General features: G+C 38.8%; 3 protein-coding genes across 3 annotated transcripts; all 3 read left to right on the top strand.

Moving 5' to 3' along the window:
- The first annotated feature begins 39,493 nt into the window (after positions 1-39,493).
- On the top strand, positions 39,494-40,831 carry LOC118833256 (L-threonine 3-dehydrogenase, mitochondrial-like). Its single transcript, XM_036740612.1, has one exon. The coding sequence runs from the start codon at positions 39,666-39,668 to the stop codon at positions 40,782-40,784; it is 1,119 nt and encodes a 372-aa protein (XP_036596507.1). The 5' UTR covers positions 39,494-39,665; the 3' UTR covers positions 40,785-40,831.
- A 4,314-nt stretch (positions 40,832-45,145) lies between these two features.
- Positions 45,146-122,242, top strand: LOC118833261 (condensin complex subunit 3-like). Its single transcript, XM_036740618.1, is given in 26 exon segments — positions 45,146-45,152; positions 46,118-46,310; positions 47,036-47,185; positions 49,471-49,604; positions 50,143-50,193; positions 50,196-50,251; positions 53,518-53,608; positions 53,983-54,152; positions 61,241-61,351; positions 61,976-62,099; positions 72,035-72,223; positions 72,226-72,269; positions 74,860-75,041; positions 77,594-77,621; positions 77,624-77,770; positions 89,844-90,005; positions 90,308-90,449; positions 91,602-91,637; positions 99,641-99,801; positions 104,125-104,246; positions 104,372-104,474; positions 105,170-105,354; positions 111,484-111,538; positions 111,754-111,831; positions 120,201-120,312; positions 121,699-122,242. Coding segments are annotated over 26 exon segments (2,988 nt in total). The 3' UTR covers positions 121,854-122,242.
- A 19,150-nt stretch (positions 122,243-141,392) lies between these two features.
- On the top strand, positions 141,393-142,688 carry LOC118833257 (eukaryotic translation initiation factor 5-like). The gene is given in 1 exon segment (XM_036740613.1): positions 141,393-142,688. A coding segment is annotated over 1 exon segment (1,296 nt).
- Positions 142,689-144,179: the final 1,491 nt, after the last annotated feature.

The raw sequence follows: 144,179 nt of genomic DNA, 5'->3' as shown, positions 1-144,179 counted from the left end.
AAAGCTAAAAAACGACAAACACTTAGCTAATCTGATTTTTAAAAGACAGTAGAATATCAAATCAATAAAATATCAGATGAACAAGGTAAAATCAAAGAAAAACTAGAAGAATAAAAAGATTGATCAGAATGTATTATGTACAATTATATGCTAGCAAAACTGAGAACACAAAATAAATAGAGGAATACTGTCAAAAAATAAAAAATAATACCCCAACTGTCAGAAGACGAGACAGATATCTTAACTAACTCGATCTCAGAAAAGGAAATAGGTCTCGTTATAAAGTATCTAACAAGGAAAATCTCTGTACTGGACAGATTCATGGGAGAATCCTATCAAACTTTTAAAGAACTCACACTTCACATATTATTCTTGAAAACTGAAAAAGAAAGAACTCTACTAGAATCTATTTTATGAGACAAATATGGTCCTAATACCTAAATCAGAGGAAGATAAAACTCAGAAAGAAAACTATAGGCCAATACCATTAATAAATACTGACTCAAATTTTTTAAATAAAATCCTATCAGAAGATTACAGCAATTTATGCAAGAAATCATTCACTATGATCAAGTGTGACTTATACAAGGGATACAAAGATGGTTCAACATTAGGAAAATAGTCAATATAATTAATGACATTAAAACTCAAAACATCCCAAACTACAGGGTCATCTTAAGAGAGGCAGAAATTACAGTTCACAAAATACAACACTCTTTTAATGCTAAAAATCCTACAAAGTGTGGTATAGAGAGACCTTTTTTAATATCATAAAAAGCATCTATCTTAAGACAAAAGCAACCATCATATGCAATGGGGATACATTAGAACCTTTTCGAATAAATACAGAGGTGAAGTAAGGATACCCATAACTATTTAATATAGTACTGGAAATGTTAGATATAGCAATAAAACAAGAGAAAGGAATGAAAGAATCAAAGAAAAGTAAAAAGGAAATAAAATTATTCCTGTTTGCTGATGGTGTGATGGTTTACTTGCAAAATCCACAGCAATCTTCAAAGATACTGAGACAATATCTTCAGCAAAGTTAGAGACTGCAAAATAAATCCTCAAGCATCAACAGAAGTTTATATATAATAACCAAACAAAAAAGCAATAACATAAAGGGAAACACCATTCCAAATAAGTACAGAATACACAAAATATATAGGGATCAGAGACACGAGTTGTAAAGATTTTCTCCCAATTTTCTGCTTGCCTCCTAATCTTTGTTGCATTGGCTTTTTTTGTACAAAAACAATTCAATTTAAAGTAATCAAAATTATCTATTTTGCATTTTGTAATGCTCTCTATCTCTTGTTGGGTCATGAATTCTTTTCCATAAATCTGATAGGTAAACTATTCCTTGCTCTCCCAATTTGCCTATAGTTTCAGCCTTTATTCCTAAATCATGAACCCATTTTGACTTTATTTTGGGATATGGTGTAAGATGTTGGTCTATGCCCAGTTTCTGCCCTACCATTTTCCAATTTTCCCAGCAGTTCTTGTGAAATAGTGAATTCTTAGCCCAGAAGCTGGCCTCTTTGGGTTTATCAAAGAGTAGATTGCTATAGTTGTTGACTTCTCCATCTTGTGTTCCTATCCTATTCCACTGATCCACAACCCTGTTTCTTAGCCAGTACCAGATAGTTTTGATGACTGCTGCTCTATAGTACAGTTTAATATCTGGTATGGCTAGGCCACCTTCTCTAGGATTTTTTTTTCATGAATACCCTAGATATTCTAGACCTCTTGTTCTTCCAGATGAATTTTGTTATTATTTTATCCTGCTCTGTAAAATAGTTTTTTGACAGTTCAATTGGTATGGCACTGAATAGATAGATTAATTTAGGTAGAATTGTCATTTTTATTATATTAGCTTGGCCTAACCATGAGCAACTGATATTTTTCCATTTATTTAGATCTGACTTTATTCACGTGAAAAGTGTTTCATAGTTATGTTCATATAGGCCCTGGGTTTGTCTTGGCAGATAGTGTCTGCAGTAACTTTGAATGGAATTTCTCTTTCTATCTCTTGCTGTTGGGCTTTGTTAGTAATGTATAGGAATTCTGGGGATTTATGTGGGTTTATTTTATATCCTGCAACTTTGCTAAAGTTGTTTATTATTTCAAGTAGTTTTTCACTTGATTCTATAGGATTCTCTAAGTAAATCATCATATCATCTGCAAAAAGTGATAATTTAGCTTCTTCTTTGACTATTCTAATTACTTTGATTTCTTTTTCTTCTCTTATTGGAACAGCTAATGTTTCTAGTACCAAATTGAATAGTAGGGGTGATAATGGACATCCTTGTTTCACCCTTGATCTCAATAAAGGCTTCATTTCTAAAATATACAGGGAACTGAACCAAATACATAGGAATACAAGTCATTCCTCAATCTAGAAATGGTCAAAGGATATGAACAGGCAGTTTTCAGAGGAAGAAATTAAAGCTATCTATAGGCATATGAAAAAATGCTCTAAATCACTACTGATTAGAGAAATGCAAATCAAAACAACTCTTAGATACCACATTTCTCCTGTAAGATTGGCTAAAATAACAAAACAGGAAAATGATAAATGCTGGAGAGGATATGGGAAAATTGGAGCATTGTTACATTGCTGGTGGAGTTGTGAACTGATCTAGCTATTTTGGAGAGCAATTTGGAACTATGTCCAAAGGGCTATAAAAATGTTCATACCCTTTGACCCAGCAATACCACTTCTAGGGTTGTATATCAAAGAGATCACACAAGTGGGAAAAGGACCCATATGAACAAAAATATTTATAGTGGCTCTTTTTGTGGTAGCTAAGAATTGGAAATCAAAGGGATGCCCATCAATTGGAGAGTGGTTGAACAAGCTGTGGTATATGAAGGTAATGGAATACTATTGTGCTATAAGAAATGGGGATGATACGGACTTCATGACAACCTGGAAAAACCTACACAACATAGTGCTTAGTGAGTGAAGCAGAGTCAGGAGAACATTACACACAACCACAGATATATGGATTCTGTGAGAACTAACCCTGACAGACTTTGCTCTTCTCAGCAACACAATGTGCAAAGACAACTCCAAAGGACTCACGACGGAGAATGCTATCTACATCCAGAGAAAGAACTATGAAGTATGAATGCAGATTGAGGCACAATTCATGCTTGCCTTTTCCCCCCTTTTTTTCCCTCTCTTTTGTTTTTGTTTTGGGGTTGGTTTTTTTTGGTTCTGTTTCTTCTTTCTCATTATTCATTCCATTGGTCATAATTCTTCTCCACAACTTAACTACTGTGTAAATTAATTCAATGCGAAGTTATATGTGGAAGTTATATGGGATTCCATGATGCCTTGGGGAGGGAGGGGGGGAGGGAGGGAAGAAAATCTGGAACTCAAAATTATGTAGAACCAAGTGTTGTAAACTAAAAATAAAAAAAAATTGGAAACATATCTAGGCATCAACCACCTAAAACACACAAAATATTTCTATAGATTCAAAATAATGATAGAAACACTAAATAGCTGGAGGAATATTAAGTGTTCATGAATTGGACCATGCCAATACCATAAAAATGACAACACTACTAAAATCAATTTCCAAGAGACCAATTTATAGAGCTTGATAAAATGATAAAATTTGGGGAAAAACACCTAGAATATCAAGGGAAATCATGAAATAAGAACAAAGAGGGAATAGCATTTCTAGACATTAAACCATGTAATAAAGCAGCCGTCATCAAAATCATCTGGTATTGGTTAAAAAATAGAAAGATAGATCAATAGAACAGACTAGAAAAGAGAAATTCAGAAACCATAAAAGTCAATAACCCAAAGTTTGATAAAGTGGAAAACATAAGTTACCTAAGGAAAATCTCCCCATTTGATAAAAACTGCCAGAGAAAAATGGAAAGCAGTCTAGGAGAAATTAGGCTTGGACCAACATGGACCAACATTGGACCACACTCCACAATCCATTCTAAAGGGATATGACCTTAAAGTAGGGAGACAGATTGCATTCTTCTCATAACTATAGTTAAGAGATGTATTCTTGACTAAATAACAGAAGTAATTATAAAAGATAATGTAGATAACATTTATTACTTGAAATTGAAAGGCTTCTGTACAGACAGCATTAATACATCTAGGATAAGAAAGGAAGTGTTCAAATGGGGGGAATCTTTGTATCTAATTTATCTGATAAGGGTTTGGTATTTAAGATATATGTGTGTGTATGTATTTATGTGTATGTATTTACACATATGCATATATGTGTATGTATGTGTGTTGTGTGTGTGTGACTAATAGCCATTGCCCAATAAATAAATGGTTAAAGGATATTAAAAAAACAGTTCCCAAAAGAACTTCAGAGTATTCACAGCCACGTGAAAAAGTGTTCCAAATTACTAATAATAATGAAATGCAAATTAAAACAACTCTGAGATTTTATCTCACACCCTTCAAATGAGCAAAAAAGACTCAAAAACGACAACAGTCAATGTTGGAGGGGTCGTCAGAAGATAGGCACACTAATGTACTGCGGCATATAAAAATGTTTGTTCAGTCATTTCAGACTCTTTTTGACACTATTTGGGGTTTTCCTGGCAAAGATACTGGAATGGTTTGCCATCTCCTCCTCCAGCTCATTTTACAGATGAAGAAATGGAGGCAAACAGAGTTTAAGTGTCTTGCACAGGTTCACACAATTAGTAAGTGTCTGAGGACAGATTCGAACTCAGGAAGATGAATCTTCCTGACTCCAGGTCCAGCATTCTGTCGACCTGAAAGTTTGGTTAAAGGAGGCAAACAAGCTAGGTGATATGCAACTTCATATTGTTTATTCCGTTAAAGCTAGCAAAGCTAGCTTACTTGTACATACAAGGAGCCAGAGCATAAGTTCTGACTGTCTGAAAAAAGGAATGAGAAAGTTAAAATACATTTTAGTCCCAACTCAGCATGTCTGTGTTACTCAATTTTATGATCTCCATATCATAAGAAAGGAAGCTTCTTAGTTGAACAAGACAGTTGACAAGGTAGTGTCATTTAGAGATTATGATCCCAAGATGCAAATGTCCCTAGAATATCCAGATAAGAGAAATGCCACTGTTCTGGTTGCAGACATCCTGTCACCAACAGGAAAGATACCCCTTGTCAATCTTATCTGGTCTTTGAAGTTGCTGGCACAGAAAGGGGCATTTTTAGGATAGAGCAAAGCAATGTGGATGATTAGTTCAGGATTTGGGTCTTATTGGGGTTAAAATAATCTGAAAGGATGGTTATTTCCTCCTCTTGGTCAAAAGTGAGCAAAAGCAACACCTGTAGACCAAGAAAGGTATGACACTTCTTCAGGGAATGGAAAAGGAAGTTCTAAAAAAAAATCTTCCTTTGCTGACCGGGGAGAAGAGGTACTCTCTGTGTCTGGAGGGGGCCCTGCAGATCGAGGGAAAACAACTATAGACAGCATTATTTTGTTTATAGAGGTGGTAGAACATTTGTGAGCCAAAGTCAGTCCTATCTGGATGCTTAGGAAGAGGATAGCAAGTGTAGTAAGCACCCCAGCAACAGAAAGTACAAAGAATCTGAGCAAGCTGCCCACCCCCAGGAAGAGGCTTCAGGTGGGGAGGGAGCTTTGTTTTGTGAAGCCCTGGTCCGGACTTTTGGGAAAGCTGTCTACATCTGATGTCATCTTTTTCAGGCCTCTTGGAAACTGGAGGGCAAGTTTTCCTATGGCCTCAGATGTCCACTCCAAAGCAAAGCAATCTTTAGATGTGACAGACAGATGGATCCAAGAGTCCATATCTACATGTTGGCAGCTATGGGGGTAGTCAGACCTGACAGGACTCCCAGTAAACATATGATTTGATAATTGAGAGGAACCTGCACAACATAGGTAACATAGCTAAGTTCAATTTCCCAGCCACACAGGGCTAGGTTCAAACACTACAATAAAGTTTTTCCCACAATTCACAAAATTATATAATTATTTTGTCAGATACAGATTAAACTACTTTTGAGAGGGGGAGATTTACATGTCACATGTTTACATTTACATGTTAGACAACCAAGAAAACTTAAATATGAAATGTACAAAGCAATGCAATCATTATTAACAATGTTAACTAACATTAAATTTCTTGTATCCCAGTTATTTATTCCCAGTATCCATTTAAGCAGCACCTTCTTTTTTTGAATCCCAAATGCCTGATGTAGTTCTCTGATACCTAGATGTCCTTTCTTTGACAAAAAGGCTTTTTACTTAGGAGAGTTCTAAAAGGGAGTTCTGCTCCTTCTGGTTCAGATCTAGAAGTTCCCAGATAATTCTTACTTAATATAACTCAGTTCAATCATTTAAATTTGATAATCCATTATTGAAACTTCAGAGAATTTTAGTATATATATATATATACATATATATTATTTGTTGTCCATATGTACCCTCTGTCTGTATGTCCCTCTCTGTCTGTCTTTGTGTCCCCTCTCAATCTCTGTCTGTATCTGTGTCCCCTCTCAGTCTCTGTCTGTGTATCCCCTCTATGTCTCTGTGTCTGACACCGTCTGTCTGTGTGTCCTTCTCTGTCGGTCTATTTGTCCTCTCAGTCTCTCTGTGTGTCCCTGCTATGTCTCTGTGTTCCTCTGTCTGTCTATGTGTTCTTCTTTATCCGTGGGTCCCTCTCTGTGGGTCGCTCTCTGTCTGTGTGTCCCCTCTCAGTCTCTTTCTGGCTGTGTGTGATGTCTCTGTTTGTCCCCTGTCTGTCTGTGGTTCCCCTCTCTGTCTGTCTGTGTGTCCCTCTCAATCCCCCTCTGTCTGTGTGTCCCTCTCTATATTTGTGTGTTTCCCTTTATGGTTGTGTGTTCCTCTGCCTGTGTGTCTTCGGTCTGTCTGTGTGTCCCTCTCTGTCTCTGTCTATCTGTGTGTCCCCTCTCTGTCTGTATGTCCCCTCTCCATCTGCCTGTGTGTCCTTCTCAGTCCCCATCTGTCAGTGTGTCCCTCCCTGTCTCTATCTGTCCTTACCTCTCTGTCTGTGTGTCAGCTCTCTGTGTGTTTGTGTGTCCCCTTTTTGTATGTCCCCTCTCTGTCTCTGTGTCCCTCTATGTCTGTCTGTGTGTCTGTCTCTGTCTGTGTTTCCATCTCTGTATCCCCTCTCTGTATGTCCCTCTCTGTGTCTGTATGTCTGTGTGTCCCTCTCTGTTTCTGTCTGTCTGCATGTCCCTCTCAGTCTCTGTCTGTCTGTGTGTCCCTCTTAGTCCCCGTCTTTCTATCCCCATCACTCCCCCTCTGTTTGTGCGTCCCTCTCAGTCCCCCTCTCTCTTGGTGTCCCTCTCAGGCCCCCTATGTCTGTGTGTTCCTCTCAGGCCCCCATGTCTGTGTATCCCTCTCTGTCTCAGTCTGTCTGTGTGTGCCCTCTCAGTCTCCATCTGTATCCCACTCTGGCTGTCTATGTGACCCTCACTGTCTTGATCTGTGTGTCCCTCCCTGTCTTTGTCTGTCTGTCCCCCTCTGTATATCTATGTGTCCCCTCTCTGTCTCTCTGTGTGTCCCCCTCAGTCTGTCTGTGTGTCCCTCTCTGTCTGTGTGTCCCCTCTCTTTATGTCCATTTCTGTCTCTTTATGTCTGTGCGTCCCTCTCACTCTCTGTCTCTATGTGTGTCCTCAGTCCCCATCTGTCTATATGTCCCTCTCAGTCTCCATCCATCTGTGTGTCCCTCTCAGTCCCCATCTCTCTGCATGTCCCTCTCAGTCCCCCTCAGGCTGTGTGTCCTTCTCAGTCCCCCTCTGGCTATCTGTGTATCCCTTTCTGTCTCTGTCTGTCTATGTGTCCCTCCCTGTCTTTGTCTGTCTATCCCTTTATATCTGTCTGTGTATCCTCTCTGCCTGTCTATGTATAAATTCCAGTTAGCCAAAAAATTCTCCCAGAATGCTTTTCTTAAATTTTTCTGAACTCTTTTATCAATAGCCAACCTATAGTTGAAATTCAAATGTGATTTTACAAATAAAGTTGCATCTCAATTGGCTGACTCTTTTTCCAATAAATGTAGCATCTGTATATCAGATATGTGATCTATTTTTAATCTCTTTCTCCCCAGTTCAAAAATTATCCATTAAATTGAAAACTCTTTCAGCTTGGGCTAAAGAATGCCATAGTGGTGACATTTTTTATCCTATTGTACAGTTGCAGTGAATGAATATTGTATAATTCTACATTATTATCTACAAAAATCTAGAAAATCACATTCATGGTTTACAGTTCATTTAAATCACTCCATTTTCCACCATCTACGCATAATGAACTAAGTTCTTCATCAGGCCAATTAGAGAATTCAAATAAATAAAAATAGCTCAAAATGATTTCATCATTCCTTCTAACTGAGAAAAGATATAAGTTCATCCATTGAATTATATTTTCTACCAACATATTCCTAGGAAGAGCATTAAAGGTATTGCTTTATCAAATGAAATATCTTTATATTTATCTGACTTTAATCTGCTTGAGATACATGCTTTCTAGTAACAATCCTTAAGTTTTCCAAAGTATGTATGATATACTGCTTAATTTTTGTTCTTTCTGAATGTTAGTTGATGGTGACTCCAGTGAAATTAGACTTAATGAAAGTTTTTGAAGAATATAAATCAATAAAGTAAAACTTTCCAAGAAATTAATGTTGATTAATCTCAGGTCTAGAATCAGGAAGACATAAGTTAAAATTTGGCCTCAGATATGTACAAGTTTGTGAACCTGGGTGAGTCACTTAACCTTGTTTGTCTCATTTTCCTAATCTGTAAAATGAGCCAGACAAGGTAATGGCAAACCACTTCAGCATCTTTGCCAAGAAAACCCCAAATGGGGTCATGAAGAACTGAAAATGACTGAAACAACTGAGCAGCAATAAGAACAAGAATCTCTTCATAAAACACAGTGAGAAAACAACTGAGCAGAAATTCATGTGTAATACTGGACAAGGAAAGCACATAGTAGTAGCAGGTCCTAAAGAATAAACCACTCATTTCTGTCCTTGTACTGGACCAGTTTCAATTATTTCAGTGCCAAGATTTTAGCCACAACTTTTAGTTTAGTTTAATTTTTTAAAAATTACATTAATGATAAAGAGAATGGGTTTTATTCAGAAAGATTTTAAAACTATTAATTTTTTTTAGTAAGGAAACTGCTAAACTAAAATTACAATCAATGATTTGAATAGTGCCAAATGAAGAATTTAGGACTATCTTCTAACAACTTCCTAGCTAGTCCAAACATTCTTCCCAGCATTGTAGACTGGCACGATAAGAACAAGATGCAACAAAGTTCATCTTCTAATAGTGTTTTTATTCAGTCATGTGTCCTGTCTGATTCTCCTTGACCCCATTTAGGTTCTCTTAGCAAAGACACTGGAATGGTTTGACATTAAGTTCTCCAGTTCATTTTACAGATGAGGAAACTGAGGTAAGAAACATTAAGTAACTTGACGAGGAAGGACAAACAACAATAACTTTGAAAAATTCCTGAAAATTTAACAGTTGGTTCTTGGAAGCCTTTAAAAAGCTGATTCCTACTGGTAGGATTGTCTCAATCACACTTTGATACTTATTTCATAAACTCGCTTCAACGTTCAGATCAACTACTTTCTTTTTTCCCCCAGTTTTATTCTTGTGAATGTGGAATTAATATTACTCAGGGCCAGGCACTGTAGAGTGAAGCCTGCTCCATTTTCACTCCACAGCTTTTATAAATTAACCTTTGTCATATCACTTCTGACAAAATTAAGAGAGTAAAGAGAAATTTCAGTGGTGACAATTTAGTCTGAATTTCTATTGTGACTGAAGGAATTCGTTACCTACATCATTTCATAAATCTAGGATTTCATTTGTCTCCATTCTAATTTACTAAACAGCAAGTGATTTTTCACAAGTACAAAAATACAGCAAAAAAAAAGTTTAAAATGGGAGAAAATGTAATACCAGGGTTTGGACATGCGATGGCCGACTAAAACTGTAATATCTGAACTGACCACAAGGCTGCAGGCGTGTAATGAAAAGATTTAATGAAATGGTTCTTTTTGGACACCAGATATCAATGAAAGACCATGTTATCTAACTCAAAGTCAATTAATTGCTCAAAAAACTTTTGTTAAGTACCTACTATATTTTAGGGGCTGCTCTGAGTGCTGAGGATACAAAGACAAACATGAGGCACTCCGTGGCAAGAAAAAAACATATACATGTATACATCTATGCATAACATCAACAAAAGGAAGGGCAATGGAGTGGGGATCTAATAATTAGAGGGGACCACATTTAGTCAGTCAACAAGTGTTTATTAAGTGCCTGCTATGTGCCAGACACTGTGCTCAGCGCTGGGGAAGGAAAAAGAGGGTAAAAAAAGAATTCCATGCCTCAACAGGCTCACAGTCTAATTGGAGATTCAAAAAACAAATTTAAAAACCTATATACAGGATAAATAGGAATTAATTTGGAGAGGGAGGGCACTAGAATTGAGAGAGGTAGGGGAAAGCTTCAAGTCAAAGATGAACTGTTGACTGCAACTTTAAAATCCATGGGAGCCAGGAGAGAGAAATAAGAAGAAAGGTGGCACAGTGAGTAGAGCACTGGCCCTGTAGTCAGGAGGACCTGAGTTCAAAAGTGGCCTCAGACACCTGACATACTTACTAGCTGTGTGACCTTGGGCAAGTCACTTAACTCCAATTTCCCTGCCTTCCCCCATCCAAAAAAAAGAGAAGGAGGAAAATCATGCCAGGTATGTTGGATAGACAGAGAAAATAAGATGGAGTATCTTGGTCATGGAACATCAAGGAGGCCCTTGTCACAGGTTCAAAGAATAAGTGGAAGGGAGTAAAGGGTAAGAAGATAGGAAAGATAGGAGGTGGCTAGGTTATAAAGGGCCTTGGAGAGGAGAGGAGAGGAAAGGGGAGGAGAGGCAGCTCAGATCACAGGTAGTGGTTTGTCCTTTGTTCTCAAAGAGGACAATGACATCAGGTGGATGATGTCATAACTTGCAGTAGAATTGGATTTAAGTGAGGAAGGGCTGTGCAAACTCACCAGCCTCACTTTCTCCTCCAGAGCCATCTAGGTCCAGTGGCCAGATATAGATCAGGATAACTAGAGATGGTCCAGGATGCAGTGGGAAACCTTGGTCTTTTTAAGCTAAGGTCTTTCCCAGGTCTCACTATGACAGAGGCAAGGCTCATTCAATGAATAAGGCTAGCTTGGTTGGTTGTCCTTTCTTGAAGAGAACACTTGGGGTTTACTGGCTAGATTTCTTATTCAAAGACCATGCCTTAAACCCAGTTCCCTCTGGATCTCATTGATTGGGCACTGAGAGGAGCTATCACCCGGAGAGGCTTCAGAAGTGGAGGGTACTTCTCAATGTGAATTCAAGATCCAGAGTCAAGCTTGAAAATGAAAAGCTGGAATAAAGAAGAGGAAATTCAGGGCAAGGAGAAATGAAAACAAGTGGGGAATGAGAGTTATGTTTTAGTAATGGCAAGACTTGGAAACTACTTGGATATAGGGACTGAGAGACAGTGAGGACCATGAAGTGAATTCACATCCACAAGCATTGGTTAAGTGCCAACTATATTCCAGCTAGTTTCCTAAGTGTTTAGAATAATAATACAAAAAAGAAAGAAAATTAATGATAACAGTTACTGCCCTCAATGAACTTTCAATTTAATCAGGGAAGAAAACACAGAAAAGGAAGTTGAAATGGGGGTCAGGTACATAATGCAGGGACGTGAAGAAAAAGTCTGAGAAGTCCCAAAGTAGAAGAACACATAGGTAAATGCTATGTCTCTCCTTAACCATCTCCTTAAATGGAAGTTTTCAAGTTCACGGTTCTGCTCACCAATCAAATGGAGGGAAAGTAGTGAAGAAGTATGAGTACATTTACTATCATTTTACAGACAGATAGATGGACTTGAACATTTATTAAGTGCCTTCTAAGGGCCAAGTACTTTGCTGATGGCTAAATCTAAAAAGAAGCAAGCAAGAAGGTCTCTGCCCACAATAAGCACACATTATAGTAGAGAAAAAGGTCACATGAAGAGGAGCTGGAAGTGGTGGAGTAGGGCATGATTTAAAGTCTGTAGTCCTTACCCCACTGAGAATAATGAAGAGGTGCATAAAATATTTAGGGATCAGTCTGGAAAAGCATACAGAATAACTGTATGCTTAATTACAAAGTTCCCCTGCCCCTAAATAAATAAAGAACAGCTTTATTAACCAGAAAGACGTTCAGTGCTCATGGATAGATCATGCCAATATAACAAAAATATCAGGGCTCTCCAGAATAATTTACCAGTTGAATGCTAGGGCAACAACACAATCAAACAGGTACTTTACACAACTAATTATATAACACCAAAATATTTTGGGGAAGAAGACCTAGAATATCAATGGAAATGACTCCCCAAACTTTAAGAATTAAATGTTCAGAATTCAAACTATACTCTAAATCAATAGTCATCAAAAAATGGAATGGTTTGAAAAACATAGAAGCAGGTCCATGGAACAAACTAAAAAGTGAGAACCAGCAGTAATGGAATGTCATATCCCATGTTTGCTAAACCTGAAAAGATGAATGACTCAGGAATGAAGTCCTTATTTGATAATAATTTCTGGAATAACTAGCAAACACTCAGGGAGAAGTAAGTTGGACCAACAGCATACACCATATGGGACACTAAATTTTAAATGGACTTATGCCATTGTTCATGATCATATCACAAAAAAATTAGAAAAAAATAGAACACTTACCTTAATCAGTTATAGGTAAGACACCTTCTTAAGGTATTCTGTTTATTTTAGGACCATATTTCTCCTGCCATACAATACATAGTTTAGCCAGAATCTCTTCAAGCATGGATTATCAGTTTCAGAGTTAAATTAAAAACTATTGGGCTAAGGGGACAGCCTTTCCTGATCCTAGTAGAAATGACAATGCTTGAATAACAGCCATCTCTGAGACAGATAGGGCACTGAGTATCCTATTAGAGTCACTGCATTACATTTATGGCCTCATCTTGCAAGCCAGTGCCAAGTAGACTTTATTCTGTGGCACTGCACTGAATGCGCGCATGGGATCCAACCAAGCTAGACCAAATATTCCTCCTTTTCTCTTTGGTGGCACTGACACTAAAATATAGAAAGAAAGCATGTTCATAGTAGCCATCAAGTGGCATGGAAGCCCTCTGGAACCTGTGGAAGGGTCCAGTCTTAGTACTCCAATCCCCTACTCTTTTGGGTAGAACTGTGGGATGGATTTTACCAAGGAGGTTACCTAAGGATATGGGTCTACATTTTTAGAACGGATTCTTATTACCTTTCCTCTAGATGTAAATGACACTAGAGACCTGCCACTCTTTTGGGAGATGATTATATTTATGTGAAGATTTTAAAAAGTTATTGTGAAAATGTCCCCTTGAATTATGTTTGCCCATATCCAGAACCAATGCCATCTGGTCCAAAACCTATATTATTGCAATGCTGCTATTTCAAAAGAAGGAAGGAAAAAAGAAAAAAAAGAAGGAAGGGAGAAAAAAAGGAAGGAAGAAAGCATTGGAGGAAGAAAGGAAGGAAGGAAGGAAGAAAAAGAAAGAAAGGAAGGAAGGAAGGAAAGGAGGAAGGATGGATGGATGTAAGGAAGTTAAAGAAAAGTTGATTCAATCTGCACTCTAAATCCATCAGTTCATTATTTTAAGCTGGATAGTATGCTACATCATGAATCTTCTGGAATTGTGGTTAGTTATTGTGTTGATGACAGGTTTGAAGTCTTCCAGATCTGATTATCTTTAAGATATTGTGGTTATTATTAAAAGCATTTTTTCTGGTTCTTCTCACTTCCTTTTTACATCATTTCATACAGTTCTTCCCATGGTATTTTTTAATTTCTAAAATTTAAAAAAAAATTTTCCTTTTCTGGAGGAGGGAAGGTAGGGCAATTGAGTTTGACTTGGCCAAGGTCACACAGCTAGTAAGTGTGTCAAGTGTCTGAGGCAGGATTTGAACTCAGGTCCTCCTGACTCCAGGGCAGCCACTTAGCTGCCCCAATGTTTTTTTTTCCTGAAACTATCCCCTTTGTAATGTCTTACTTCACAAGAGTAGTTCATCACATTCATATACCATAACTTTTTTAAACTCTTCCTCAGTTGATGAGCATCCTTTCATTTTCCAGTCCTTTGCCAGCACAAAATTAATGTCTATAAATATTTTTATGTATAAAAGTCATCTACTTCCTTCTTTGAACTATTTGGAGAATAAAACTAGTATCATTAGGTGTAAGACTATACTCTGTGGAATAATTCTTTTGGCATAGTTACAAATTGCTTTCCAGAATACTTGGACCAATGCACAGCTCTACCACTCTTTCTAGATTTTTTTTAAAACAGCAATGAGGAGGTTTTCTATCTTATGAAAAGCCTTTTCTGCGTTTATTGACAAAATGTGATGATTTTTGCCATTCTTTGTATTTATGTGGATAATTATTTTCATAGTTTTCCTAATAGTTAACCATTAATGACCGATGCTGGAGGGAATGTGGGAAAATTGAGACACTGATGCACTGTTGGTGGAGTTGTGAACTGATTCAAGCATTATGTAGAGCCACTTGGAACTGCCCAAAGGGCTACAAAATCATGCATACACTTTAACCCAGCAATATCACTACTAGGTCTGTATCCCAAAAGAGATAAAAAACAAAAAAGGAAAAGGGACTGCATGTATAAAAAAATACTTATAGCAGCTCTTTTCTGGTAGTAAAGAATTGGAGATTGAGGAGAAGCCTATCAAATGGGAAATGGTTGAACAAACTGTAGTATATGATTGTGATGGAATACTATTATGCTACAAGAAATGATGAGCAGAATGCTCTCAGAAAAACCTGGAAACACGTACATTCCTTGACATAAAGTGAAATGAGTAGAACTGGGAAAAGATTGTATACAGTAATAGCAATATTGTAAGATGAACAACTGTGAATGACTTACCTATTCTCAGCAATATAGTGATTCAAGACAAATCTGAAGGACTTATGAGCAGTGCTATCCATTCCCAGAGAAAGAATTGAAACTCTGAATGTGATCGAAGCCTACCTTTATAAACTTTATGTATTTGGTTATTTATAATTTTCTTGGTCGTTTCTTTTACAACATGACTAATATGGAAATATGTTTTGCATGACTACACAGATACAATCTATATCAAAATGCTTGCTTTCTAAATGGAGGGGACAGGAAGAGAGGGAGAGAATTTGGAACTCAAAATTTTTAAAACAAATATAAAAAAATTTTACATGTAATTGGAGAAAAGTAAAATACTAAATAAGTACATTTAAAAAAAAGATTCGAGAGTAGATCAAGTACAACCTATAGCTCAAAAAGATTGTTCTCAACAAGATACCTCACAAGATATCATTTACAACCTCTGCTTATATTTTTAAATGTGTACTTAAGCAATCAACTTGATAATAAAAATAAACTTATGCATGAGACCATAATAATAAATGATAAAAACCATAGTTTCATATGAAAAAGACCATTTAGCCATCTTCTAAATGGGATAGCCAAAGCATTTACAACTTTCTTAGCACCATATGAAAATTTTATAGAAATTAACTATGTATTAGTGCACAAAGGTACTGCATACAGGTGTAAATATGTACAAATACTTAATCCATCCTTTGTAAACCCATAATGTAAAAAAATAGTCATTAGTTCAGGGATTACAAACAAAAAAGACTAATAACCAAATGGAGACTTGATAATGAAACCCTAAAAAGGAATTTGTCAAGGAAAAATCATAGAAACAATTGGTGATTACGTAAAAGAAAATGATGATGGTGATGAAACAATATACCAGAACTTCTGGGATGTTGCTAAAGTAGTCCTGAGAGGGGGTTCATATCTCTACAAACAGCCATTAACAAAATAGAAATAGAGAAATGTAAAGAACAGAATATGCAAGTGAAAAATTTAAAAACCCAAGGAATAAACTTAAAAGAAGCACAAGAGAATATATTGAAAATTAGAGAAGAAATAGATAAATTGGGCAAAAGTATAAGCAACAAATAAAACATTGTCACGAGCTTCCGAAGCCTCCTGACTATGCTCGGGGTTCCCCCCAAGCCCCAGGCCTCTGCCTAAGCAAAGGGCCTGATCTCGCGGACAATGTACGGGGCGGGAGCCGAACAAGATGGTGAATGACTCCGTTTATTATTTCAGCAAGCAGCACATTTATACCTTTAGTGACGTAGGTACACTCTTTGGTTACGTGGGTGAAAGACAGGTAAAGCTAATACACCTGGGTCCTGGGACCGCCCTGACTCTGCCTACTCTCCTCCCACACTACCCAAAGCTCCCTGCGGGCAGGCAGTCCAGGCAAAGACCGGAAACTCCACGTGGTCAGGCAGCCGGAAGTTCCACATGCTCTGCCAGAGAGCCGGAAGTTCCACGTGGTCAGGCAGGTCCGACCTGGAATCGCTAGGGAGGCAACAAAGGCAAGACCCCTCCTCCTGGCTCCACCCACATCCCAAAGCCCTGAGTCTATCTCAGCAGGCCCCTGGGCCTGGAGGTCTGAGGAGAGCAGGGCTCAGCTCTAACTCAGCCCGTAACAAAACATGAAGTTGTTTCTTTGAAAAAAAACAAATAAAATTGATAAACCATTAACTAATCTGACTTTTAAAAAGAGGACAGAAATTTAAATCAATAAAATAACAAATGAGCAAGCTGAAATCCCAACAAGACTAGAAAAAAAGAACAATTATGGGGGGTGGGGGGTGGGCAGAGCCAAGATGGCAGCTGGAAAGCAGGGACTAGTGTGAGCTCCCTGCTGAGTCCCTCCAAAAACCTATAAAAATGGCTCTGAACCAATTCTAAAACTGCAGAACCCACAAAACAGCAGAGGGAAGCAGGGCTCCAGCCCAGGACAGCCTGTATGGTCTCTGGGGGAGGTCCACACCACATGGAGCTGGGAGCAGAGTGGAGCTGAGCGGAGCAGAGCCCAGCGTGAGCAGCGTGGACCAACCAGACCAGGAGCCAGGCAGAACAAGCCCTAGCGCCCTGAATCAGTGACCTGCAGCAGTTACCAGACTTCTCAACCCACAAACACCAAAGACAACAGAGAAGATTAGTGGGAAAAGCTGCGGGAGTGGAAGGAATTTGCGGTTTGGCTACCACGCCAGGGGCAGCAGAGGTGGAGCAGCTACAGAACTACAGCTGCAGTTGCTTTGAGCTCCAGGCCCACCTGGTGGGAGGAATTAAGTGGCAGATCAGAGCAGGAGTGAAGAGCCTGCTGAAGATCTAAGTCCAGTCCGGGTTGGGGGTTCTTGGGCAAGGAGGAGTGCTGGTGTGGCAGCGCATCCACCCAAGCTTGGAACATAGTTCTCTAAACTCTAAAAGCAGTCATACCCCACTGAAAAACTCAAGGGTCAAGTTAGTTGGCTGGGAATATGGCCAGGCAGCGAAAACGCACCCAGATTCAGTTGCAGACTTTGGATTCTTTGGTGACAAAGAAGACCAAAATATACAGACAGAAGAAGTTTACAAAGTCAAAAACCCTACAACAAAAGCCTCCAAGAAAAACATGAACTGGTCCCAGGCCATGGAAGAGCTCAAAAAGGATTTGGAAAAGCAAGTTAGAGAAGTAGAGGAAAAATTGGGAAGAGAAATGAGAAGGATGCGAGAAAACCATGAAAAACAAGTCAATGACTTGCTAAAGGAGACCCAAAAAATACTGAAAAATATACTGAAGAAAACAATAACTTAAAAAATAGACTAACTCAAATGGCAAAAGAGCTCCAAAAAGCCAATGAGGAGAAGAATGCCTTGAAGGCAGAATTAGCCAAATGGAAAAGCAGATCCAAAAGACCACTGAAGAAAATACTACCTTAAAAATTAGATTGGAGCAAGTGGAAGCTAGTGACTTGATGAGAAATCAAGATATTATAAAACAGAACCAAAGGAATGAAAACATGAAAGACAATGTGAAATATCTCCTTGGAAAAACCACTGACCTGGAAAATAGATCCAGGAGAGATAATTTAAAAATTATTGGACTACCTGAAAGCCATGATCAAAAACAGAGCCTAGATATCATCTTTCAAGAAATTATCAAGGAGAACTGCCCTGATATTCTAGAGCCACAGGACCAAATAGAAATTGAAAGAATCCATCGATTGCCTCCTCAAATAGATGGCAAAAAGAAATCTTCTAGGAATATTGTCGCCAAATTCCAGAGCTCCCAGATCAAGGAGAAAATATTGAAAGCAGTCAGAAAGAAACAATTTGAGCATTGTGGAAACACAATCAGAATAATCCAAGATCTGGCAGCTTCTACATTAAGAGATCGAAGGGCTTGGAATATGATATTCCGGAGGTCAATGGAGCTAGGATTAAAACCAAGAATCACCTACCCAGCAAAACTGAGTATCATGCTCCAAGGCAAAATATGGATTTTCAATAAAATAAAGGACTTTCAAGCTTTCTCAGTAAAAAGACCAGAGCTGAATAGAAAATTTGACTTTCAAACACCAGAATCAAGAGAAGCATGAAAAGGTAATCAAGAAAAAGAAATTGCAAGGGACTTACTAAAGTTGAACTGTTTTGTTTACATTCCTACATGGAAAGATGATGTCTATGATTCATGAGACCTCAGTATTAGGGTAGCTGAAGGGAATATGCATATATATATATATATATATATATATATATATATATATATATATATATGTGTGTGTGTGTGTGTGTGTGTGTGTGTGTGTGTTTATGTATATATGTATATATGTATGTATATATATATGAGAGAGAGAGAGAGAGAGAGAGAGAGAGAGAGAGAGAGAGAGAGAGAGAAAGAGGGCACAGGGTGAGTTGAAGATGAAGGGAAGATATCTAAAAGAAATAAAATAAAATTAAGGGATGAGAGAGGAATATATTGAGAGAGGGAGAAAAGGAGAGATAGAATGGGGTAAATTATCTCGCATAAAAGTGGCAAGAAAAAGCAGTTCTGTAGGAAGAGAAGAGAAGGCAGGTGAGGGGGGAATAAGTGAATCTTGCTCTCATCAGATTTGACCTGACGAGGGAATACCATACATACTCAATTGGGTATCTTACCCCACAGGAAAGAAGAAGGAAGAAGATAAAAAAGGGGGCATGATAGAAGGAAGGGCAGATGGGGGTGGAGGTAATAAAAAACAAACACTCTCGAAAGGGGACAGGTTCAAGGGAGAAAATTCAATAAAGGGGGATAGGTTAGGAAGGAGCAAAATATAGTTAGTCTTTCACAACATGAGTATTGTGGAAGGGTTATACACAATGATACACATGCAGCCTATGTTGAATTGCTTGACTTCTTAGGGAGGGTGGGTGGGAAGGGAAGAGGGGAGAGAATTTGGAACTCAAAGTTTTAAAAACAGATGTTCAAAAACAAAAAAAAAGTTTTTGCATGCAACTAGAAAATAAGATACACAGGCAATGGGGTGTAGAAATTTATCTTGCCCTACAAGAAAGGAAGGGAAAAGGAGATGAGAGGGGAGGGGGGTGACAGAAGGGAGGGCTGACTGGGGAACAGGGTAACCAGAATATACGCCATCTTGAAGTGGGGGGTAGGGTAGAAATAGAGAAAAAATTTGTAATTCAAACTCTTGTGAAAATCAATGCTGAAAACTAAATATATTAAATAAATAAATTAATTAATTAAAAAAAAGATGCCAAAAATAAAAAATAAAAAAATAAAAAAAGAACAATTACCACATATACACAGTTCTATGATATCACAATTGAGAACAAAAAAAGAAATAGAATAAATCAAAGTATATGAAATACTCAAGCTATCAGAAGGCCAGAATGAAACCTTCAATAACCGAATTTCAGAAAACAAAATAGATCTAGTCTATAAAGGAACTGTCAAAGAAAAAACTCCTGGTCCTGAAGAATTCACAGGAGAATTCTATCAAGCTTTTAAAGAACAATTAGTACCAAAGCTTCACAAACTACCAAGCTTTTAAATAACAATTAGTACCAAAGCTTTACAAACCATTCTCCAAAATCAAGAAAGAATGTCTTCTACGAGATAAATATATTACTAATACGGGAACTTTGAATGATAAAACACAGGGAAAAAAAGCTATAGGCCAACATCATTAATTAATATGGACTCAAAAAATTTAAACAATACTCTGTACACACACTACAGCAATTTAACCAATAAATTAATTGTTATAACTAAGAGGGATTTATACCAGGGATGCAAAGATAATCCAATATTAGGAAAATCATCAATGTAATTATCATATTAAAACCAAAACACCCCAAACCAAAGAATTATCTTAATAAACAAAGAAATTTTAGCATCATTTTCTGCTAAAAATTCTACAACATATAGGCACAGCAAGATGTTTTTAAACACCATAAAACATCTATTTAAAAACAAAAACAAGTGTCACATACTATTGTGTGGGATGGATTTTACGAATCCAAAAATTAACAACAGAGGCATCTCAAGGTGAAAGTAGAAAGGAAAATTTATTACGATCCTGCAGGAAAGGGCAACCCGGATATTGAAAGGACTGGGGGTCCTCTCAGTGTCAGAGCGCTCTGGACACAGAAAATTGGGGTGTTTATATAGGTCCCTAACCGCAATTCCCCCTCCCAACCTCCTTCCTCTCAGCTTGCAGACGTAAGCTTTGAGGGTACAATCTAGACGCGATAAATCTACCCAGGGACAATGGCAAGGAACCAACAGTATGGTTATTTTTTACAAGCAGGAGACAGTCATAAACTTCCCACCATCCTTGTTTCATTCTACTATCAATCTCAAGGTAGTAAATCTGTCTTAAATGACAATGACGATTAAACAAACAGTTCGGTTATCGGTGACAGGCAGGAATTAGTTGTTAGTTACCTAATCTTGCACATCTATATTGCACCTGGCTTTTCGGCTTTCCATCCATTCTTCCCCAAACGGAGGTTCTCTTATCTTGGGGTCAATGTACAGGGGGTGAGTATCCTGTGTCTTATCCTTATCCTCAGAGAATTTTATGGTTGCTGACTTATTCACCTCAACCCTTCTTTCTTTCAGGCCTCTCGCCATTAGGTAAATACACAGGACCTGTTCTTAACCTCGGGGGCCTACGGTCACTAGCTAAGCTTGTGGAGGGGAAAATATCTAAGTAGAGAAATGGGACTCACTATCCTACTTATTTCTATTTATTTAATTTGTTCCCTTTTGTGAGAGGTCTTCACTCGTCCCACACACTATGGGGATACACTAGAAACTTTTTCAAGAAATTCATTTTTAAAATAAGGATGCTCAGTCTTCCCTGTATCATTTGATAGAGTTCTAAAAATGCTAGAAATAGCAATAAGATGAGAGAAAGAAATCAAAAGCATAAAGAAAGGTGGAGAGAAGATAAAAATTTTCCTATGTGCTCATGATATGGTGAGGTACTTGAAAAATCTTAGGAATACAAAAAAAGATATTATTCAAGACAGAAAAGTTGAAGGGTATAAATTAACTCTCAAAAATGAATTGTACTTGTGCATAATAATAAACATATCCAAAAATTTGTAATAGAAAAGGAAATGCCATTGGAAATAACTTCAAAATGCATAAAATATTTAGAGATTCATCTATCAGAGCAAACAAATATTTGTATAGATTCAGTTACAAGGGGCTCCTTAAAGAAATAAAGAAAAACTAAAATAGCAAGATTAATACTCAGGGTTCATGGCTAGGCCATTCCAATAAAATAAAAGTGACAATATTACCAAATCCAAATTAAATATTTTATGCTTTAGCAATCAAGTCGCCAAGATAATACTTTATAAAACTTGATAAATAGTAACAAAAATCACTTAGAAAACCAAAAGACCTCAAATAACAAATGAAATGATGAAAAGAAATAGGGATGAAAGGGGAATAGCACTGTGTGATCCCCAACTTATTTTAAGATAGCAATAATCAATGTCTAAGATTCTTATTAATAATTGGTGAGCTCATAAGAAAGGTTGGGGTAAACCTGACTATGATATGAACTTAAAAAGTAAAACCATTTAGAAACAGCTAAAAAGAGTAACTATTTTATATAAAAGAGGTGCCAGAGGAAGAAAGGATGCAAAGGAACTAGAGGGGGGAGCAGGGCTGGTAGTTCAGGTAACCTACTTTCATTGGGAATGGGTTTAATATGGAACAATGTATATATATATATTTAAAAGAGTATAAAAGTCTTCTAAATTTAGAAGAAATGAAACGGTAGGGGTATAGAGAGGGGGGAGAAGACAAGGGAAGGATTTTTAGAGGGGAGAATGAGGGAATAGGTAAAAGGGGGTACAGAAAGGTGTTTAGATTTATGGGAATGGGAAGACAGGGGATGGATCCATGGAGGAGGGGTAGGCAAGTAATAGGAGGGCAAGGTAGTTGGTAGAAGTAAAGTAGAGGAGTCAGGAGGAATAGGAAACCAGAGATATGCACAAATATAAAAACAAAGACCAGGAATAGAGTATGTTTGGGAATGTGTGCATGTGTATGTATGTATGTATGTGTGTGTATATATGTATGTATATATATGTGTATAGCTATAGAGAAATGTATCCAAACTTTATTGTAGCCTTCAGGGGTGAGGTGGGGGGAGAGAAAATAAAAAGAACAAAGTATAAAAGTGCACAGCAGAGAATAAAAGAAAACTCACAAGAGAAGCAAAGAAAAGATGGACAATTCTCAGCAAAACATGTATTATTTATCATATAGGCTTTCTTGAAATGAAAATCTATTGTTATATATTTTCAATCCTCTCTTATGTTCTGCTATGCACATGACATGCTATTTTTCTTACTTTGTATTTAAGTCTCAATATTTAAGTTTATGATGTGTTTTGTTCCTTTAATCTCTATTTGTGTTCTGGCCCTCTAGTCTAAAATAAAATTTTTTAAAAAGATAGCAATAATAAAAACCATCTGGTGTTGATTTTTTTTAACTGAGAGATAGACCAATGAAACAGACTAGACAAGACAATGCAACTCCATGAACCAAGGTTTGATAATAAACTGCTGGGAAAACCAATACCTTCAAAAGGGAAATATGATCTTCATGTTAATGATCATATTATAAAATGATTAGAAGAGAAACAGATCATATACTTATCACAGCTATAGGTAAGGTATGATATCTTAATAAAACAAGAAATAAAACCATTTTTTTAAAAAAATGAAAATTTTCATTATATGAAACTGAAAAGTTTCTTCACAAATAAAATTAATGTACTTTGGATAAGAAGAAAAGGTATTGAATGGGGAATAATCTTTTTATCAAATTTCTCTAATAAGCATTTGGTATACAAGATATAGAAACAACATACATACATACATATACATAATATATATATATATATATACAATACACATGATAATAGCCTTCCACAATGAGTAAGTAGTCAAAAGATATGAGCAAACAGCTCTGAAGAGAAGAATTTCAGAATGTTCATAACCCCATGAAAGAATGCTCTAAATCAATAATAATAAGAGAAAGAAAGATCAAAGTAACCCTGATGATTTATCTCATACTCTGCAAATTAGCAAAGATGACAAAGAATGACAGCAGTCAATGTTGCAGGGGTTGTGGAATGATAAACACACCAATACCTTGTTCGTGAAAGAAAGGGATGGTATAAGCATTTTTAAAGTAATTTGGAATAATGCAGATTAAGTGTTTAAAATATCCATATCACTTGAACCAGAGACTCCATTACTGCATATATAGCCTCAAAAAGCCTTTGATCAGTAGAAATCCTAATATACACCAAAATACTATACTTTTTGTGATAGCAAAGAATTTGAAACAAAGTAGTTGCCCATTGATTTGGGAATGTTTAAACAAACCGTGGTATGTAAGTGTAATGGAATGTAACTGTGCTGGAAGAAATTATGTATATGATGACTAGAAAGAAGCATGGAAAGATCTATCTGAATTGATGCAGAGTGAAGTAAGCAGAGAAAAGAAAAAATAAGAACAATGACTACAACAATGTAAATGGAAAGAACAATTACACAAAAAATTGAAAGTGAATGTTATAGAAGTATAAATAGTAAGTATGATTCCAAACAAAACATGTAAGAGTATACCCGTAACACTCCAGTTTATGAAGGTATGAGACTTATAGCTGTTACACATTATACAAATATTTAGACTTTTCCAATGTATCAGTTAGTTGTGCTGGTCTTTTTTGTCTTAAAGAAATACTATTTGATATAGAAGATGGATATCTGGGTGAAAAAGGTGAAGATACTGGGAATAAGTATGATGATGTAAGAAACATGACATCAAAAAACACATTTTAGAATCTGTAAAAATCATTCTCAGACTCTGACTTATTAGATTCCCTCTATGACCTCTTAAGATGATAAGGTCAAAATGGAAACATGACCTAGATATAAAGAAAGATTTTACCAAAAAAATTAGAAGAATTCGAATAAAAAAGAGAGAGAGCAAAGTTAGGTATAAAATGGATAATCTCAATTACATTAAATTAAAAGGTTTTGTAAAATTAAACAAATGCAACCAAAATCAGAAGAAAAGCAGAATTTTGGCGGGGGCGGGATTTATACTTTATCAGATAAAGGTCTCAAGAACTTTGTCAAATCTATAAGAGGATGAGTCATTCCCTAACTGATAAATGGCCAAAGGATGTGAACACGTAGTTTTCTTATGAAGAAATCAAAACAGTTTGTAGTCATATAAAAATGCTATAAATAATTATTGATTAGAGAAATTAAAACTAAAACAACTTTGGAATATCACTTTACACCTACCAGATTGGCTAAAATGATAGAAGGGAAAAGTCACAAATGTTGTAGGGGATGTAGGAAAAATTGGGACACTAATTCATTGTTGGTAGAATTGTGAACTGATCAAACCATTTTGGAGAGCACTTTGGAATTATGCCCAAAGAGTTATTAAACTATCCATTCCCTTTGACCCAACAATAACACTATTTGGCTTATTTCCAAAGATAATTAGGGGAAAAGGAAAAGAACCTATTTGTTCTAAAATGTTTATAGAAGCTCTCTTTGTGGTAGCAAAGAACTGGAAATTTCAGGGATGCTCACTAATGGGGAATGGCTGAACAAGTTGTGGTATATGATTGCAATAGAATACTATTGTGCTATAAGAAATGGTGAGCTCAATGATTTTAGAAAAAAAAATCATGGGAGAATAGGTCAGAAAATTCGAAGCTCTCAAGATTTCCCCCTACAAAAGAGATGAAATAGCACATCAGGGAAAATATTGAGCAGGTAAAAATAAATAAGAGTAGGGGCAGAACAAGAGTCCTCCTGGGACAATATGAGAGGATCTGAAAAAAAGTCCCAGCACTAGGTTTGGTTCTTGTGAAGAGTAAATACCTCCAGGCTAGGTCCCCTTAAACAACAAGCAGCAAGCCCTCGGTATAGCTTGGTTAGGAGGCTGCCTTGTCCCAGACCAGGAACTTTTACCCGCAACAGTGAGGGCTGCTGGGCATCAGAGCCAGAAGATCGAGGGAACATCTGTTGACAAGGAACACCAGTCCTAGCTGTGCTTTGGATATGCTGCTGGGTGTGAGAAGGAACCAGTACACACATGATGAGTGCACAAGCAATGGGGTAGGGACATTGCTGACTATGAGCACTTACAGGAAGCTGGATGTCTTGGTTCCAGTTCCAAGCTAGAGGGGAGAACTGAAGGAGGATCTGAGTCCAGAGGCACCATGCCCCATAGTCCAGGATTAGAGGTGATTATAAAAATTGAGCAAATTAAAAAAAACAAATTAAAAAAATGCATAGGTAAAGGAGAAAAAATTCAACCATAAAAAGTTACTATGGGAATAGAGAAGACCAGGTTTTGTCTTCAGAGGAGGACATTGAAGCAAAGAAACACTCTTCTACCCCAAAGAGTAATGGTAAATGGTCACCTGCTCAAAAAGAATTCATAGAAGAACTTAAAAAAATTAAAAATCAAATGAGAGAAATTCAGGGAAAACTAAAAAAAATAATAAGGAGAAAAAGAACATTATGAAAAGAAAGTCAACCAATTAGAAAAGGAGATCCAGAATTTTAAGGAAGAAAATGACTTCTTGAAAATCAGAATTGGGCAAATAGAAGCCAGCCAAGTTGTAAGAGACTGAGAAATAATCAAACAAAATATAAAAAAACAATAGAAGAGAATGTGAAACATCTCATAAGAAAAACAAATGTGCACCAACATTGATGTGTCAGCTTAATATCAGTGTTGAAAAATTACTGGTTATAGTTGCAGTTCATAATCTATAATATGTAGATTTGAATTAAAATGGATGGATCTAATCCATTTATAAAGCTGTCTGAATTTTTCTAACACAGGAACAACCATTTGTAATTTGAGTTTTCATAATGATCAAAGCAGTATAGCTTCTCACTCACCATTGGGAGCACATGCTCATGCAGCCATGTTGAGAATACATTAATAATCATTTGGTAAAGTAAATTTATGTTATGCTTTTTGCCCTTAGTGAGAGTTTAGCATCACGATTTTGTGTTGTTCAATTAAGCTACAATTACGTCTATTATTTTGCATAACATTCATTGGTTAACAATAAAGAGATTAAAAGTTAAAAAAAAAAGAAAAACAAATGACCTGGAGAAGAGATTAAGAAGTGAAAACACAAGAATAATTGGAGTACCTGAAAGCTATGGTCAAAAAAAGAATCTTGATACAATAATACAAGAAATTATTAACTTGTCCTGAAGCATTAGAAGAGAGGAAACAATAAATACAAAAAAATCCACCCATCACAACCTGAAAGAGATCCTATGAGGAAAACCCATAGGAATATTGCAGTCAAATTCTGAAATGCCCAGCTCAAGGATAAAGTATCATGAGCAAGAAGGAAAAAAAAAAACAGTTTAAATATGGTCATGCCACAATCAGAATCACACAAGGCCTAGCAGTGGTGACACTAAAAGACCGCAAATCTTGGAACACTATATATAAGAGAGCAAAAGAACTGGGGTTTCTGCTGAAAATATCATACCCAGCAAAGTTAAGCATAATCCTAAATGAAAAAAAATGGACATTTAATGAACTGTCAGACTTTCAGGACTTTGTTTAAAAAAAAAAAAAAAAACCCTGAACTCTAGTGATGTTAATGAGATTAAAGATCTTCCCAGCCCATTAATCCCATTAACAGGTCTCAGGTGTAGCTAGTTAAGGGAAGTTTGATTAGGAGAGGCTTGTCTGTAGGAGGGCCCACATCCTTTTGCTAATTAGGTCATGAAGGTTGTGAAGCCCTGAAAAGGGTATACATATGTATATGTGTGTGTGTGTGTGTGTGTGTGTGTGTGTGTGTCTGTGTCTGTGTCTGCATCTCGGTGTATACTCTGAGGGTAGCAGTTAAGCTTCTCTTCCTCAGAACTTCAGGAGGAGAGGACCCAGCCAAATAGACAACTAGGATTTGTGACTGAGTGTTTACAGGAAGGCCCCAGCACAGGGGAAGGTTATGGGATTGCTTGGATCCCTGCTGTGAAACTGTATTTTAAATTCTTTGCTGTTATGATTAAGTGGACTTACTGGTTTGGGGATATAATTGCTGCTATGTTGAATTGGAGTTTAGCGATTTGATCCTCTGGTGTCTAAATAAATGTTTTACATCTTCTGCCTTCTATATGGAGAGTGTCTTATATTCTGCAATACAGAACTATACTGGCATATTCATAGTCACCATCGAAATTGTGGCACTTGCCTTACTGATACAAATCAATAGAAGATTTAACATATAAGAGCCAAGAGAAATATAAGGTACATACCAAAGACTAATTACAAGGAACTCAATAAAGATAGACTGTTTACCTTTTATGTATATAAAATGTAAAACATATGTCTAAGATTGTTATTAGTAATTGAGTAGTTCATAAGAAAGATTGGGGTAGACCTGAGTGTGATATGATTTTTAAAAGTAAAACTGTTCAGGAACAACTAAAAAGAGTAATTATTTTATAAAAATGAGGCATGAGAAGAACTGACACAGAGGAAATAGATGGGGGAGGAGGGCTGTTAGTTCTGGAAACCTACTTTCATCAGGAATGGGTTCAAGAGGGAATAATACATAAATAGAGAGAAGAGTATAAAAGTCTTCTAAATTCAGAAGAAATAAAAGGGTAAGGGTATGGAGAGGGGTAAAAGGACAAGGGAGGGATCTCTAGAGGGAAGGGTGAGGGAATAGGCTAAAGGCAGGGCATAGAAGGGTGTTTAGATTAATGGGAATGGGAGGATGAAGGAGGGATCCTTGGAGGGGGGCTAGGTTAAGTAATAGGAGGGCAAGGTGGAGGGTTGAAGTAAAGTAGAGGCGTTAGGTAGGATAGGAAATAAGAGAAATGCACAAACAAAGATCACAAGTAGAATTTGTTAGGGACAGTATACGTCTATATATGTATGTATCTATATGTGTGTGTATATATGTATGTATGTATGTATATATATATATATATATATATATATATATATATATCCATATATAAATACATCGGAAGTTAATTGTAGCCTTTGCAGGGGTGGGGGAGGAAGGGAGGGAAAAGAGCAAAGTAAAAAGTACACAGCAAAGAACAAAAGAAAATTAACAAGGAAGCAAAGAAAAGAAGAAAAATTTTCAACACAATGCATAGTATTTATTATATAGACTTTTTTGAAATGGAAATTTAATGCTATATATATTGAATGCTCTCTTATGCTCTGCACTGACACATTATTTTTCTTTTCTTATTATGTATTTAAATTTGTAATATTTTTTCTTTTCTTAGTGTGTATTTAAGTTTCAGTAATAAAAAAGGAAAAAAATGGAAAGACTTGTACAAAATAATGAAGAGTGAAATGAGTAGATCCAAGAGAACATTGTATACAGTAACAGCAATATTTCTTTAAGAACGACTTTGAACCAATAAATTATTTTGATTATTATAAATACCCAAATTAACTATAAAGAACATATGAAGAAAGTTGCTATCTATATCCAAAAAAAAGAACTGATAAATAGAAGTATGCTTAGAATAATTTTCCATTATATATATTTGTGTCTAATGGTAGCCATCTCTAGGGTGGAAGGCATAGGGAAGAAAAAAGAAATTTTCATGATAATTTTGTTGCATATTTGAATGGAATAGCAAGTTGTGCACAGTAGATTTGCAGTTTCATGTGCAATCATGGTTTTTTTTGTACTATATTACATAAATGCTCATTTTATTCCATAAATTTAAAAAAAATTAAGATAAAAAAATTAAGATGATAGGGTTTGGTGGAGGTGGGGAAGTGGTATGCATCATAAAATGTATTAGAATGGAAAGAGTTTATTCTTGTTTAGATCCCTATAATTTCTCATTCATATTTACCTTTACATTTTTCTCTCTGTTCTAGTCTTTGTATTTCAAAGTTTCTGCACAGTTCTGGCCTTCACATCAGGAGTTTTTGGAAGTTCTCTATTTCATTAATAACTCATTCCCCACCTCCCAAACCCAGACCCATTGTACATTTATACACAGTCTTGCTGGGCAAGTTTCTTGGTTGGAAGCCTATAGATATAGATATAAATATACGCACATATATATTAATACACACAAGGCATATATATATATACATATATATGTGTGTGTGTCTCTGTGTGTGTATGTATATATATATATATATATATATATATACATACATACACACACAGAGACACACATGTTTTTTTCTGCCTTCTCAGATATGATGCTCTACATTCTCTACTCTTTTTATAATAGTGGCTGTTAAATCTTGTGTAATGCTGATTGGCCCCTTGGCATTTTGACTCTTACTTTCTGCTAGATTGTGGTATTTTTTATTTGACTAGGAATCTCTGGATTTAGGTGAAAATGTTCCTGGATATTTTGATTTTGAGGTCAGAAGGTGATTGGTGGATTATTTTCATTTCCATTTTGCATCATGATTTTCAGGCATCTGATCAGATATAAAATTATTGGAAATGTGATATCTGACTCTGTAATTGGCCAGGATTTTTATATAGTGCATTTGTCCTTCTATTATCTCTCCTTGATCTGTTTTCTAGGTCGGGTCACTTGTTTTTCCTATGGGACACCTTATATTTTCATCTAATTTTTCAATATTTTGCTTTTGTTTTAATATTTTTTGGGTGTCATGGAGCCTTTATCTTCTTATTTAGACCATTCTAATTTTCAGGGAGAGCACCTAAGTGGCACAGTGTAAAGAGTGACAGACAGAGTTGAGAAGACCTGAATTCAAATCTGGTCTCAGATACTTACTAGTTGTGTGACCCTAGGGAAGTCACATAAGCCTGTTTGCCTCAGTTTCCTCATCTGTAAAATGAGCTGAAGAAGGAAATGTCAAACCACTCCAGTACCTTTGCCAAGACAACCCCATATGGGGTCATGAATAGTCGGACATGACTGAAACAACTGAACAACAACATTTTTGGGGATTCTGGGGCTTGGCTAATTATTTTGGATCTTTTTAACTTTTTAAACATTTTTTCTAATTACATGTTAAAATTTTTAACATTCATTTTAAAATTTTTGAATTCCAGGTTCTCTCCCTCCTTTTCCCCCAAATTGAGATGACAAGCAAATTGATATAGATTATATTTAAACAGTCACGCAAAACACATTTCCATATTAGTCATGTTATAAAATACAGACCAAAAAACCCAAGAAAAATAAAGAAAGTTTAAAAAAATGGATGCTTTGATCTGCATGCAGACTCCATCAGTTCTTTCTGTGGAGGCGAATAACATTTTTCACCATTAGTCCTCCAGAATTATCTTAGTTTATTGTGTTGGTGAGAATAGCTAAGTCATTCACAGCTGATCATACAATATTGTTGTTATTGTATACGATATTCTCCTGGTTGAAACTCTTTTACTAAGATGTTAATTCTCTTTCCTTTTCCATTTAGTTTTTAGCATTTTCATTTCATTTACAAAATCATTTTAATTAATTGTGAAAACTCTTTTTTCATCTCTTTTCGGAAGTTTACAGACAGCTAGGTGATACAGTAGACAGAGTACAGGACCTGGAATTAGGGAGACCTGAGTTGACATCTAATCTCAGACACTTACTAGTTGTGTGACCCTAGGCAAGTCACTTTACCCTATTTGCCTCAGTTTCCTCATATGTAAAATGAGCTGGGGAAATATGGCAAACTACTCCAGTGTCTTTGCCAAGAAAACCCCCAAAGGGGTCAAAAAGAGTCAGACACAACTGAATAATGACTAAACAACAAAAAGAATTCTAGTTGAACTTCTGCTTAAACTGTGTTTTTGTTGTTTTGGTTTTTTAAGGATTTGTTTATAGATGTTTTGAAGTCATTCACTCAGTCTGAGTTTGTTGCTTGAGCATCCCTGTCATTCAAATAGATCTTCATTTAAAATTCTTTTTTTGTTTGCTCATTCTTCAGGCCCCTCTCTTGGATTTTGAACTTTTGATTAGTGCTTGGCTCTCTGGATTTGTGGAGATAACGTCTGGGGCATGATTGTGTCCTCTTGGGTCTTCTTATTGCTTTCTTGGGGTGTTGAGTGGTGTGTTATTCCAGGATATCAGAGACAACACATGCAGACTTTCCTTTTTCTCAATGACTGTCTGATCTGGGTGATTCTGAGTCACGCACTGCTGGTCTGAGTTCTGAAATTTACTGATCTTGGGTTTCAGGTTTCAATCTAATTCAACTTGTACTGGACTCAACCCACTATCAGACACTTTCAAGAAGCTGGGAAGATCTACAGGTTCAAAGTGATAGAGCTTTAGGATTCCCTTTGGCCTGGCTTTCTTGCCTTAGTTACTCAATGGCAGCCTCTAGAAATAATTGGGCACTGGATCTCTGAACCTGATATGCTGGTGAGGACAGGCCATCTCTAAACCTGATCTGCTGCTTGCTTCTATACATGTTCCTCGATGAAGACAAAGTTTAGGGTCCATGGAGACTGCCACTCCCAAGCACAGGTCCCCGCCTGGCTCTGTGATATAGTCCTGAGTAGCCCTGAGTAGCAAGCAGCGCAGTCTCCAGTGAGACCATGATACTTCTACCTGAACAAGGGCAGGCCCTCTGTGGAGGCCTGAGAAATATCTCTTGTCACCCCGGTGCACAGCTATGCACAGGATCTTATTGAACTCCCATGATAGAAAGCTCATCATAGTTTAATAATGGCAAGAGCCTTTCTCCATTAGACCTATCAGTCTGACCTGAACTGGAAAATTACTGTGAATTTGTTCTTGTATTTCCCATTCATTACTCAGTCTGGAGAACGTTCTATGACTTTGTGGTGCAGTCATGGGGGTGAGCTTGCCTGTACTTTTCCTGCTGGTCTCTCCTGCTCATATTACTATAACTAACAGAAGGCTCCTTTCTACTCTAGCAATAGTAGAAGTGAGACAGCAATGCTGCAATAAATGTTAATTATCTGGAAAGAAATACATATCCTCATGGTTGGCTTTGAGACGTTCAGAGTCCAAGAGGCTTAAAGTGTTTTGTTCTTCAATTCTGTTGGCAACTGCAGGGGACTTTAAGGACTTTTTCCTCCAAGTAATTGTTTAGATCTTTCCAATAGAGTTACTCTCCCACTTGGCAGTAGATGAATATAGTATAGTATGGTATAGTATAGTAAGGTATATGTCTTTGATGGTCTCATGGCCCATGGCTTACACATAGTCTAGTCACTAGCAAGGAAAAGTTGCTGAAGCCCAATATCTGAAACTCCTTCCAGGAGCTAAGAGCAAAGGTTGGATTAAGGACAGCAGGGGCCGAAGAGTAGCAGGAGGGTGGCCTGAGGTTCATGTATGCTAACACTGAATTCTGTTTCTGTGCATCTATTTATACATGCATAAATGTATTTGAGATGTAAAAAATGATGGTAGTCTACATATTTCTACCTGTATAGTCTTCTCACTTCCCTAATTATGTGAAATAGTAAGTTCCTCCTTCTTCATCTCTTTCCTCCCTAGGCTATTTCTTTCCCTTTCCTTAATCTTTTATTTTTTAATATAGTCAAAATATAAGCACTCCACATTATCTGTTCCCTCTTGGACCTTTGAAGACAGAAGTCTTCTGAGGGGACATGTGTTTTTCTCCCTTATTAGAACATGAACACTTCATCAGGTTTCCATATGTTCAAAAGCATGTGTTTGTCCATGTTACTCTTGACTCCAATGTTTTAGATTCAAAGTTTCTACTCAAGAGTGGAATATTCTTCATGAATAACTGGAAGTCTTCTGTCCTCTTCTGTGTTAGCACCAGTTTCACAGGTTGGTTGGGAAGACTAAATGAGATAATATTTGAAATGTGGCAGCACAGTGCCTGCTGGGCCATTCTCCACTTGTCTTGATCTCTATCTGGTCACTGGACCCAGATGGCTTGGGAGGAGAAAGGGAGCTGGTGACTTTGCACAGCCCTCCCTCACTTAAAACTAATTCACTGGCAAGTCATGGCATCGTCTTCCTGATGTCATGCTCCTCTTCAAGAGTGAAGGACAAACCACAACCTGTAAGGAGTCGAAGCTGCCCCACTGAGGACTCAACAGGTCAGTTCCAGTTTGCCAGCTCCTCTCCCATTCCCTCCCCTCCCATCTTCTCCCTTCCCATCTCCTCCCCTCTCCTCTCATCTCCTCCCCTTACCTGAGGGTATTCTGCCCAAAGGAAGGTAAATTTTAAAGGCTGAAACCTACCTAGATGTCTTGAGATTTACTGGCTAGATTTCTTTCTTAAAGACAATGACTTAGTCCCAAATTCACTCTGGCTCTCACTGATTGGCCAACAACAGGTCCTTACTCAAGCACCACTTAATGGTTATGGGCTCCATGGATTTGAGTGAAAGTTTTGGCCAGATGTTTTGTTTCTCTTTTAGCCAGAAACCCAGAGGGTCTTCCCCTCCCAGTTTGTTTGTCTGTTTATTTTTTACGTTAAAGAGATACTTGGCTCCCTTCTTAAACAACACTAATCACTGAACTAGTGTTGCCTGAGTCAAAGTGAGAACTCACAAAGACCTTACCTTAAAAAGGCCAAGGTCTCCCACTGCATCCTGAGCCATCTCCAGTTAGCCTGATCTATATCTGGCCACTGGACCCAGATGGCTCTAGAAGAGAAAGTGAGGCTGGAGACTTTGCTCAGCCCTCCTCACTCATGGCACCATCTTCCTGATGTCATGGTCCTCTTCAAGAATGAAGGACAAACCACAACCACACAGCACAGTGCCTGGCACAGAGCAGGCACTTAATAAATCTTTGTTCCATTCCATTTATTAAGTTTACATTTGTCTGCCTTCCCTTCCCCCAATACTATACTCTGCTATACTAGTTAAGTTATAACAGTTGTTTTGCTTTAGCTTCTACCTTCTGGAATATTATCTTCTAATCCTTCTCATCCTTCACACTGGTAGCTACAAGATCTTGATTGATGTTGACCATGGCACATTGGTATATATACTCTTCCTTTCTTTTCTTTTGGTAGTTCTTTTTTGAATTGGAGGCTCTGAATTTTGGCTAAGAAATTTTTTTGGAGTTTATAATGCGAGGTTTCTGTGAGGAGCTGACAAGTGTGTTTTTTACATTTTAATTTCATATTTGGGTTCATACAGCTGTGGCCATTTTGTCTGTAATTTCTTGAGATATGGTATCCAGGATTTTGTATTTAAGGTTTTGTAATAGAACAGTGAGATTTAAATCACTTCTCCCTGCCATATCTGCCAGGTTGTTTGTTTGTGACAAGAGATAGCTAACATTTTAGGATCTATTTCTGTCTCTCGATTTTGTTCTGTGTCTTGGCTTTGTCTTGGAGATACCAGTTTCTGTCTGATCCTATCTACTTTAGAATTAGCTTGTTATGTGAGCAAGTTTTTGCACCTAAGCTATTTATTTTCTATCCAGTTCTTTCTTCTGCAGGAGTCAGTTTTTCCCATTTTGTCCTCTAGAAATGATCATGTATATGCTCACTTTTATAACTCTTGTTTCATAACCTCAAGGAATTAAAACAAAGTTTATGGAAAAGCTGTGGCTTTATTTGAGACCTCCTCTAGGGCTACTTAGCCTTCCTCCTTGAGAGAAAAACATTTTTGGTTGGGGACTGTGAGAGGGTTCACAGTCAGATCCTGAAGGTGAACAAAGAGTACCAGTAGCACCAGGTTCAGTATAGTGACTCTAGAAACTGGGGGAAGGTTCTCTTGTCCTCTGGACTTTGTGTACAGAAGAGAGCTTGGAGGTAGGTGGTTCTTCTTGGCATCCTGTCCCAACATACTGTTCCCAAGGATCCAAAGTCTTATCTGAATTCAAGGCCTCTAGAAATCAAAAATGCTAGAGTTGCAAGACACCTGAGGACATGGAATGTCAGAGTTCAAAGTGATGTAGAATAATCAATGTCAAATGATCCTTAGATCACAGAATGTCAGACTGGGAGGAACTGAAACCTCACGGAAGTAAGGGTAGAGCTCCATTGATTATCCTACCACTTAAATGAATTGCCATTTTGGGGAAAAACACTTCTTGATAGGATTAAAAAATAATAACCAATTGTGAACAAGGACATCTTTGCTTTTTGAAATTCAGTTTTGTTGTCAGAAGTATTTTCTACCTCTCCTGTGCCCTTCTTCAGACATACCACATACCTCTCCCCATTCAGAGAAATAAAAAAGCAAAACCTTTAGAAACATGTATAGCCAGCAAAACAAGTTCCTATATTAGCCATGTGTAAAATTTATGCCTCAATCTGTGTTCTGAATTTCTCACTGCTAGCTCTCCAGATGTGGATAGCATGATTCATCATGAGTCCTCCAGGTTGGTCATTTTCTTGAACATTTTTTTCTGTTTTCCAAAGCTGACCATTCTTATAACATTATTTTTCTATAAATTATTCTCCTGGTTTTGCTAATTTTACTCTCTCAAAATCATACATATTCTCAAGTTTTTATTAAACAATTTAGTTTATCAATTCTTAAAGAATAATAGTATTCTGATACATTTACATACCTTATTATTGTTCAGCCATTCCCCAATCAATGGATACTCCCTAAGATTCCAATTTATTGCCAACATAAAAAAGCTAGAATTATTTTTCAGCATGTTAGTCTTTACCCTCTTTCTTTGATATTTTGGGCAATAGACCAAGCTATTTTGCATTCATTCTCTTCCCTAGTATAGGATTTAGACAGGTGTGCACAAGGGAGCTTTGGTGGCTTCTGCTGAGTGAAGCCACCTTGTCTTTTTGTGGCTAGAAGGTTGCTCACCCATAGAATAAGTAGTGCCAAAAACCAGAAGAATGCATTCCTATCCAAGCTAAGTCTATGAGTCAATGAGGATTTATTAAGATCCTACCATGGCCCAGAAACTCTGGGGGTATAAATATAATGAAAGAAACAATCCTTAATCAAAAAATTCAATACATATTACTTAAGTGCCTTAGGGAGTTCATATGTCTGACTTCCATCTCTCAGAAGTCATGATAACAAGTATGCCATTGGTCTGGAGCAGAGGCTGCCATGGCAAGTAGAGAAGATTCAATGTAGCCCATCCCCACAAAGTTACACAAGGCAGAGTCCATGGACTCCTCCAGCAATGGAAAAATCCTATCTGTTCTCTGGCCTGGTGTGTTCATTCCTATAGCTTGTTTGGGAGAAGAGTCAATTGATGAACTAGTAAATTCTTGAGAAACTCAATACTTTGACGCTGGAGGGATGGTGTCATGGGAAACTGTGAATCTTGTCCATAAGGCTTATAGATGATATAGGGAGAAGAGGTAACTTCTTAGGAAGGGTGATTTGACTGACACCCAAAATGACCATTCCCCCATCTCCAAATCTCCCTATCACTGACCTGTAATCTCCACTCATTCACAGTGATGTAGCAGGGGGAAAGGCCTCTGGTTTGGGGTTTGGACAAGCAGGCATGGCTCCCTGTTCGATTCCTCCTTTGGTTCTCCTTTCCCTCTGTGTTTGGACTTAATCAGCAATTGTTATACTTTGCAGGGTTGGAAAGAATGTGGGAGGTAACCTGGGCAGAGTTTCTACAAATTTGGTGGTTACTAACCTAGGACTGAACCTAGGCAGAAGGCAGTATACTTTCAGTACCACTTTCCTCCTCCACCTTTCTTCTAAAATAACGACACAATCCATGTCTGCTGCTTATTGAAGGTGGGGAGGGGAGAAGGAATGCTGGCAAAGCCTCTGCAGCAGCAAAGAATTCCAATTTTGGCCTCAGGAAGGAATCAGAGGTCAATTTGCGCATCCTTCCTGGAAATGTGGAGGCACGTGGGGGAAGGGTGCTGAAGGAGTCTATTAAGGATTACTGTGCTCCTCCTGTGACAATTTATCTGGATTCTGCCATTTCTGGATTTCCTCTTTTAATTTAAAAGTAGGACAGTACTGGCAAAGTTTCTAGAGCAGGAAAAGTTTTCAATATGATCTCTAGACATATTGTGAGTCTCTGCTGAGGAAGTATTCAGTGTCTATGAAGGCAGCATCAGCTGATCCTAATCACCAGTTGCCGTGGTGACAGTTCTGTTTCCAAGGAAAACGCCAAATCCTGAGTTGCTGGCTCTCATGCTAGATAGATCTTTACCAGGCTCCTATTTTAACCCCTCAGCATACAGGAGAGGCGGGTGTCTACATTACAAAATTTGGGTGGAAGGTTTTTAAAATTTATGTATTTATTCACCTATCTATTCCAAGTATATCTCTATATTAAATACCATTTTCTCAAGGGTAGTTAAGTCAGGTGAACTAAGTGATACTGACTGATCATCATGGAGGAAACAAACACTGTTAAGGCTTCATGAGCTCTGATGCCCATGGGGTCCCTGTACCCTCCCCCCCAGGCCCACCTCTAAACCCTGAGGAGAGATTTAGCAGGTGCCCTCTGGGGGCTTGACCTGTGAGTATGAGTGGGTAAACTTTGGCCAGAAAAGGCCATCTATACCTGCCCATCCTGTGCAATTCTTGTCCCTCTTCTCACAAAAATTAAGTAAAGTGGTCCACCCAACGTTCTGGATGACTTTCTTGATTTCTTCTGTCATTGTGAGGGTACCAATAGAACACCCTGGCTATCTCCACTTGTTATCTCTCACCTTCAACACATGAAGAGCTCATCTTCTTTTACATTTCCTTGATGAAGCATAAGTCTTGTTCTTTCAAGTTCTCCTTTGATTAGATGTTGTAGCCTGCACAAATCCACCATGAGAGTCTCCATTGCCCTCTGTATGAGACTTATTTTTAGTTCTCTGGAGACAACTGTATGCTATATCTCCCTTCCATTTATCAATCTTTTTAGAATTTAAGAATTGAAAGTTTGAGCCTTTGTTTTCATGGGAGCTTGGAGTGAGTAGAAGAGCTTTGCAGTTTCCTGAAGGAAATCTAGCTTATCCTTCTTCTCCTGTTTGATCCTTTGCCCAACTCATCACTCTGTACTGTCTGTCTCAGATAAACATGTTCAGGGTTGAGGGAACTCAGGTCTGGGAACCCCAAGACTGGAGTTCCCAGATGAGGTCATTGAGTGGGAGTGCCCCTCAAAGACCCAAATACTGCAGAGGGTCGGGGCTATCTGGAATGATTTCACAACCTCAAACATTCTCCAAGTCAAGTTGGCTAAGATTTATTACACTTTAGAGCGGGCAAGAGTTCTTAGGGAACCTGCAACCTTACATGGCTACAGAGAACATTTAAGTACAAGATTTGGGGGTGAAATCTGTCAATTAGGTGTTTGGGGTGTGATTAGGGAGTGGTTAAGGGGTGGTCAGTTCTTAAAGGAACATGAACTTTTTATATCTACTGCGCAGGTATCTTACCTCTTGAATTTTAAAATGGATAAATTAAGAAGCTAAAAACACATTGTTGAGGGATGTATGAATCAGTATAACTGTTCTGGAAAGCAATTTGAAATTATGCAAATAAAAGTGGCTAAAATATCTACACCCTTTGACCAAAAGATTTCACTGCTAGTCATCTACCCCAAAGAGGTTATTGACAAAAAAAGCTCTACATACACCAGTATTATTATAGCCGCATTTTTTGGTAGCAAATATCTGGAAGCAAAGTAGATATCTTGATGAGGAAATGGCTAAACAAAATGTAGTGTGGGAATATTTTTGGGATATTACTGTGTTGTAAGAAATGACAATTATAATGAATGTAGAAAACAGAAAGACCTACATGAACTCTAGTGCCAAGTGAAGGAAGCAGAGCCAGGAAAACAATACAAATAGTGAGTAAAATAATGTAAATAGAACAGTAATGACAAAGCAGTAGAAAATGAATGTAAAATTAGAAAGAAAATCATGACTCCAAAGAACAATTTGCTAAAAAAAAAAAAGTTTCTTTTTTTCTTTTAAAATAAAAAAAAAATGTTAGAAGGGATGGCTCTTTGACAGGAGAAGGGGGGAGAATACAAGAGAAAATCTAGATGATGTAAAAACAAAATATCAATAAAGCTTTACTAAAAAAAAATAAATTTGGCTGTGCTGTCTTCTTTTGTGCAGTCGCGGAGCTAGCGGTCCTCACGTCCGAATCCTCTGGCTAGATCTCCTGGCTGGGGAGGAGGCGACGTAGAGAACTCGGAGGACCGAGCGAATCCGAATTCTAGAGCATCTGGCGGGGGAAGCGGCTGCGGCGTCGAAAGCGACTGACTTTGAGAAGGGATACTTCAAAGAAAAAAATGCCATTTCAGGTGCTGAATCGAGTTTTCAGCCAGGTACTACCAAGATCTGCTTGCAGGTGTCCGATTCCCATTGTTCCTGTTAAGTTTCTCAGTATTTCAGCTCGCCAAGTTCCATCTGATGCCAACTTTCATTCTGCATCAGTTTCTGACACTGAGCATCCACGAGTACTAATTACAGGGGGTCTTGGACAACTTGGAGTCGGACTTGCTAAACTTTTGAGGAAGCGGTTTGGAAAGGACAATGTGATCTTGTCTGACATTAGGAAACCTTCTGATCATGTTTTCTACAGTGGGCCATTTATTTATTCTGATATCTTGGATTATAAGAACCTTCGGGAAATAGTGGTAAACAATCGAATCACATGGCTCATTCACTATAGTGCCCTGCTAAGTGCCGTTGGAGAAGCGAATGTACCATTGGCAAGAAATGTGAATATTACTGGTTTGCATAACATTCTGGACATTGCAACAGAACACAGTCTGCGACTCTTTGTGCCTAGCACTATTGGTGCTTTTGGACCTTGTTCCCCTCAGAACCCAACCCCTGATCTCTGTGTTCAGAGACCTAGAACCATCTATGGAGTGTCCAAGGTTCATGCAGAGCTCATAGGAGAATATTATCATTATCGGTATGGCTTAGACTTCCGGTGCCTGAGGTATCCTGGAATCATTTCCGCTGACTCCCAGCCTGGCGGAGGAACAACTGATTATGCAGTTCAGATTTTCCATGATGCTATAAGAAGTTGCAGGTTTCAGTGTTACCTGAAACCAGACACTCAGCTTCCCATGATGTACATTGATGATTGCCTTAGAGCTACACTGGAAATCATGGAAGCTTCTGCAGATTCTCTCCCCAAGAGAACTTACAACATCAGTGCCATGAGTTTGACCCCTGAAGAACTGGCACGGGAAATTGTCAAGCATGTACCTGAGTTCGAGATCACATACGATATAGACACAGTTCGCCAGGACATAGCTGATAGTTGGCCAATGAATTTTGATGATAGCAATGCATGGAAGGATTGGGGATGGAAACACTACTACGATCTTCCTGAACTGGTGACAACTATGTTCAATTTCTACACCGCTGAGTCCAGAGCTGTTCATGCCAATTAACCAGAAGTAATGGTTACTGAGTCCCCAGGGAATATGAAAGAGAGATTCTGAAATTAGCTTACCATGTTATAAACCTTGTAGCTTGTGCATTATTTGGACTAAAGGATGGTAGTTGGCTCTTGGGTTTAACAATAGCTCACATACTTGGTAGGAGACTTCTCAAACCAACTGCACAGTACTTTTAAAACGTTCTTTTTTTTCTGATTTTATTCTTTATTAGTATTAGTAAAGTATTATTAGGACTTTGAAGGAATTTTTTTAGTCAGAAATATTTTTTAATGAAAGACTAAAGATTTCACGGTTAAATGTGAGTCTATCATTGGGAACTGAAGTGTATTTTTTTAATTAAGATTTTTTTATTTTTAATTTACAACACTCAGTTCCGCATGATTTTGAGTTCCAGATTTTCTTCCCCCTGTCCCTCCCCAAGTTGGCATGGAATCTGACATATCTTCTACACATAACTTCGCATTGAATTTATTTACACAAAAGTCAAGTTGAAAAGGAGAATTATGACTAATGGAATGAAACAAGAGAAAGAAGAAACAAAACCAAAAAAGAAAACAAAAACAAAAGAAAAAAAAGGAGACCAAACAGTTTGCCTCAATCTGCATTCCATCTCCATAGTTCTTTCTCTGGATGTAGATAGCTCTCTCCCTCATGAGTCCCTTGGGGTTGTCTTTGAACCTTGTATTGCTAAGAAGAGTGAGGTCTATCAAGGTTAATCATCACAGAATCGGTGTATCTGCGGTTGTGTATAGTGTTCTCCTGGTTCTGCTCCACTCACTCAGCAATAAAGTCCATGTCTTCCCCATTTCTTGTGGCACAGTGGTGTTCCATTACATTCATGTGCTGCAGCTTGTTCAGCCATTCCCAAATGGATGGGCATCCCCTTGATTTCCAATTCTTTGCTACTACAAAAAGAGCCGCTATACATATTTTTGTACATACGGGTCCTTTTCCTACTTGTGTGATCTCTTTGGGATGCAGCCCTAGAGGTGGTGTTGCTGGGTCAAAGGGTATGAATGTTTTTATAGCCTTTTGGGCATAGTTCCAAATTGCTCTGCGGAATGACTGGATCAGTTTACAACTCTACCAGCAATGTAGCAGTGTTCCAATTTTCCCACATCCTCTCCAGCATTTATCATTTTCCTGTTTTGTCATTTTGGCCAATCTGACAGGAGAGATGTGGTACCTGAGAGTTGTTTTGATTTGCATTTCTCTAATGAGTAGTGATTTAGAGAATTTTTTCATGTGCCTATAGATATCTTTAATTTCTTCCTCTGAAAACTGCCTGTTCATATTTCTCAATTGGGGAATGACTTGTGTTCCTGTAGATTTGGCTCAGTTCCCTGTGTATTTTGCAGATGAGGCCTTTATCGGAGACACTGGTTGTAAGGATTTTCTCCCAATTTTCTGCTTCCCTCCTGGTCTTTGTTGCATTGGCTTTTTTGTACAAAAACTTTTCAATTTGTAACATTAAACATTAACATTTGTATGTGTCATGGACCTCTATAGCAGTCAGTCTGGTGAATCTTATCATCCCCTTGTCAGAATCATGGTTTGAAATGCCTAAAATAAAATACATAGGAATTAAAAGAAAACTGAAAACCAATTATTTTGACATTCAGATGTATTTTTTCACATTCAAATAAATGGATTGAAATCCAAAAAAAATAAATAAATTTACATAATCTCCCTTTATGCTGGTTTCTCCCTCCCACCTATAAACACACTTAGGTCTATTCTTTCCTACCAAAAGCAGGATTAATCTATTATCTTTCCTCTTTTTCATGACCAAGATACTTGAAAGTGATTTATATCTATTATCTCTCTCTACATTTTAAACAATCTGTTTTCTAAACATTTTTTCTTTCTCAGCTATTAAAGATATCTAGGTGGCTTAGTGGATAGGGCACCAGGTCTGGAATCAGGAAGACCTGAATTCAAATGTGGTCTCACTTATTAGCTGGATGACCCTCAGAAAGTCATTTAGCCCTGTGGGCCTCAATTTCCTCATCAATAAAATGAGATGGAGAAGGAAATGGCAAACCACTCCAGTATCTTTGCAAGAAAACCCCAAATGGGGTCACAAAGAGTCAGACATGACTGAACAACAATAATCATTTTTTTCTTAGGGGTCCTATTACATCTATTATACTCTTCAATCATCTTTCCTGTTTAAGAATTAAATCCAAATAGCAATTACCCTGTTGCTACTTTTAGCTTTTGAGAGTTTTTCATCAATACAATTCAACAATTTATTCAGTGCCCTGCTTTTATCAGAATAAGACTTTGAGTAGGTATGTAATTACTTGGAAGGCCATCTTTTTATTTCCTGCTGGGTTTTCTCAGCAGTATATGGAAATGCTAATCAGGATTATTTTATATTCTGTCATTTCACTGAAGTTAGTTTAAATTGATGTTTTTTGTTGAATCACCAGAGTTCTCTAAGTCTAAATCATATCATATGCAGATAGTAATACTTTTGTTATCTCTTTGCCTATGCTTATTCCTCAACTTATTTTTTCTTATCACTTCTGTAGCTAGCATTTCTAGAACTACATATACTAATAGTTGTAACAAAGGTCATCTTGCATTACCCTTGAACTTACCTGAAGGGTCTCTAGTGTTTCTCCTTTACAAAAAAAATTCTAGTTGTTGGTTTTTGATAGCTACTCTTTTTTTTTCCTTTCTTTTTTTATTTTTTTATTTTTTTTTTTATTTTTAGTTTGCAACACATGGTTCTACATAATTTTGAGTTCCAGACTTTCTCCCCTCCCTCCCACCTCCCTCCCCAAGACAGCATGGAATCTCATATAACTACCACTTATAACTTCGCATTGAATTAATTTATACACTAGTCAAGTTGTGGAGAAGAATTATGACTGATGGAATGAATCATGAGAAAGAAGAAACAGAACAAAAAAAAAAAACCCGAAACAAAAGAGAAGAAAAAAAGGGGGAAAAAAAGGCGAGCATGAAGTGTGCCTCAATCTGCATTCAAACTTCACAGTTCTTTCTCTGGATGTAGATAGCATTCTCCATCGTGAGTCCTTTGGAGTTGTCTTTGTACCTTGTGTTGCTGAGAAGAGTGAAGTCTGTCAGGGTTGGTCCTCACGGAATCCATATATCTGTGGTTTTGTATAATGTTCTTCTGGCTCTGCTCCGCTCACTCAGCATTATGTCATGTAGGTTTTTCCAGGTTGTTATGAAGTCCATATCATCCCCATTTCTTATGGCACAATAGTATTCCATTACCTTCATATACCACAATTTGTTTAGCCATTCCGCAATCGATGGGCATCCCTTTGATTTCCAATTCTTGGCTACCACAAAAAGAGCCACTATAAATATTTTTGTACATATGGGTCCTTTTCCTGCTTGTGTAATTTCTTTGGGATACAACCCTAGAAGTGGTATTGCTGGGTCAAAGGGTATGAACATTTTTATGGCCCTTTGGGCGTAGTTCCAAATTACTCTCCAAAATGGCTGGATCATCTCACAACTCCACCAGCAATGTAACAATGTTCCAATTTTCCCACATCCTCTCCAGCATTTATCATTTTCCTGTTTTGTTATTTTAGCCAATCTGACAGTAGTGATGTGGTATCTAAGAGTTGTTTTGATTCGCATTTCTCTAATCAGTAGTGATTTAGAGCATTTTTTCATATGCCTATAGATAGCTTTAATTTCTTCCTCTGAAAACTGCCTGTTCATATCCTTAAGAAAAAGTTATTTTATAACTTGCTTTCTAGTGTTGGTTATTTTTTTAAAAGCATAAATAAGCATTATATTTTGTCAAAACCTTTTTCGGCTTCTATTGATAGAATTGCAAAAATTATGGTTTTATTTTTATAGCTTTCCTAATGTTTTTGATGACAAGATGACAGTAAAAAAGTTTAATTTTTAAAAGAGAGTAGTAGATTTAGTTAAAAGAGCTAGTTTGAGCTAGCTTATTTTTGTGTGTGACTTTAGTAAATCATGTACTCCTTGAGCCTCAATTTCTTCATCTGTTAAATGAACACACCATTTATTTCTGCCTGCCTCACAGGGTCATTGTTAGGATTCAGTTCAACAAACATTTATTAAACACCTACTGTGTGCCAGAGAGTGGGGATACAAAGACAAAAGTAAAATAATTTCTATCCTCAACAATCTTGTGTTTCACTTTGGGTTGGGGGTGATAACATATGGAGATGAGTAGATATAAAAGGAGAGAAAGAGCACTAGCCACCAAGGTTTAACATTTAACATGGCATTGAGGTATAAGTACTCAACAAACAACTGGAAATACAAGTCTAGAGTTTAAGAAAGAGATCAGGGCAATGAATACTGAATTAGGGGTCATTAATGTAGAAATGAAGAGTGAGCCCTTGGGAGTAAATAAAATTGCTAAGGATTAGAGTATATAAAAATGATTCAAAAATAAAATGCTGGGGAGTGCTGATTACGATATATCTCACCTTTTTAGATGGTTTTTTGGTTGTCTTTTTTGTTGATTTCTTTTCTTGATCTCTACTCACTTTTATTAGAAATATCAGGAGACTTAATTTTCAGGTCTAACATTTAATTCTGTGATCTTTGGCAAGTTACTTTATTTTTTGTTTGTTTCTTTTTTAAAAAAATATTTATTTCTAGTTTTCAACATTTATTTTCTTAAGATTTTGAGTTCCAAATTTTTCCCCTTCCCACTCCCTAAGAAAGCATGCAATCTGATATAACCTATACATGTACAATCATATTAAACATATTTTCACATTAGCCACGTTATGAAAGAAGAATCAGAATAAAACCAAGAGAAAGAAAAAAAAGAAAAAGAGTGCATTTAAATCTGCAGTCAAACTCCACAGTTCTTTCTCTGAGTGTGGATAGCATTTTCCATTATGGGTCTTTTGGAATTGTCTTAGATCATTGCCTTGCTTTCAAAGTTGGTCATTGCACAACGTTGCTGTTACTGTGTACCATATTCTCCTGGTTCTGCTCATTTCAGTCAGCATCAGCTCACGTAAATCTTTCCAGTTTTTTTTGAAATCTGCCTGTTCATCATTTCTTATGGAACAACAGTATTCCATTACATTCATATACCACAACTTGAGCGATTCCCTAATTGATGGGCATCCCGTCAATTTCCAATTCTTGGGCAAGGTGCTTTACTTCTGGACCCCATTTACCTCATTTGCAAAATTCTAGGTCATTCTAGGTACTCTTTGAGGTCTTGTCTATGATTTTGAGGATAATGAATTAACTAAACTAACCTTTATTGAAAATATAGGCAGTAAAAGCCAGATAGAGATTACTTCTGTGGTATTTTTAAATGTTTATATGAACAGAGGCTGTGAAAGAAATTACGCAGAAGAAACTTCTGCAGGCTTGGTTACATTTTAGTGAAGGAGATATCTTACAAGTTCTTCATGGACTGGATGTAGAAAACTGCCCTGAAGTGGCAGACTCATTCTTGAAGGCCTTGTTTGCCCCAATTCCTCTTAGTGAACTGATGGAAGTCTGCAAAAACAGTGATGGCAGGTAAATAGAGTATCATTCATTTTTATTCTCTCTCTTTCCTTCCTTCCCCCTCAGAGAAGGAGTTGTGAGCTTGTAGATAGGGAAAGATGCAATGAATTAGATACAGCTTTCCTTGATAGACACACATGGGGGGAGGGCTCAGTTTCTGACACGGCTAGATGTCCATGATTGGCAGATTACTACATTGAGTTTTATTTTCCATCCATTTTTGAGATGGTGTGACACTTCTGGGCTTGCTTTGTCTCTGTCTCTCTGTGGCTGTGTGGCTGCTCTTTTTATCTTCCTTGTTCTTTCCTACGTAAAACTTCTGTTAGATGTGTGTCAAAATCCGTTCACTTTCTTTATTGTTACATTGGTTTTATACTAGCCAACAGCTTGCTCCAGTACCATGTTGATCATTCTGCTTTTTTGGGAGTGGTGATGGGAGAGGATAAATAAAATGAACTTGTAGTTAAAAAATTATAGCAGCCTTAAAATTTTGTCACTTCCTGTTTAGAGAATGTACTTTGTTATTTTTTTTTTGCAGGGGGGAAGGCAGGGCAATTGGGGTTAAGTGACTTGCCCAAGGTCACACAGCTAGTAAACGTGTCAAGTGCCTGAGGCTGGATTTGAACTCAGGTACTCCTGACTCCAGGGCCGGTGCTCTACTCACTGTGCCACCTAGCTGCCCTACTTTGTTAGGTTTTTAATTTTCAATGATAAATTAATTGCCTTTTTTAATCAAGGAAATTGATCCCTGTGGAAACACTAACCCCAGAAATTGCTTTGTTTTGGAGAGTTCTTTGTGAATATCTGAAATCTAAAGGAGATGAAGGGGAAGCTTTCTTAGAGCAGATTTTGCCAGAAACTGCTATCTATGCAGAATATCTGCTGAGGTAACAAGTTCCTTTCTTTTTTCTTTTATCATCAAAATATTGATTCTAGGAATAAAATTAAAGCTCTTAGTCACTGATAGGAAGCTGAGGCTCAAGAAGGTGGCCTTGCCCATCCATTATCACACCAGTGGCGGTGCAGGAGACAGTTTTTAAACATGGGGCTTACTGGTTCCAGGTTCAGCACCCTCAGTTAGACTAGATGGCCTCTGTGGCTATGATTCTATGTCTGCTGCACCTCCAGCCTTGCCTTACTGCAATTGAGTCAAGTTACATCATAAGCATCAAGCACACTTGCAAATGTTGTAAATGGGTAATTATGATGATACAGTTGATTTAATGCTTTGTGGTTATATAGCACTTTAGCTTCATTTAGTATTCTCCACAACCTTGTGAGTTGGGCAAGATTGTTCTATTCATTTGACAGATATGTAAACTGAGATTCAGAGAGGCTAAATGAATTTGCTTAAGGTCATACAGCTAATAATAAATATGCACACTGGGCCCAAACCCAGGTTTTCTAACTCCTGAGTGTCTTGCTCCTTCCATTTATGCCATCCTGTGTCCCTTGTAGGAAATATTTATTTTTACTGGAATGACAGAATTATGAAAAGGAAAGTTTATTGAATTAGAGAATCCCTTTTTAGAGACATTCCAAGATGCTAGGGGTCTTAAAAGATGATTGAATTAATTGTCACTGAATTTTACCATGTCTATCAATCAATATGTTTATGTAATTTTGGGCCTTGATGACACATTCAACAAAACCATGTTGACTTTGTTCTTTTCTTTAATGGAAGTAGATGCACATTTTCTTAGTATGTCAAAAAACTGTAGCACCATCAGGCCACATTTATGAATCATCTATTTTCTTCTCTTGGTCTTGAACTGTAGAGGGGTCAGGTGGTGTGAAGTTGTAAGTGTCTCTCTAAGGGGAGGAATGACCTTTACCACTCCAAAGAAATATGTGTCACCTGAAAAAGCCTCCAGAAATAGGCAATGATTAGTAGTGTTGTAGCAATTTCTCATGTACATGTATATAGTAGATGGTATTTGAAGTAGGTTGTCTTAGGAAACCAGTAATTGGTTGGAAAGTCTGGCTCCCAACTAATTACTAATTGAAAGCTTGTAAATTTAAGTTTCTATTAACTTATTCAATAGTGCTTCCCAAGTTTCAAAAATTAATTTTAAAGCCACTGATTTCTTTCATCTCCAAAAATAAACAGTTGGGGTATCAGCAAGTCCTTAACTCTCACTAGTACTCCTTTAAGAAATTATATTCATGTGCCTTACATTTCCAAATTACATGTATGTTTTATCTCCCCAGCTGATGGTAAGTCTTGATTTTGGGGTTTTTTTAAAAAAAAAGCTTTAGTCCTTCCTGTAGTGCCACACGTGTAGCAGGGCCTTAATAAACATGTCCTGATTTGGCTTGAGTAAAGCTGGTGTTGCTTTACGAAAATAGATGTGTGCCTGGATGTGTACAGAATGGGCTGAAAAGGTTGGAAGCAGGGGGCCCAGGTAGGCGATAGCAAGAATTCAGCTGTGGAATAAGGGCTTGGATGACAGTGGTGGCAGAGGGAATGGAAAGAAGCAGCTGGAAGTAAGACATTTTATGAAGGAAGAATTGATGTGGCTTGACAAGTAGTGCAATGTAGGGAACAAAGGAGTGAATGAATTGAAGATAATTTAGTTATTTCAAATTGAATACCTGAGAAAATGAGACCACTGATGAAGTCATAGAGAGATTTTGTGATAACGATGATGATGATGATAATACATTTATACTGTGCTTTAAGGTTTTGCAAGCGCTTCTCAGTGTAATCTCATTTGATTTTCACAACAACCCTATGAAGTAGGTGCTGTTACCCTCATTTTTCAGATGAGAAACTGAGGCTGAGGGAGGTTAAGTGACTTGATCAAGGTCACACAACTGGTAAGTATCTGAAGTGAGATTTAAACTCAGGTTGTCCTGACTACAAGTCCAACATTCTATCCCTGACACCAGAATGTATTTTGTGCTGATATTTCCCCATTATAAAATTGAAAACTGAATCTCAAATTAATTTTATACATTCCTGAATCATTTATTATTTTGTAAAAGCTCATGATGATGATAGTCTTTCCAATAAATGGCTTCATTATAAACTTACCTGTGTAGGTTTTCTAAAACTAAATTTTAAAAGGAGGCTGGCCTTTTTCATGATCTGTTAGTGGTTTAAAAAAGTTACTGTCTCTTCATGTATTTTAAAACATATTCTGCTTTTATTCAATTCTTTTTGATTTAGTTATACTCAGAACATTCCAATTGTTACTGAAGAAAAAAGAGGAAATTTTGCCTTTATGGAAAATTCGATGACAAAAGAGTTTATAGGTCAACAGTTGATTCTAATTATCAAGTCCTTGGATACCAATGAATTAACTTTATTTTATTTAGTTTGCTTTGACACAGACTTTTCCAAGAAACAACCAGACTCTGTAAACACAATACATTTTCTGAAAATAGTTAAATGAAACCACCCAAGAGGGATAGTACATTCATTTCAAATTTAACTTCATATATGTAAAAATTATAATCTGTCTAGTTAAAACACTACTGTAAATAGTTGTTCTTATTAATGACATTCTTATTCAACAATAGTGTGGCTTTTTATTTAAAAATTTGCACCTTTTGAAAATTATTCCAGCAACTTCTAATGCTATTTTATAAACAATGATTTAACTATAGGATTTTGTTATATTGTCCTAATGACAATGTAAACAAGTAGAGCTCCTTTAAAAATTATTTTGCATAGGATAGAAGTTTGATTTTTTAACTCACTCTGTCTACATAGATTTTTGATTCTGTAGTAGTGTGTTCTGGCAGAGAATACAGATGAATGTAATTAAGAAAAGAGATGGCACTTTACAAATCAAGTCATATGTTGTCCTAATCAGATTAATGATGGGTTTTTTTCTTTAACGCAGAAAGCAATTATTGGCTGTCCTTCAGGAGATTCTCACCCTACCAACTCTCTTTTTGAGAGACTGCTTCATCTTTTTAATGATGATATTAAGAAGACACAGATTGTAAGCAATTTTCCTTTCTGTAAGAGTATTTATAAATATGAGAGGCAGGGTAATATAAAGGATAAAGTATTGTGCTCAGCGTGAGCAGGACCTGTCTTTGACACTAGCTCAGTGACCTTGGACAAGTCACAACCCTCTGTGTGTTGCTCGGGAAACTCCCTAGAACTTATCCACTAAATCATGGGGAGTTTGTCCATTGCCATTTGACTAAATCATAGATCCCTGTGAGTGGTCCCATGTTCCTTGGAGCTATGGATAGAGTTGTCTCTATCCCTATTTATTATATTTAAATTGGAACTTTATTATGATGTCTTGTGGTCTAATAGCTTGAAGTGAATCAGTTTTGTCTCTTCAGCCAGATTATAAGTATCTCCTTTTTTTTGGGAGGGGAGAAGGCAGGACAATTGGGGTTAAGTGACTTGCCCAAGGTCACATAGCTAATGAGTGTGTCAAGTGTCTGAGGCCGGATTTGAACTCAGGTCCTCCTGACTCCAGGGCCGGTACTCTATTCACTTCACCACCTAGCTGCCAGATTGTAAGTATCTTGATGACAGTGCCTATCTTAATTTCTTTTTTTTTTTGTATTGCTCCATAGTTCCTAGTGAAGCCCTAGCTCCATAATCACTTTTAGTCTATATCTGTCAAAACATTTTGAACTAGTGCTGTTTTGGTAGCAAGTGGCAAGTGGTCTCTCTAATCTATGGGCTCTTCTAGGTGAGGTTGCTCAGCTGTTTCTTTTTTAGCTCCTGGCAATTTCTCTGCCTATCTCCCATGCTCTCCCTTCTCTGCTCCAGCTACTGACCTCTCTGGCTTCATTTAAGTCCCGACTAAAATCCCACCTTCTACAGGAAGCCTTCCCCAACCCCTCTTAATTCCAATGCCTTACCTTTTTTATTATTTCCTATTTATCCTGTACATCCCTTGTTTTATATATATATATATATATATATATATATATATATATATATACATATATATATATATGTATATATATATACACACATATATATATACATATATATGTATGTATGTATATATATTTGAGACATTCTATTAGATTAACTTTTTTTCTATTTTTCTCCCCCTAGGCTAGTGATCTAAAAATATTTAGTATAGTTTTCAATAGCAATGGTTTTTCAGATGTTTCTATTATTTTTCTGTGGAGTCTGGATAGGACTTTTTTGTGCAGTAATTTTCTATTCTCGAATGAAACAAATGTTTTTTAAGCGACTAGTGTATACATTGTAATGTGATAGGCACTAGGACAACAAAAATAAATACAATCCAAAGTGAGAAGATGTCACAAGTGATACTTTGATAAAAATAAAAGTGAGGTTTAGGCAAAGCACCATAAGAAATGTGAGGACAGAGAGAATGCTTTCATCAGGTGGGGGACTTAAGCAAAAAGAAATTGCATGTATCAGTGTATCATAGACTTAGGTTACCTGGTCCTATCTCATTAGATAAACTGGTAATAAATGGTAGAACAGGGATCCAAACCTAGGATCTCTTGGGGGGAAAAATCATCCTGAAGGTGTTAGAAGTGCTATAACCAAGTAGATAAAATCTTGCTATCTCAGATGAAAGAAATCCAAATATACCAATAAGCCATCCATTTCAAAACAGGTATATGGTTGCTTCAATGATCTATTTTAAAAATAATTTTTAAAAAAAATTTTAGAGTGTCCCCAAAGAACTCTCAAATGACTTCATAGTATTGTTACTTGGGAAGCAAACATTTCTCTTCCTGCTTTTTCATACACTTTACACGAATTACAGAAAATTTTTATTTGAAAGATATATAATGTGTATTATCTCTAAAAAACCAACTACTGAGAATTAAATAAGCCTACTGAAATTGGAAATGAATTATATTACCGTGCATACCATTTACTACAGGACAATCTTCCTTGGCATCCTGAAGTCTTAGCAAGAGCCAGGATTGCATAGATTTTTACATTTTGAATTTTATCTTTTAGTTTAATAAGCATGGCCTCATTAATTTTTATTAAATAGATCTGGGCATTTTCAACCATTCTTTCCAAATGACCTTTCATAAGATGATAGCTCTAAATCTAACTACATTGTTTTTGCTTCATGAAAACATATTTAGAATTAATAATGAAGCATTATAGAGAATAACAGAAAATATTTTCACGTAGAAAATAATCTCTTTGATTTTTCTTCACAATATGAAAACAAATATGCTTTCTCAGTTCAAAAGACGTTTTTCTTACTTTCTAAAAAATGTTCAGACTATTTTGAAAAATATAATGGGGTAATACTGCTTTCACATCTTTTGACTTTTAACAAATACCTTCTCTTTTCCCTTGTATCTTTAAACTTCTTTCCATAGCCACTATAGGAATTAGAGAAAGCATGACAAAGGCCTGGAAGCAGGAGCAAGCAGGGTAAAAATGGGGCAGAGTGAGTAGTACGGTATAGCTGGAACATAGCCCAGGCAAAGCAAGTAGTCTGAGGTAAAGTGGTAAAGGGAAGTTGGATCGAGCTGGTGGAAAGTTCTGGACGCCAGGCAGGAGTTTGTATTTTATTTTTAGGCAAGGAGGATCTAGTGAATAGAAGGCCTAACAATGGCGAGCGTTTACTAAATAGTTATTATTTTTCTAATGTAGGGAAGTAATATGAACACAGTAATGTTTTAGGGAAACTACCCTAGCAACATGTAGGAAGTTTTAAAGGAGGAGTTAGATGAGAAACTGGAAGGCTAGTTTGAATATAATACAGCAATCTAGATGAAATAGAATATGGACTAAACTAGCCTGTTTGTGATAAAAGTGGAAAGGAAGGAACATATGGGAGATTCACTGCTACTGTACAGTCAGTAGAACTTGACTAGTAAGTGGATGTACAGAATGGGGAAGAATCAAACACGACTCTCGGCTTACTGGCCAAGGTGACTTGGAGAATGGTGGTACCATCGACAAAAATAAATCAAGGGGAGGGATAGGTTTTGAATATACAGTACTGACTTGTAGGCACTCATGATACCTCCAAGTGTGATACTCAGTAGGTAGTTCAAAGTTCAGGGCTAGAGCTCTGGAGAAAAGTTGGGAGTGGTATTATAAATTTTGAAGTAATTTGCATAGAGGTGATCATTGAAGCTATTGAGAGTCAGTGACAACATCAAGGGAGAGGGAGGAGGGAAGGGACTCAAGGAGAGAATATTGGGGAAAAAATAGAAAATTTGGAGAAAATAGGAGATACTTGGAAGAAAATAACCACCACGATTTCTTTGTTCTTATCAGGTTACAGAAATTATTTCAGAGATCCGGGAGCCCATAGTCACTGCTGATCCTACTGAAGATTCTGCTGAAGCAAGAAAAAAAGAACTCCAGAGTAAGTCCCTTCCTAACTGAATATCATGGTCAAGGCTAGTGTGTGCTTTAACTTTTGACTTTTGTTCTAACCATGATCAGAGAACTGTGCCTCAAGGGAAGATCGAGAAAATTATAGCATACTTTAAAAATTCACATTTATTGATTAAATAACTATACTCTAAGAACATCAAAACCTTGGGTCAAATTGTGTCTTTAAAAATGGATCCATACATTTTTTTTCCAAAAATTGATGTCTTTCTGCTTGATGTCATTGTTCTAGATTTTTGTCATTGAATTGTTTGATATGTTAAACCTACAAATGTCACTTTACTACAAGTTTTAATAACAAATTTAATAAAGATATTTTTCGAATCTTTATTTAGCTGGCTGGAGTAAAAGTAAAGCTTACTGAAGCCAAGGGAGCTCTGGAGGAATGCCTTACTCTCCAGGATTTTAACCATGCCTCCCTGTTAAAAGAGGAAATAAAAGAACTAGAAGATACCAAAATGGACCTAATAAAAGAAACAGAACAACTTGAGATGAAGGAGGTTCACATGGAAAAGGTACAGACTGGAAGTATTTCTCATATTAAACATCAGCTACTGTTAATCACCAGACTAAACCTTCATTTTACTTTATCAAAGCCAGAAACCTTGCAGATTGTGCTTTGGTTTTAGCAGCACTGTGGCTTGACCATAAGACCTGCCATTCTGGCTTGCTTCCCTGGTCCAGAGTTGGGAAGCCTTTATTCAGCTGCTCATCCTCATTAGCTAGTATGTTATGCATTTATGTAACCTGCTAATCATAATGACCTGAAGTCTTTCTACTTCCTTTGCCTTCTCATTAATCTCTTCTCTTTTTTCCATCATAGAATAGGGGCCGTGATTGGGGGGGTCACTCTAATTTCCTGCCCCCTCCTCCCTTTGCAAAAAAGATCTGGTCATTCTTTTTTCAGCTCAGGTGTAGGTTATCATGGCAGTGAAGCTTCTAATATCATTCCCTCTAGCTAATGAAGTCTTCACATCAGCTCGTCTTTAGTGCAAAAGTAATGTTGCATAAAATAGCTAGATTATCCTTTAACAATTTTAGTTGTCTGTTAATATTTTTTAAAACTATTTCTTAAAGGATCTGTCTTCTTGCCTTCTGAAAGTGTTAAGCATCTTTGAACAAAGGACTTTACAGAAGATTCTATACTGGTTTCTTCATGCCATTTAACACTAAAAACTAATTAATAAAATTTATTCTCTCTGATTCCAGAGGTGCCCAAGGATCTCTTAGTACCTTAGTACCATTGTTTTGAAAGTCTGTTATTGTACCAAACACTTGGAAATGCTTAAGAATATTTTTGTAAATTCTAGGCGAAGTTATTATCCTTGAATTGTTTAAATGATGTTTGTTTTAAAACTAAATTTTAAATGAATACTTCATCATTTAATGAATGGTCTGGAATTTGATTTTCACAGAATTTCATTGATCTTAATTTTCTTCAGATTCAAAAAGTCTCAAGATGTGTGTGTATGACACACTTAAAACATGATTTTCAGAGTTCTTGCTGACAAAGGTGTAATTTTAAAATGCCATCAACTGCCAGTTATAATTGAGAAAAGGCTGGCATCTGCCCTCTCACGAGCAGAATCTCTTTTTCTGTTTAACTGTAGTTTAGCTATGACAGTCATATTCATGACAGTTCATGTCCATTTTGCCAATTCAATACAAATGGTGTTCATAGGATAACACTGCTCTAAGTATCTTTTGGGGTTTTTTTGTTTGTTTATGAAGTGCTTTAACTAGCTATTCAGTGCATACTCCACTTATTTATCATATTGTTAAAAGAGGGGCAATTATTTTTTCTAATTTCAGCTTTGATTTTGGGGTTCAACTACTTTTTTTTTAATTTAATTTTTATTTAAGTGTTTCCCAATTACATTTAAAAATGTTAACAATCAATTAAAAAAAATTTGAGTTCCAAATTCTCTTCCTCTCTGCTATCCCTCCCCCTTCCTTAAGAAGGCAAGCAATTCAATATTGATTATACATGTGAAGTAACACAAAACATATGTCCACATTAGACATGTTGCAAAAAAGCACAAAATAAAGCAATAAAAATAAAGAAAGTTTAAAAAGTATGCTTCAATCTATAGTCAGAGTTCCTTTGATTCTCAATTTGGAGGTGGATAGCATTTTTCACCATGGATCCTTTGGAACATTGTCTTGATCATATTAGCTAAGTCTTTCACAATAGATCATCCTTAAAATATTGCTGTTACTGTGTACATTTCCTGGTTCTGTTCACTTCACTTTGTATCACTTCATATGTCTTCCCAGGTTTTTCTGAAACCATCCTGCTTGTCATTATAGCATAGTGGTATTCTATCTCAATCATATATCACAACTTGTCCAGCCATTTCCTAATTGATGGACAATCTCTTGATTTCCAATTCTTTGCCACCATAAAAAGAACTGCTATAAATATCTTTGTATAAATAGGTTCTTTTCCCTTTTCCATGATCTTTTTGGGATACAGACCTAGTAGTGGTATTGATAGGTGAAAGGGTATGCACAATTTTATAGCCATTTGGGTGTAGTTACACATTATTCTCCGGGATGGTTGGACTAATTCATAGATCTTACCAACAGTACTTTAGTGTCCTAATTTTTCTGCATCTCTTCTCGCATTTGTCATTTTCCTTTTCTGTCATGTTAGCCAATCTGATAGGTGTGAGATGGTATCTCAGGGTCATTTTAATTTGCATTTCCTAATTTGTAGTGATTTAGAACATTTTTTTCATGTGACTATTGATAGCTTTGATTTTTTCTGAAAACTTCATGTTCAGATCTTTTAACCATTTATCAGCTGGGGAATGACTCTATAAATTTGACTGAGCTCCTTAATATTTGAGAAATGAGGCCTTTGTCAGAGAAACTTACTGTAAACATTTTTCCAAGTTTCCTGTTTTCCTTCTAATTTTGTTGAATTAGTTTTGTTTGTGGAAACCCCTTTAATTTAATATAATCAAAATTAACTATTTTACTTTCCATAATCCTCTCTGTCTCTCGTTTGGTAGTAAGCGCTTCTTTTATCTATAAATCTGACTGGTATGTTTTTCCATGCTTTTCTAATTTACTTATATTATCTTTTATGTACAAATAATTTATTCATTTTGATGCTATCTTGGTTTACAGTATGAGATGTTGATCTGTGCCTAGTTTCTGCCTAACAGCTTTCTTGTTTTTCCTGGCAAGTTTTTGTCAGACATTGAGCTCTTACCCCATGTTTGGGTTTATCAAGTACTAAATTTCTATAGTCATTTACTACTATGTATTGTATACCTACTCTATTCCACTGATCCACAACTCTATTTCTTAGGCAGTACCAGATTGTTTTGATGATTACTGCTTTGTAATATAGTTTGAAATCTGGAACTGCTGGACTGTTTTCCTTCATGAGTTTTTTCATCGATTCTCTTGATATTCTTGATTTTTTTTTCTTCCAGATGAATTCTATTTTTTTCTAATTCTATAAAATGTTGCTTTGGTAGTTTGATATGGCACTGAATGAGTAAATTAACTTAGGTAGAATTGTCATTTTTATTATGTTGGCACTGCCTCCCCATGATCAATTAATATTTCTCCAATTGTTTGGATCTGTCTTTATTTGTGGAAAAGTGTTTTGTAATTGTGAAAATATAGTCTCTGGGTTTGTCTTGGAAGATAGACTCCCAAGTATTTTATATTTTCTGTTGTTATTTTAAATGGAATTTCTTTCTCTTTTCCTGCTGGATTTTCTTGGTAACATATGATTTATGTTGGTCTATTTTATATCCTGCAGCTTTGCTGAAGTTGCCAATTGTTTCAGCTGGGGTTTTTTGGTAGATTCTCTAAGATTCTCCAAGTACACCATCGTATCACCTGCAAAGAATGATAGTTTTGTTTCCCCATTGGCTATTTTTATTCCTTCAATTTCTTTTTCTTCTCTTATTGCTATAGCTAGCATTTCTAGTACAATATTGAATAATAGTGGTGATAATAGCCATCCTTGCTTCACCCCGGATCTTACTGGGACTGTTTCAAGCTTATCCCCATTACAGATAATGCTTGCTTTTTGTTTTAGATTGATATTATTTTTCATTGTAGGAAAGGCTCCACTGATTCTTATGCTTTCTAGTGTTTTCAATAGGATTGGAAGTTGTATTTTGTTAGAGGATTTTTATGGACCTATTGATATAAATGTGATTTTTGTTGTCATTAGTAGTCATTTATACTGATAGTTTTCCTAATATTGAAATAGCCCTGCATTCCTATTATAAGTCCCATCTATTCATAATGTATGATCTTTGTGATATATCGCTATAATATCCTTGCTAGTATTTTATTTAAATTTTTTGCATTGACATTCAGTGAAGAAATTGGTCTATAGTTTTCTTCCTCTGTTTTTGCTTTCCTTGGTTTAGGTATCATATTTGTGCCATAAAAGGAATTTGATAGGACTCCTTTACTTATTTCTTTTTCAAATAGTTTGTATAGTACTGGGATTAATCATTCCTTAAATGTTTGGTAAAATTCACTAGTAAATTCATTTGGTCCTAGGGATTTTTCCTCTTTCTAAGACAAGGCTATTTAAGTATCTGTTTTCTCCTCTGTTAATCTGGAATGTTTATAGTTTTGTAAATATTCACTCATTTCACATAGATTGTCATTTTTACTGGCATGTAATTGATCAAAATAACTCCTAATAATTGCTTTAATTTCATCTTCATTGTTGGGGCATTCACCGTTTTCATTTTTGATACTAGTAATTTGGTTTTCTTTTTTTTAATTAAATTAACCAACGGTTTATCTGTTTTATTGTTTTTTTCTGTAATATTAGCTCCTAGGTTTATTTATTAGTTCAGTGAGTTTTTTTCATTTTGAATTTTATTAATCGTTTGATTTTCAGGATTTCTATTTTGGTGTTTAATTGTGGGTTTTTAAATTTGTTCTTATTATAGTTTTTTTTAGTTGCATACCCAATTAATTTATTGATCTTCTCTTTCTCTCTTTTACTGATGTACACACTAAGAGACATACATTTTCCCCTAAGTACTGTTTTGGCTGTATCTCGTAAATTTTAGAATGTTGTCTCATTGTTGTCATTCTCAGTTAATTAAATTATTGATTGTTTGCTCTTTGACCCACTCATTCTTTAGGATTAGATTGTTAAGTTTCCAATTAACTTTTAATCTATGCTTCCATGGCCCTTTATTAAATGTAATTTTTATTGCATTTTGGTTTGAAAGGTATGCATTTAACATTTTTGTATGGTTGTAAGGCTTTTATGCCATACTACATGGTTAGTTTTTGTGAAGGGGACAGGTACAGCTGAGAAACTCCTCTGTATTCCCATTCAGCTTTCTGCAGAAGTCTATCATATCTAACTTTTCTAAGATTCTATTTGTCTCCTTGCCTTCTTTCTTATTTATTTTATCTAGGTCTGATAGAGAAGGTTGAGCTTCCCCACCAGTACAGTTTTATTCTCTATTTCTTCCTGTAATTCATTAAACTTTTGGGAATTTTAATGTTATACTATTTGGTGCATATATGTTTAGTATTGATATTATTTCATTTTTCTATGGTTCATTTTAGCAAGATGTAGTCTCCCTGCTTTATCCCTTTTCACTAGATCTATTTCTGCTTTTGTTTTGTCCAAGATCATGATTGCTACCCCTGCCTTTTTTATTGTTAGCTGAAGTGTAATAGATTCTGCTCTAGAATCTTATTTTATCTCTGCTTATGTCTCTCTATTTCAAGTGTGTTTCTTGTAGACAGCATATTGTTGGATTCTGGTTTCAAATCCATTCTACTATCCACTTCTATTTTATGGGTAAATTTAGCCTGTTCATATTCAGTTATGATTACTAACTGTGTATTTCCCTCCACTGTTTTCTTCTTTTTATTCTCTTTCTCTTTTTATCTTGTTCTCTTCTAAAGTCTCTTTTGCATTTGACCGCTGCCATTTATCTTTTAATATCCTAACTTTCTTTTGTCCCCTTCCCCTCCTAATTCCTTGAGTAAGATAGATTTCTATTACCAATTTAGTGTCTACATATATTTTTCCTCTTTGAATCAATTTGGATGTGAGTGAGGTTCAAGTGTTACATCCCCCGCTCCCACCCCCACCCAACCTCCACCACCTAGGGTACAGAGCCAAGATGGCAGAGAAAAGGCAGAGACTTGCTCGAGTTATCTCCCAAACTCCTCTAAAAATATTACAATAGTCACTCAAAATGAGTTTTGGAGCAGCAGAACCCACAAAAGGACAAAGTGAAACAATTTCTGGCTCAAGACAACTTAGAAGGTCTACGGGAAAGGTCTGGTGGACAGAGGAATGACTGGAGTCCAGGCACAGGTATATGGTTTGAGATACTGGTCTATACTTAGTTTTTGCTATACTCTTTTCTAATTTTCCCAGCAATTTTTTCAAATACCTTAAACCTTATCTCATCAGAATTAGCTCAAAAAGGGAGTAACATAAACACTCAGTTGGATATAGAAATCTCTCTTCCAATAGGGAAATAAGAAGTGTGTGGGATGGGGGTGGGGACTGATAGAAGAGAGTGCAAATTGGAGGAGGTGGTTGTTAGAAGAAAGAACACTTTTTTGAGGAGGGACAAGGTAAAAGGAGGGAAAGAGGGAGGAAAAACAGGGGAAAATAGGATAACAACTAGTTATTGTAACTATAAATGTGAGTGGGATGTGCTTACCCATAAAATGGAAGTGGATAGCAAAGTGGATCAAAAACTAGAATCCTACAATATGCTGTTTACAAGAAACACATTTGAAGCACAAAGATATGCACAGAGTAAAGGTAAGGGGCTGGAGGGGAATGTCTTATGCTTGTAGCAATCATGATCCAAGACATAGCAAAAGCAAAAATAGAGCTAATTAAAAGAGATAAGGAAGGAAACTATATATCTTTAAAAGATACCATAGACAATGAAGCAAGAACAATACTGAAAATATATGCACCCAAATAGTATAGCATCTAAATTTTTGAAGGAGAAGTTGATTGAGTTACAGAAGGAAATTGACAGTAAAACTATGCTAATGGGGGACCTCAGGTTTTTCCTCTTAGCACTAGGTAAATTTAACCAAAAAATAAACAGGAAAGAAGTTAAGGAGTTGAATAGAATTTTAGAAAAGTTAGATATGATAGACCTCTGGAGAAAATTGAATGGGAATAGAAAGAAATGAACTTTTTTACACTGGTATATGGCAGTTACACAAAAATTGACCATGTATTTGGGCATAAAAATCTCACAATCAAGCGCAGAAAAGCAGAAATATTAAATGGATACTTTTTATATCATAATACAATAAAAATTACATCCAATCAAGGGCTGTGGAAAGATAGATTAAAATTGTTTCAACTACTTTTAAAAATTTATTAGAAAATTGATTATTAGTAGGGCAAAAATAGATTTTGAAATCTAGAGTTTTTCAGTTTCTAAAGTGTAGTTGCCACTTTGAAAATGTCCATTGGAAATTCATTGATTATTAGCATAGACTTTAGTACTTCAGTTTGAGCTCTATGGCTAGAGCTTTGTAACCTTATATACATAATGAAACGTTCTCTCCCACTTATTCTGAATATTTTTATTTTCTTTGATTTCAGAATGATCCTGAAACATTACAGAAATGTCTAATTTTATTCTATGAACTTCTGAAACAGATCTCTATTTCCACAGGCATAAGTGCAACCTTGAATATTATTATTGACTCTTTGGTAAGTTAGCAGTGGCTCCTAAAGCTTTATTTTAGTGTTCTCCCTTCCTCTTCACCCCTTTTCAAGCAGTATATTATTTACTATTGAAAAGTATAGCAGTTGTCAATATTTTTATGTGTGTAAAATGTGCCCTTTGCAAAATGTTAGCTATGAAAACCAGTGATTTAGGGGAGGGGAGTGTCTTTTAAGTTAGAAATGAATGTAAAATGTATTTAGTCTTGCACAGTAAGAGCTGAAGATGTTAACACAGATCAGGGATGACAATGCAAAAGAATGTTATCACAGATTAGAGTATATTAATTGGTTTAATCTTAAGTTCCATTCAAAGGGGGTTTGTTACCTATTTATGAAATGATCACACCTATAAAACAGGGGTCTTAACCTTTCTTGTATCGTGGACCCTTTTGGCAATCTGGTGAAGCCTATAGACTGCTCAGTATCATAGTGCCTAAAGAAAAATATTATTTTATAAAGGAGCCAATTTAGGCCAGTTTGATTATTGTTTTAATGTGTTAATGAATTTATATTGAATTATAATCTTATACATGTTTTCAAGTGATTATTATATGCTGAAGATTCATCATATTCATCTCAGTTGTTTCAATTTCTAATGCTTTGTTTTAGATTCTTCCTGGAATAACAAGTATTTATCCTGAAGTGAGAAATATGGCTGTTTTATGCTTAGGTTTTTGTGGTCTGCAGAACCAAGATTTTGCCAGTGAACATTTTGCACTGTTATTGCAGGTAAAATTTAATTTTTGACAGGATTTCATTTCTGCTCTTTTGGGATGCAAATGTGTATCTATCATAATCATACTAAGTACATATTCTTTAGTTTGGTTTCTGTTCATGTGAAGCTCTTGCCTTCCCCGTGTGCCCCCCGCCCCCGATAGTTTCAGGGCTTTCAGTAGAATGAGGAAATCTGTGTTTCCTTTAGGTTTTATAACCAGACCCACTGTCTTTCTCAGATTGTGGTAACCAGAATTGATTTCACAAATCTATATCCACTTTTGTTAGATGATTATTGTTTCACTTTGATGCTATTTCCATTATCTAGAACAGTTGCTGGCCAAGTAGGAATGAGGGAAGTTAAAGAAGTCCAGTTATTGAAGTTGCACTGTTTTTGGAATTTAGAGCTAGATATATTATCACAATTGTATGCGCTAGGATATGGTTGATCTTTTACAATTCTTGCCTTCAGAAAGTTACACAGGATGTATGTTCTTAAAGATCTGCACAAATCAGATTCATGTAAAGTGAGCTGTGGTATCCTATTTTGTTTTTTGGTCATTTTATAAATGATATTTCTTAGTTTTTATTGTCAGTGGCTCTTAACAGGTAGCTTTAATTTTTCTGTTAATACTTCTCATGTTCCTGATAGATAGTCGTCTATAGTACTTCAATAATCCACTGGATCCGTGATGTCATTGATATGGGTATTCCTGACTTTTCTCATCTTGTGCATTTCAATGCACTTATGTCCTGCTTCTCTAAGTCTATTAATATTCTCTGGGTAGTAGTATGGTACTTGGCTGTTGTCCTCTGATCCTTTGCTTTCAGTACATGACAGACTTACCTCTTTTTTCTTCTCATGCTATTACAAAGAGCACCAGAAGAAATTTCAAATGTTTGTCCTGGAAGAGGAGACATAGGTGGACGTAGAACATTTGCTATCTTTAAATATTTGGAGGACTGTCATATAGAAGAAGGACTAGACTTTTTCTGCTTGACCTCAGAGGGCCAAGCCCTCAAGTAGTGAGTAGAAGATATAGAGACTGATTTAGATTTGTTGTAATAAAAATTTCCCAGTAATTAGAAATATGAAGAAGTTGAACGGATTGCCTTAAGAGACAGAAGGCTTCCTTCCCTTGCATTTTTCAAGCTGGGTAACCACTTGTTCAGGATGTGATAGAGAATATTATGGTGAGGTACTCATAGATAGTAGCTAAGAAGTCCTTTTCTTCTCTGATTCTGTCCTGATTATTGGATATCTCTGCCTCTGTGTCCTACTAACTCCTCAAACTCAGCATGTTCAAAAGGGAATTGGGCTTCTTTTCCCAAGTTTACCTCTCTTCTAGCTTCTTGAAATATATCAATCATATTGCTATCCTATCGATCATCTAATGCTCTGATTCTTGATATCATGATGTTTCATTCTTCTGAAGAGGTTTAAGCAAAATGATGATAGGTAAGGGAAACATAGGTTTCTAGGGGTGCTCGTGACCCCAAAATACCGACACGCTGGATCCTGCCGAAAGAATTCGACTCAAGCCTTCTCAGCCAAGGGAAAAGACAAAGTTTATTAGGGATTCACCATAATGGCTTGTCTTAAGAAATCCCACCCTTTGTGGCGCCTGTTTCCACAAGCAGGCCAGATTCAATCTACTGAGCCAGATTGAATCTGAGCGCCTTGATGGAGGTAAGATGGAGATTATATACACAAAGATTGTGGGAGGGATTGAGGGGTGACCTGGGGTAATTAGAGGAGGGGTTTAGGGAGGATCTTGAGGAGGAGTCTAAGGAGGAGCTTGATGGGACTGAGATGAGGTCAGACTCCAGGGTGGGAAATAGCTGAAGGCTACATGGAGATGACAGACAATAGAGGGCTAGGGTGACAGAGCTAGGGCATAGATATTTTGATCAGGATTAAGTATGGGGAAACAGCTGGACAATAGAGGGCTAGGCTAGGCAGAGACTTGGGCCCAATGATAATGCAAGGCCCATGGCCTTAGGGGAAGGCCAGATCTAGTTGGAAGACTCAAGGAGAGTTCAATCTCCCAGAGACTGTACTCCAGGTTCAAGGGGGTTCCCGGAGATTGTGCCCTCATCACTTCCTCATCCCTCAGTACCCTACCCAGTCATTTGCCAAGTACTGTTGATTCTACCTCCAAAATAACTTTTGCCTCTTATTTCTCTGCTCCAGCTGCTTGCACCCTGGATCATATAATCATCACTTTTTAACTGTTATACTTTCCCGACTACTATCTCTCTCCTCTTCAATCCATCCTTTACACAACTGCCACAGTTCTTTCATGATTATCTTTAATGCTCAGGGCTGACCATATTGATTCCCTACTTAGAAACTTTCAGTACATATTATTTAATGCAAACTCCTTAGCTTGGCATATTCAAGACTTTCTGTAATTTGGTTCCATCTTACACTTTTCAGCTTGATTTCATATTCATTGTCTTCAGGTACTCTATAGTCTAGCCAAACTGAAGTTGTAGCTATTCCCTGATGATGTTCTCCTATGTTAAACCTGAAAGTTTGGTTGAAGGAAACAACAGAGCTAGGTGATAGAAAAATCCATGTTGTTTATTATTTTCCATTAAAGCATAGCTAAGCTAGCTTACTTGTATGCACAAGGAGTCAGAGCATAAGCTCTGGCTGTCTGAACAAAGAAATGAGAAAACTTCTATACGTTATTTTAGCAGACCGAGCAAGCCTGTGTTACCTCATTTTTTATGACCCCCACATATGTTTAACCATGATACAAGGAGAGGATTTTCCTTAATGGAATAGGGTTGTAAAGAATGTTGACAAAGGTCAGTCTGATCTGGCCTTGTTGACAGAGGTAGGTGTATTTCCTGAGCAAAGTTTAGAGAACAAAGAAGCCCAGGTCCTGGATCTTCTTCCAGTTACTCATTAATTCAGGCTCTGGGTCTGGTCGAAATTAAAAATGATATAAAATAGTATAATATTTTCCACATTTCCTTCTTTTGGTCAAAGGCAAACTGGAAGTTTCACCTGAAGACCAATTAAGGTATGGAAAAACCTCTATCTTCCTCAGGGGTGAAGTTCTAAAAATCCTTATCTAGATAGATTCAGGTTTTTTTTTTCTTTCTGTGGTTGGACATCCCCAGAGATGGGCAGTAACTGTAAACTAATTGTAAACAAGCAGAGGGAGTAAGTTGCAAGGTGCATCAGGGTAGGGAGCATAATGGGAAAAACAGAGCAACTAAGTAAAATAAGCCAAAGACACCAAAAGTACAGGTAAACAGTCTTGGGAATGCAAGGAATTCAGAAAGGGAGCTGTCCTTCGTACAGGTTCTGGTCCAGAGCCTCGGGAGGGGCTGCCTGCGTCTGATGCTGTCTCCTTCAGGTTCTTTGAAACTGGAGGGCAAAGTCTCCTATGGCCTCAGAAGTCCACTCGGGAGTAGGGGCAGTCCTCAGATGTGACAGAAGGATCAAGGAAGGAGTCCATATCCACAAGTTGGCAGCTGTAGAAGTAGTCAGATCTGACAGGAGCTCCCAGAACACATATGATTTGATAATTGAGAGAAAAACAGCACAACGTAGGTCCCAGCCATGCAGGGTTAAGTTCAAACAAATACAATCCCAGCCACACAGGGCTGAGTTTAAATAATTAAAATAAAATTCTTCTCATAATTCACAAAACTGCACAATTACATTTAGTCAGGTACAGACCAAACCACTTAGATGATTCACAATAGACTGGTATTGAAAGGGGGAAATTTACGTGTCACATGTTTTACATTTACATATTAGATAACCAAGAAAACTAAAACATGAACCATACAAAGTAATGCAATCATTATTAACAATGTTGACTAACATTAAATTCCTTGTATCCCAGTAACACAGTACATATAACATCATAAACTTTTAGTCATGCCATGTCTCTTTGATAACCCACAAGCCATTCTTAACAAAGCTTAAAATGTTTCTGATTTAATTCCAGCAATTAATTGCACAATTTGTATGCAAAGTAACTTTAAATTCCAGTTACATATTTCCAATGTGCCTCTAAAGCAGCCTTTTTTTTTCAGATGCCTGATTGTAGTTATCTGGTCCCAAGACAGTAAAAGAGAGTTCTGCTTCTCTAGTTCAGATCTAGAAATTCTCAGACAATTCTTACTTAATATAACTTAGTACAATCACTTAAATTTGGCTCTCCTTTTTTAAACTTCAGAGTATTTCAGTTCGTACATCATCTACTGTTTCTAACCTTACCTAAATTTTGTACCTGGTATAAGAATCCTTTAAAATATGAAGGTCCAACCATAAATTGAACTCATCTTCCTTTAAAATTATCAGACAGATACTTTATAAAGGAGATATAATTTCACTTGTACTACTATCTTATACAATTTTTTTTTGCTAACATCCAAATTTAAGATGTTATTACTAAAACACACTTATTAGCTTGAACTTCCAGGACTGATAAATTTTGGAGCCAATCATACATATCTGTATGTAATTCTTAGGGGAATCGATCTGATCCTATGGCTTTTTCTCAAAATTTGCTATCCCCCTTTCTTTTTTATTAGACATTTATCACATTACATCTTTGTCTTATTACTTTGTCTAATCATTTCATCTTTGCCTTATTACTTTGTGTAATCATTTCCTCCTTTTGGAGGATGTTATCTCTATATTATTTCAATGTTTTATTTGGCCATGAACATAGGTTAAAATTGTAAGATATTCATTCCTGCATCCTATTATAATAACTCAGAGATATTTCAATATTCATCTATTACCTAACAGATTTAGCATAGTGCTTACAAAACTTCTTGATAATGTAAATTTGCTATGAAAGAAAAGAGGGACAATGTCATATATCTTAACTGAAGGAAAGAACTTCCTTAGCTCTATTTGATTCCAGGCATGAGTCATATCTGTTAGCCAATCATATAGCCATTAGATGCTGAAAGCAGGGATTAGGAGTAATCAGGTGGGGATTTTTCCTTTTAAGAAAGGAAATAGCAGAATTGGGAAATAGAGTCAGGAAGATCCTACCTAGACTGTGTCCAAGGTTGTCTTCAAAACTTTTTCCCAGGCACAGACATCCACCTTTAAAGTTCTCAGGCTGTAATGCCTGCCATTCTACTACTGGCTTCATGTGACCTATTCCTGTAATCAGAGCTTAAAACAATATTAAATTGTAGTCCCATATAATCTTAAATAGCAAATAAATATCCTTCAGATAGGACTGTCCCAAATTTCATTGAGCTAATAATTATCAAATCAAGGTATATAACTTTTCTGTCCTTTAAAGTATTTTCTCACACTCTTTCTCAACTTACTTAAACCATCTGAAACTAGTATTCTCTTGGGACGGGAGAGGCTTAGCTAACTCCCATTTGTCCCCAAACTTTCTTATCTGCCTTTCCTATTTCCAATCAAACCTTTATTTACCTTTCCAAATCTTTCAAACCCATTATTCAGTCTTCCTTTACGTTTCAACCATAAGACAAAATAGCTCATAAGTTAATACTTTTTACTGACACAACTGTCTGTACTGGAATCCATTCCAGCTTAAACAAAGAAAAGAGGGTAATGACCATCCTCACAGGTTGATGTCCCTGTTTACTCATTATAGAGGAAAGGGACACTTTAGGAATTAAGTCTCATACACATTGATAAGCTCTAACTTTTGCTTAAAATCACAAAACCATTTTTCAAAACATTTCTAGAATTATTTCCCTTTTTAAAAACAGTTTAAAATTTATCCTGTTGTTAAAAGGAATACTCACTAAACTTTTCTGAAGACAATTATTTGGAAGGTTTTAAAATGATAGACATCTCCTTTTTCCTTAAAGCAAATTAACCCTTAAACACTGGAATTCATTAACTAAGTTGGTACCAAATGTTCTCATTCTCAAATATTGCACAGAATTCCTAGATATTACAAAGTTCCTTAGTCAAAAAGGTGTTGTAATGTGGAGGACACTTAGTTTCTATAAATTACATACCCAATTAAATTAACCTTATCACAATAATAAAGTTTACCAGGACTTTAAAAACTTTCTCCATAAGAATTCCTCTACACAGAAACTTTATACAATATGGATAAGAATTCATAGCTAGATGGTTTCAAAAGTCCTTGATTCAATTAATAACCTCAATTTCTTAATTAGGCACAGTTCTTAATCTAAGAACATCTGGATTATAAGAGGAATTATTTTTCTCTATCAATATAGGTAATGCAATGTTAACCAAGTTGCATAATATAACAAATTTAGAAATATAAGTACACCACAAGCAGTTATCATGTATTTAAAACTTGAAACAGAATCTAATTAATTACCAATCAAGTGATCATAACTGAGTTGGATAAGCAAATCAAATATGGATTCATAACCACTAGTGGTAACATTTTAATTTCTAAGGCCCAATACTTAGAAAAGATTATTGCCTATAAAACCACATTTTTTCAATATTGCTGATACATCTGTTTGTCAAATTACACAATTTAGAAATGTAACAATGCCCTAAACATAATTATGCTTTTTAAAACTTGAAACAGCCCATTTATCAATTTAGGTAAACGCATTTCTGAATCTCCATGCACAGAGAATCTTTCATATCATTATTTGAAACTATAACTTTAAATCACCAGATATATTCTCATAATAGAAAACTTTTTCACATAGAAAGTCTGTTCTCATGGTTAAATATCAGTATTATTAATTATTTCTTGTTATAACCACATATAATAGTTCCAAATTTTATCACATCCCTTTAAAAACCCAATTCACATATATCAAAATCAGATTAAAATTACTATAATATCATTTCTTACCACACAATGGTCTTCTCAAATTTCACAATCTAAGAGAATTTTAGAAATACAAAGCAATTTTAGAAATACAGAAACAATAATTTTCAGATGACATCAATTGTAATTCCAGATTACCACATATAGAAATTATTCAACTTATTACTTTTGGTATTTAAATACCACTTCAAATTAACAATTACATTAATTTAAAGAGAGATAATAATAATATTGTATCTAACATATACCAGACTTTACGTTAAGCATTTTACAATCATTACGTTTTGATCCCATAACAACCATCATTATTATTTTTCCTTTACAAATCAGGAAACAGGTCAAACAGAGATTAAAATACAGTTTTGCAATTGGAACAAAGAAGTGTGAAGTTACCTAGAGCAGAAGCTAGTATCCCAGTGGTGACAATTCTGGGAGTCAGAAAGTCCAAATCCATCTATCTCGCCCTTACCTCACAACTGCAGAAGTTACTGAGCCTAGGGCAGTTTGCAGCTGCTGGGGACAGAGTGGGCAGAATGCATAGGACCTCGGTGACATTTCCAAGCTTTGCCAAAAGGATGGGCTACAAAGGTACCCAGGGGGCACAGGACTGTCAGGATACTGTCAGTCTGTGAATGTCTGTCCTTCTCCTCCTTTTGCCAGGTGGGGAAGGGTGATTTAAGTTTTCCCTACAGTTCTCCTGCATTCTCTTCTCCTAATCTGATCTGGGAAGAGAGGAGTTTGTTTTAGCTGCTCTAACGTTTACTGCCACCTTGGCTCAGTCAGAGACAAGACAACAATGGTGAAAGATCTCAATGATTGTAACTCAAGTAAACTTCACCTTTTGCTCACTCCTTAAAAACTTTTTGCACTTAAATCTAAGGGAAAAGATTCCCCCTTAACTTTGGGGAGGGAGTGGGGAATGATAAGTGATCAGCATTGGGAGGAGGTGTTTCAGCAAGAGTGTGCTCCTGGAGTGACTTTACAATCTCAGGAGTTCTCTCCCAAAATCCAACTAACCAGTTTCCAAACTTTTAATGAATAATCAATCCCATAATATGCTAAAATGTTTTAGCCCTATTTCCGTTGTAATTCCAAGCTTCCCAGACAAGGAACCACAGAGAAAAGAGTCTTTGTTTCCCTAACTGCAGCCTTAGAATTCTCTGGCTACCTGTGTTTCAGATTTTACCGAAGTCTAGACATTTCACAGCACACACTCTCACACAGACACTTAACAGACAATTAACAAAACAAATACAGAACAAATACAGACTGAGCTCAGAGTTTAAACAACAGAGAATCAGAAGCTTTCGTGAGTTGGCTACTAGCACCCCTATGATCTTTGGGGAAGCCTTGGTGTTCCTGATTTTTCTGACTCTCCATATCCTATCCCCTAGGAAGGCGGAAAGGGGAGATGGAGGAGGACTAGGGCAGGTAAGGGAAGGCTAGGAGTAAGGATAAAACGCATTTATCCTCCCCATAGTAGAGCCTTTAAGGGAAGGAAGCAGGAATAGGGCAGAAGGCAAAAACAGAGCCCGTAAGGGAAAGGGAGAAAGGGGGAGGGAAGGAAGAGAGAAGGCAACGGTAGCAGAACAGAGTTACCTCCCTCTGGATCACAGCCTTTACTGGGAGGCAGAGGGGGAGGGGGTAACAGCAAAGTGTAGTTTTTCTCCCCTGGATCCGGGCCTCCAAGGAAAGGAAGGGAGGGAGGGGGTGAGGAATAGGGTGGAGGGAGTGGAGGAATGGTTGTACTTCTAATTCTAGTTTTTGATTGATCCACAGCTAATATTCTGGATCAATCAGTGTTTCCAGAGGATCCATGTGTGTTTGACTGCAAATCTGTGTTTTACCACAGATTTGATCCCTGCCCCCAGAGCTAGCTTAAAGGGAATTTTCAGACTTCAACCAGTTTTGTAGTAGTCCTTTTTGGAAGCTGGGAAGAGAGACAACTTACACCCACCTTGTCAAGGCCAAAATTCCAGGAAAAATTAATCCTATGGCACCCAAAGCATTGGCAAGGTTGGGCTGCATTGTCCCGTTTCCATCATTTCCATCTGAAGTTCATGGCACCATAACTGTTAAACCTGAAAGTTTGGTTGAAGGAAACAGCAGAGCTAGGTGATAGAAAAATCCAGGTTGTTTATTATTTTCCCTTAAAGCATAGCTAAGCTAGCTTACTTGTATATGCAAGGAGTCAGAGCATAAGCTCTGGCTGTCTGAACAAAGCAATTAGAAAACTTATATATGTTATTTTAGCAGACCCAGCAAGCCTATGTTACCTCATTTTTATGACCCCCATGTATGTTTAACCATGATACAAGAAGAGGATTTTCCTTAAATAGGGTTGTAAAGAATGTTGACAAAGGTCAGTTAAGATTCTCTCTTGGGGTTAGGGTCTCATCCTTCAATGGCTAACCGGGGAAAGTATGTCCTTAGGTCAGTCTGATAAGGCCTTGTTGACAGAGGTAAGGGTATTTCCTGAGCAAACTTTTAGAGAACAAAGAAGCCCAGGTCCTGGATCTTCTTCCAGTTACTCATTAATTCAGGCTCTGGGTCTGGTTGAAATTAAAAATGATATAAAATAGTATAATATTTTCCACACTATTTATTAATTCCATTCTTTAGTACAGTCCTTTTCCTTTTCCTGGAATGTCTGCTTATCTCTACTTGTCAAAGCCTTCTGTTTCTTCAAAGCCTCTTAAATGCCACCTGCTCTGTGAAGACTTCCCTAATTCTCCTCCTTTCTCTGTGCCTCCCTTCCCTCCGGTTATCTCTCTCTCCTCAAGTTTTCATAGAGCGCATTATTTTCTTCTTGTCTTTGCCCCAATTGCACCCTCTGTTGTATCATAATTACTTGTATGTTTGTGTGCTCCATTACTACTAGCCCTATCCTGGCTGACCCTCCTGCCAAGTTTCTCCTCACCTTGAGTTCTCTATATGGATGAAACTGCAGATGTGGTTTAAAAAAAAAACCTCATCACCTGGTATATTGTATGCACACAATTGCTTAGTCAGAATTTGTTCGAATTGAATTTTCAGGATGCATCCATTCTCTATTTTGAGATACCCCAATAAACTTCTTCTGTTGAAGTGCAAATTAAAACATCATCAGAGTTATTTGACAGAAGTACATTCCTCTTCCTTTGCTTTGACTTAGGTTTTGCAATGGATGATGTCACGATAAAAATAAGTGCTCTCAAGGCAGTTTTTGACCACCTATTGTTGTTTGGGACTGAGCCATTTAAATCCAAAAAAGTCAAGGACCTTGAGAGTAGAGAAGCCGAGATAACTAAAGGCTGTGATCCTGACCACGGGATAAAAATAAAAGCTGTGGGAGAAGAGACTGCCTCCCTAAGAACATCCTGAAGCTTCTGGCTGTTTTTTTAGACAGTGAGGTACGGAACAATTGTCAGCCTGTTATGAAACATCCTTAGAAAGTATTGTTATTTTTTTTACATTTATATGTGGACTCTGAGTATCACGTATATTTCCTGCATTGTAGGGTATCTTTTAAACCAAATATTGATATTTCCCCCTAATATTTTTGTGCTCTTATTTTCAGAGGAATGAAGGCTACTTAGGGATTTCTTTATTTCTCTTTCTCTTGCTTTCCATTAATGTAACTTGACAATTTGGGGACACTCCCAGTGTTTCTTCCATATTCTTAGGTATTTAAGTTGCTTTGGAAACATTTCTGATCACCTCATTGTTCATAAATTGTTTAGGGCATGTGTGCATTGGTGTCATCTCCCCCAGAAGAATTAAAAGCTTTTGAAGGACAGCAATTATGTTAGATGGTCTTAGATCTCCCTCAAACCTAGTAAAGAGATTGCACAGCTTATTCACATTAATGACTTCATACTAGTAAATACAGAAGGTGAAACATTTTGTTCTTCTTTTCTTCCAAGAGGAATTTCAACAAAATTCAGATTGATTTGGTAATATCTCTTCCAAAGGATTATATTGTACGGTCATTTATTAATTTAGCAAGCATTTATTTAAAACCTCCTACATGCAAGATACTATGTTAGGTACTGGGAAATGAAAAAAATAAAAATGAAACCATTCCTAAACTCAAGGTGCTTATTGATTGGGCAAAAATAGTATATAGAGAATAAATATGTACAGAATAAACACAAAATAATTTCCATAGCTAATATAACAGTGAACACTACAGACTGAAAAAATTAAATTTTTTTGAACTAAGGGGGGAAATGGGTTTGAATACTTTCCACTGTAAGCTCTTCCTGAGTACTCGGCATAGCCCTGGTGAAGTCCAGGCAGGCCAGAGCCTCAGTTAACTTTAGCTACATTTTCCAACCCTCTTTTCAGGGAAGCAATAAAGGCTGTAGAACTGATTAGTGGAGACTGTTTGATCTTGCCCAAAGGATATTATAAGAAAACAACATGGTGTAGTAGAAAGGCCTGGATTTAAATGTCACCTCTGACACTGTGACCAGCCGAGACTCAGGACATGTCATTGACCCCATTCTGCACAATGCAGTGACTGAACTTGACCATCTTTCATTTCCTCTAGCTCTTTACTTCAACTCCTCTTTAAAGACTTATACCTTTGGCAGCTAAGTGGCGCAGTGAGTAGAGCACCGGCCCTGGAGTCAGGAGGACCTGAGTTGAAATCCGTCAGACACTTGACACATGTACTAGCTGTGTGACCTTGGGCAAGTCACTTACCCCAATTTCCCTGCCTTCCCCCCTCAAAAAAAGACTTATACCTCAAGCCCCACCCTCTACATGAAGCCTTTCTTAATCCCCTGTACTTCTAACCTTTTCCCTAAACTAACTTGCATTTATCTCGTATATGTTCTCATATTCTTCTGCAAGTCCGTGTCTCCCTCAAGAATGTTAGATTTTTGAGATACAGACTGTTTGACTTTTTTTCTTTGAATCCTCTCTCATGTAGCACAGTGCCTGGCATGTGGTGAACACTTAATAAATGTTTTTTGATTTGGTTGATTGACAAGGAGGATTATTAAGACAAGCTGAAGACTCACTCATAGAATCACAGATTTAGAGGTTGAAGGTAACACAAGTCACCTAGTCCAACCCCTTCATTTTATAGATGAGGAAAGGAAGGCCCAAAGAAGTTGCCCAAAGTCAAAGAGTAGGTACCATAATCAATAACCACCGTCTCTTTATCCAAATCCAGCACTCTTTGCCCTATAACCACATGCTGCCTAAACCCCTTGTCTGTCAAACCTTGCTAGAAGGCCTGCTAGTTTAGTGGTTTTATCTCTTCTGTGCTAAGACTAAAAAAACCCCCAGCTTCTCCAGTGAAAAAGCAGCTTCATGACACTGAAAAGAAAAACTCATTAGTGCACAAGTTAGATTGCAGAGATTTACAAAATCTAAAGACTAAAGCACCAAAGACTTCCTATACTAAAAATGGTTTGAGCTATACTAGGTGGTTTCTGACATCAGTTTCAACTCAAAAGAATCTAGGATCTAGAATTCAGTTGTATTCTAAAGTAGGAAACTGAAAATTCTTAGGAGACATATAGTCATTCCACAATTTTTCATAATTTATACACCTATAAGTATTGTCTTTGTCAGTATAGCTTGGATAGATATTCATGTATGAATTCATTTTCCAAATGACTTTGACCTATTTGAGCTGCCAAAACGCTATTGCAAAGTTTGGAAACAATTTCTTCATTTTAAAAATAGGAATACTGATGTTCTTCATAGTAGTGGTATGAAGAAAACACTTTGTAAACTCTGACTCTGGAAATCCCAGTTTATGCACAGCTGATCCAAGGTTAAATTATGAAATGAGCAAAATTTATCTTTGTGCCCTTTTTTACACTTCATTTCCCATAGCACGTTCTTTTAAAGAACTGTGTAGGTAGGTGGATATTGAGAATTATCTTTAGACAGTAACAGTGTCAGAGATGACTCCTTGTCTATTTTAGAAGTAAGAAATAATTTCAAAAATATCATTTCTGTTATTATCCAAATTTGTTTCAGATTTCTGAGCTCCACACAGCTGCTGCAGAAGGACTTGCCAAACTGATGTTCTCTGGATGATTAGGTAGTAGCAGGCTTCTTTCTCCTCTTGTCTTGTTGTGGTACAATCCTGTGACTGAAGAGGATGTTCCACTGCGACATTGTCTAGAGGTGTTCTTCCCTATATTTGCTTATGCAAACAGGTATTTAAATCAAATTAATATATTAAAATGTAATTGAAAAAGTGATTTAATTCATCATTTGAATTGTGAGCAAGATGAGGGAAAAGAAAGAGGATACTACAAGCACTTAATTATTACTAACTTTATAGCATAAGTACATTTCAGCAGAGGCTCCTTTAGTCAATTTCTGTGAAATAAGTCTTCATTTCCCTTATAAAATTAAATATATGCTCCCAATAAAAATTATCACTAAATGAAATAAGTTAGGAATTTTAAGTCTGAAGTCTTAAAATAGCTCAGTAAGAATTTGAATTTTTCCTAGATATTAATTTTTCCTGTTTAACATTTTGCTAAAACCCATTTAAGGAAAGCTTGGTGAGAATAGTCAAACAAAGTTATCCCAAGGCATTTAAGGACAAAAAAAGATGGAAGGTAGAAAACATACTAAAAAAAGAAAAATATTTATAAAAAGTATTATATCAAATCATATTCTCCATCATGGAACCAGCACACTTGAACCCCAACATCATGGTCAAAGATGTTTTTATAAGGGAGGTAGATATGGCATTAAAGAGAACAAAGATGGGAAAAGTAGCTAGATTAGACCAAGGAGAAGAGATCTTTGTTGGAGCAACAATTTTGAGGGCGTCAAAGGATCAGTGTGAAAAGTACCTGAAAGAGGGGATGGTAGCAAAGATATGGGGGAAAAATTCAGGGAGAACATCAATCAAAATGTTTGAATCATCTGTACATGAATTAAGGGTATTCTCGACGAGAGATAGCAGGGACCAAGGAGGCTTTCCCAAGCTATTTACAGAACTAGAGGACATCTTTGCCATCTCAGTCTCCTGAAGGAAGTAGAAAATATTTTGCTTATTATTTTGGGGGGGGGGGTAAGGCAGGGCAATTGGGGTTAAGTGACTTGCTCAACGTGACACAGCTAGCAAGTGCGTCAAGCATCTTAGGCCAGATTTGAACTTAGGTCCTCCTGATTCCAGGGCCGGTGCTCTACTCACTGTACCACCTAGCTGCCCCATTTTGCTTATTTGTTTGTTGATTATTAATAAGCACTTATTTTGGCAGAGCAGAAAGGTGACTTATAGGCTCTTTTAAAAACAAAACACCTCCTCTTTATATACCAAAATCATTAGATTCATTATTTAAATAATAATAGCTAATATATATTTACAATTTACACATATGACCATGTTTTACTCTGACAACCACTTAGGAGTTAAGTGCTATTATTCCTAAAGAGGGGCAAATTGGCCTAGTTTGGAAATGGATTAGGTCAGAACCTCCTAGGGTAATAGCAGTGGATCCATTAGCACCTTCTGCAGTTCCTGCTTGTCTAGGAGAGGGAGACCTGATCAAAAAAACACACCAGAAAAACCATGTTTATGAGAGAAGGAATTCAAAAAATATTTCAGTGACTATTATTTTGTATAAGTAGTTGCCATCTACATTAATGACAAACATGATCATAATTGTTTTTTTCCTTTTTTAATTCTTTCTACTAGTTTGTTAGAAAAATATTTTTGTAACTTTTGGGAGCAATTTCTCATTTAGTTTTTCTGCCTTCATTGAAGATAGTTAAATTCAAAACATATTTATGTAAGATTTATGAGCAATAAGATTTGGATTTGAAAAATGACATTGTAATTAATAAAAAGGAAAAAAAGGAATTACTTTCAGATTCTGCTGTACTACAGGATGCTCTCAGAGAAACCTGGAAAGACTTATATGAGCTGATGCAAAGTGAAATGGATTGTGTATAAAGTAACAGCAATATTGTAGGGTAATCAGCTGTGAATGACTTAGCTATTCTCAGCAATACAATGATCCAAGACAACTCTGAAGGGCTTATGATGAAAAATGCTATCTACCCCAAAAGAAAGAACAGATGGTGTCTGAATGCAGATTGAAGCATACTTTTTTTTTTACTTTATTTTTCTTGAGTTTTTTTATGTTTCTTTCACAACATGACTATTATGGAACTGTTTGGCATAACTATGCATGTATAACTATATTGAATTGTTTGCCTTCTCAATGAGGGGGGTGGAGAGGGAGGAAGGGAGAAAATTTGGAATTCAAAGTTTTAAAAATGAACGTTAAAAAGTGTTTTTATATGTAACTGGGGAAAAATAAAATACTAAATAAATTTCTAAAAAGGAAAAAAAAATGACATTGGAGATTAATCCAAAATGTTCACTTTACAGATGAGAAAATAGTCTCAGAGAGGTTAAGAGCTTACCTGAAGTTACTCAGGCAGTAAATTATAGAGCTGAGATCCAACTAAAGGTTCCAAACTTTGTACTACTCATTGTACTGCACCGTTCCATTTTGTGTAGTCCATAACACCCTACCAATTTCAACTAAGCTGTTCATTTTTATTGAGGGGTGGTGGGCTCAGATAAAATGACCCTACCCAAGATGTTTAGATAATGTCAGACTAATCTATACATTACTTGAGTGAACTTTATAGGTAATATTTGTTCATTTCATTTGGTTTTCTATTATTAAAAACTCGAATTTCATAATATTTAGTAATGTCTCATAACTTTTTATAACAGGACTAATCAGGAGTGCTTTGAAGACACTTTTTTTTCCCAACTCTGAAAACACTGCTTAATGTGCCTGCATCTCCTCCTTTAGCTGAAATAGATATTGCTAATGTAGCTGAACTACTTGTAGACTTGACAAGACCAAGTGGATTGAACCCTCAAGCCAGAAATTCCCAGGACTACCAGGTAAATATATTAACACAGAAGGAGAAAGTTGGTAACTGATACACTAATCAAGGTATACCTCTTCCGGTTATGATGCACTTTAGAGGCTTGGCCCTTATGGTCAAGACACAGAATTGAAAAAGGTCTGCAGGAATCGAGTCTGCCTCTGGCTCCATGTGAACTCCCTGAAGAAATTACATTCAGATGTTTGCTAGCAGTCACTTTGGTTTGTTACTTTGAGTCCTTTGAGGGGATAAGTAAAGAAGGTCATAGATCTTTCCCTTCAGGAACATAGAACTAGTATGACAAAATATAGGCCCTTTGAAGACTCTTGCTGGTGGCTGTTCTGTTTGAGGATTACAGGTGACATTACTGAGCACCTGCACAGCAACCCTATGAGCAAGATAATTTTTTAGCCATTTTACAGATGAGAAAACTGAGGCATCTAGTGATAAAATGACTTTTCCCCAAGGAGCCAAGAATTAAATCTAGTGCTTCTGACTTTAAGTCCAATGATCTTTTCACTCTGCCACACTGATTTGTAAATTCAGCTTGAGGGTTCCAAAGTTGGACAAAATCAGTTAGATCCTTTTATACTTACCATGAAACATAGAAATTCAGATGTGAAATGTCAAGTGGTTAAGGTGAAATAAAGAATTCACACAGCTCAGTTAAGTAATCAAATATTTATTGAGTGCCTGCTGTGTGTAAGGTATTGTGCCAGTTGTCACTGGGTACTAAATTTATGAGAAGATAATAATGATAGATGCTCAGAATTGAAAAGACCTGAAAGGTCACTCTACAAAACCTTTACCTTGTCCCTTTACAAGTGGAAGACCTACTTCCTAAAGGAGTCAGTTCAGTCTTAGATAGCTGTAGTTGTTAGGAATTTTTCATTAAATTGAACTGAAATCTGCCCCCCTTCAACTTCCACTTATTGCTCCTAGTTCAGTCCCAAGACCAAGAAAAACAAGTATCTCTCCCTCTTCCATAGAACAGCTTTTCAGATAACTGAAAGCAGCAGTCGAGTCCTCCCTACATTTTCTCTTTTGCTACCTAAACATCCCTAGTTCTAAAACTCAGGATGCTTTCTGATTCCTTCCTCATCCTAGTTGCCATCCTCTGGGCCCACCTTCACTGCTCTTCCTAGAATGGTATATCAGTAAGGCCATATTCATGACTTCAAAGATAACCATGAATATGCCTGAATGGTCCAGAATCGCAGGATATAAGGAATTCTTTAAGTAGAAGGGAGAGGAGTTAAAGCATTTGTTGAAACTCAAAAGTAGCAGACCCACGGACTAGTGTCCCCAATTCGACATCCTGGCAAGAATCTTGCAAAACCAGTATGCCCATTTCACAATAATGACGAGGAGGCCACAGAAAAACATTATGGCAGCCAGCCAAGCCATGCTGGTGCTTCACCGCCCCCTCCCACCCCCCCACCCCAATGCCAGGGCCATCCAGCAAGAAGACAACCTGCTGGCCTCAAGCGCCTGCTCAGCACTCTCCAGTCTCCACAAGGGTCAGTCCTGCCTTTTTGTAGCACCTGCCGAAGTTGCTACTGCAATCTCCAAGCTGTGTTCCAGCTAGCTGACTGCTTCCTCTCTCCTTCAGCTCTAAACTGTTCTCACCAACTGCCTCCCCAACTGCCTCTTAGCTCTGCTCCAACCCTTCAGCAAGCCCATCCCACCACAGGCTTCCAAAGGCTGCAGTCCTAGCCCCTCCACCCAGGACCCTGAGAGCCCCGCCCCTGAAGCTCACTCAAATGGGTGGGGAAGATCTTCCCACTCACTGATTGCCTTTACAAATGGAATGGCCAAAACAGAGTACATTCTTCCAGGTGTGACTAGTGCAGAGTAGTAGCTTGTCACTTCTCTTGTTTTGGATATTGTGCCTATATTAATGTAGCTTATGATATCTATACCTGAAACTGCTATAAAAGGTGTGGTATAGGATTTGTGAGACACAAGTGATGCTGTTAAGTCCTGTAGGAATTCAGGCAGTGAGAGAGAGATCATTGCAGCTGAGATGGGTAATGCAAATTTTTGGGAGGAAGGCATAGGACTCAGTCTGATATTTGAAGGATGGTTATTCCTCAGATAAATGGACAGAAAAAGAATGATGTTCTAAAAGGAAATATGCAAAGGAATAGAGGCAAGAATGTGCAAGTTTTTTTGAAACCCTGGCTGGGATTAATTGGGGGAATAATGTGAGATATTCGAAAATGAAGTGAGATAGATTGTAGAGGGTATTGAAATGCCTACTCAAGGAATTTAGACTTGATCTTGTGTGCAGGAAAAAAGTTGATGAGGAGAGTGCGATGGTAAAAAAACATATTTTAGGGAAATTAATCTTCCTACACAGTGTAAAATAAATTGGAATTAGGAAGGCATTAGAAGAATCCAGAAGAGATATGAGAATCTGAACTAGATAATATGAACAGGAATAACCAGTGAAGGAATGGATAAAGGTATCATAAAGAAAGACTTGGTTACTAAACTGTATACAAGGGGTCAGGGAAGCAAAAAAGTGTGGAAAATGACTCAAAAGTTTCCAGTTTGTGGTTGGTAGAACAAGATGGCTGTTGACATGGTAAATCAGGATATGTTGACTTTAGAGCAGCCTGCCTGTGGGTTTTAATTTTCACGAGTGAAAAAATAAAATAATAACTTGCGTTGAATGCGTATTAGACTTTTTAATTCCATCACTAATAAATAATCTCATTTGGTATTTTTCAGCAGTATTATGGACAGAACATATCGCACAGAATTTTCAATCCCTCTGTGGGATGCGTTCCATCTGTATGATGCAGACTAGTCAGTATGCACCTACCTTTATGCTGTCGTGTTGTCGCTTTGTTGTTTTGTGTTTGCTTTCGCGCTTCCTGCCTCTGCCTGTTGCATTGATGATGTGCGTTCTCCCACTTTCTATTAGTGTACTCTATTTTTTATTCTGGGTGTGTCCCTCGAATAATTATTTTATTTCAATGCAGCCCGAAGATGACCTAAGGTTGGACAGCCCTGGTTTAGAGTGATAGTGTTATACCGTGAGCGAGTGAGACACTCCACAGAGTATAAGTTTTAAATTGAAAATTTATTAGCCGGCGGTCATTCCGGTTCAACCCAAATCAAAATGACCAAGAGTTTGGGTTGGAGAAGTCAAATTTATACACTAGATCAAGGAGCAGTGGTTAATTATCTCTTGAACCTTGCATATGTTATTTTAGCAGGCTTGGCAATGTGGTACTTGAGTAGCCAGCTATTGCTAGAAAAACCCTGCCCCCAGCCCCTAACTGCAAACCCCAGTTTGTGTAAGAAAATCAGACTTAGTTCCTGCTGTTTGGCGAGTGTCCTGGGCCCCTAAGACATTTCCAAGGAATGTAAGCTAATTACCAGGATGGAAGCCTTGGCCCTAGACATTATCTTGAATTATATGACTTTTGCCTTATCTTGAGCCTTCCTAGCTTCAAGAGTTATGGCAAAAGTTGGAGACAGAGATCCTGGGTTGTAATTCCAATAGACACTTTGTCAACTATCTGATATGTTGTATTTACAATCTATTCAGGAGGTTCCTCTAACGTATCATGGTCATAAAAAGTGAAATAACACAGGCTTGCTGAGTCTGCAAAGTAACATATGTAAACTTTAAGAGATAATTAAGCACTGAATCCTGTATTGTCTATATAAACTACCCTCTCGGTTTAAACGTGGTCATTTGCTATGGGAATTTTCCCTGAATGACCGCTGGCTAATAAACTTCTCCATTCAAAACTTATACTCTGTGGCGTGTCTCACTCGCTTCTGGTATAACATTTTGGAGGCCCCAGCGAGATCAGGCGGTATTTCGTGTTACCACCCTGGAGACACACATAGAATTCCGGACCTCAACAGGGAGTCTCTGCCCCCGATCCACCTTCTCTCACTTCAGAGGGCCGGCTCCTGGGGATTTCTTTTCCTAGGACTCTGATGTGGGGAGATGGTCTCGGAGAATGGGCTCTTTGCTGACCTGTCCCTTTTCGGCCTACGGAGAATTCTGATTTTCAGGCCTCTAGAGGTAAGATTTTCTGTTTCTGGGCTAGCCACTCTGGTCTCTGTTACCACGACACCCCTGACGAGGGGAAGGTGGGCAGAGTGGAAGAGCTGAGACGTCAGCCTCTTCCTGCTGGGGTGTGGGGAGATTGGGGGTCCTATCCCTAAGGAGGAAATCTGGTTCACTTTTCTTTCCTCTGAGGGGACCTGTTTAGCCTTCAATTCGATCCACACTGTGTTTTTTTGTTATGTTTTGAGTTCGTCTCTGTTCGTGTGTCTATGTCAAATTGTGAAATGTCTATGTTTTGTTTTTTAAAAAAGAAAGAAAAAAACTTGTAACACAGGCAGCCAGAGATTCCAGGCTGCAACTAGGGAAACAAAGACTTTTTTCCCTTGTGGTTCTATTTGTGGCCAAATTAGAGCTACAACGGAAAGAAAAAGGGTTAAAATTTTGGCAAATTCTGGGTTTTAATTATTAAAAAGTTTGGAAATTGGTTAGTTGAATTCCGGGAGAGGGAACTCCTGAAATTGTAAATTCATTCCAGGAGCTCCTCTTGCTGAAAGACCTCCTCCCAATGAATGCCTTCTGGCTAAAACCTCTGTTAAAGTTTTCTATGGGACTCTCACATTTGTCTTTGTCCCTGATCACAGTTAGGAGGGAATCTTCTCCCTTAGATTCTAGTGCAAAAGATTTTTTAGGAGTAAGCAAGGAGTGAAGTTTACTTGAATTACAATCATTGAGATCTTTCACCATTGTTATCCTGTCTCAGGGCTGCAGTAAAAGTTAGAGCAGATAAAACAAACTCCTCTCCTCTCAGATCAGATTAGAAGAACGCAGGAGAGCTGTAGGGAAAACTTAAATCACCCTTCCCCACCCGGTGAAAAGGAGGAGAAGGACAGAAATTCACAGACTGACAGTCAGTCCTGTGCCCCTGGGTACCTTCGTAGCCCATCCTTTTTGGCAAAGCTTGGAAATGCCATCCAGGTCCTTTGCATGTTGCCCACTCTGTCCTCAGAAGCTGCAAACTGCCCTAGGCTCAGTAACTTCTGCGGTCGTGGGGGAAGGGCGAGGTAGATGGATTTGGACTTTCTGCCTCCCAGAATTGTCACCACTGGGATACCAGCTTCTGCTCTAGGTAACTTCACATTTTTGTTCCAATTGCAAACTGTATTTTAATCTCTGTTTGACCTGTTTCCTGATTTGCAAAGGGAAATAATAATGATGGTTGTTTATATTTTAGACACAACATTATTATCTCTCTGGTTTCATGTAATTGTTAACCTTTGAAGTAGTTTTTTGGATACCAAAATAATAAGTTGAATAATTTCTATATGTGATAAAATTTGGAACTGTTATATGTGGTTGTAACAAGTGAATAATTAATAATACTGATATTAACCATGAGAACACACTTTCCATGTGAGAAAGTTTTTATGAGCATATATCTGGTGGTTTAAAGACGAGATGGAAGATTCTCTGTGCATAGAGGTTTAGAAATTTGCTCACCTGAATTGGTAAATGGGCTCTGAATTAAGGGGTGGTTAGATTCTAAAAATAATAAAAGCTGGGAGAGTATGTAATTGATTATTCACTTGAAATGTCTGAGGTACTTTGGGTCAAGAATTAGGAAAGAAAGAGAAAACTTGTATGGGGAAATTTAGGTGGGGGGGATGTTGCTCCTGGCCACATCCCTCCCCCCACCCTCCACATTGAAAGACTGTGGAAGCTGAAGCTAAAAGAAACTTGTTACCTGATTGAGAATATACAGTTAAATAAAAAAAGTGTATTTAAGATATTAATGTATTGATATATGTTATGCATGTATATTAATATATTAATATAGAAATACCAGAAGTAATAGGATCAATAATTCCTATATGTGATAATCTGGAATTGCAATCTGAAATTTATTGTTTTTGTACTTCTAAAATTATATTTCTAAAATTCTTAGTTTGTGTAATTTGAGAAGACCATTTCGTAATTTTAATCTGAGTTTGATATATGTGAATTGGGTGCTTTTAAAGGATGTGATGAGAATTTGGTAATTTTAAATTGTCATATTTGGTTTAGAATGTACTTACCCAGACAGACATGAGTAGTTCAAACTTTACACACATAATAATGTTTAGGTCTTAAAGTTGCATTAGGTTAAGAAGCTGGACAATTGCTGTAACCTAAGAAATTATAAACTTTCAAGTTTTGTCTTTATTTAAAAGGAAGTTCAATTGAAATTGTTTTTGCTATAAGTCAGGAATTTGTGCAGAGGCCTTTTGGGGTTCTCTTGTGAACTGTTAAAGTATGGTTTTATAAACAGTAATGTTTTCTTTTACTATGCTAAGAGTATTGGGCCTTAGAAATTAAGAATGTTACCACTAGTGGTTACGAACCAGATCTGATTTGCTTATCCAACTCAGTTATGATCACTAGATTGGTAATTAATTAGAATCTGTTTCAAGCTTTAAATACATGATAATTGCTTGTGGTGTACTTATTTCTAAATTTGTTATTATATACAAATTGGTTAACATCGCATTACCTATGCTGTTAGAAAATAATTTCTCTCATAATCTAGAGGTTAGATTAAGAATTGTACTTAATTAAGAAATTGAGGTTGTTAACTGAACTGAGGACGTTTAGATATTCAATCTTGTGAAAGTTTTCAGGATAGAGAGATTCCTATGGACAAAGTTTTTAAAGGTCCTGGTAAACTTTGTTATTGTAATAAAAGCTAACTTAATTGGGTATAGAAACTAAGTGTTATCCCCATTACAACATCTTTTTGACTAAAGGATTTTGTGATATCTAGAAATTCTATAATAACAAAGAATTTAGTTGTTATAATACTTTGAAAATATAGGAGTGTGATTTTCAAGCCCGTATCATCTAAAGATACATGTTTATGTATGTTAATCTGGAGGTTTATGGACCAATTGGTGATGGCACTTTGGGAATATGAATGAATCCAAATGTTTAAAGGTTATTTTGCTTTAAGAAGGGAAAATACTTTTAAAATGCTCCGTAAAATCTTTTCGTATGATTTTCAGAAGGCCTGCTGAATTTCCACCTGTAAGCAAATTGGTTGCAGTTCAAACCTGCAGTTTTCCAAGTTCTGGGTGAGAACCTTATCTGTAGAAGTCTTGGGGAGGGTGGTTAAAGCATGGCCCATTCAATGTCTTATTCTACATTTTTGAGTAAGGAGGCAGTCTGCATTCCTTACTCATCCCCCTTTAGTTTAAATAAGAAGAAAGAGTTCTACTTTTGCTCACGTGTCAGAAGGGAAGAAAGGGGGAGGGGCAATAATTACTGGGATTTGAGTTTTTACTGAAAGAAAGAACAGTAGGGGTCTCAAACCTGGCTTTTTAAAGTCAGCAAAGGTGATATTTTTAGGATAAGATTAGGTTTCGAGGAGGATGTGGGTCTTAAGGATACAGTTCTTATTAGTGAAGCTTGCCAAATGATGGGAAAGAACCCACCCTCAGGGGGAGATGATGTGGCAGATCTCTTTAATCAGAAATAAGCAGGTAGTGACAAAAGGGAAGTTATCTGCCAGAATCTGTTACCATTGTGAAAGAAGTTGTTTTTAAAAATGGGAAACTGGATAAATGCAAATATGTAAAATCTTGTTGTTTTAATCAAATGACTGGTTATATTGGTACTCTTGTATAGTCAAATGAAAGATAATATGGTTTCTAAAGTGTTAATGAGAATAATTAGAAAGGGAAGAGAAGTTTTATGATGTAGGGTTGAATCATTATCCCATGGACTAGGGCCGGGATTTTAAAGTTGTATTGTATTTATGCGAGATAGAGTTCTTGGATGTTGTGAAGTGATATAAGAGCAATTAGGTATTGACACAAATAGTGTAATTAATTACTGTGACTAAATCAGAGACATCTTCAGTTTAGGCAAACAATTCTAGAAGTATTTTGGAAAATGTTTTTTGTGATTTTAAGCGAGAGTTAGAGCTTAACAATGTGTATAAGACTCAATTCCTGAAGTGTTCCTTTTTTCCTCCAGAAGGAATTAACAGGGACAAATCCATCAACTTGTGAGGTCGGTCATTAACCTCTTTTGTTTGTTTAAGCAAACTGGAATGGGATTCCAGTATACACAGTTATGTCAGTAAAAAGTACTAACTTATGAGTTGTTTTGTGTTATGGTTGTAATGTAAAAGGGACACTGAGTAATAGGTTGGAAAGGTAAATAAAAGCTTGAGGGGATACGAAAGGCAGATGAGAAAGTTAGGGGACAAATGGGAGTTAGCTAAGCCTCTCCTGTCCTGAGAATGATAGTTTCAGATGGTTTTAGCAAGTTGGGAAAGAGTGTGAGGAAGTATTTAGAAGCTGGAAATGCTATGTAGCTTGATTTGTTAATTATTAGCTCAATGAAATTTGGGCAGTCTCATGTGAAGGATATTTATTTGCTGTTTAAGATTTTATGGGACTACAATTTAATATTGTTTTAAGCTCTGATTACAGGTTTAGGTCACGTGAAGCCAGTAGTAGTATGGCGGGCATTGCAAGCTGAGAACTTGAAAGGTCTGTGCCTGGGAAAAAGTCTTGAAGACGACCTTGGACACAGCCTAGGTAGGATCTTCCTGACTCTATTTCTCAATTCTGCCATTTCCTTTCTGAAAAGGAAAATCTCCACCTGATTACTCTTGAGCCCTGCTTTCAGCACCTGGTGACTATAAGATTGGCTATCAGATATGACTCATGCCTGGAATCAAACAGAGCTGAAGAAGTTCTTTCCTTCTGTTAAGATATATGACATAGTCCCTCATTTCTTTCATAGCAAATTTATATTAACAAGAAGTTTTGTAAGCACTATGCTAAATCTATTAGGTAATAGAAGAATATTGAAATATCTCTGAGTTATTATAATAGGATACAGGTATGAATAGCTTACAATTTTAACCTATGTTCATGGCCAAATAAAACATTGAAATAATATAGGGATAACATCCTCCAAAAGGGGAAAATGATTAGGCAAAGCAAATAAGGCGAAGATGTAATGTGATCAATGTCTAGGAGAAGGAAGAGATAGCAAATTTTGAAAAAGGCAATTCCCCTAAGAATTATATACAGATGTGTATGGCTGGCTCCATAATTTATCAATTCTGGAAATTCGAGCTGATAAGTATGTTTTGGTAACAAGATCTTAAATGTGGATTTTTGCACAAGGAAATTGTATGAGATATTGTTACAAGTGAAATTATATCTCCTTTGTAAGGTATCTGTCTGATGATTTTAAAGGAAGATGAGTTCGATTTATGGTTGGACCTTCATATTTTAAAGGATTCTTATACCAGGTACAAAATTTAGGTAAGGACAGAAACAGTAGATGATATATGAACTGAAATACTCTGAAATTTAAAAAAGGAGAGCCAAATTTAAGTGATTGTACTAAGTTATATTAAGTAAGTAAGAATTGTTTGAGAATTTCTAGATCTGAACCAGAGAAGCAGAACTCTCTTTTGCTATCTAGGTATTGTATTTGTTTGAACTTAGCCCTGCATGGCTGGGACCTATGTTGTGCTGTTTTTCTCTCAATTATCAAATCATATGTATTCTGGAAGCTCCTATCAGATCTGACTACTTCTACAGCTGCCAACTTGTGGATGGACTCCTTGATCCTTCTGTCACATCTGCCCCTGATCCCAAGTGGACATCTGAGCCCATAGGACACCTTGCCCTCCGGTTTCAAAGGAGCCTGAAGGGGACAGCATCAGACGCAGGCAGCCCCTCCCGAGACTCTGTACCAGAATCTGTACGAAGGACAACTCTCTTTCTGAGTCCCTTGCGTTCCCAAGACTGTTTACTTGTACCTTTGGTGTCTTTAGCTTATTTTACTCAAGTGCTCTAGTTTCCCCATTGTGCTCCCTACTGATCCCCCTTGCAATTTGCTCCCCCTGCTTGTTTACGAGTAGTTTATAATTACTGTCCATCTCTGGGGATGTCCAAACACGGAAAGAAAAAAACCCTGAATCCACCTAGATAAGGATTTTTAGAACTTTTAAGGTAGAGTTTTTTTTTTCCATACCTTACTTGGTCTTCAGGCGAAACCTTCAGTTTGCCTTTGACCAAAAGGGGGAAATGTGGAATGTTTTATACCATTTTGTAGCCTGAATTAATGAGTAACTGGAAGAAGATCCAGGACCTGGGCTTCTTTGTTCTCTAAACTTTGCTCAGGAAATACACCTACCTCTGTTGACAAGGCCAGATCAGACTTACTTAAGGATATTTTTCCCTTGTTAGTCATTGAGGGATGAGACCCTAATCCTGAGAGGAGCACCTTGCTTAATATTTTACAGGTATATACTTTAACTGACTCTTGTCAACACTCTTGTCTTTACAAACTTTTCACTTGGCATGTTGGTGAAGGGAGAGCACAGACTTTGGGAGTCCTAACGTTAGTCCTTAGTTTAAACAGCCAGTTGCCTGTTTAAAAAACAATTAGACTCCCTGGCTGCTACAGCCACTCTAATTGAAGAAGCTTCTGAATTTCTGCCTGAAGCCTTGCCCTCTATAGTTACTTTATGCAAGCCTTCAGTTACTTCCCAAACCCCTGCTTTACAGGATGCGTTTAGGGAATTTTACTGCAAGCTTTTCACCTAGCACTAGCCTAAGCTGATATTGAGTGATTTTCAGGGGACCAATGTCCCCCCTGGCTCACCACCCTGCTAGCACTTTGGCTGGCCCCCCCCTCATTTTATTGATCTTGTCTGTAACTATAGGTTCCTGATTACTTTCTCATATCCCCAACCTTATTCGTTCTCATGTTAATTCTGTCCCTGTCTTAGTGGCCCAAACCTCAGGTGCTCTGAATCAAGTCATTCCTTTTCAAATATTTGAAATGTTCCATAAAAGAAGTGGGAGATGTGATACTTGAGTAGCCAGCTATTGCTAGAAAAACCCTGCCCCCAGCTTCTAACTGCAAACCCCAGTTTGTGTAAGAAAATCAGACCTAGTTCCTGCTGTTTGGCGAGTGTCCTGGGCCCCTAAGACATTTCCAAGGAATGTAAGCTAATTACCAGGATGGAAGCCTTGGCCCTAGACATTATCTTGAATTATATGACTTTTGCCTTATCTTGAGCCTTCCTAGCTTCAAGAGTTATGGCAAAAGTTGGAGACAGAGATCCTGGGTTGTAATTCCAATAGACACTTTGTCAACTATCTGATATGTTGTATTTACAATCTATTCAGGAGGTTCCTCTAACGTATCATGGTCATAAAAAGTGAAATAACACAGGCTTGCTGAGTCTGCAAAGTAACATATGTAAACTTTAAGAGATAATTAAGCACTGAATCCTGTATTGTCTATATAAACTACCCTCTCGGTTTAAGCGTGGTCATTTGCTATGGGAATTTTCCCTGAATGACCGCCGGCTAATAAACTTCTCCATTCAAAACTTATACTCTGTGGCATGTCTCACTCGCTTCTGGTATAACAGCAAGCCTCTTCCAGTTTTGTGATCATGATACATGAAGAGGAACCTCCTAAACAGACTGCAAATACAGCATATCATACTGCTGACAAAGTGTCAACTGAATTACAACCCAGGATCTCTCTGTTCAATTTGCCATTTACATCCCACAACATAAGATAAGAATAAGGAATTCAAGAGAATGTCCGGGGCTGAGGCCTTCATCCTTCAAGGCCATAGGCAGACCAAGGGACGCTCCAGCTGGGTTTGTTGACACAAGATAGAAATGTCTCTCACCCCGCTCAGGAAAGAAACAGAGATTGCTAAGCATCAGGCCCTTCCCTTGGCCATACTCCATACTCCCAGAACAGTCATGGGGCGGGGGAGGGGTGCCAAGGACACCCACTGAATGCCAAATGGCAGGAACTAAGTCTGATTTTCTTACGCAAACTGGGTTTTTTTAGTTAGGGGCTGGGGGCAGGGTTTTTCTAGCAATAGCTGGCAACAATGGCAGAACAAATGAGTCAATATTCAGCAGGCAGTTGAAGATTTGGATTAGACCTTGGGAGAGCTTCTCAGTCAAGTCAATCATACATGCATCTGATTTTCACATATACTTTTCTTTTGCTTTTCTAGGCTTCAACAGTACATGATAATTTAGCCATAAAAATTTGCAATGAAATCTTAATAAGTCCATGTGCACCAGAAATTTGTATTTATGTAAAAGTCTTGAATTCTTTAGAACTCAGTGACAATTCTACAAAAGAACTTACTGTGTTATTGGATGAGATTCTTGAGGTGCATAAGTAAATTAAATGTCCCTTGTTGCAGCAATGTAAACATATATGTGAAAAATAAAATGTTTATCTTAAGGAATTTATATATGCTGCTCCCTTTTAACCAATAGAATTCTTAACTGAGTACTATAGAATTAGATTTTGCTTTTGAGAAACAATTATTTCACTGCTAAGGCATTTGGTTAAATTGAATATCATTTGGAAATATGATCACATAATTTGATGTCAATCCAATGTTATTTTTTGAAGGAAGATTAAAAAATTTCAGTTAAGTTGTATTAATGATAATCTTCTGAATTACAGGAAGTAAAAGATAGGACATGTTTGAGAGCCTTAGAGAAAATCAAGATACAGTTGAGCAAAGGAAGTAATGAACATGGTGACCAATTTCCAAGATCCCAGGACACTGATAGCGCTACCATGGCCAGTAATCAGAATGAGGAAGGTGATAATGAAATTAAAAAAAACTAGAGTAATTTCTGTCCTCTAAAACATGGTTTTGCTTAGGAAGTAAATGGAAGATTTTTCTAATCAGCTCATGTAAGTACAGCGTCTTTAAGAATATCAGAATCATAGAACTGGGAAGAACTTGTAGATGAGCTAGCCCAACTGCCTCATTTTATACAAGAAGGAACTAAGACCCAGAGAAGGTGAGTAATGACTTGCCTCAGGTTATATCTATCTGGATTGTACACCCTGGCCTGCATCCTTTCCCCTATTAGACTGAGCTCCTGAAGGACAGGGACTACCTACGTTTTGCCTTTCATTACATTCTCAGTGCTTAGAATAGTGCCTAGCACACAGCAGGTGCTTAATAAATACTTGTTGACTGATAACAGAATAAATGTAAAGTAAATAAATGCCAGTGGATTCAGTCAAAGGGCCACCCTTCAGGACCTAGAGGGTCACATGTGGCCTTGAGGCTGCAGGTTCCCCACCTAGCCTAACTTCACTTCTTGCTAGCATTCCATCTCCATGACGTTTCTCTGGCTACCCCTGATGCCTAGGACATGCTTCTTCCTCACCTCTACCTCTCTGGATCCCTAGTTACTTCCATTCTTCAAGCATCACCTTCTGTACATGGCCTTTTGCTGTCTTTCCCCTTCTCTCCCTCAAGATATTATTGCCTTGCCCTCCTTCCCCCAAAAGTTACATTATATTCATTTTCACATAGTCATATGCATGTGTGGCTCCCACAATTGAATGTATGTTCCTTCAGGGTAGAAAATGGTTCTTTTTTTTGTTGTTGTATTCTATAGGGTTTAGCATGGTGTGTGGCCCATAGCGGACACTTAAGAAATATTAGTTAATTTTGTATGAGATATTGTTGAACAACATTTAGGATTATTTGCTGTTATACTGAAGAGTATTTTTTTTATATGTTAGTGAATACTCCATCAATTTTTAGATGCACCGGCAGGGTCTAGAATTTTGAAATCATGGGAATACAAAAACCCCAGTGCTCAGAATTTGATAACTTCTCAGTATAAATTATGGTTTGTATGTCATTTCTAGTTTAACAAAGTTGATACTAATACTAAGGCCAAGCAAAGTAAGTACTTCAGAATTTGATTTATCTTTTGCATTTCTTTAACAGAAAAGAATAAAGAAATGTTTCCTTTTATAACCAAAAGTAAAGCTACTGTACAGATCGTTTATTCTCACTGTGTATTTTGAAATAAAACATTAGTTGTTTTCAGTTACAGACTATATATATAACAAATATAATGTCATTTAATTTAATATTTACTTTCAAATGTTGCAAAACATTTCATTTCTATTTAGGAATAAGAATTATAAAACATCTCTGAGAAAACTCCATTTTTTCCCCTCAGTCCCATAAGTCAATATCAGTTTTTCTAAGTCCTAAAGTCATATAAGGGTAAAAATACCATTCATGTTATGCTTTGCTTCCATATCAGAAATGAGTGAAAAATTATACATTGCCAAAAAGTTTGTGGATGTTTCAGCACTTTATTTAATTTTTGAGATTTGTCAGCAAGCAGAATTCTTCATTTTGATTTTAAAAAGAACTCTAATTTGTAGGTGGCCATGAAGTAAGGTTTTGCTTTATTGCATTGAAATAATTTTCTTTCCCTCATGCATAATCTGGCTCCTTACATGCTGGTGAGCTTGTGCCATAAGAACCTCAAAAGCTTTTAAAGAATTGTGAATTCAGAACTTAATTTTTGAAGCAATAATATGTTTAGGTAGCACATGACAATTGCCCCTACCTGGAGGTACCTCTTATCATGATACTTAGGCCTACTCAGTTGTTTTCATATTGTGGCAGCTTAAATACTACTAACACTTTTCACTGTGATTTCTGTGGTATCATATTGCTTGCCTTCACAATGTGTGGGAGAGGGACCGGAGAAAGGGAGAGTATATGGAACAGAAAATTTTTTAAAAACTCTTACTTTTCACTAGGAAATGGATTTGCATGTACCTCACTGAGTACCTCTCTTGTTTCTTCTGATCATTACTGATCCATGCTTATCAGCTGTTTAGGTCTATCATCTTCTGCTAGATGTCTCATTCTTTTCTACTAACGTTAACAGAATCTTGAGATTTGTGAGGGCCCTTGTACTTTAGGGTACCTAGTCCTCCATTCCTTCTCTCTTCCTCAGACATTGTTCTTTCTGTGTGTAGGGCACTGTGCCAGGTGCTTGCAGAAATGAAAAGTTTATGTAGGACAGGATCTTGCTACATAAAATTTGGGGGGCTGGGGATACGATGTAAATATAGCTATAATACAGTTATTATTGAATGCATCCTTAAGGTGCCAAGTAATATGCTCTGTGAGATCTGAGCAGGAGGGGCTTGTTACTGGGACAAAGAGATCCAGGAATGCTTTGTGGAGGAGGCCTCATTTGAGTTTTGTTTTATAGAAATTGGTAGGAATTTAATAGGGGAGGAAGGATACTCCATGCATAGGGAACAGTATGAACAAAAAACGAGAGTCTGAAAAGCAAAGGACATGCTCACAGTGAGAAAGCCCAGTTTAGCAGGAGAGAGGGACATCATATAGAGCATGAAATGTAGGGTCTCAGTGGTACACAGTACTAGTAAGGCATGGTTTACTGTTAATAAATTATTTTTGATTTTTCTTAAACATGAAGAAAAGTCACAGCTACTTCAAGATCTGTGAACAGAAGTCGTCAGAATGCTGAGACTAATTCTGGGCCTATTTAGGTAGTTTGGGGGACTTATTCTTATTGCTGGTGTTAAAAGTTGGTGTGGTGAAGGAAGGATAATGAAGTGAGAACTAGCTTAAGGTTAAAATGATTTTACTAATCTTGGAAAAGTTAATAGAAGTAAATGGGAGAAAGAGGATGACTAAGAATATATTCAGTGTATGAGAGGAAGAATTGGGAGCTTGATGGCCCTTGTGGTTTGTGTGTGGTGTGTATATTAAAAAAGGGCCAATGAATCTATGAATGATAGTAGGGTTGCCCTGAATTATCTGGAAAATTGCCTCAAAGCTCCACTTCACTTACACATTTAGACATCTCCAAAATATACATCGATAAAAAGAATGCAATCATGAACACAAATATACTAAAAACATAGTCTTTTTGTCAATTGGATTTTGTTAATTTTTTTCTTGATGTAAGAGAAGCTTCCTTGGTAAATAGGGGTATATTGGGAAATCATTCTGATATTTTAAATGTCAAAAAATAAAAATAAAATTTATTAATTGAAAACTACAAATAAAAATAAAATATTTGATGTTTCCTTGAATGGTATTTACATTAAAAAGAGTGATATTCATGATCTCATTTTAGAAGAACAATTTAAAAAATATGCAAAAGTCACAATTTTGGTGAAGAAAATTTAATCAAATGACTTAGGAAATCAAAGAAGCAATTTATTCTTCACCTTTCAAAATGCAAAATGAACTGATTTTTTTTGTTTTATATTTGGAAACGAACTTCCTGAGAAGTCTAATTGTCCAGGGCACATGTGATGATTTTGCCTGAGACTATGGCTATAACCCAAACAAAATAACCAATATAACCAAATATAACCAAAACAAAATAAGATTTTAAACTCACTCGCCCTCATTTTTTTAAAAAAAATGCCTCATGTGCCATGTAGTCCGGCATATATCTGAGTAGGAATCTTTCTCCAACATCCCTGACAAGCAATCACCCAACCTCTTTCTGAAGATCTCCAGTGTTAGATGTCTGCACATCTGCTGCTGTCCAGACTCATCCCATTACAATTCAGCATAATTCCATGAAGATGGAGGTGGTTTCCTCACACACATTTGTTAATAGTTCTGACCTTGGAAACTAAACAGAACATCTTTCTTCCCCATGATACCCTTCAAAACCTGCCCCTCCCCCCAAATTCTTCTTTTCTCATTGCTGAGGTCTTTCTGTTTCTTCATCCGGCTGTCATATGATAGTTCTGAGTAACTTCAGTATCCTGATTGCCCTCCTCGTCAGGCCTCCAGATCCTTTCTAAAATGTCCTACCCATAAGTGAATACATTATTCCATACTGGTCTGATGAGAAGAGAATAGAGTGGTAGTATTAGCACCCTCCATTTAAAAAGTTGTAATTAATGTAACCAAAGATCACTTAACAGAAACATAATAACTTAAAGGACAAATAGAAAATTTTGTTACTGTTGTTGTTTCTCTGTCATTTGCTTGTAGTGATTGAAACAATGGAAATTCTCTATAATTTATCAAGGTTATTTTATATGACTGGGTTGGCTATTGGAAAATCTTGACCTAGACCTCATGAAAGATAACATCCACAGAGCCCAACACATTTGGACTTTGTTTTTCTCACAGAAAAAAATCTTAGAAAAGCACTACTCAATGCTTGGGCCATTGTTCAAATGGCATTTATGTGTTAAGCAAGGTAGCAGTCATGGGATACACATTGTTACTCTGAAAGAGTCACACTTAAAATGGGGGATTTATTCTCTAGTTGCAATTTGTTGTCATTTCTTCCAGAGTTATTTTCCCATGAGATGTAAAAGGATGTTGTTTCATCAATTGCAATTTTATTGTTCATAATTAACAACAAGATTGCTGCATTTTCTCATATTTTTGATGGTATAAGATAGTCTGACAATAGGAAGAGTTTATGAAATGTGTTATTTTTTTAAATATCTTATTAGGGAAACTGACTTGCTTCCAAGGCAGTTCAGTTTCCTACACCATAGCCAGACTAAGTTATGTTGACAAAGAAACAGGAATAGGAAGCCTACACTTACAAATAAAAACAAGAAACCAGTTGAAAATTCAAAGAGAATTTAAAACCATTCTGTAACCTAATTTGTTTTTGAAAGAGAATACTGATCAGGGCAAGCATGAGACTCAGATTTTTTTCCCTTTGATATCTTTTTGGATGCTACCAGGACTTTGATAGTCTTTGTTGCTTGGTATTAGAACCCATGCTGTTGCCTTTTATTGTGTATGAATGTGATTTATTTTGAACTTAATCATTTGCATAACCTTAAAAATGAATTTCCTATAGGATTCTCCTTAACTTAAATATGGTAAAGAATCTACCAAATTTTGTTTTAATATGAAGGAATAATGAAATAAGAATATTTCATGGTTATATGCGATAATCCTACTTTAAAATACTTAGAAAATTGACTGTAACATTACTTTCAACTTTAGCAGTCATAGTCAGAAAATATAAGAAACAACAGGAAAGGGAAAGAGTACTACTCAAGACAAAGATTTGTTATTAAATTAAATCATAGAGAATTAAGTACGGGATTTCCAGAAAATAGGAAATGTAATGTTTCACTTTCTTGATCAATTGTTGCCATACTAGAGGTAATCATCTCTAGTTGTTGAGTGATTTCAAGCTAAGTCTCTAGAATTCCTTTGTTCACTCCCACAAAAAGAAAAAAGAAGAGAGAGTGTAGGAGAGAAAGAGAAGATATGAGAAAGATAACATAAGCTGGGAATGTCTCTACAATGTAATTGATCTCTGTAATGAGCTGAAAGCAATAAATTTCTCTCCCCCTCCCATTTGTAACTACTTCATTCAACTTTTGTGGCCAGCTGACAGATGGCAAAGATTTCAAGTCACCCCAGGAGCAAACAAAAGTCCACAGAAATCATAAAGGGGGCTGACAGCTGATTCACCCTCCCCTCTGTAATGGCCTTGGCATCTCACTGTATGTCAAATAACATGACCCCAGTGGAAGTTGTGATGACGTTGGTCCTAATAAGAGATATGCCCTACTGGGCCGATCTGTTTAGGGAACTGGCATTCTGCCCAAGGCACTCAACTCCAAGGAGTTTGGGTAGCTTTGCAAAATTTGTGCCTGGCCACCTAGAGTTTCTTATGCTCACCAGTGGCATATAAATACCCTACACTGTAACACAAGGCATCACTCTTTACTTAAAGAAAAAGAAATAATGCCTTCTAATGGCCATGTTTCACTGATCATTCAAGGTTCCATGGAAATGACTATCAAGTTGCCAAGCAACAGCAGGAATGTTCCTTTGTTCACATACCTGTACATCATGCAGCTTTGTTAAATGGCAACTGACAAAATTTAAAGCCTCAAGGCTTGGACCAGTATTTGAGAAAATGCATTATCAATAACTACAATACTTTCTTTAATTTGGCTGCAAATTCATCATAATGAGGTAATAGTCATAAGCCTTTCTTCCGAGTTACTTTTAGAGGACAACTTTTTCACACACTCACACACACACACACACACACACACACACACACACACACCTTCTATTACTATAGGACTTCATACTCTACAAAACATGCCCCTGGTAATAACTCTGGGATGTAGGTATTGCTGGTATTTTCCTTTCCCCCTTTCCCCCAATTCACAGATGGGAAAAATGAGGACCAGAGGAGTTTAATGCTTTACCCATGGTTAAAGGGTTAGTCATTAGTAGAGCTGAGACCCAAACATACATCTCCTGACTCTAAGATCATTGCTCTTTTCTCTAAAAAGTGCTGGCTTCCCTGAATAAAAAAGACAAATTTTGAATTCAGTTCCCCATTTTCTTTTGCCTGTTTCCTCTTAATGTAGGCAAAACCTCTCCTCAATAAGTGTTGTTTCTTCCCTCCGTAGAATTTTGTAGAATTACAAAATCTCAGTGTTGAAAGTAACCTCATAAATCATCTACTCCAAATTAATTAAGAATCCATTCTCCAATACCCCTGTCATGATTAGACATGTGTAGCCTATATCAAATTGCATGCCATCTTGAGGAAGGGGGAAGGGAGTGAGGGAGAAAAAAATGGAACTCAAAATTTTATAAAAGTGAACACTGAAAACTAAAAAAAAATTTTTAAAATTTTTCAAAAAAAGAATCAGTACCAGGTGCTTTACCACACAAAAGATTAATGACATTAAAAACTTTTTCTTCAGTTGGAAATTTGGCTGGAGAGGGATTGACTTCAATCTGAGGTATATGGTCAATGGCTTCAGTATTAGTTGGTAACAGTCTGTAGAGAATGCTATGGAAGTATATAGCCCATCTTTCCAGGATCATGTTCTTATCACTAATCAATATGGTTCCATCAGCACTGAGTAGTTGCAGTGCAACATGGGTCTTTGGCCTAAAAAATAGCTTAATTATGAAACACTTTTCACATAAGTAAATTCAGATCTAAATAAATGGAAAAACAGCAGTTGCTCGTGGTTAGGCCTAGCTAATATAATAAAAATGACAATTTTACCCATATTAATTTACTTATTCAGTACCATACCAATCAAACTACCTAAAAATTATTTTACAAAGCTGGATAAAATAATGACAAAATTCATCTGGATCAACAAGAGGTCCAGAATATTTAGGGAATTAATGAAAAGAAATGCTAGGGAAGGTGGCCTAGCCATACCAGATATTAAACTGTACTATACAGCAGCAGTCATCGAAACTACTTGGTACTGACTAAGAAACAGAGCTGTGGATCAGCTAAGTGGAATAGCTTAGGTACACAAGACGCAGTAGTCAATGACTACAGCAATCTACTCTCTGATAAACCCAAAGAATCCAGCTTCTGGACTAAGAATTCACTATTTCACAAAAATTACTGGGAGAACTGGAAAATGGTAGGGCAGAAATTGGGCATAGACCCATATCTTACACCGTATACCAAGATAAAGCCAAAATGGGTTCATGATTTAGGAATAAAGGCTGATACTATAAGCAATTTGGGAGAGCAACAAATAGTTTACCTGTCATATTTATGGGAAATGGAAGAATTCATCACTCAACAAGAGATAAAGAGCATTACAAAATGCAAAATGGATAATTTTGATTACATTAAATTGCAAATGTTTGTATAAACAAAGTCCATGCAACAAAGAACAGGAGGGAAGCAGAAAACTGGGAGAAAATCTTTACAACTAGTGTCTCTGATAAAGGCCTCATCTCTAAAAGATACAGGGAACTGAGCCAAGTGTATAGGAATAAAAGGCATTCCCCAATTGAGAAATGGTTAAAGGATATGAGCAGGCAGTTTTCAGAGGAAGAAATTAAAGCTATCTATAGGCATATGAAAAAATGCTTGAAATCACTACTGATTAGAGAAATGCAAATCAAAACAACTCTTAGGTATCCCTTCTCTCCTGTCAGATTGGCTAACATGACAAAACAGGAAAATGCTAAATGCTGGAGAGGATGTGGGAAAATTGGAACACAGTTACATTGTTGTTGGAATTGTGAACTGATCTACCCATTCTGGAGAGCAATTTGGAACTATGCCCAAAGGGCTATAAAAATGTGCATACCCTTTGACCCAACAATACCACTTCTAGGGCTGTATCCCAAAGAGATTGCACAAGTGGGAAAAGGACCCGTATGTACAAAAATATGTATAGCGGCTCTTTTTGTGGTAGCAAAGAATTGGAAATCAAGGGGATGCCCATCAATTGGGGAATGGCTGAAAAAATTGTGGTATATGAAGATAATGGAATACTTTTGTGTTATAAGAAATGGGGAAGATATAGACTTCACAATAACCTGGAAAAACCTCCATGATATAATGCTCAGTGACTGGAGCAGAACCAGGAGAACATTGTACAAAACCACAGACATTGATTCTGTGATGACTAACCTTGATAGATAATAACTCACTATTTGACAAAAATTGCTGGGAAAACTGAAAAACAGTTTGGCCGAAATTAGGTGAAGACCAGCGTCCTGCAAAATGTTGTTGTTTGTCCTTTTTTTTTGAAGAGGACCATGACATCAGGGAGGTGATGCTGTTGTTGATGTTTAGGGGTCCTGCGACCCCAAAATAGGGACACAGCCATCCTACCCCAATGAATCCAACTCAAGGCTTCTTTAAGCCAAAGAAAAACAAGGTCTATTAAAAGTCCGCCATATTGGCCAGACCCTTAAGGAACCTGAACACTCCTAACGCTGACGCAAGTGGGCCAGATTGAATCCCAGCACCTCCATGGGGACTGAGAGGGATCTTATACACAGAAAGTATGTGCGAGGGATCCAGGGGTGGCCAGTAGGCTGGGGTGACTGAGGAGAGTTCTAGGGAGGATCTCGATGGCACTAACCAGTAGGCTGGGGGTACTGGATGTCGGAACCAAGACAACGGCATCTGAGATAAGATCCAGGGAGGCCTTGCCGTCGCTCCTCCAATGAACGTTGACTGACAGCCCCGGTGGCCAATAGGCGCTCGGCTACTGGGGATGGGGGAGGGGCACGCGGCTGCGTCCCTGATTATGGGTCACGCCTTTGGTTCCCCACCCCCCACCCCGCAGCAGCTGGAGCATCCACGCAGCTGCTCCTCTGCGGGCGGGTTCTCCAGATGCAGCAGGTTGGGGCGGGGGGGGCGGAGGAGCGGCGGGTGGGGGGCGCCGGAGGAGCGGGGGGGGGGTGGAGGAGCGGCGGGCGGGGGGGGGGGGACCGGAGGAGCGGCGGGCGAACGCCCGGGGCCGGAGGAGCGGCGGGTGGGGGCGGTTTCTCCAGAGGCAGCAGGTGGGGGGGCTGAGGAGCGGCGGGTGGGGGGCCCGGAGGAGCGGCGGGGGTGGGGGGGGCCTGGAAGAGTGGAGGGTGAGGGGGGCCCGGATTAGCGGCGGGCACGGGGTGGTGCGGAGGAGCGGCAGGTGGGGACGGCTTCTCCAGAGGCAGCAGGTGAGGGGCGGAGGAGCGGCGGGTGGGGGGCCCGGAGGAGCGGCGGGTGAGGGAGGCCGGAAGAGCAGCGGTTGCGGGGGGGGAGGGGGGGGGCTGGAGGAGTGCGGGTGAGGGGAGGTAGAGAACAGGTAGGTGGGGGTGGGGGCAGCGGGCCCATCCTCTTGGGCCCCGCCTGGTCGCATCCCCCGCCGAGAGGCACCTCCCCCTCCTTTTTCTCCTCTGCCTGCGCAGCCTCCTCACTGTCTGACTACGCCAGAGAGGAGCCGGGAAATTGAGGCAGGCCCTTGCACCCTCATTTTCCCAGCCTGTCAAACGAGGAGTCCTGTTGATCGAGACAGGAGAATCTCGGGCCAGGCCCTCTTCCAGTGCGGCTGTGCCGATTTTACAGGCCAGAAGCTGAGGGCAGGGAGGGGGGAGGGGGCTGTGGCTGCTGATGCTGGAGCCTCCGGGAGACCTCCCCTCTTCCTCCCTCGCCCCCCCCTCCCCCCCCCCTCCCCCAGCTGTGTCCAGGTTGTGGTCAGTGGGTGTCCATCCATCCAGTGGAATGAATGAATGAATGAATGAATGAACTAAAGAATGAATGAATGACCTATTCCCCTCGGGCCTATTTTGATTTCCATTTCTCCAATCAATAGTGAGCTGGAGTGTTTATTCATATGGCTATAGATAGCTTTGATTAATTCGTCTGAAAACTGATCATACCTTTTGATCACTGATCAGTTGGAGAATGGCTCTTATTTTCATAAATTGGACTCAGTTCTCTATATGTTTGAGAAATGAAGTCTTTATCAGAAAACTTGCTTCATTTTTTTTCCAGTTACTATTGCTAACTGTATTTCCCTCCTTCCTATCCCCCAAGTTTCTTCTATTCTCTCTCCTTTCACTCTGTCCCTCTTTAAGTGTTTTGCTACTGACTACCCTCTCCCTCAATATGCCCTCCCTTCTATAACCCCTCATCCCCTTCCCTTCTTACTTTCCTGTAGGATAAGATAGATTTCTACACCCAATTGAGTATATATTCCCTCTTTGAGCCAATTTTGATGAGAGTAAAGTTCATTCATGGCCCTCCTCTTCCCCTCCACTGTAAAAGCTTTTTCTTGTTTCTATTATGTGAGATAATTTACCTCATTCAACGTCTCCCTTTCTTTCTCTCAGTATATTCCTCTTTCACACCATAATTTTAGTTTTTTAGACATCATCCCTTCATATCTGTCACATCTCTACCCTTTGTCTATATATACGCCTTCTAACTACCCTAGTAATTAGAAAGGTCTTATGAGTTACAAATATCTCCCCATGTAGGAATGTAAACAGTTTAACCTTATTAAGTCCTTTACCATTTTCATTTCCTGTTTACCTTTTTATGCTTTTCTAGATCCTTGTCTTTGAAAGTCAAATTTTCTATTCAGCTCTGGCCTTTTCATTAAAAAATGCTTGAAAGTCCTCTATCTCATTGAATGTCTATTTTTTCCCCTGAAGATTACACTCAGTTTTGCTGGGTGGGTGATTCTTGGTTGTAATAGTAGCTCTTTTGCCCTCCAGAATATCATATTCCAAGCCCTCTGATCCTTTAATGTAGAAGCTGCTAAATCTCGTGTTCGCTCTATTGTGTTTCCACCATAGTTGAATTCTTTTTTCTGGCTGCCTGCGATATTTTCTCCTTGACCTGGGAACTCTGGAATTTGGCTACCATATTCCTGGGACTTTTCATTTTGGGATCTCTTTCAAGAGGTGATTGGTAGATTCTTTCGGTTTCTGCTTTATTCTCTGGTTCTAGAATATCAATGCAGTTTTCCTTGATAATTTCTTGAAAGATGATTTCTAGGCTCTTTTTTGGATCATGGCTGTCAGGCAGTCCAATAATTTTTAGATTATCTCTCCTGGATCTATGTTCCAGGTTAGTTGTTTTTACAGTAATATATTTCACATTGTGTTCTTCTTTTTTTCATTCTTCTGGCTTTATTTTATTGTTTCTTGATTCCTCATAAAGTCATTAGCTTTCATTTGATCATTGTAATTTTTGAGGAACTATTTTCTTCAGTGAGCTTTTGTACCTCCTTTCAATGTGGCCAGTTCTACATTTTAAGGAGTGTTTTTTTTTCTTCAGTTAATTTTTGTGCCTCTTTTTCCATTTGGCCTAGTTTGATTTTTGAGGTATTATTTTCCTTAGGAATTTTTTGTGTCTCCTTTAGCAAGCTGTTGACTTGTTTTTCATGATTTCCTTGCATCACTCCTTTTTCTTCCCACTTTTTCCTCTGCTTCTCTAATTTGATTTTCCAACTCCTTTTTGAGCTCTTCCATGGCCTGAGAATAATTCATCTTTTTCTTGGAGTCTTTGCATGTAGGAACTTTGACTTTGTTGTCTTCTGAGTGTGTGTTTCGATCTTCTTTGTCACCAAAGTAAGTTTCTATAGTCTGAGTTTTTTTCTGTTGCTTACTCTTTCTCAGCCTGTTACTTGACTTTAACTCAAAGTAGGGCTCTGCTTCCAGGGTGGAGGGTGTCTTATCCTGGGCTTCAGGGGTTTTGTGCAGCTGTTGTCAGAGATGCTTCTAGGTACCTGTAAGTTTTCAGTTCTTCCAGAGTGATATGATCTCAGGATTGGTGTTTACCCCTCTCCTGCCCTGTGCTCTGGTCTGTGAGTGACCTCAAGCACTCTTTCCTGCCCACTGGGAGGGAAGGAAGAGGGATAGGAGCCAAGCTCCACGGGCATGTCATGTTGCTTGTCGAGGGGGCTTTCTCACTGGAGAAATGGGGAGGAAATGCCCCTTGGCAGCAGCAGCCACTCCCTTGTAGGCTCTTTCCTTGCCCCATTCTTGGAACCCTGGGGTCCTTGGGGACTTGGCAGTGATGTCCTTGTGGAAAACGTTGGATTCCCCTGCCACTGTTGGGGGAGCGATCCCTTGCTGGTGTCTCTGGAGTGAGCGGACTGCAGGAGACTCCTCAGAGCTTGAGGGCTTGCCAGCCCTAAGTTCTGTCAGAGGGAGGTGTTCCCTCCCTGGTATCCTGACAGGTGGTTGTCTGTCTAGCCTTTACTGGAACACCTCAGAGCATGAGAAGCTCACTACTTCACAAGACAGTTTGTTACATTTTTTAATAGCTTTAACTGTTTGTAAAAGTGAGGGTGGCTCTGATTGTTGGCATGATGCTCACCCACGGTAGACCCCAAGTAAATGTGCATTGAGTTAAATCAGAAAGCTCCGTTTCATGCTCCTGTTGGCCTCCTCCTAATTTCTACCCCTTCTGGTCCTGCTGTCTGAGGCCAAGCAGAGCGCAGCTAACTTGTGGGGCTGCGTCCCCCTCAGGCTGGCGGGCTCAATTATTCTTGGGTCCCTGGGACTGACCATTTGGCTACACCACCAGATGAGACTCTGCCCATAGCTTTTCGGGAGTCTGAACACTGGCTGGCTGCATCCTGCACGTGTGGTCCTGGCTAAGCCCCTTCCCCCTCTGAATTGTGGTGCCCTGATGTCACCTGGGGATGCCTCCACCATGTCCATCAAGAGAAATGGAGGCAGACCCCAAGCCTGGACTCTGGGCATTCCAGGATGGCTTCTGTACAACGGCCGTGGGAGGGATGTAGGTGAAGGACAATGAGCCCATTTTACAGATGATGGGTCTTGGATCTGAGAGAGGGGGAGCAGAGGTCCAAGCCCCCCTGGCCAGTTACTTAGTGGCTGTGCCAGTCGTGGGAGGCCATGCTGACAAGAGGCAGGGTGCCCACTGTGCCTGTAGCACCAGCCATGGGCAGTGACCCCCTCTTCCTTTGGCCCTGTTCATGTCAATAATATTTGTTACAGCATGTGGAGAGATGGCTGACCTCACACCCGGGTTCAAGTCCTGCCTGGGACACAGCCCCCCCCCTTGGGCTCCAGGCAGTTGGGGTGGGGGGAAGGTGGGCCTCCTACGGAAAGGGGGAGGGAAGAAGGGAGGCTGGGGGACCCAGGCCTCTGCTGGTGTCTGCCTGTCCCTTGCTCCCTCTCAGCCGGGCGGCCCTTCCCTCCTCAGGAGAAAGAGCGGCACCTGAAGGAGGAGGAAGAGGCACCTCTGCTGGGAAAGCAGAAGGTGCAGGAGGATCAGGAGGAGGACCAGGAGGAGGACAAGTGCTGTCACCCCAAGGAGGTGAAGATGTGAGTATCTGCCCCCTGGCCCGGCCCCTCCTGCTCCCTGGCCCTGTGGAGGGGGGACCAAGGGTGGATGGAGGGGGGGTCTCCAAGCCCAGGAGGTGTCCTGTCCATTCCTCCTTGTCCCCCAGGGATCAGGAAGAGCATCTTGAGAAGGTCCTGCAAGCCTGTGAGGTGGTGGATCACCTGGAGGTGGAGAAGCAGCAGCAGGCTCAGCTGGAGGAGGAGCCGGAGGTCAGGGTGGCCCTGGGTCTTGGGCCGGGACATTCCAGGAAGCCCTGGGCTGGGGGAGAGGATGGAGGCCCAAGGAGGCAGGAACAGAGCTGTCCATCCTCAGTGCCCATAGGATAAGGGCTAAGACAGGCCCCTTGTGCTGGGCCTCAAGTCTGGAGGACCTGAATTCAGATCCACCTCAGCACTTAGTGGCCGTGCAACCCTGGGCTAGTCAGTTAATGGGTGCGTGCCTCTGTTTCCTCTTCTGTAAATTTCCACTTGGGTCTTAGAATTGTTGGTAAAGAGCCAATGAGGTGACCCAAGCCAAGCATCGTAGAAATGTGGTTGTCACCGTCATGCTTCCTTGGCATGGGGCAAAGGGGGAGGGCATGGATAGAGAAAGACTCCTGGCAGCTCTCCGCCCTTCCCCCGTGGACAGCAGGAAGAGGTGGCTTCTATCTGGGATGAGCGCTCCCCCACTGGCCTGTTCCTTTCTGGAGGCCAAGCCCAATTGTTCTTTACCCAGAATAGTCATTCCACACTCAAACATGGGGCAGTTTGGAAATTTGGATTCCACAAGGAAGGCTCATGTACCGTCGCTTACTTAGAGCTGGAAGGGCCAGGGTTGGCTCTGCTCTGCCCGCTTCACCCCCAGCCTGGCCTGTGCCCCCCTCCCTGGCCTGCCTGACCCGGTGCCCTCTCTGTCCCACCTCCAGGAGGAGAAAGAGGGAAGGAACCAGGAGCAGCTGCAAAAGGAAGAGAAGGAAGAGGAACAAGAAAAGAAGAAGGAGGAGGAGAAAGAGGAGCTTCTGCAGAAGGGGGCTGAGGCCCAAGGGACCGGGGAGCAGCAGGAGCAGCAGCCGGCCCTTGAGGGGGAGCAGGAGAGGCGGCAGGGCAAGTGGTGAGGTCCCGCCTTCCCTGCCTTTGGGTGCGCGCGCGCGTGTGTGTGTGTGTGTGTGTGTGTGTGTGTGTGTGTGTGTGTGTATGAGAGAGAGAGAGAGGCTGTGAGTGTGAGACTGTGAGTATGTGTGTAAGAGAAACAGTGTGTGTGTGTGTGTGTGTGTGTGTGTGTGTGTGTGTGTGTGTGGCTGTGAGTGTGTGTGAGAGAGAGGCAGGCTGTGAGATTGTAAATGTGTGTGAAAGGGACTGGGTGTGTATGTGACTGAGAGAGACTGAGTGTGGATGAGATCCCACCAGACCCCCGGCGGCTTTGCCAAACTGCCTGGGCAGGGGGCGTGTGGGGGATGTTCTGGACTGCAGCAAGTTCTAGGCCTGTGTCTTGGCTCCATCATTTACTCTCAATATGGCCTGGAGCCCATCTCTTTCCTCCTCCAAGACTCAGTTTCTTTTCCTGAAAAGTGGGGCTGACAATTGAGCTCTATTGTGAGGCTCACGGTGTCATGCGGGGCCCTGTTCTGTAGTTGCCCACAGCATTGGGAGAGCCCGAGGTCGTGCTTCTCTGGCAGAGCAGGGCCATGGAGATGATGGATTTTCAGGTCAGGGAGCAGTTGGGGTCATGGAGGATCCACATGATACCCCAGACAGACCCTGTTCCACTTCATTCTTCCTTCACCGTTCTGGGCCCAGCTCGTCATCTTTCCCCAACAGGCCATCTCTCTGTAGATCTTAGAACTCTCTCCTTAGTTCTTAGAACTCCAGGGAGCACCTTGATCCCTCGCACTCAGTACATAGCAGATGCAGTGTCAAGGACTTTTTCCTTCATTTGTGTATGTACCCACTGGGGTGACTATCCACCTGTATGGGATCCTCGGGGCAGGATGGATTCTTCATCTGCTTTGTTTTCCAGTGTAGACAGCTGGGCCCATCTCCTTTACTTTTTTAAGGTCTCACAACAATTTTGAGAGTATACATTTGCAGGTATCATCCCCACCTTGCAGATAAGGAAACAGGCTTGGATGAGTTAAAAGACTTGCTTATAACACGAGGAGTAATTATTGGCAGAAGGATTGAAGCCAAAGAAAGTGTTTAGTTTTATTTATGTATTTTAAAAGTAAGTTTTATTAATGTCTGACAGACATGCTCCCCTTCCTCCACCCATTGCATTCTTCATTGTGTAAAGGAAAGATAAGCTGCTCCAACCCCATGTGGGTGGCATCGTGCCCTCCACCTTCCTGCAGCCAAGGGTGAGTCCTGGGACAAGAAGGATCATCAGTGTGGCAGTTCAGTCCATTGTCCTTTCCTTAGGCTTTCCAGCTGACACTGCTCTGTCATCGTACCCCGTCTTCTCCTGGCTCTCCTTCTCTCGGTACCAGGTCATCAGAGCTTTCCCACGTCTTCCTGAATGTCTCATTGGTCATTTCTTGCTGCATGATCATATTCTGTTGCACTCATAGATCACAATTTGATCAGCCCTTCCCTAGTTGGCTTGTTCCCTCTTTGGTATATGCTCCCACCATGTCAGTGTGGCTCCAACCTCTCCCCTTTTAGCTGGGGCCTCATTGTGGCTGAGAGCCCTCTTTACCTCCTCAGGTAGAGGCCCAAGAAGTTAAAGACTTAAAAAGAAACTCACTAGAGAAATCAGTAAATCTTTTCCATTTTACCATCTGTTTAATGTCCTAGTTCCAGCCTTAGTTGCTTTCAGAATGATCCACTTTACTTGGGGGTTCCAGCCACATCTGGTATAAGCTTATTTTCCTGCTGCTTTCTGAGGAAACCCTGCTCCTAATTAACCTTCTGCCCTGGTCCTCCATGAGGCTTTACCGATCACTTTGTATTTTTAGCTGGCATCTCTCCACTTGGAGAGGAGATCAAGTGTGGACTCGGGTTCCTTTTACAGCAAAACTTCTGTAGGAAAATTCTGGTCTTTTCCACTTTGCACTTTTTTCTGAGTCACTAGCTTATTTAAGAGAGGATTGCTTCAATTTTGTGCCATCTCTTCAACAAGTGGGTCTGACTGTACCCAGGTGGCAGAGGCACCTCCAGGCCTGTCACACACGTCAATCAATAATCCCTTGTTTTCTTGCCTTTCTAGGTTTCTCTCGACTCCTGTGTTTGCATTTCAAAGTTGGTACTCAGCTCTGGGCTTTTCATCAAGAACATTTGAAACTCCTCCATTCTATTCTAGGTCCATGTTTTCCCTCTGTAGGATTATTATCATTATTATTATTATTATTTGACTTTCAACTGTTTTTTATTTTTTTTTGGATTTTTAAAATTTTTATTTAATATTTTTAGTTTTCAGCATTGATTTTCACAAGAGTTTGAATTACAAATTTTCTCCTCATTTCTACCCTCCCCGCACTCCAAAATGGCATATATTCTGATTTCCCCTTTCCCCAGTCAGCCCTCCCTTCTGTCACCCCACTCCCCCTCATCCCTTTCTCCCTTTCTTGTAGGGCAAGATAGATTTCTATGCCCCACTGCCTGTATATCTTATTTCCTAGTTGCATGCAAAAACTGTTTTTTGAACGTCTGCTTTTAAAACTTTGAGTTCCAAATCCTCTCCCCTCTTCCCTCCCCACCTACCCTCCCTAAGAAGGCAAGCAATTCAACATAGGCCACATGTGTATCATCATGTAAAGCCCTTCCACAATACTCATGTTGTGAAAGACTAACTATATTTTGCTCCTTCCTATCTTATACCCCTTTATTCAGTTTTCTCCCTTGACCCTGTCCCTTTTCGACAGTGTTTGCTTTTGATTACCTCCTCCCCCTATCTGCCCTCCCTTCTATCATCCCCCCTTTTTATCTCCTTCCTCCTTTCCTGTGGGGTAAGATACCCATTTGAGTGTGTATGTTATTCTCTCCTCAGGTCAAATCCAATGAGAGCAAGAATCACTCATTCCCCCGCACCTGCCCCCTCTTCCCTTCCAACAAACTGCTTTATCTTGCCACTTTTATGCAAGATAATTTACCCCATTCTATCTCTCCCTTTCTCCCTCTCTCAATATACTCTTCTCTCGTCCCTTAATTTGATTTTTTCAGATAGCATCCATTCATATTCAACTCACCGTGACCTCTGTCTATATATATATACACACATATATATATACACACACATATGTATGTATATATATATGTATGTATATATATATGTGCGTGTGTGTGTATGTATATATATATATATATGTATATGTATATATATATATATATATATATATATATATATGTAGGTATATTCCCTTCAGCTACCCTAATACTGAGGTCTCATGAATCATACACATCATCTTTCCATGTAGGAATGAAAACAAAACAGTTCAACTTTAGTAAGGCCCTTATGATTTCTCTTTCTTGTTTACCTTTTCATGCTTCTCTTGATTCTTGTGTTTGAAAGTCAGATTTTCTATTCAACTCTGGTCTTTTCACTAAGAAAACTTTAAAGTCCTCTATTTTATTGAAAGTCCATATTTTGCCTTGGAGCATGATACTCAGTTTTGCTGGGTAGGTGATTCTTGGTTTTAATCCTAGTTCCATTGACCTCCAGAATATCATATTCCAAGTCCTTCAGTGCCTTAATGTAGAAGCTGCTAGATCTTGTGTTATGCTGATTGTGTTTCCACAGTACTCAAATTGTTTCTTTCTGGCTGCTTGCAATATTTTCCCCTTGACCTGGGAGCTCTGAAATTTGGCAAAAATGTCGGAGTTTTCTTTTTGGCATCATTTTCAGGAGGCCATCAGTGGATTCTTTCAATTTTTATTTTACTCTCTGGCCCTAGAATATCAGGGCAATTCTCCTTGATAATTTCTTGAAAGATGATGTCTAGGCTCTTTTTTTGATCATGGTTTTCAGGTAGTCCAGTAACTTTTAAATTATCTCTCCTGGATCTATATTCCCGGTCAGTGGTTTTTCCAGTAAGATATTTCACATTGTCTTCCACTTTTTCATTCCTTTGGTTGTGTTTTATAATATCATGATTTCTCATGAAGTTACTAGTTTCCAGTTACTCCAGTATAATTTTTGAGGTGGTATTTTCTTCAGTGGCCTTTTGAACCGCCTTTTCCATTTGGGTAATTCTGCCTTTCAAGGCATTCTTCTCATTGGCTTTTTGGAGCTCTTTTGCCATTTGAGTTAGTCCATTTTTAAGGTGTTGTTTTCTTCAGTATTTTTCTGGGTCTCCTTTAGCAAGTCATTGACTTGTTTTTCATGATTTTCCCACATCACTCTCATTTCTGTTCCCAATTTTTCCTCTACTTCTCTAACTTGCTTTTCCAAATCCTTTTTGAGCTCTTCCGTGGCCTGACACCAGTTCATGTTTTTCTTGGAGGCTTTTGTTGTGGGCTCTTTGACTTTGTTGACCTCTTATGGCTGTATGTTTTGATCTTCTTTGTCATCAAAGAAAGATTCCAAAGTCTGAGTCTAGATCTGAGTCCATTTTTGCTGCCTGGCCATATTCCCAGCCAACTACTTGACCTTTGAGGTTTTTATTGGGGAATGACTGCTTGTAGAGTAGAGAGTACTTTGTCTCAAGCTTGAGGGACTGCGCTGATGTTTTCAGAGCTTTTACTGCACAGCAGACTGCCACAGCAGCACTCCTCCTCCCCTACGAACTGCCAACCTGGATCGCTACTCAGATCTGAGCAGGCTCTGTAGCCCTGCTCGGATCTGCCACTTAATTCCTCCCACCAGGTGGACCTGGGGCCTGAAGCAACTGCAGCTGTAGGTCTGTAGCTCCAGCACCTCTGCTGCCCCCGGGGCGGTGGTCAAACCGTGAACTCCTTCCATTCTGTCCCCGCAGTTTTTTCCCACTAACCTTCTCTGTTGTCTTTGGTGTTTGTTGGTTGAGAAGTCTAACTGCCACAGCTCACTGATTCAGGGTGCTAGAGCATGTTCCACCCAGCTCCCGGTCTGGTTGGTCATGGCATGGCCCACGCTGGGCTCTGCTCCACTCCGCTCCCAGCTCCATGCGATAGACCTTACCCAGTGACCATCCAGGCTGTCCTGGGCTGGAGCTCTACTTCCCTCTGCTATTTCATGGATTCTGCAGTTCTAGAATTTGTTCAGAGCCATTTTTATAGGTGTTTGGAGGGTCCTGCGGGAGAGCTTTAGGCCGGTCCCTGCTTTCTAGCCGCATCTTTGCTCCACCCCCTCTGTATGATTATTGTACTCAGTTTTTAAGCCTATCTCTCAACTGATTCTTTTGCTCATTGAGGAGGCCCTCTAGCATTCTGGGAAGTGATGGCAGCTACAACCCTTTTAACATTTTGGACCACCAGAAGTCAGAGGGTGTGGTGGGAAGGTACAGGAAAGGAGGAGAGATGAGGTAAAGACAGATTATGTAGGTTACATATGGCTTCATATACACTTATTTAACATGCTTCATTTATAACATGTGGCTCCATGTAAATTGAGTGGGGCACTTTCCACACCAAGTTCCCTGCTCTCATGAAATCACTGGTCCAGATATGAAATTGCATCCATGTACTTACATGTATATTTATGCATCTCTTCCACTAGTCATTTCATTTGGTTTCAAAATACTTGATGCTGGGTCTCATTTGATCTCTGAACCATCTCTGTGAGATCTTCCAAGTGCATCATTTGGGAGCCTGAGCCCTGGGGCCTATTCAGAGGCCTATAGAGGGAGGGATGCTCTGGCGGGAGGTGGTGCCGACTCCCAGCTCTGTCACCAGATGTCCCAGATTGGAATAACAGATGAAATGTATGTGGTGCTGGAGAGAGATACAAGGGCTTAGACACTTGAATTCCACTTTTCCTGTGGCAGAATAGTGTTTGTGAATGTCCTTAGGAAAGGCGGAACAGAAAAAACAGTACAATTCATTGAGAATTTATTAAGTGCCTACTACATACATACAAGACACTGTTTCTAGGTACTAGGACAGGAACAAAGCAGGCCCTGCCATCTGGGAGCTTATGTTCTACTGGCTTCCTTCCTAATGCTGTTTCTCCTCTTTAAAATCCTGAGTCCTGTTTCCAACAGCAGGTGGAGAGTGATGTGTTGAGCCCTGGGGTTAGTGGCAGGTAGTGCTGTGGGGTGGGCTTCAGGTCAGGATCAGCCCTCTGGACCCCCTTCCTGCTTGTGACTGACGAGCTTGGGCTCTTGGTTTTCAGGGCGCGGCAAGAGAAGGAGAGATTACTGAGTGAACCAGAGGAGAAGAGGAGGAAGGTGAGGCACTGGGGGAACCTGGGGTGGGCCTTGGTCTCCTCATCTGTGCACTGACATGACCTTGGTTGTGGTTGCAGCCATGCCCCTTCTCCCCATGGCCCATTCTGAGGCTACTGCCCCTGGTCTCTCCAGCTTTTTCTGGGAACAGGGCAGAAGGTGGAGGGCAGTGCCTTGGGGGGGGTTTCCATGGCTCACATGTGCTGTATTGGCCCCAGGAGGAGTGTCAGCACCAGGAGCAGAAGGAGCTCACAGAGGAGCAGGAGGAGGCCAAGGACGTTGCAGCTGCTGCCGGGGTCAGTAACAAATTAGTGTGTGTGTGTGGGTGTGTATGTGGGTGTGTGTGGGTGTTTGTTTACAAATTAGTTTATTTATTTTTAGTTTTCAGTATTCACTTCCATAAGACTTTGAATTGCATGTTTTCTCCCCATCTCTCCCCTCCCCCTAAACCAAGATGGCACGTAATTGGATATAGGCTCTACATATACATTCATATTGAACCTGTTTTCACATTAGTCATGGTGTAAAGAAATAGAACCGATGGGAGAAACTGAGAAAGAAGAAACAAAACAAAACAACAACAAAAAAGTCGAGCAAATAGTTTGCTTCCATCTGCATTCAGACTCCCAAGTTCTTTCTCTGGATGTGGAGAGCATTTCATAATGTTCTCTATCTCTTGTTTGGTCATAAATTCCTCCTTTCTCCATGGATCTGACTGGTAAACTATTCCTTGCTCTCTTAGTTTGCTTATAATATCAGCCTGTACATCTAAGTCATGTACCCATTTTGACTTTATTTTGGTGTATGGTATAAGATGTTGGTCTATGCGCAGTTTCTGCCATACTATTTTCCAGTTTTCCCAGCAGTCATTGTCAAATAGTGAGTTCTTATCCCAGAAGCTGGAGTCATTGCATTTATCAAACAGTAGATTAATATAATCATTGACTACTGTGTCTTGTGTACCTAAACTGTTCCACTGATCTACCCCTCTATTTCTTAGCCAGTACCAAGTAATCTTGATGATTGCTGCTTTATAATACACTTTAAGATCTGGTATGGCTAGGTCATCTTCCCTTGCATTTTGTTTCATTAATTGGCTTGAGATTCTGGATCTTTTGTACTTCCAGATGAATTTTGTTATTTTTTTCTAGCTCTATAAAATAATTTTGTTGGTAGTTTGATTGTATGGCACTGAATAAGTAAATCGATTTAGGTAGTATGTTTCTCCACTTATTTAGCTCTGACTTTATTAATGTGTAAAGTGTCTTTTAATTATTTTCATATAGGCCCTGGGTTTGTTTTGGCAAGTAGACTCCCAAGTATTTTATGATGGCTACAGTAACTTTAAATGACATTTCTCTTTCTATCTCTTGCTGTTGGGCTTTGTTAGTATTATATAGATATACCAATGATTTATGTGGGTTTATTTTATATCCTGAAACTTTGCTAAAGTTGTTTATTATTTCAATTAGTTTATTTTTCATCTTTTATTAATTAATGAATTTATTTTTAGTTTTCAACATTCACTTCTATAAGATTTTGAGTTCCAAATTTTCTCCCCATCTCTCCCCTCCCCCCACCCCATGATGGCATGCATTCTGATTACAACTTTTCCCAATCTGCCCTCCCTTCTATCACCGCCCCTCCCCCTTATCCCCTTCCCTTCTATTTTCCTATAAGTCAAGATAGGTATCTGTATACCATTGCCTGTGTATCTTATTTCCCAGTTGCATGTAAAAACAATTTTTAACATTCGTTTTTAAAACTCTTGAGTTCCACATTCCCACCCTTCCTCCCTCCCCACCCACCCTCATTGAGAAAGCAAGCAATTTTAAATAGGTTATACATGTGTAGTCATGCAAAACACTTCCATAATAGTCATGTTGTGAAAGGCTAACTGTATTTCCCTCCATCCTATCCCACTCCCACTTATTCTGTTTTCTCCTTTGACCCTCTCCCTCCTCAAAGGTGTTTGCTTCTGATTACCCCCTCCTCCCATTTGTCCTCCCTTCTATCATGCCAACCTCTCTTATCCACTTCCCCCCTACTTTCTGGTAGGGTAAGGTAGATTTCCATGCCCAATTGAGTGTGTATGTTATTCCTTAAGCAAAATCCAATGAGAGTAAGGTTCACTCATTCCCTCTCACCTCCCCCCTCTTCCACTCCATTGTAAAAGCTTTTTCTTGCCTCTTTTCTATTTCAAGTAGTTTTTTACTTGATTCTCGAAGTATATCATCATATCATCAAAGAGGGATAGCTTTGTTTCTTCTTTGCCTATTCTAATTCCTTCAATTTCTTTTTCTTCTCTTATTGCTAAAGCCAAAGTTTCTAGTACTATGTTGAATAATAGTGGTGATAATGGACATCCATGTTTCACCCCTTATCTTATTGGAAATGCTTCTAGCTTATCCCCATTACATATAATACTTGCTGATGGTTTTAGGTAGATGCTACTTATCATTTTAAGGAAGGCTCAGTTTATTCTTTTGCTCTCTATTGTTTTTTTAATAAGAACGGGTGTTGTATTTTGTCAAAAGCTTTTTCTGCACCTATTGAGATAATCATATGGTTTCTCTTAGTTTTATTGTTGATAGGATCAATTATACTGATAGTTTTCCTAATACTGAACCACCCTGCATTCCTGGTATAAATGCTACCTGGTCATAGTGTATTATTGTCTTGAGAAGTTGCTACAATCTCTTTGGTAATATTTTATTTAAAATTTTTCCATCTATAATCCTTGGGGAAATTGGTCTATAATTTTCTTTCTCTGTTTTGCCTCTTCCTGGTTTAGTTACCAATACCATATTTTTGTCATAAAAATAATTTGATAGGAATCCTTCTTCGCCTGTTTTACCAAATAGTCCATATAGTGTTGGAATTAATTGTTCTTTAAATGTTTGATAGAATTCATTTTTAAATCGATCTGGCCCTGGAGAGTTTTTCCTAGGGAGTTCACTGAGGGCTTGTTTAATTTCTTTTTTCTGAGGTGGAGGTCTTGAAGTATTTTACTGCCTCTTCTGTTAATCTGTTAATCTAATTTATATTTTTGTGAATATTCATCCATTTCACTAAGATTGTCAAATCTATTGGCAAAATAGTTCCTAATTGTTTTAATTTCCTCTTTGTTTGGTGGTTAATTCACCCTTTTCATTTTTGATGCTGGTAATTTGGTTTTCTTCTTTTTTTTTAATCGAATTAACCACAGGTTTATCAGTTTTATTGGATTTTCATAAAACCAGCTCTTGGTTTCATTTATTAGTTCAGTAGTTTTCTTGATTTCAGTTTTATTAATCTCTCCTTTGGTTTTCAGTATTTCTAATTTGGTATTGAATTGGCGATTTTTAATTTTTTTTCCTAGCTTTTTTAGTTATATGCCCAATTCATTGATCTGCATCCATTAGTTTTGGTATGTTGTCTCATTATTGCCCTTCTCTTGGATGAAGTTATTGATTGTATCTGTGATTTGTTATTTTACCCACTCATTCTTTAGGATTAGATTATTTAGTTTCCAATTACTTTCTTTCCACAGCCCTTTATTACGTGTAATTTTCATTGCACCATGATCTGAAAAGGATGCATTTAATATTTCTGCCTTTCTGCATTGGATTGTGAGGTTTTTATGCCATAGTACATGGTCAGTTTTTGTTTCATGTCATGTACTGCTGAGAAAAAGGTATATTCCTTTCTATCCCCATTCAATTTTCTCCAGAGGTCTACCATATCTAACTTAATATCTATCTATCTATCTATCTATCTATCTATCTTATCTATTTTAGGTTACAAGATTCAGTTCCACAAGCTTTTGAGTTTTACATTTTCTCCCTCTCCCCTCCCCCTTCCCCAGGACAGCATGCAATCTGATATAGGCTCTACATATGCATTCATATTTAACATATTTTCACATTAGTCATGTGGTAAAGAAGAATTATAACCAGTGGAATGAACTATGAGAAAGAAAAAAAGAGCAAATAGTATGCTTCCATCCTCATTCAGACTCCAAAGTTCTATCTCAGCATGTGGGTGGCATTTCTCATTGCAAGTCCTTTGGGGTTGTCTTAGATCCCTGCATTGCTGAGAGAGCTAAATCTATCAAAATCAGTCTTCGCACAGTGCATCTGTAACTGTGTACACTATTCTTCTGGTTGTGCTCCCCTCACCCAGCATTGGTTCATATAAATCTTTCCAGGTTTTTCTGAAGGCTTTCTGCTCATCATTTCTTATAGCACGACAGTACTCCATTGCATTCATATACCACAACTTGTTCAGCCATTCCCCAGCTGATGGGCATCCCCTCAATTTCCAATTCTTGGCCACCACATAAAAGCTGCTATAAATATTCTTGTACATGTGGGTCCTTTTCCCATTTGTATGGTCTCTTTGGGATATAGTCCTAGAAGTGGCATTGCTGGTCAAAGGGTATGCACATTTTCATAGCCCTTTGGGCATAGTTCCAAATTCTTCTCCAAAATAGTTGGATCAGTTCACCACTCCACCAGGCATGCAGTAGTGTTCCAATTTTCCCACATCTTTTACAGCATTTATCATTTTCCTGTTTTGTCATTTTAGCCAATCTGATAGGTATGATGTGGTACCTAAGAGTTGTTTTGATTTGCATTTCTCTAATCAATAGTGATTTAGAGTATTTTTTCATACTACCATAGATATCTTTAATTTCTTTCTCAGAAAACTGCCTGTTCAAATCCTTTAACCATTTATCAGTTGGGGAAATAGCTAACTTTTCTTAAATTCTATTCACCTTCTTAACTTTTTCTTCCTAATTTTGTGGTTAGATTTATCTAGTTAAGAAAGTGGGTGGTTGAAGTCCCGCACTAGTATGGTTTTGTTGTTGGTTTCTTCCTGTTACGCCCTTCACTTCTCTTCTAAGAATTTGGATGCTATGCTACGTGGTACATACATGTTTAGTAATGATATTGCTTCATTTTCTATGGTGCCTTTTAGTACGATGTAGTTTCTTTCCTTATCTCTTTTAATTACATCTATTTTTGCTTTTGCTTTGTCTGAGATGAGGATTGCTACCCCTGCTTTTTTTACTTAAGCTGAAGCATAATATATTCTACTCCAGCCTTTTACCTTTACCCTGTGTGTATCCCGCTCTGTTTCTAATGTGTTTCTTGTAAACAACTTATTGTAAGATTATGATTTTTAATCCACTCTGATATCTGCTTCTGTTTTACGGGAGAGTTCCTCCCATTCACATTCACAGTTATGATTACTGTGTGTTTCTTTCTCCAACCTATTCCCCCCCATCCATGCTTTTCTTTCCCCTTTCTGCCATCCCCTCTATCAGCCCTCTCCCTTTTCTTTCCCTTTTCCTTTACTACTTCTTTCTTCTATCCCCTCCTTTTCTTCCTCCTTTCCCCTCCTGCTGCCTATAGGACAAGTTAGATTTCTATATCTACTTAAGTATGTTATTCCCTCCTTGTGCTAATTCCAATAAGAGTAAGGTTAAACAGTGCTCGTCACCCTCCCTTTTTTACCTCTGCTGTAATAGGTCTTTGTGCTTCATCGTATTATGTAATTTTAATTTACCCTTTTCTGCCTCCTCCTTTCCTCTTCTTCCATTACAATCCCTTTTCATCACTTAAGGTTTTTTTTTTATCATCACATCAAAGTCAACTTAAACTCACCCCCTCTGTCTATGTATTTCCCTTCTAGACATCATAATAAAGGTACAGTTCTCAAGAGTTATAGGTATCATCTTCCCATGTAGGTCCCTAAACAGTTTGCCCTTATTGAATAACATTTTTTTTTCTTTTTCATTCTTGGAAGATGCTCTTTAGGCTCTTTTTTTCCCTCATGGCTTTCCAATGACTAATAATTCTTAAATTGTCTCTCCTGGATCTATTTTCCAGGTCAGTTGTTTTTCCAGTGAGATATTTTATGTTTTTTTCTATTTTTTCATTCTTTTAATTTTATTTGACTGATTCTTGATGTCTATAATTATAGAATCATTAGCTTCCAGTTACCCAATTCTAATTTTTAACAAATTGTTTTCTTCAGTTAGCTTTTGTACCTCCTTTTCCATTTGGCCATTTCTCCTTTTTAAGGAGTTGTTTTCTTCAGTGTACTGTTTTTCATTTTGCCAATTGCATTTTTAAAGGAATTGTTCAATTTTTCTTCCACCTCTCTTATTTGACTTTTAAACTCCTTCTTGAGCTCTTCCAAGAAGACTTTTTGGGCTTGAGAACAGTTCATATTCCTATTTGAGGTTTCTCATGTAGGTATATTCACCATGTTGTCCTCTCTTTAATTTGTATTTTGATCTTCCCTGTCACCAAGATACTTCTCTATGATCATTTTTTTCTTTCTTGCTTTTTGCTCTTGTTCTTTGCCTTTTTTCTGGCTTTTAAAGTTGATCTATGCTTCTGGGGCACAGGGTACACTGTCCCAGGCTGTATACTAGGGGCCTGGTTACTGGCTTTGTGTGCTGGGGCCTCAGGTGCTGGCAGCTGGAGGCTGTAGGGGTCTGCTAGCTTACCTGGTGCTGAGCTGGAGCTGGTGGTGGTGGCTGGTGTGTGCCTGGTGTTGGCGCTTGCCTTCTCCTCCACCCTGGGGCTCAGATCTCCCATTCATCCTGAGGTGGGGGTTCCTGCTGGCTTGCCGGGACACCTCCCATCCTGTACTCACCCCCTTTGGCTACAGCAAGAGGGACCTTTTCCGTTAATCCCCCTAGCCTCCCAAGCTAAATGACTGCTTCACCCCATCTTTGTATTGGATCCACTATTCTAGGATTTTTTCTGAGGTGATAATCTATGGGTTTTTCAAAATCAATAATGGAGGGTGAGAGCAACTTCCTGCTTACCCTGCCATCTTGGCTCCTGGAAGTCCTCAGTAACAAATTCTTGAATGTAACAGTGGGTGTACAGATGAGGCCCCACCTGCAGCTTCCTTGCCCCCTCCCCCTTTCTTACCTGGCAAGTCCATACAGGTGTTAGGAACTGTGACCTGCCCAGAGCTATAGAAAGGCAGCAGGCACCTGGGAGGCTCTTAGGCCACTAGCCAAGCCCACCCTGAGTCCTTTTCCAGTGCTTGGGACAAATGGTCATCTGCTTGAGTAGCTCCCAGGATCAGGGAAACCCTTTACTTGCTAAGCCAGCCAGTTGTGTTTTTGGACAGCTCTGGGTGTCAGGAGGTGCCCAGATGCCCCTGACACTGCCCTCAGTGGCCTCATCTGAGTGCTCACCCTACACGGACATGAAGAGACAGGCCCGGCATGTTGCCTCTCAGTCTTCTCTCCTCCTGGCTCAGTGGTCCCAGGTCCTTTGGCATTGGATTGCCCTTGCCTGGGGACTGTCCAGCTTATCAATGTCAAGCTTGTGGGTGTAGCCTGAGCCTGGGAGGGCGGCAGAGGCCAGAGGCACCAGTGCCTCCTTCTTATTTTTGGAAGCCCTGCCCACCGGCCTCTCTTGGCACATTGTTGGCTCTCTCCCTGGCTTTCTGGGGTACTGTGTCATTCAGCCAACCCACCCTGAGCCTTCTTTCCCCTACAAGCCCTGGGTCCTTTTCATGTGAACTACTGTCTAGCCACACCTCCCACCCTTCAAAGTTGGCTCGTTTGATGGATTGGCATGGTCAGCACCATGGTCAGCTACAGTCCAAGGCTGTGTCAGAGACCAATGGGGGCCAGTGACAAAACAGTGAGAGAACACTGGATTGGGGTTCAGCCATCAGCATGGAGCATCTACCATGTGATCTATTAGCTTCTCTGGGCCCCAGGGGTCTTTTCTGCAAAATGGGGCAGGGGGATGGACTTAATGACCTCCAAAGTCTTTTCCAACTCTAAAACTCTGAACCTCCCCTACCTTCTGTGACCCAGGAGGAGGAGCAGTGAAAGAAGGCCTTGGGAGGACTCTCCAAGAGGAGCTCAGGGAGGAGGGAAAGCCTCCATTCTGGACCAGCCTGGGCAGCCTTTGGCTCCCTGCCAGCCACCACATTCAGCAAGTTCTACAGGCTTGCCTCAGCCTGGGCCATGCCTCAGCTCCCACTGCACATGGCAGCCAGGTCCAGACTCCGGTTTCCATGCCCTGTACTGATGGTCAGCTTTTTCCAGTCAGCAGACAGTCAAGGCCAAGGGCTCCCTGCCCCTCAGAAATGTTATCTGGGCTTTAGCTACTCACATTGAGATGAGCCTGTCTCCCTCTCCCTCCCCCATTGTCCTCAGTGATCGGGTACTTGGTCCATGAGGAGATGACAATGCCCCACTCACCCAGGGCCAGCTTATAGAGGAGAGGTCCACACATTCCCAGAAAACAAGCCTTTGGGCTCTGCCAGGCACAAGACAGACTCCTCACAAACAGTAACTTCTGCTGCCATAATTGTCTCTGTCAACATCCTCTCCTCTGAGACTCCCGGAAACCTTGTGCTAGAGGTAGTGTGTGGATTGTCCATATATTACAAGTTAAGAAACTGAGCCTCAGAGAGGGGGAGACATATCCCGAGTCTTAGTCCTGGCCTGTGGCCACTCTGGACCTCAGTCTCCCTCATCAGTCTGGTGGGGTGGGGGGAGGTTTGGACGGGATCATCTCAAAGGGTCCTTTCAGCTGTGGCAGCCCAAGGTGTCCTCCAGTGTGCCAGGAAGTGCTAGAGGTCTCCTTTCTTCTTTGAAGTCTAGTTTGCAATTCTTGTGATATTACCCCCACAGGACTCCAAGGGGGGCACCGAGATCAATCCAGACAACCACGGGATGGGTCTGAATAGTGAGAACTCCACAAATGATAAGACCCGGGCCCAAAAGCGTGTTGTTTTGTTCGATGGTAAGTGTGTACCCTCACCTCTTTACAAACGACTTACCCATTAGATTGGACCAGAGTATACTGAAGGAGAGCAACGTCTAACAAGTCTAGAAAGGTAGGCTGGGGGCAAGTTGTGAAGCTTGGGCGTTACATGCCAACAGAAGCTTATATTTGATCTATAGGCCAAGGAGGGGAGGAATGTTGTCTGCCCTACAGGGCTTTAGAAAAGTCCCTTTGTAGTCACGTGGAGGATGGGTGGCGGTGGGGAGAGGCTCAAGGCAGGAGACAATTTGGGAGGGCGCTGCGCTAGTGCAAGTGAGAGGCAGCCATGGCCGGTCTGATGTCAGATAAGGTGGAAGTGGAAAGTATAATTGTGGCTATTGATGGGCCATGTGGGATGAGAGAGAGGGAGGAGTTGGGTAACACTGAGCTTGTGAGCAAGGTGGCAGTGTCCTCAGCAGTAAGAGGGAAGTGTAGATGAGGGGAGAGAGAGATTTCTGGATGTTGGATATTCTGAGTTTAAGGTGTCTATGGGACATCCACTTTGAAATATCCAGTGTACAGTTGGTGATTTGGGGCTGGCACTCAGGGCAGAGGTGAGGACTGGACACATAGCTTTGGGAGTGATCCACATAGAGTGGTAGTTGAACTCCTGAAAGCTGAGGAGGTCACCCAAGGAGATTGTATAGAGGAAAGGAGAAGGGGGCCAGGACAGAGCCCGGGGGATACTTGTGGTTAGTGGGCATGATGTGGACATAGACTCAGCAGAGAAGGCTGAGAAGGAGAAGCAGGACAGGAGAAGGTGCCTAGTAGTGCTCTCAGCGGCAGAGAGGTCAGGAGGGATGCGGGTCAGGGAAGGATTGTTTGGCTTGGCAGTTAGGACCTTCCTGGGGGCAGCTGCGGTTGAATGATGAGTTGGAAGCCAGATTGGAAGAGCTGAGGAGAAGAAGGGGGCAGTGAGAGTCTGGCTTTTTAAAGGAGTTGGGCAGAGGGAAGGGAAGAGAGACATAGCAGGGCGGGCTCCTCTGAGGCTCCTTCAGGGATAAGGGAGAGCAGGGAAGCAGCCCCACTGGAGAGGGGAAAAGACTAGAGAAAAGGGGCTAAGATCAGGGCCCCTGGAGAGGGCTTGGCCTTACTGAGCGGGAGGACCACCTCCTCATGGGAGATGGGAGGACAGGAGAGCCTGGGGCCTGAGGTCAGGGGCCTTAGAAGGGAAGAAGGGTAACTTGGAAAGGAGAAGGAAGAAGGTTCTCAGCTGTGAAGTCTGGAGTTATGGGGGTGATGTGGGAGGCTTGAGGAGGGAAGGGAAGGTTTGGAATAGCCTTGAAGGGGGAGTCATCAGGACTTGGGTGGCATCTCCCTGTGATCCCCCTTCTCTGGCATAACCCCTGACTCTCTCCTGCCTAGTGCCCCAGCTCAGCCCGGCCCTCATCAGTCAGTTGTGCCAGCCTCTTCCCCCGAACCCACTCTTCGGGAGCTTCGGCAGTCCAAGGGTCCGGGACGTATTCAACAAGAGTAAACTGCAGGATCAAACACCTAAAACAACTCCAAAAGACTCATGAATGAAGCAGACTGTTGACTGTTTTGTTTTGGTTTGGTTTGTTTTTTCTTTCTCATGTTTCCTCCCATTCATTCTAATTCTTCTGTGCAATGTGACTAATGTGAAAATCTGTTTAATAATTATGTATATGAGAGCCTACACCAGATTGCACGCCATGTTGGGGAGGAGGTAGAGGAGGGAGGCGGAGAAAAACTAAACCTTATTGAAGTTGTCAACCTGAAAATTTGGTTAAAGTAGGCAAACAAGCTAAGTGATATGTGAATTCATCATGTTTATTCCCTTAAAGCTAGAGAAGCTAGTTTACTTGTACATAGAAGGAGCCAGAGCTTATGTTCTGACTGTCTGAACAAAGGAATGAGAAGGTTTAAATACATTTTTTGTCCCTACTCAGCATGCCTGCGTTATTCAATTTTATGATTCCTATGTTTGTTTAACGACAATACAAGAAAAGGATTTTCCTTGAGTAGGTTGTAAATACAGTAAGTCAAGATAGTTGACAAAGTGTCAAAAATTACAACCCAGGATCTCTGTGTTTAATTTACCATTAATATGCCCTAATAGTATATGCCCATAATATATTAAGATGAGAAAAAGTCACATTATTCAAGATAGTTTCTCGGGTTAAAGGTCTCATCCTTAATGGCTAATAGACAGAGGAAAGAATGCTCTTAAGTCAGCCAGATCTGGCCTTGTTGACATAGGAGGAGGTATTCTCTGAGTTTACTCAGAGAACAAAGAAGCTTAGGTTCAGACTCTTCTTCTGGTTAATCAGTTCAGGCTCTTCCTCAGGCTCTGACCTTTATTGAAGTTACTAATTTGATTTTAAATGATTATCATTTCCTCCTTTTGGTCAAAGGCAAGCTGAAAGCTTCACCTTTAGACCAAGGAAGATATGGAAAAACCTCCCTCTTCCTCAAGGGTGAAGTTCTAAAAATCCTTATCTAGGTGGATTCAAGTTTATTTTTTTCCTGTGGTTGGACATCCCCAGAGATGGGCAGTCACTGCAAAGTAATTGTAAACAAGCAGAAGGAGCAAGTTGCAAGGGGGTCAGGGTAGGGAGCATAATGGGAAAAATAGAGCAGCTAAGTAAAATAAGCTAAAGATACCAAAGATATAGGTAACCAGTCTTGGAAATGCAAAGGACTCAGAAAAGGGAGCTGTTCTTCATGCAGGTCTGGTCCTGACTCTTGGGAAAGCTGTCTATGTCTGACGTCATCTTTTTCAGACCCCTTTGAAACCGGAGGGCAAGGTCTCCTATGGGTTCAGATGTCCACTCGGGAGCAGGGACAATCATCAGATGTGACAGAGGGATCAAGGGATCCATATTCACAAGTTGGCAGCTATAGGAGTAATCAAACCTGACAGGGGCTCCCAGAACACATGTGATTTGATAATAGAAAAACAAACAGCACAACGTAGATCCTTGACCAAAGGCACATAGAAATGGTTCAGTTTCCCAGCCACGCAGGGCTAAGTTCAAACAGTGCAATAAATGCTTCAGTATCTGTAGTAACAACCTTGCTAGCAGCTGCCGTGGGGGTGTAAGATCTACCAACAAGTAGCACACAGAAACCTGCCAACACAGGTTCTTTTGATCTGCTTTACTAAGGAAAGTAGCATTAAGGGGTTAACAATCTTATTTCACACCAACACACAAATATCATTCACTTAGTTCAGGGGAAAAAGCCAGAACCCTGAACTTCAGAGCAAATACAAACAAATTACAAACGTCAACAGACAGACCATGTCTGATTCAAATCACAACACATAGTTACCAGAGAAGAACCAACATCTGAGTTGTAAAGCTGGGGGGGCAGTTGCAGTTTACCCAGTCTCAACACTCCTTCCACGAGTGTGCCCCCCAAAAGTCAAATGCCAAGCTGTCCTCAATTACCTCATGCAGGCTAGGTGTGGGATAGTTCCCAACCCCAGTATCACATCATATACAAATGACTCCCAATTGTCTCCGTGCTCAGAAATAACCAAGACAAAAAGATCCCACTTCATCTGCCCCATTCAAACAAAGGCCAGAACCATTAAAGGCACTTAAGAAAAGAAAAGCAAAAAGTCCCACCTTAATTACTATTACAGTATCCCAGCCACACAGGGCTGAGATTAAACAAATACAGTAAAGTTTTTCTCACAATTCACAGAATTGCACAATTACATTAAGTCAGGTACAGATGAAACCATGTAGTTCACAGTAGACTGGTACTGAGAGGGGACATTCATATGTCACATGTTTACATTTACACATTAGATAACCAAGAAAACTTAAACATGAGTCATACATAGTAATGCAATCCTTATCAACAATGTTAACCAATGTTAAATTCCTTGTATCCCAGTTACCTATCCCCAGTGTCTATTTAAGCAACACTTTTTGAATCCCAGATGCCTGATGTAGTTATCTGGTTGGTCCCTAGATATCCTTTCTTTGACAAAAAGGTCTTATTCTTAGGACAGTTCTGCTTCTTCTGGTTCAGATCTAGAAATTCCCAGATAATTCTTACTTAATATAACTTAGTACAATCATTTAGTACTTAGTACTGCCAGTCTGCAAATTGCTGCCCCTCCCCTCCTTTTGCCAGGTGGGGAAGGGTGATTTAAGGTTTCTCTACAATTTTCCAACTTTCTCGTAATCTGATCTGGGGATGAGAGATTAACAAGAACCCTTGTGGCTATTTAGAAATTCCCACACTGAGACACCCTCTTAACTCTGGGGAGGGAGTGGGGAATGAGTGGTCAGGATTGGGAGGAGGTGTTTTAGCGCAAGAGAGCTCCTGGAGTGATCTGCAGTCTCAGGAGTTCTCTCCCAAAATTCCAACTAATCAGTTTCCAAACTTTTTAATGATTAATCACAGAATCTGCTAAGATGTTTTTAGCTCTATTTTCACTGTAATTCCAAGTTGACCAGACCAGAAATTACAAGGAAAAGAGTCTTGTTTCCCTAGCTGCAGCCTTTGAAATCTCTGGCTGCCTGCATTTCAAATTTTACGAGGTAATAGACTCATTTCACAGCACACACACTCACACACACAGACAAATTGACAATTAACAGGACAAATACAAACTGAATTCACGATTTAACAAGAGAGAGGGAATTAGAGGCTTTTGAGCCTCATCATGAATTGGCTATATTATTCTGAGGAAAGAGGGGTTTAGGGAATTTGCAAGGATCTAAGATCTGACTGGGATGGATCCTGCAACTTTTGCTCGGAGCACCTTTATGGTCTTTGGGGGAAGCCTCGGCGTCCCTGATTTTTCTGACTCTCCATAACCTACATCCAGAGTGTTGCTGTCTTCCTCAAGAACAGAGCCCTTCAGGGAAGCGGGCAAGGAGGAGAGGGAGGAGAACTAGGGCAAGTAAGGGAAAGGCGAGGAGTAAGGACAAAGTGCATTTATGCTCCCCCAAATCAGAGCCTTTTAAGGGAAAGAAGGCGAGGAACAGGATGGAAAGAGTAGAGGAACAGCTAGGGCCGGGATTGTTGGAAAAGAGGGGAGAGTGAGGTAGAGGGAATTAGCCAATACTGGGGGAGATGCTGAAGCAGCTTTGCGATCCTTAAGGGAAGAGGCTTTTGCCTTTTGTTCTCGCTCAGCCATCTCAGCAAACCCAACGTGAGAAATTCCTCTCCTAGCTAGATGTTTTGTTGGCTTCTTAAACTTAATTTAGTTTTAAGATCAAGTAACTTTGACTGATCCAAAAGAGCCCTATTGTGGCCAACAAAATTTGGGGTTATCTTTAGTTAACTGATACTAGTGCTAATAATACTTATACTAATTTCCGAAGATCAGTCTGCCAAGGGGACCTAATTAATCCAAAACGATTTAACGTGAATTGGTCCCCACCCCCAGAGCTAGATTTAAAGGGAAATTTCAGACTTCAACAAAACTAGTGGGAGTCCTTTGGAACCTGAGAATAGGGACAACTTATCCCACCCCATCAAGGTTAAGACTCCAGGAAAAATGAATTCTGAGTCTCCTGAGTCTAGCACTGGCGAGGTTGGGCTGCAATTCTTTGTCCTGTTCCATCAGTTCTGTCCAAAGTCCACAGGACCATAACTGTCAACCTGAAAGTTTGGTTAAAGTAGGCAAACAAGCTAGGTGATATGTAAATTCATGATGTTTATTCCTTTAAAGCTAGAGAAGCTAGCTTACTTATACATACAAGGAGCCAGAGCTTATGTTCTGACTGTCTGAACAAAGGAATGAGAAGGTTTTAAATACATTTTTAGTCCCTACTCAGCATGCCTGCATTACTCAATTTTATGATCTCCATGTTTAACCACAATACAAGAAAAGGATTTTCCTTAATGGAGTAGGTTGTAAATACAATAAGTCAAGATAGTTGACAAAGTGTCAAAAACTACAACCCAGGATCTCTGTGTTTAATTTACCATTAATATGCCCTAATAGTATATGCCCATAATATATTAAGATGAGAAAAAGTCACATTATTCAAGATAGTTTCTCGGGTTAAAGGTCTCATCCTTAATGGCTAATAGACAGAGGAAAGAATGCTCTTAAGTCAGCCACATCTGGCCTTGTTGACATAGAAAGAGGTATTCTCTGAGTTTACTCAGAGAACAGAGAAGCTTAGGTTCAGACTCTTCTTCTGGTTAACCAGTTCAGTCTCTTCCTCTGGTTAATCAGTTCAGGCTCTGACCTTTATTGAAGTGACTAATTTGGTATTAAATGTTTATGAAAGCGAATGTTGAAAACTAAAATTTAATATAAATATAATTTATAAAATTATATATTAATATATAACATATAAAAATAAGTATTTTAAAAAGAAGAGTAAACTGCATTACCCCAAGCATACCAGCTCTGCTGACTGGCATTCCCCACCACCTCCAGGGGCCCAGCCCCTTCTGGGCCTGTCCTAAGGCCTGAAGAAGCCCTGAGGAGGGGGTGGGGAGGCCCCTCTTGGCTGTCCTGTGGATTCAAGGTGACTGTATATGTGTTTAAAAATTAAGGTGTTTTTTTTTTCTTTATAGTGTAGGCAAACAAAAGTTCAGCTTGGACCTTTTTAGAGCCGGGGCTGCCTGGCTGAAGTGGGACCCGGGCAGCAGAGACCAAGACTTTGAGAAGCTGTGAGAGACTCCAGCTCTCCACCTGTACATATGTGCTAGGTAGCTAGGTCAAGTTGGGCTCCAGAATTTTAAGGGTAGATTAATAAAATGTTTTTCTAGGGGCATGATGTGGAGTTCTTGCTGATGGTGAGGTTCTTGGTTCTTGATCAAGGAGCTCTGAAGCCTGGCCTGGGCCAGCAGCAGTTCCAAGGTGGGCTGGTAGAAGACATGGAGTTAGGAGAGGATTCTGGGAAGATGGTGGAGTAGGTCAGAAATTCCAAGCTCTCAAGATTTTCCCCCACAGAAGAGTTAGAATAGCACCTTAGGGCAAACAAAGTGGGATGGAGACAAAGAAGAATAGGGGTACAACCAGGATCTTCCAGGGACAGTCTGAGATCTGAAGAAGAACCTCATGACTGGGTTTGGTCCTGGTGAATAGTAAACACCTCCAGGCTAGGTTCCCTTTTAACAACAAGCGGCAAACCCTGGGGTTAGTTGGTTTGAGAGGCTGCCTCAGCCTCAGCCACTGGAACTTTTTACCCCAGGATAGTGAGGGGAGTCATGCCTTTGATTCAGGAAGACTGTGGGAACCTCTCCCTACGAGGAACGCCAGACCCAGCTATGCTGGGAAGAGCAGTGGGGGCAAGAAGGAACCAACACACTCCAGGTGAGTGCAGAAGCAGTGGGGCAGAAAGCTCCTGGCGGTCGGTGCTTACAGGAGGTTGGAGGTTTAGGCTTTGGTTCCAGGCTAGAGGGAACTGAAGATCTGGGGCAAGAGGCACCATTTCTCATAGGCCAGTGCACCTGCAGTGGCGTGAATATATAATGAAGTAGTTGACACAAAAAGGCAAAGACATGGGGCTAGACAAGTCGTGTAGTCAAGGTATAGACTGATTTTAATGGAGTTACTGACAGTATTTTATACAGGTTAATTACTGAGACATCCTGACTTCAAAGAAAAGTACAATAAAGCATTGATTAAGTTTTTTATCTCCTTGTTCCTAGGAGTGAGACACTATTTTTACTCAAGGCTAACCAAATTGAAACATTTATGTTCTCTAGCATACAGATAACCAGACTGAAACATTTCTGTCATCTCCTATGTGGGTAATCAGCTGCAAAGGCAGGTTTTCTCTGCCAAGTCTTCTTATCCTAAAACTGGCCTTGCCATGCATAGGCCCATTTTCAATTGACCCTGCCTTGCAGAGGTCTAAGAGGCCTAAACAGGATATAGCTGGCTCCCCACATGCCAGGGCTAGAGGTGATTATAAAAATCAAGTTATTACCACAAAAAAATGCACAGGCAAAGGAAAAAGAATCCAACCATAGAAACCTGTTATGGGAATAGAAATGACTGGGGTTCATCTTCAGAGGAGGACATTGAAGTAAAGAAATCCCCAAAGAGCAACATTAAATGGTCACTTGCCCAAAATGAATTTATAGAAGATCTTAAAAAAGACTTTAAAAATCAAATGACAGAAATGGAGGAAAAACTAAAAAAAATAAATAAATAAAAATGATCCAAGGAAAACAAGAAGGTTATGAAAGGAACATCAACCAATTAGAAAAGGAGATCCAGAATCTCAAGGAGGAAAATGACACCTTGAAAACTAGAATTAGGCAAATTGAAGCCACTGAAATTATAAGAGATCAAGAAATAATTAAAACATGAATAATGAAAAATAGAAAGTGAAACAAAAGAAAAACAACAGATTTGGAGAATGTATCAAGAAGAGAAAATATGAAAATAATTGGAGTAACTGAAAGTTATGATAAAAAAAAGAATCTTGATATAATAATACAAGGAATAATTAAAGAAAATTGTCCTGAAGCACTAGAACAAGGCAGGGAAGTAGAAATAGAAAAAATCCATCAAACACCACTTAAAAGAGATCCTATGAGAAAAACTCATAGGAATATCATAGTCAGATCCCGAAATCCCCAGATCAAGGATAAAATATTAAAAGCGTCAAGATTAAAACTATTTAAATATGATGGTGCCACAATTAGAATTACACAAGACCTAGTATCACAGACGTTAAAGGACCGCAGGTCTTGGAACACAATACATCAAAGAACAAAAGACTTGGGGCTCCGGCTGAAAATATCATACCCTTCAAATTTCAGTATTATCTTGCATGAAAAACATGGACATTTGACAAACCCCCAGACTTTCAAGACTTTGTTAAAAAAAATCCTCAACTTAATAGAAGATTCGACATACAAGAACTAAGAGACACGTAAGCTACACACCAAAGACTGACTATAAGGGATTTACAAGAACAGACTGCTTACCTTTTTTTTTTTAATAATTATTCTTTTTTTTTTTTGAGGGAAGAAGGCAGGGCAATTGGGGTTAAGCGACTTGCCCAAGGTCACACAGCTAGTAAATGTCAAGTGTCTGAGGCTGGATTTGAACTCAGGTCCTTCTGACTCCAGGGCCAGTGCTCTACTCATTGCTCCACCTAGCTGCCCCAGACTGCTTACCTTTTATATAACATAAAATGTATGTCTAACATTCTTATTAATAATTGTTGAACTATGACATGACATATGACTATGATATGAATTTAAAAAGTAAAACCATTTAGAAAGAGCTAAAACAGTATCTATTTTATACAAGAGAGGTGCAAGAAGAAGAAAGGATACAGAAGATTTAGATGGGGGAGGAGGGCTGGTAGTTCTGGTAACCCACTTTCATTGGGAATGGGTTTAAGAGAGAGCAACACAAATATATTTAGAAGAGTATAAAAGCCTTCTAAATTTAGAAGAAATAAAATGGTAGGGGTTTAGTGAGAGGGGAGAGGACAAGGGAGGGATCTTTAGAGGGGAGAATCAGAGAATACGTAAAGGGTGTTTAGATTAATGGGAATGGGAGGATAGGGGAGGGATCCTTGGAGGGGGGAAGGCAAGTAATAAGAGGGCAGGGTGGTTGGTGAAGGAGGGAGGTAGGCGAGTAATAGGAAGGGAAGTAGAGGGTAGAAGTAAAGTAAAGGAGGCAGGAAGGACAGGAAACAATAGATATGTACAAACATAAAAAACAAAGATCAGAAGTAGATTATGTTTGTGAAAGTATACATCTGTATATGCATGTATATATGTACAAGTGTATGTGTATATCAAGAAATAGCTAAATTACATTGTAGCCTTCAGGGGGTGGGGGGGGGGGGAAAGAACAAAGTTAAAAAGTGCACAGCAGAGAACAAAAGAAAACACAAGGAATCAAAGAAAAGATGGACAATTCTCAACACAAGGTGTATTATTTATCATATAGGCTTTCTGGAAATGAAAATTTATTGTTACATATTTTGAATCCTCTCCTATGTTCTGCTATGCCCATGACATACTTTTTTTCCTTTCTTACTTTATATTTAAGTTTCAATATTTCAGTTTATGATATATCTTTGTTTCTTTTCTTTATTTTGTATTTGTGTTCTGGTAAAATAAAATTTAATTTAAAAAAACATGGAGTTGTGGGCTTGAGGTGGCCCAGTTCAGAAGGTGCCTGGGCTGCCACTGCAGGGAGACAGCAGACCCTCAGGAGCAGCCACGGAACCACAGAAGGTTCTGAGATGACTTTCCACCCTGACAGCCCATGTTCCAAGCATCTGTCCAGCTGTGCCTTTTGTGTCCCTCCCAGCCCTGACATTTCATGTCCTACGTTCTAAGGCCCCTCCTGTCCCTGACTTTTCATATTCTATGTTCTCTGGTCCCTCCCAGCTCTGACTTTCTGTGTCCTATTCTCCCTGGTTCCTCACAGCTCTGACATTCCATGTCCTATGTTCTAAGTCCCCTTCTGGCTCAGACTTTCCATGTTTTGCATTCTCTGGTCTCTCTGTTGAGGTTGGGATGAAATTCAGGAATACAAGAACACCAAGACTGGAGTTCTGTAACAACAATGTGGCTAGCAGCAGCTGTTGAGGTGTAAGACCCAACAAGACCAGCAACAAGAGCTGTCAGCACAGGTTCTTTGATCTGCTTTACTAAGGAATTAACTTTAAAGGGTTAACGATCTCACTTTAATCCAACATACAAATATCATTCACTTAGTTCAGGAGAAAAAGCCAGCACTGTGAACTTCAGAGCAAATTACAAATTACAAACAGAGACAATATAAACAGACCAAATCACAATTCAGTTACCAGAGAAAAACCAATGGGTCTGGGTTAGCAAAACCGAGGGGGCAGTTACAATGGCTTGCCCAGAGTCACACGCCAGTCTTCCAGTGAGTGAGAGGCCCCAAACAAAACATACGTATATAACTCACTTAGTTCAGGAGGAAAAGCCAACAACCTGAACTTCAGAGCAAATACAAACAAATTACAAATATATGTTATATAAACAGAGCAAATACAAAACAACATCTGGGTTAGCAAAGCTGGGGGGCAGTTACAACAGCCTGCCCAGAGTATCAACACTCCTAACATGAGTGAGCCCCAGACAAAATGCTAACCTCTGAGTTGATATACCCTTTTTAGGGCCCCAAGGGTTCACACCTAATCAGCAAAAGGTTGTGGGCCTGGGACTTTGCACCTAGTAAGCCTTAATTAAAGGCAATTGATTACTTTAGCATTCTAAAAGAGAAAATGGTAAAAAAAAAAAAAAGTCCCACCCTAATTACTGTAACAATTTCCCAGACAGGGTAGTTGACTGGGATGGGGAGTACCCCTCAATGACCAGAGTACTGGAGAGGATTGGGGCATCTGGAATGAATTCATGATCTCAAGCATTCTTTATGTCAAGGTGGCAAAGATGTATTATGCTTTTCAGCAGGCAAGAGTTCTTAGGGAACCTGCAACCTTACAGGGGATATAGGTATAGATTATATAGGATATTCTGTGGTGAAATGTGCCAAATATGCTAATTAGATGTTTTGGAGTGAGATTAGGGAATGACTAGTTCTTAAAGGAACATGCACATTTAGTATCTACTGCGCAGGCGTTTTACCCAGGGTTTGCTGGGAAATAGCCCAAAGTGGGGGGGGGGGGGGGAGGTAGCTACATGGAGCTGTAGTTTTAGGCCTGAAACGTCACTTAAGTCAACTAACAGTCAGGGCCAACTGGAATTTCCAGGCTGTCTCGGTCAATGTCTTGTTAGGCAAGATAAACATAAGGGAGTATTACATACATCTAGGTCTAGGATACATATGATAGGTCAGTAAGTAGTGATGGTTTAGCAGGGTATATCCACTGTGCATGCTACAGCTTCTTGGAGCCATAGGTGAAAGTTGAGAAATGGGGAGAAAATTTGTAATTCAAACTCTTGTGAAAATCAATGCTGAAAACTAAATATGTTAAATAAATAAATTAAATTAAATTTAAAAAAAGTGGATGAGCAGCTCTGAAAAGGTCTCAGCAAGCCCTCACACCAGAAGTGCTAGTTGTCCCTGAACATCCCATACAGATATGAGGCAGGTAGAAGAACTAGGAGAGAGTAATGTTAAGAAAAATCAGAGAAGATGGCGGCTGGAAAGCAGGGACTAGCATGAGCTCCCCGCCGAGTCCCTCCAAAAACCTATAAAAAATGGCTCTGAACCAATTCTAGAACTGCAGAACCCACAAAATAGCAGAGGGAAGCAGGGCTCCAGCCCAGGACAGCCTGGATGGTCTCTGGGTGAAGTCTGTCCTGCAGGGAGCTGGGAGCAGAGCGGAGCCCAGTGTGGGCTGCACAGACCAACCAGATCAGGAGCTGGGTGGAGCATGCCCTAGCGCCCTGAATCAGTGAGCTGCAGCAGTTACCAGACTTCTCAACCCACAACCACCAAAGACAAAAGAGAAGGTTAGTGGGGAAAGCTGCAGAGTGGAAGGAGTTTGCAGTTCGGCTATGACCCCAGGGGCAGCGGAGGTGGGGCAGCTACAGAACTACAGCTGCAGTTGCTTCTGGCCCCAGGCCCACCTAGTGGGAGGAATTAAGTGGCGGATCAGAGCAGGAGTGAAGAGCCTGCTGAAGATCTAAGTGCAGTCCAGGTTGGGGGTACTCGGGGAAGGAGGAGTGCTGGTGTGACAGAACTGGCGCATTCCCCCAAGCTTGGAACATAGTTCTCTTAACTCTACAAGCAGTCATACCTTGCTGAAAAACTCAAGGGTCAAGTTAGTTGGCTGGGAACATGGCCAGGCAGCGAAAACGCACCCAGATTCAGTCTCAGACTTTGGAATCTTTCTTTGGTGACAAAGTGTAGGGAGTTGGTGCCAACCCCATGGCTGCTCGGACCCTAGTGCTTGGCCTGTTTCCTGTGTAAAATCAGACATGTTTAGTAGGAGTTGGAACGGTAGGTGCCTGGAGGAAGGACTTTCTTCCCTACAAGCCCCCCTAACGGCCCCCCTCCTGCTCTGGTAGCCATCCTTTCTCATGCAGGCAGAGTCCATTCACCAGGGACTCACAAGCCCAGTAGGAGGAACACAGCTGGCTACTACCTAATGCTCTTGAACCAGTGCCTAACACAACAATGCTTTGATACTTTACTTACTGGAACATCTTTGATACTTTACAAGGGTATCCTGCCCCATGCCTCACATAGCTCATACAGCTCTGATATCAGCTGGCTACATGCCTGAGCCTTCCCATGCCCCCATAGATACTGTAGGACAGCACCCCCCTTTGTTCCCATACTCCCGTGGAAACTACCTTACTACAGCCCTAGTTTTTCCCATACGCTTGTAGGAAACATAGTTTACAACAATCCAGATTCTTCCCACCAGATATCGATCTTCCCATGCTCTCATACCCTTACCCCTTGAACACCTGCTTCTGCTTATGTATTGCAAAACCCTATAAAACTGGATAATGTCTGCTGATAAATTGGAGTTGCATCTTCCCTGACTCCCGCCTGATCATTGAGTACTGAGATAGGGATCCTTGCTGGTCAAGGACCCCTAACAACAAAGAACACCAAAACATACAGCCAGAAGAAATCAACAAAGTCAAAGAGCCTACAACAAAAGCCTCCAAGAAAAACATGAATTGGTCTCAGGCCATGGAAGAACTCAAAAAGGATTTGGAAAAGCAAGTTAGAGAAGTAGAGGAAAAATTGGGAAGAGAAATGAGAAGGATGTGAGAAAACCATGAAAAACAAGTCAATGACTTGCTAAAGGAGACCCAAAAAATACTGAAAAATACACTGAAGAAAACAACACCTTAAAAAATAGACTAACTCAAATGGCAAAAGAGCTCCAAAAAGCCAATGAAGGGAAGAATGACTTGAAAGGCAGAATTAGTCAAATGGAAAAGAGGTCCAAAAGACCACTGAAGAAAATCCTACCTTAAAAATTATATTGGAGCAAGTGGAAGCTAGTGACTTGATGAGAAATCAAGATATTATAAAACAGAACCAAAGGAATGAAAAAATGGAAGACAATGTAAAATATCTCATTGGAAAAACCACTGACCTGGAAAATAGATCCAGGAGAGATAATTTAAAAATTATTGCACTACCTGAAAGGCATGATCAAAAAAAGAGCCTAGATACCATCTTTCAAGAAATTATCAAGGAGAACTGCCCTGATATTCTAGAGCCACAGGGCAAAATAGAAATTGAAAGAATCCACATATCACCTCCTCCAATAGATCCCCAAAAGAAATCTCCTAGGAATATTGTTTCCAAATTCCAGAGCTCCCAGATCCAGGAGAAAATACTGCAAGCAGCCAGAAAGAAACAATTTGAGTATTGTGGAAACCCAATCAGAATAACCCAAGATCTGGCAGCCTCTACATTAAGAGATCGAAGGGCTTGGAATACGATATTCCGGAGGTCAATGGAGCTAGGATTAAAAACAAAGAATCACCTACCCAGCAAAACTGAGTATCATGCTCCAAGGCAAAATATGGATTTTCAATAAAATAGAGGACTTTCAAGCTTTCTCAGTGAAAAGACCAGAGCTGAATAGAAAACTTGACTTTCAAACACAAGAATCAAGAGAAGCATGAAAAGGTAAACAAGAAAGAGAAATCATAAGGGACTTACTAAATTTGAACTGTTTTGTTGACATTCCCACATGGAAAGATGATGTGTATAATTCATGAGACCTCAGTATTAGGGTACCTGAAGGATACATACATATATATATATATATATATATATATATATATATATACACAGAGGGCACAGGGTGAGTTGAATATGAAAGGGTGATATCTAAAAAATTAAAATCAAATTAAGGGATGAGAGAGGGATATATTGAGAGAGCGAGAAAGGGAGAGATAGAATGGGGTAAATTATCTCACATAAAAGTGGCAAGAAAAAGCAGTTCTGTAGGAAGAGAAGAGAGGGCAGGTGAGGGGGAATGAGTGAATCTTGCTCTCATCTGATTTGAACTGAGGAGGGAATAACATATACAGTCAATTGGGTATCTTACCCCACAGGAAATAAGGAGGAAGGAGATTAAAAAAGGGGGGGATGATAGAAGGGAAGGCAGATGGGGGAGGAGGTAATCAAAAGCAAACACTTTTGAAAAGGGACAGGGTCAAGGGAGAAAATTGAATGAAAGGGGATGGGACAGGAAGGAGCAAAATATAGTTAGTCTTTCACAACATGAGTATTGTGGAACGATTTTGCATAAGGAGACACATGTGGCCTATGTCGAATTGCTTGCCTTCTTAGGGAGGGTGGGTGGGGAGGGAAGAGGGGAGAGAATTTGGAACTCAAAATTTTAAAATCAGATGTTCAAAAAAAAGTTTTTGCATGCAACTAGGAAATAAGATATACAGGCAATGGGGCATAGAAATCTATCTTGCCCTACAGGAAAGTAAGGGAAAAGTGGATGGGAGGAGTGGGGTGACAGAAGGGAGGGCTGACTGGGGAATGGGGCAATCAGAATATATGCCATCTTGGAGTGGAGGGGAAGGTAGAAATGGGGAGAAAAATTGTAAGTCAAACTTTTGTGCAAAGCAATGCTGAAAACTAAAAATATTAAATAAAAAAGAAAGAAAAATTCAGAGGTTTATAGAGATTTAAGGCTTATAAAATGCTTTCCTAAATTTCAAGAATAGAGCAAAGAAGCCTGAATAGCAAAGAGAGAAACAATAACTATTTTCAATGAAGACTAAGCATTGGAACTCAAATGGCAACTCAAATGTTGAAGAATTTAAAAAAAAAGTACAGCTGGTACATAATCATTTGACAATGGTGAATCATTGAAGGATTACATTATTTTCTTCATTTACTTTCATATGGAAAATGATTATATCATGTGACTGAATGGTTAATGACCAAACAAAATCTTCTGAATCTTTGAAGCAGACGGAAAGCATTACTATTAGGCCAGTTAATTTATAGCTGGATGGGATCTTGGATTTCACCAAGCCCAACTACCTCATCTAAGAGACAAGGAAACTGAAAGAAGGAAGGAAGGGAAGAAGGAAGGAAGGAAGAAAGGAAGGAAGGAAGGAAGACTGAAGCATCTTCCTTCCTTCCTGAGCTTATCAGTACTCTATATCCAGAGGTGGGTGGCATGTTTCATGATGAGTCCCTTGGACTTCTGGTTGGTCACTGTGTTGATCACCTTCCAAAGTTGATTTTCTTCATAATATTTTTGTTCTTGTATAAGTGATTTCTTGATTCTGCTCACCACACTTTTCATCAGTTCATACAAGTCTTGTCAGGTTTTTCTCAAACCATTTCCTTCATCATTTCTTACATTACAAGAGTGTTCAATCATATTCATATACCATAGCTTGTTCAGCCACTTCCCATATGATGGGCATCCCTTAAGTTTCCAATTCTTTCTCACCACAAAAAGAGCTTCTATTATTATTTTTATGCATATGACTCCTTTCATCCTTTAATCTCTTTTGGGTATAAACCTAATAATGTCATCACTGGGTAAAAGGATATGCCCAGTTTAATAACTCTTCAAGCATAGTTCCAAATTGCTTTCTAGAATGATTGGGTGAGTGCCCAATCCATGAATATTAAAACACCTGCTTTCTTATAGGCCCTCTAGCATTTGTCATTTTACTTTTTTGTCATCTTGACCCCCCTGATAGATGTGACATGGTACCTCAGAGTTATTTAAACTTAGATTTCTGTAATTATTACTGATTTAAAGCATTTTTTCAAATAGCTATTGATAGCTTATAATTCTTCCCCTGGACACTGTCTACTCCTGCCTTTTTACCATTTATCAATTGGGAAATGGCTTTCATTCTTATAAATTTGATTCAGTTTTCTACGTACCTTTGAAATGAGAACTTTATCAGAAAAAAAAAACTTGCTGCAAAGATTGTCCCCAATTTCCTGCTTCTCTTACACTTTTATCTGCACTGGTTTTGTTTGTGCAAAAATATAATTTTACACAAAAGTGCATACTGTTTATTGTGTAAAATTATTTTTTTTTGCACAATGTGGAAAGTACTCTGGCAGAAACTAGACATAAACTACATCATATACCAAGACAAATTCCAAATAGACATTTTAGACATAAAGTGTGACATCAGCAGCAAATAAGAGGAGCATGAAAGAAATTACCTGTCAACCTATGCATAAGTTCATGACCAATCAAAACAGTAAGAAAGGTGAAATCACATCCTCATTTTGTCCCTGATCTTACTGAAAGAGTTTCTAGTTTATCCCTGCTAAAGATAATAATGGCACTTAATTTTAGGAAGATGCTACTTATTATATTATGGAAAAATGTTTATTCCTACTCTTTCTAGAGTTTTTTAAAAAAAAGAATGAGTGTGTATTATATTGTATGAAAAGCTTTTTTCTGCATTTGTTACTATAATCCTATGATTTTGTCATTCTTGTTATTAATATAGTCAAATATTTTTATAGTTTTCCTAACATTGCACCATTCCAGGATTCATGATAGAAATCCAGGTTGGTCATAACGTACAATCTTTTAACATGCCACTGTGGTCTCCTTGTAATATTTTATTTAAAATTATTGCACCAAAATTCATGAGAGATTTTGGTGCATAGATAGATGCCTTTCTTTTGCTCTTCTTGGCTTAGGTTTCAAGGCTATATATGTTTCATAGAAAGCATTGGGCAGGGCCCCTTCTTTTCTTATTTCTTCAAACAGTTTATATAGTATTGAATTTAATTGTTGAATAAATGCTTCATTCAATTCACATATAAATCCACATGGTCCTGGTGATTGTTTTTATTTGGGAGTTCATTTATGGCCTGCTCAGTTTTTTTTTCTAAGCTAAAGTTATTTATCTCCTCTATTTCCTATTCTGTTAAAATGAGCACTTTAGATACATAGATAGATAGACATAGATATAGATATGTATCTATCTATCTATATATATATCTACATATATATGTATCTACATATATATCTACATATATATATATCTACATATATATATATATATATATATATACATATATATAGATAGGTCTTTAAATTTCCATATAATTCTTTTAGTTTGTCAGTTTTATTGGCGTATTATTAGGTGAAATAGTTCCTAATGGTTTCTTTTGTTTCTTCTTCATAAAAATAAGTTCACAATTTTAAAATTGCTGATATGTTTTTCTTCTTTCTTTTTAAAATTGAGTTACCTACTGATTTATGTATTTTATTGGTCTTTTAAAAATCCTAGTTTTGTTTTACTTCAATTGTTTTTCTTTCATTTTTGCTAATTGCTCATTTTCAGAAAGGATTTCTAATTCTGTTTCTAAATAAGCCGTCTTAATTTTTTGGTTTTCCAGTTCTTTTCAACTGTATGCCCAAATCTTTGATATTTTCTTTCTCTCTTTTATGGATGAAAATGTTTAGCAGTATGAATTTCCCCCAAGTATTGCTTTTTCTACACCCCCAAATTTTTGTCATAACCTCTCGTTGTTCTCATCACCTTTAATGTAATTATTATTTATATTATTTTTTTAGACTAAGCCATTCTTTATAACTTATTTAGAATCCATTTGTTTTTAATCTTTCCTTCAAAGGCCCTTTATTGAACCTAATGTTATTGTACTGTACTCAGTAAAAAGATGTATTTAACATTTCTACTTCCTTGGTATCTATTTGTATTTTATACTCTTTAATATGGTTATTTTTTGATGGTGCCCTGCACAAAACACACACACACACACACACACACACACACACACACACACACACACCACATATAGTTGTTGTTCAGTCATTTTTCAGTCATGTCTAACTCTCTGTGACCTTATTTGGAGTTTTCTTGGCAGTGGATTTGCCATTCTAAAGTGGTTTGCCATTTCCTTCTCCAGCTTATTTTACAGATGAGAAAACTAATGCAAACAGGGTTAAGTGACTTGCACAAGGCCATAGAGCTACTGAGTGTATGAGGCCAGATTTAAACTCAGTGAGTGGAATACTGAAATAGTGAAGCCCCCTCAGTATGGTATTGAATGGAACACTGAAATAGTGAAGCCCTTCCACCCCAGCATGGGAAAAGACTTTGTCTCTCCTACCATCCACCCCCCTCCCCCACCGCACCCCTTCTATATATTTAGAAACTGCTGTGCTGAGAAAGTATATAATAAGAAATTACATCAGTAGACAGACACCTGCAAGGTCCTGTCTTATCTAGCTTTTACTCCTTTTTCCCTGGTCTCATGACTGCCTTTTTGTTCTTTGTTCTCTGTTACTGGGAAAAGATTCTGTGTTTAGAATGTGAGCTCCAAATCCAGTCAATGGGAAGAGGAGCCAGTAGAGGGGGTGGGGGAACTCTGCATTAGGGTCTATATAACTTGCTTTGAGCTGTATGCCACACACACACACACACACACACACACACACACACACACATACACACACACATGTGCTGGCATCATCTTGGGCCATGCTGGGGTATGTCCTTTCTTGTGAGAAAGTAATAAACTCCTTTTTGCCTTTGCTCAAGAATGGTCTCTGTATATTTTTAATGTGAGTAGTGGTCTCTGACCCGCACATCAGGAAGATGAGTCTTCTTGACTCTAGGCCAGGTGCTCTATCCACTGCATCACCTAGTTGATACACACAAACATGCATATATGTATACACATACATACATACCCATTCAATATTCTCCAGATATCTATCGTGTTTCACTTTTCCAAAATTCCATTTTAGTCTTACATTTCTGATTATTTTTCATTACATTTATCAAAGTATCCTCAGTGAGAGGATAAATTGAGGTCCCAAACCATAATGGTTTTACTATCTATTTGTACCTATAACTCATTTAAATTTTTCTTTAAGAATTTAGATATTATTCCATTTGAGGCATACATGTTTATTATTTATTTTACAGTACTGTTATTAAAATGTAATTTTCCAGTGTTTTATGATAAAAAATGTTTTATTTTAACATCCAAATAAATGTTAAATCCTCAGGACATTGACTTTGGTATCTTTTCAAATTTACGCATCAGCTTGTTGCACTGTGCCTTTCTTAGAAACATTGATGCCGTCCAAGAATTTTGCAACATCCTTGTATCTTTTATTGTTGAGGCCTGCTGGATCAGGGTGGTTGAGTTTGATACAAGTTCAATATCATTTCTTTCAAGAGTTAACTCATGCGTTGAGGTTTTAGAATCAGCACTAGTAATACCTGGTCTCATGCCCACTCTGTGGATATATCTTTCATACAAGAAGTTTCTGATTTCAACAAGTGAGGCATTCTCTTGAATAACAGTGTTGATGAGGATTAAAAGAGCTAAGCTATTTTAATTAGATCTATTTTTGGTTGTTGATTTGTGTGAGATCATGATTACTACCCCTGCCTTTTTTACTTAAGGTTTAATATAATAATTTCTGCTCCAATCCTTCTTTTATTTAACTGTGTGCATTTTTATATTTCAAGTGTATTTCTCATAATAACATATTTGTAGATTCTGGTTTCTAATTCTTCTGATAATCTTCTTCTGTTTTATGAGTAAATTCATCCAGTTCATATTTATAATTATTGAAGAGGTTTGGGGTTGAGGGGTGCTGGAGACCCCAAAATACCGACATGCTGGGTCCTGCCAAAAGAATTAGACCCAAGCCTTCTCAGCCAGGGCAAAAGACAAGGTTTATTAAGGATTTACCATATTGGGTTGTCTTAAGAAATCCCACCCTTGGTGCCTCCCCTGGGACGTCGATGGGACTGCCCCCCCTTCCCCCCACCTCCCCGCTGGTCGGCAGGAGCACCTGGCTCCTCCCGCTTCACCTCCTCCTCCTTCCTCCTCCTCTTCCCTTCCTCCTCCTCCACCTTTTGCTGATGCTCCAACTCTTGTTTGTACTGTGCCTCAGACACTTCATCCCAGTCCCGGGCGAGCAGCTTTGGGTTTATGTCTTCATTTGATGGAAACGAGCTGTTGCGCAAACATTGGTACCTGTATTGGGGAAATATAGCATACAAGCAAGATGCTTACAGCCTCTGTGGCAAAAACTTTTTCATGTCAGAGACCGAGAACTCTTGCAGTCGTTTATGTCATCCCTTCTTCTCCAGACAGAAGAGACCAAAAAGTTGCAATCGAAGATCTCTTCATCTTATTGTACAACTACTACTAATAAGTCAAAATGTCTGTCAACATCAACCGCAGCATTTCAGATCAGTTCTATCACTACAAAATGCCCCATCTGATTGCTAAGGTTGAGGGCAAAGGAAATGGAATAAAGGCAGTTATAGTCAACATGGTTGACGTTGCAAAGTTGCTTAATCGTCCTCCAATGTATCCCATGAAATTTTTTGGTTGTGAGTTGGGAGCACAGACCCAGTTTGATGTTAAGAATGACCATTACATTGTCAATGGATCTCATGAGGCGAATCAGCTGCAAGACATGTTGGATGGATTCATTAAAAAATTTGTTCTCTGTCCCGAGTGTGAGAATCCTGAACCTGATCTGCATGTCAATCCTAAGAAACAAACAATAGGTAACTCTTGCAAAGTCTGTGGCTATTGAGGCATGCTTGACGCAAACCATAAACTCTGCACATTCATTCTCAAGAACCCACCTGAGAATAGTGACAGTGTTACAGGAAAAAAGGAAAAAGAAAAGAAAAATAGAAAGGGCAAAGACAAACAAAATGGTTCCGTGTCCAGCAATGAGAGAACACCACCACTATCACCACTCAATGAACTTAACCCTCCACATGCTGTGGAAGATGATGAGGATGAAGATTGGGGAGAGGACACAACTGAAGAAGCTCAAAGGCGCATATTGGATGAAATTAGTGATCATGCAAAACTTCTGACACTTAGTGATGACTTAGAAAGGACAGTTGAAGAGAGACTCAATATTTTATTTGACTTTGTGAAGAAAAAGAAAGAAGAAGGTAGTATCGATACCCCTGACAAAGAAGTTGTCGCAGAAGCAGAAAGACTGGATGTAAAAGCTATGGGCCCTCTTGTTTTGACTGAGGTTCTTTTTCATGAGAAGATTAGAGAACAAATTAAGAAGTATAGACATCATTTTCTACAATTCTGCCACAACAACAAAAAAGCTCAGAGATACCTTCTTCATGGTTTAGAATGTGTAGTAGCTATGCATCAAGCTCAGCTCATCTCCAAAATTCCACATATCTTGAAGGAAATGTATGATGCAGACCTTGTGGAAGAAGAGGTCATCATTAGCTGGTCAGAAAAGGCCTCTAAGAAATATGTCTCAAAGGAACTTGCCAAAGAGATTCGTGTCAAAGCGGAGCCCTTTATAAAATGGCTAAAGGAAGCAGAAGAAGAATCTTCTGGTGGAGAAGAGGAAGATGAAGATGAAAATATTGAGGTAGTATATTCTAAGACTGCCAGCATTCCTGAAGTTGAAACTGTGAAGTCTGCTGATAACAAGGATGATGACATTGATATCAATGCCATTTAAAACAGGGCAACCCAGCTTACAGTGTGATGCTTCGAATTTCTCTGCATTTTCAGCCAGAAGTGCAACATGTATGTGCAGAAGCTAAAACAGCTTAACATCATGCTACACTTTGTACTCAAAATGTCTTTTTACTGTGAGTGGTCTTCTGTAACTAAGCCCAATGAGACATCTAGGGAGTCCATATACATCAGTGCCCAGGTTTAGTTTGCTTATTTATAGCATGTTAATTTAGGGGAAAAACTAGTGATGGACACATTTGAATTACATTTATTTAGTTGTAAAAATAAAAATTTGTTTTTGGTCAAAATAAAAAAGAAATCCCATCCTTTGTGACACCTGTTTTCACAAGTGGGCCAGATTCAGTCTGAGCTAGATTGAATCTGAGCACCTTCATGGAGGCAAGATGAGACTTATATAGAGAAAGATTGTGGGAGGGATTGAGGGGTGGTCTTGAGTAGTTTGGGATGACTAGAGGAGGGCTTTAGAGTGGACTGGGGTGACTGGGTGACTGGAGTGAGGTCAGACTCCAGGGTGGGAAATAGCTGAAGGCTACCTGGAGATTACAGTCAATAAGAGAGCTAGGGTATAGATATTTTGATCAGGATCAAGGGTGGGAAACAGCTGACAATAGAGGGCTAGGCTAGGTAGAGATTAGGGCCTAGATAATGAAAGCCTAATGGCCTTAGGTAAAGGCCAGATCTAGTGGGAAGATTCAAGGAGAGTTCAAGAGGGTTCCCAGAGACAATACTCTACATTCAAGGGGGTTCCCAGAGACTGTACCCTCAGCAATTATGATCATTAATTTAGTATTTCCCTCCATCCTATTCTCTTATATTTTCCCTTTATTTTGTTTCCTACACCCTCTTTAACAGTTTATTTTGCTTCTGAATAATCCCACTTATTCCTCCCTTTCCCTCAAGCCCTTTCCCTCTGCTTCCCTGTTGGGTGAAATGCATTCCTGTACTCAACTGTGTGTGTGTGTGTGTGTGTGTGTGTGTGTGTGTGTGTGTGTATGTAGGCGTGTTCTTCCCTCTTTTGAACCAGTTCAGATGAGAGTGATGTTCAAGTGTAACCTGCTTCCCTCTTACCTCCTGACCCTTGCTGTATGGGTATTTCCCAATTTTATTATTTATTTTTCTTATCCTCCTCAGTCCTCCTTCTGAGTGTATTCTTTCCCTTCTCTCTTTCCATTATTTTTATAGAATTATCAGAACATAAGAGAACCACACTCAGATCCTTTGTCTAAATAGACTTCCTTTATGATCCCTGATGATGATAGAACTCTGGAGAGATTTATGAATCATCCCTCATATTAGAGTGTAAGCCATTTAATGCTTGTTTAGTGTTTTATTATTCACACATATATCATTCACTTAGTTCAGGGGAAAAAGTCAGCACCATGAACTTGAGAACAAATACAAACAGAAATTACAAACAGACAATATAAACATACCAAATCACAATACATAGTTACCAGAGAAGCACCACCAT

This window comes from Trichosurus vulpecula (genome assembly GCF_011100635.1).
Source record: "Trichosurus vulpecula isolate mTriVul1 chromosome X unlocalized genomic scaffold, mTriVul1.pri SUPER_X_unloc_7, whole genome shotgun sequence".
Taxonomy (NCBI): domain Eukaryota; kingdom Metazoa; phylum Chordata; class Mammalia; order Diprotodontia; family Phalangeridae; genus Trichosurus; species Trichosurus vulpecula.
The sequence above is the reverse complement of the archived record's forward strand: the minus strand, read 5'-3'. Positions and strand labels throughout refer to the sequence as shown.

Excerpts from the sequence above, each read along its gene's own strand:
- LOC118833256 (XM_036740612.1), top strand. The coding sequence starts at position 39,666 with ATGCCATTTCAGGTGCTGAATCGAGTTTTCAGCCAGGTACTACCAAGA.